Here is a 144,179-nt window from a genome sequence, read left to right on the forward strand (position 1 = left end):
ACTGGTAATGAATTAAGTAAAGGAAATACCTATAAGAGGCTCATAGGTCACATGGTCACCTGAGCATTTTATGCCCGATTTGACAAATACATGTGCTGTGTAAATTATAGAATTATTTTGGCTTTTTCCTTGGTAGGCCCAGTATGAAGGAGTGTGCATTTAGAGGCAAACACCTTAGTGCGGGTATTACTGTCTCATGACAGCATCTAGTTTTAAGTTGAAGATGCTCAAAGTCACTCATTTTCTTCAAAATTCAAGAGTTGCCCGCGTGGCGCAGTGGTTAGAGCGTTCGCTCTAGAGTCGCGGAGTAAGGAGTTGATCCTTACGTCGCGGGTTCGAATCCCACTGTGGTACGTGGAGACCGGTCCTTCGGATGGGACCGTATAAAACGAGGTCCCGTGTCGCAGTAGGTGCTGGCACGAAAAAGACCCCTCAATGCTCAATGTCCCTAAGTGCCGAGTATAGGTTAAAATTTGCAGCCCTCCACCGGCAAGTGGTGGCGTCTCCATATAAGTGAAAAATTCTCGAGAGGAACGTTAAACAATAAACAAAACAAAAAAAACAAACAAAATTCAAGAAGATTGCAGTTTCATAAAGTCTGTTTTTAATACTCTCTCAGGGGAAATTTTTTATAGGAAATGAAAGCACTAAGTCTCTACTTTATATTGATGTTCGAAATGGGACATTCGGACTTGATCAGTTAATTGGTATATGGACAGGGCCATTTTACAGAGTTAGTGAACCTACCTCCTTATTCCAGCAAACATACCACTGCGCCACGAGATCATTGATGTCGAAAGGGTAAATTTAAGACAGATTGCTAAATCTTAAAACGTATGAGAAGGAAAAATTGAATTGATATTTTCATTTTTAATATGAAGACCACCTTTAACCAAAATTATCTTAATGTAATGAAATGCAGACATACCCAAATAAAATTATTCAGATGTTATTTTACCTGGTTAAGGATGGTGTTTGTCAGCAGTTTTTCATCGTTTGAATAGATACAACAATATTTAGTATATACTCCATATAAATTCGATGAGTTTTATATTTATCATACAAGGGAACTATTGACATTTACATATCGTTGTATAATTTGAGTTTACACATGCATAAACTAAGAATGTATGACACACATTTGGTTATAATATGTGCTACTAGAGAAGACGAAAAAGTCTATCAAAGGTGCTATGGCTCTTTGTACTTCGTAACATAGAACTCGCAATTCTTTACCAGCAATATAACTGTTCTTCTTGATGCACTTTAATTTAGCAAATAAAATATACAATATGAATAATTGGTGTGCTGGGGTGCGTTCAAAATGCACTGAAGCTTCCCTAGCAGCTAGGATAGAGAAAGCACTACATGAATTAGGTCTTGATATCCCAACGTAGAAGCTATCTATAGGCTGACATGCCGTTCAAGAATGTAGCTCTATGTAGGGATACATAACCATTAAGATTTGAACGCACCCCAAATTTGCATTAAATCAAAGACGTTTCACCAATCTGCACCGTAAATATACTTTGACTATGAATTAGAGATTGTCCTCTTATTTGTTATTTGCGACCGGTTATACTGATTTAATGGTCGCAATTCGAGTTTTAAGCGTAAAAAAGACAAAAGTATTTTATTACAAATGCAATTCGTAGAAAAATGGGGAAAATAAATAAAATACGTCATGAAGCAAAAAAAAAACAAAACAAAATAACCAAACAGATAATCCTCATCACTGGCAAAAATTTGAGAAAAGAAGTAGTCATCTTAGTACGAAAGTGCGAAATGATTTTACATGTAAAATAAGGCTGGTCTCTCAACTCATAGATAAGACTTTTCCCCCAGGTAAATGATGACGTATTGCTAAATCTGTCTCAAGACTTAAAAAACAAAATGCCTCCCTTCCTCCTATGTAATCTAGTGATGGTAGAATACTTATTCATCCTATTGATAAAGCTGAAGAATTTAATACTTATTTTGTAAACATCTCACACATAAACACCGAGCCAGATCTTCCTGAACATGGACCCGGTCCACCAATTAAATGCTTTGATGATTTTGAAATTACCGAACAAGATGTTCTTGATCAACTTAAAATCTTAGATACCTCTAAACCACCAGGGCCAGACGGATTATCCCTAAGAATTCTAAAAGAAACACGATCCTCTATTTATAAACCACTAGCAAAACTCTTCAACATGTCACTCAGTAAGAAATGTCTACCTTATATATGGAAACAAACACATGTTTCTCCAATCTTTAAAAACAAAGGAAGCCCCGAAAATACTAACAATTATAGGCCTTTTTCTCATACTAGCTCTGTCTGCAAAATCATGGAAAAAATACTTTTCAAGGTTCAATGATATAAAAGACTATATGAATTATTGTCAAAACACCAATCTGAGTATCAACCTGGTGACTCTACTGTAAATCAACTAGTTAAAAAATATGATAAATTTGTGTCAAATGTTGATAAAGACCGGAACCTAAGATTTATTTTCAGTGACATTTCAAAGGCCTTTGACAAGGTTTGACACTTGAAAGAATAGGCTTCCAAAATAATAGTTTGGGCTGAATTAAAGATTATCCTACTGACAGGCAACAAAGAGTAAACGTTGACGGTTTTTCATCAACCTTTAAAACTATTGATACGGGAGTACCCCAGGAGCCTGTGCTAGGCCCATTTTTATTCTTATTATATTTTATTGATATAACCGAAGGCATACATATTGGTATCCTTTTATTTGCGGAATATACATCATCATTGTTTGCTATTGTAGACGCTAATGTTATTACTCTCACATTATCTCTTACAAGCGATCTTGAAAAATAAAGAAATGGTAAAACTCTTGGGCTGTAGATTTTAATGATAATAAAACAATTAATTTTAATTTTACAAGAAAGCAGCGGCTTTTTCCGGTAAAATGGAGGCATTATTGAACAATCCAGTAGTCATATACATCTAGCGCTTCACCTTCAGTCTGCTGGTAGTCATATCTCTGTTAATTACGAAAAGGCTTGTAACAGATAAAATATTTTGAGATTATTAAAGCAAATGCTTGATAGAAACTCTTTAATAAAGATATATCTTGCTTTTATTAGAGCAAACCTACATGTAGAATACGCAGATGTGGTATGGGATAACTGCTCTCAAGAAAATATAGAATAGTTAGAAAAGGTAAAAGTAGAAGTTGCAAGAATTATTACTTGACTAAGGGTTAATTCTTCAAGATATATTCTATACGACGAACTAGATTGGGAGCCATTATATCAGAGAAGAATAAATCACAAACTTATATTATTTTATATAATTATTTAGGTATTGCCCCATATTATCTCTGCGTATTATGACAGCTTACCAGTGCAGCACTCTTATAGTTTGAAATCAGACAGAAGTAACCTGTCTCTTATTGCAGCCCGGAGGACCGGGCTGCTCTATACATATAAGTTTAAGTGTTGGTATATGGGGATTAAGGTGGGAGAAGTTATTCAGAATTAAAGGTTTTCTAAACATTATAAAGATTGTTAATCAGAATGTTCTTTCCCTTTATAAATTACGAGATACACAATATATTTACTTCCATAAAGTGAATCTGTGAAAATATAAATGTTTTTCATATTTAATATATAAAGTTGCTTATCATTTACTATCGAAAAAACGACAGGTCCCTTTTTTTAGAACATCGAATTTTACTTATCGCATAAAAACGTAAAAACGTACTTTACACAGTTCGTGTTTTATATTCTTAAGGTGAAAGACATTTTTGAAAATAGGTGATGCATGTGTCTGGTTTCAAATTATATTTTATGCAGCCAACATTTACTTGAGGAATTGATAAAGTTTAAAAGGTATCGTTTTTGTTCGATTTTCATCCGACTATAAGTTTTCAAAATATTCTTGACTATCGTCTCCATCATTTAGACGCATGCCTTTTTCATACATATCGAAGCGGTTTTATGATCAAGACTCATTTCCATTGTTTACTTTATTTATTTCCCGGGCGACAATTGATGGTTACATCAATGCTTTCTTGTATCATTATGTAGAACTGTATCTTACAATAATAGTTTTATTCTTTCAACTATAAAACTGTGAAATAATCTTAGATCTGATGTAAAAATGTCACCTTCTTTATCAATTTTAAGTCAAAACTAAAAAGTTAAACGACCTTCTAGCAGTTGCAAATATTTCAAATGTGGTAATAGAAAAGAAAATATACTTCACTGTCAATTACGTAATAAAGCTAGTAACCTAAACGCACATTAAAAAAACAATATCTAATGGCTGATGCATCTTGTCCTAGGTGAGATAACCATAATGAAGATAATGAATACTCCTTTATGAATTGTCCTACATATGGCACGCAAAGAAATAAACTAAGAAAAAACTTACATGATATTGGTGTACAGTATGAGCTAAAGGTTCTTTTACATGGGACTTCAGAGTTTTCGTATCGAACGAACTTTAACATTACAAATTATGTACAAGAATATATCAGGTCAACAAAACGTTTTTCAGTATTTTTCCTTTTGATAGATATTCTTTTTAAAATATGTTATTTATACAATTATTTTTATGCTCATTTTGATCTTGTGTGTGTGCGTGTGTGTGTGTGTGTGTGTGTGTGTGTGTTTACCCGTATTGTACTATATATTTACTCAGTTCATTGTATTTGTAACTTTTTAACTTTGAATTCTTGTATGGAGGGGGTATTTATAGTGCAGGCTTGTTGCCTAATCCATTCAGTTTTTTCTGAATAAATATTATTCAAATTAAACGCTCGAGGTACATGTATACTTATATGTCGATGTCGTTTTTCCAGAGATGCTCCAATGAATTACATTTAATTCATTCCATACATGTACTATATCATTGCGTTGTTGACAACAAGAAACAGAAAATGAATAATGATTGATCCCTTTCTGAAGTGGTGGCATTTTTGGTAATGTTAAATACCAGTAAACTTTGAATTTGCATCCGTGTCAAAATACTAGTTAAATTTGAACTTCCGTATAAAAGCAGAAAGTTTAGGGAAAATTATCTATTGATCAAACCTCATTTAAAAGTACATGTTTTAAAGGTGCATAGACACAGATTTGAAGTTTATATTTTCTCAAATTTTCTATATAATATCACAACTTATATGTTGCTATAGCATTTCACACGAAAATAAAATTAAAAACTTATTTAATCTGGAAAATATTGAAACCACGAATTTCGGGAGGCGTTTGATTAACGCATCCTTGTACTTTCACAATTTTTTACTTTATCCTTAATACTTAAGAAAAGTAGCAATTTTGTTGTGTATTAATGAATAATATTACATCTATAATCCAGAAAATTCAGGGTAAAAATGTGCGAAAGCAAAACCCACTCACTTAAGTATTGTCAGCCGTGCTCAGTGTTGTGTAGTTGTGTACAGAGTTTAACAAATTGAATACACCCGTGAAAAGTAAACTGTTTTTGTAAACAGGGCACGAGCTTTGTTGTTGTTAATGTTTACTCTCACTGGGTGTGTTCAATTGTTAAACTCTGCACACACCACTGAGCACGGACTGACAATACTGGTGAGAGGATTTTGCTTTCTGCATTTCTACTCTGAAATTTCTGCATTATAGTTTTAATATTTTTCATTAATAAACAACAAAATTGCCACTTTTCTAAAGTAATGAGGATAAAGTTAAAATTTGTGAAAGTGCAAGGATGTGTCTATCAAACGCGTCCAGAAATTCGAAGTTTCAATAACTTCCAGATAAAATAACATTTTTATCAAATTTTCGCATGAAGTGCTATAGCAACATATAAGCCATGAAATTATACAGGAAATTTGAGTAAATATTAACTTCAAATCTGTGTCTAAGCACCTTTAACGAATTTTGATGTTTAATGCAAAAAGTGAGGACATTGGTATTATGTGACAGACTCTAGCTCTCTTTTTCTTGTCCTTGAGATTTTTTCATATGTAAGCTCGTGTCACATTCCCAACTGGAGCCTTATTCTAATTATTCAGATAAGTATCTAAACTACTTAGTATGTACGTTTATTTGACTAATAATGGACCTCCTGTTCTTGCATATATCCCACCTCCAATGTATGAGGACGATTGTTTGAACAGACCCCTTCCAGAAATGTAACTTGACATCTCCCTGCTACGTCTATGAAGATTCTTTTTGCTAAATATTTCTGTTTCCACTTCATAATATAATTACACATAAATCTGTTCTGGTTAGAGGCCATGATTTGAATAAATTGGAACATAATACAAAGAACCTACATCAACAACGGATGCTTTGTTGCAAGTTTAGTCGATGTCAGACCACAGAAAAAAAAGACAAAATCTCTTCGATCAGAAAGTTAGTATAAGCAATTGAGAGACTGAGAGCTGTTTTACTGTCAGCTTTTTTTCTTCATAAATTTACTGATATGTTACATGTAATTTGGAGGTTGTTTTTTATTATTTTGAATAAAAAAAAACGTATGAAAACTATCTGAAATATCTTAATATCAATATAGAGTAGATCCATATTCAAGGCATTGTTATGTCATACCCATTATCACATCTCAGGGAACGTTCACGGTAGCTCAGTCGGTAGAGCACTCGCTCTGTGATCGGGAGGTCGTGAGTTCGAATCTCGACCGCGACTAACCTAAGTCGATAAAAAAATAGGTAGCAACTGTTCCTTCGCCATGCGCTCGGCACTTTGAAGTGAAAGTTGCAGGTCCTTCAGATAAGACCTTAAAAATCGAGTCCCCGTGTCACGACAGGCGTTGGCATGATAAAGATCCCTCACTGCTAAATGGCCCTGGGTGCCGAATAAAGGTCAAAATTTGAAGCCCTTCACCGGTATATGGTGACGTCTCTATATGAGTGAAAAATTCTCGAATGGGACGTAAAACAACATACAATCAATCAATCACATCTCAGGGACAAATATATGTGTTTAGAAATATTAAGTCCGTATTTATTTATTTATTTATTTTTTTTTTTTTTTTTGAGTCTTAAATTAGGAAAACAAGTCGATATGTTGTTTTATATTTAATCATGTGACCTAGTTTTAGCCAATCAGAGAGCTGGAAATGATAAGGAAAAGTAATATTTTACTAATTATAGACAAGGATGAGGTAGCTATGTACATAAAATTTTCATTCAACATATTTATATTTTAATTAAAACAAACATATCATTATATACATGCTTGAAGTGTAGCTTTGCAGTGATATCATAGGAGAATACATTTTCATAAATACCTCTTTCTAGGGTATATACCTGCAAATAAATTGCTGTATACAAATACTTTCTTCGATGAATTAATACAACACACACACACCCACCCTCACACACACCCCCTCACACACCCTCACACACACACCCTCACACACACACACACACACACACACACACACAATTTGAATAATAAACTAATAACAATACAACTAAAAGCAAAAGTTAATAATTTTGTTCTAGATTAATACATTGTGAACTAGAATGGTTGTGTACAAAACATGGATGTAGATTAATATTGTTTTCTAAATACAATAAATAAATCAAAATACATACACTGTATAAGAAAGAAATAACTGATTTTTTTCTCTTAATTCATTGCAAATTGGTATTACTGAATTTTGAATGCTTTTTGGAAAATACCCTGAAAAATCCTGAGAAATTGGCTAAAAATACGACCACTTGTAAGGCCAGATTCTACCATGAATCATTTAATTAACAATCTTAATGTTAACAAAATATGATTCTACTTTTCTTGCTAACTTTGGCTCTTGAGAAAATTTAATATCTCCTATATATATGTACTACTGTGGAAATTTCGACCCCTTTTTGTGGTCCTTCACAAGCTCCTGGGCCTTATATTCAAACGCTATGCAAGAAAGTGTACACATATCGTACAGGGTAAAAAAAATTATCTTTTTAAGTTAATGTAGTTTATTTTTCACATAATTTGTATTAATTTATAGAGCACTCCAAATTTATTTTTACTATTTATTATTATCACCTGTAGACGAGGGCGTGGAGACCAGCAAAATAACTCTTGGTCTTTTGATGTTGACCGCATATATACCAATAAAGAAGCCGTGTCGATGCAAAAAAAATTTAGCTTGGTTATAAATATGTAATGGATATATGCCGAATACTGTTCTATATGTAAAATTATCAGACTGTTTGAGGCCCGTTAGGGCCGAAAACAGTCTGATAATTTTACATAAAGAATTGTATGAGGCATATATCTTACTTAAAACATTGCTATTTAAATGTCCAAAAGTTACCTGGAGGAGACCGATATTAACACAAAAGGAGTTCAGGCATCAATAGTTTTCTACCTGAAACCATCTAATAAGTAGACAAAAGAAAAGAGAAAGTTTTTTTTCTTTAGACAGGAAAACCAGTGAGTGAACTCTTGTTTCATTCATTCATTCAATGGCAGTCGTTTGGCTTAGCAGGAACTATGGACAATGGTCAGGTGATGAAGAATTTTTTTTTATGATTCGGAATATTTTTTTTATTAAGTGCGTTTGAGATTGATACAGTGTTGGATGATATCTTCAAAATTCATTTAAAGTAAAAATGCGGATTTTTATCTAAAAATTTGATTGAATGATATAATGAAAATCTTGGGTTTTAAAACTGCGGTCATTGGCGAACAAACCTCGTTAAAAGAAGAGATTCGCAGACTGGTTCTTTATCAGAAATGGATTTAAATTGGCTTATTCACAGTGCTGTATCGAAAACGCTTTGCAAAAAACCGAATGGAAAGTGTTACTTTTGAGGAAGGTTAAAACTCCAGTTTCTTTTTCTTGGATTCGCTATTTTTAACAACTTAATTTCCTCGCGTTCGCTTTCCCTGAATTTGTTCTCCCTAACTTTTTTTTGATTTCTGGGCATATTAAACCTTGATTTCACTTTAGTTGTTGTTTTTAACTACTGTCCGATTTTGTTATCACTGCCGTCCGATAATATATTATTGGACTTGTAATTATTATTATCGGACGGCTACAGGTAAATTTTTAGACTGCAAGAACAAAGGCATGACGTCACAGCAATGTTTTAACTGTAGTTAACACACAAGAAAAATAATTTTATCTAATAATGATTCAGTAAAATAAATCATTCTTGTGTATAATGATTTTTGTCTTGCTTTTAAGGACAGATGATACAAACAATTTATTTTTCAAATATCTTGAAAATTACAACTTTAATCATGTTTATATAAGTAAAATCAATAAGTTTAACCACTTAGTTTTTAATTTTTCATTCAAAGATTCACAATAATGGGATTTAAAGGGACAAAAAATTGTATAGATTATTAAGGATGGTTGCAGAAAGGTGGAATTTTGAACATCGTAGAAAGTTTACAATTTCTTAATATTTTAGAAATTTATTATTTACAATCAAAATAGGTCCAAAAATATATACTTATCCGGACATCCATTTATTTTGTGTCATCTGTCCTTAAGTAAATTTCGATTCAAAGTATTATACGAGTACATAGGTCACTGAAATCTTGTTTTCCCTCTTAGAATTTTTTTGAGACATGGCAAAATATTACGATAAAACTAGAGAAAAAAAACCTGTAACACGCCTCTATATGCGTACAATGGATGAGGGTGAAACCAAAATGTCTGATTCAGTGCCAACTTCGCCTGGACAAGGTATTGAGGGTTTTTTTTCTTTTCTTCGTTTTTTGTGTCGCCTGCAGAGCAGAGCGGCACTAAGGGATCACTTTACCCGACGTCTGTCTGTCTGTCTCTCTATCGGTCTGTCTGTCCGTCCGTCTGTCTTTTTGTCACCTTATATCTCAAAAACTGTAAGAGGTATGGATTTGATATTTTGCACATATATTGCTAGGCACCATGGCTTTTTTAAATTACTATGGTTACGGACTTCGTAACCTATGACCTTAACCTTTGACCTACTTTTCAAAATAGTTGATAATGCCGATATACAGCATATTTTTGACATTTAATAGATTAGTCTATGCTATTTAGCATATGCACTGTTTGTCATGAGAAAATATGAAAATATCAATGTTACAATCCACTTGACCTTGACCTTTGACCTACTTTGCAAAAAAATATCTCGGTCAGTTTAATTAAACTGATGACTTTTGAATTTTGAGAAGCAGGGTTTAGATAATTAGCATTTATACATGTTTATGAGCTCATGATAGTGTACTTTGAAACCGTATGTTATTCAGTTACAATACAAAATTATTTTTAAATACTATGAAAATACATCGGGATCGGTATTCCACAATGGATCTTGCAGTAAGGAAAGATTGAAATCTCTTTTGAATGATTATTGGAAACACGTTTAGCTCATGAAAAAGTACATTGAAACTGTATGATACCACACAAACTTATATTTGAATACCATAAAAAATATTGGGATCGGCACTCAACAATGGAACGTGTAGATTGATAATTGCAGTAAAGACAGATTGAAATTTCCTCTGGAGGATTCTTGAAAACACGTATAAATAAAATCTCTTCTGGAAAATTGTTGGAAACACGTATTCATAAAATGACAAATAATTATTTCAAATAATTTCAATTTAATTATTCATTTGAGGATTATGGAAACAAATTATTTTTAATTGTCAGATCCTATCGCAGTCTTGTACTATCCACGGATGCCATTTTTACTTTGCAGGCAAATGCATGAACTTTCAGTCTATTATGCGTAAGTTAATAAAAAGCTGACTAGCCTTAGATTTATGTACACCTTTAATGAAGATACAAAGCAAGCGACACATGCGTTCCTTGGAACATTCTTGTTTTTCTACCCAGGAATTCTAGCCACGAGGGTTGTTACCTCTGTACCGAGTGTTAAAAATATTTTTTATTTCAACATCTAAATTAGATTTCGTTATAAATTATGTTCAATATAATTCAAATTTACTTGTATTAATATTTTAACTCTCTGAAAGCAACGTTTTCGCGACTTTTTCAGCATATGGCTCATTTGCTAATATAGGACCACGCGACTTTTCATACAAACGGGAAGTAACTCTCAATATGGCCGTTCACGATTAAAGTTCAAAGGACAGGTGAGGATGAGTATATTACTTTTAAAAATTTATCTGAATTCCTTAATTTCAACGATGAACCTAACTGAATGATATAAAGAACATACATTTTTTACAAAAATCAATGGGAATTCCGTGTGTTTAATATTATTATATGAAATTATGGAATTTTACAAATATTACTGATTACTATGATATTTTCTACCGATGTAGAGATTTACGAATTTTTCTCCTTATGAAATATAGGCCAAACAAGCTGTACAGGTAATACTCATGGACTTCCAGTGTATACTGTTTGTGTATAAGGATTAGCGCTGTGCACGACCTGCACGACCGTCAATGCCTAGGGGTACCACGCATGTAAAATTAAGTCCCTCCCCTTACCTGAGAAAACCGTATGGTTAAAACGCAGTACAGTTAAGGTGCCAAATGGAAATATCGGCGATTTTTTTAGATAGAAAATACAATCTTTACAAGGATGGGCGATTCTTCGTAGGACTTTACTATTATCGGACAAATGCAATGTGGATGAAAACTACATGTTGAGGACGATTAGATTTCTTATTTAGACTTGTCACGTGATGTGGCAGTCACGTGATTTTAGCAAATATACCTGAATTATTGAGGTCATCTAGAAATTCCAATATTGCAAGGGCATAACCAAGTTAAAAATCAAAGTTTAATTTATAATTATTTTCAACACTCTTTGTAGTTTGTGAAAAGTGCTGCGAACCTATATAGATTCTACTATCTAATTGTTAAAATTACATTTGTTAGACCATATGTTGAATATTTCGCTGGTCAAGTACATTAAATATAGATATAATTAATTCATTTGCAAGATTTCATCAGGTTTGCAGCACTTTTCAAATATCTTCATACTTCTTGACTTTATGTGTAAAAGCTTGACATAATTCATTGAGGGTATGCCCTTGCAATATATCGATTTATTACGACCCTTCTTTTACCTTTCAATGAATCTGTATACAAATATACGACAGTATTGCTTGTCTATTGAATGTACGGGAAGTATATCAATAAAATCATAAAATAGACATCGCATCCAAGTTAATGGCCTCTTATATATCTGCAAATAATATTTTATTTAATTACAAAAGACATTTTTCATTGTATAAAATATAACTAGATCCGCCTCTCACTGCATACAAACTGCGTCAAATTTTACGATATGACGTCACATAGACAAGTGCATTGCGATCAGTTAATTGTTTATATATTGCTGTGCGGGATTTAACCAACAACAAAAATGCATGCAATAGTAAGTATTGATGTATTGATGTAGTTTAAAGCTATCCCAGAGTTTAAAATAGCAAATCATTTCATTTTGTGGTATTTTGAAGAACTTATATTTTTGAGTGATGTCATAGTAAGCATTTCCTGTATAAATTAGGCCCCGCCTCCTTACTGCAGCCTTAACTGTGCTGCGAAATCTCGGCCTTTAAGAATTATTTATTCACAATTTTTATGCATGCTATCAATAAGGAATTATTCTATCGATACAACAAAAAACAACACTCATCTTTTCCCCACGTCAACTTTCAAACACAACCACAAATAGATCGGCCGCTGCTGTGGTCGATAATGAATTTTCTTGTCAAGTGTTTCTTGGGAAGATTTATAAAATTACCCCCACTCGTTCCCACTGACATTAAGCATGACAATTCTTTCAAAAAGAATGGGCTTTCAATTATTCAAGGATGATTTGTGCCAATATTAATTAAAATTCATTCATAGTTTCTTGAGAAATAGATATCTGAAAAGAAAACAGACGGCAATTCTTAAATGGAAGTAAAAACATTCACCAGAAAAGCTCACTTAATACTTTTGCTCAGGTGACTTAAAATTATTTCAGAAAGGACAAAGAAGCTTAGTCAGACCAAAAGAAAATGAATCAAAATCTTTTATGTTTATTGCAAATGATTACGAACTCATAGTTTAAATTATGGATTAAAAGCAAGTGTACTAAATGTAAGAAAAGAAAAATGTAGTAAATCAGCACACAAGCAATAATGGAAATTGAATTACAATTTAAAATGCAGTCTGTAATTACATTAATAATAATAATAATACATGTACAATCTTTTCAATCATACCTGTTGATATCGGTAACTTGATTTATTAGTTTTTTTACAACAGGAACATATTGCTCGAAAAAAAGAAAATAAAGAGGTGATTTTCTCATTTTCTTCGAATGAATCCCATTCTCCAGGCTGCCAAATTAATGTTTCTAAAGCAGACAATTTACCTTGCTCTAATGCTTCATGAGAAGTCAGACTTTGAATATCACTCTTGTTGATGTTTGCACCATGATCAATAAGTTTTTCTACAACAGGAAGATGGCCATTAAACGATGCTTGATTTAACGGTGACAAACCACTACCATAACAACTATTGTTAATGTCGGCACCATGTTCAATAAGTTTTCTTACAACAGGAAGATGACCTTCTCGTGACGCTAAATACAGAGATGTCCGACCTTTATTATCACATTTGTTGATGTCAGCACCATGTTCAATAAGTTTTTCAACGACAGGAAGATGACCTTTAAATGATGCTCGATGTAACAGTGACCAACCATAACTGTCACATTTGATGATGTCGGCACCATGTTCAATAAGTTTTTCAACAACAGGAAGATGACCATTCAATAAAGCTAAATAAAGAGATGACCAACCGTTAATATCACAATTGTTGATATCGGCACCATGTTCAGTAAGTATTTCTACAACACTAAGATGACCATTAAAGGATGCTCGATGTAACAGTGACCAACCATAACTGTCGCAATTATTGATGTCGGCTCCATGTTCAATAAGTTTTTCTACAATAGAAAGATGGCCTTCTTCTGAAGCTCTTTTTAAAGGTGTTATTTGATTTTTGTCTCTTATATCACATTCAGCACCGTTCCGTATTAATGTTTCTACAACTTGCAAATGGCCATTTTGGCATGCTAAATGTAGAGATGACTGACCGTGTATATCACATTTGTTTATGTCGGCACCATGTTCAATAAGTTTTTCAATAACAGGAAGATGGCCTTCTCGTGATGCTAAATACAGAGATGACCGACCGTCATTGTCACATTTGTTGATGTCGGCACCGTGTTCAATAAGTGTTTCTACAACAGAAAGATGGCCTTTTACTGAAGCTCTATGTAAAGGTGTTATTTGATTTTTGTCTCTTCTATCACATTCAGCACCGTTCCGTATTAATGATTCTACAACTGGCAAATGGCCATTGTGTGATGCTGAATGTAGAGATGTCTGACCGTATACATCACAATTGTTGATGTCGGCACCATGTTCAATAAGTTTATCTACAACAGGAAGATGTCCATTATTAGATGCTCGATTTAACGGTGACAGACCACTACTATCACAACTGTTGTTGACGTCGGCACCATGTTCAATAAGTTTTTCAACAACAGGAAGATGACCTTCTTGTGATGCTAAATAAAGAGATGACCAACCATAACTGTCACCATTTTTTATTTCGGCACCATGATCAATAAGTCTTTCTACAACATGAAGATGTCCTTTCATTGATGCTAAACACAGAGATGACCGACCTTTATTATCACAATTGTCGATGTCGGCACCATGTTCAATAAGTTTTTCTATAACAGGAAGATGACCTTCTTCTGAAGCTCTATGTAAAGGTGTTATTTGATTTTTGTCGCTTCTATCACATTCAGCACCGATCCGTATCAATGTTTCTACCACTGGCAAATGGCCGTTTTGTGATGCTAAATGTAGAGATGACTGACCGTGTACATCACATTTGTTGCTGTCGGCACCATGTTCAATAAGTTTTTCTACAACAGGAAGATGACCTTTAAGTGATGCTATGTACAAAGATGACCAACAGTCATTATCACAAATGTTGATGTCAGCACCATTTTCAATAAGTTTTTCTACAACATGATGATGACCTTCTCTTGATGCTAAATACAGAGATGACCGACCTTTATTATCACAATTGTTGATGTCGGCACCATTTTCAATAAGTTTTTCAACAACAGGAAGTTTACCTTCTCGGGATGCTAAATAAAGAGATGACCTACTTTTATTATCACATTTGTTGATATCGGCACCATGTTCAATAAGTTTTTCTACAACAGGAAGATAACCTTCTCGTGAGGCTAAATAGAGAGATGACCGACCTTTATTATCACAATTGTTGATGTCGGCACCATGTTCAATAAGTTTTTCTACAACAAGAAGATGACCTTTAAATGATGCTAAACACAGAGATGAATGAGCTTTATTATCATAATTGTTGATATCGGCACCATGTTCAATAAGTATTTCTACAACACTAAGATGACCATTAAAGGATGCTCGATGTAACAGTGACCAACCATAACTGTCGCAATTGATGATGTCGGCTCCATGTTCAATAAGTTTTTCTACAATAGAAAGATGGCCTTCTTCTGAAGCTCTTTTTAAAGGTGTTATTTGATTTTTGTCTTTTATATCACATTCAGCACCGTTCCGTATTAATGTTTCTACAACTTGCAAATGGCCATTTTGGCATGCTAAATGTAGAGATGACTGACCGTGTATATCACATTTGTTTATGTCGGCACCATGTTCAATAAGTTTTCCAATAACAGAAAGATGACCTTCTCGTGATGCTAAATACAGAGATGACCGACCTTTATTATCACAATTGTTGATTTCGGCACCATGTTCAATAAGTTTTTCTACAACAGGAAGATGGCCGTTTAATGATGTTCGATTTAGCGGTGACAAACCACTGCTCTCACAATTTTTGTTGATGTTGGCACCATGTTCAAGAAGTATTTCTACAACAGAAAGATGACCTTCTCTTGATGCTAAATAAAGAGATGACTGACCATGATTGTCACATTTATTGATGTCGGCACCATTTTCAATAAGTTTTTCTACAACAGGAAGATGACCTTTAAGTGATGCTAAATAAAGAGATGACTGACCATGAATGTCACATTTGTTGATGTTGGCACCATGCTCAATAAGTTTTTCTACAACAGGAAGATGACCTTCTTCTGAAGCTCTATGTAAAGGTGTTATTTGATTTTTGTCGCTTCTATCACATTCAGCACCGTTCCGTATTGATGTTTCTACGACTACAAAATGGCCATTTTGTGATGCTAAATGTAGAGATGTCTGGCCGTGTATATCGCACTTGTTGATGTCGGCAGTATTTTTAATGAGTTTTTCAACAACAAGGAGATGGCCTTTTGACGACGCTATTAATAAAGGTGAACAACCATAAATATTACATTTGTTGATGTCGGCACCATACTCAATAAGTTTTTCAACGACACCCACATAACCAAATTCTGATCCAACATACAGAGGAGAATGTCCTCTTCCATCAGATTTGTTACAATCAGCGCCATATTCAAGTAAGTTTATAATTGTTTTTAGATCACCAATTCTAGTTGGAGTCCACAAAGCAGGGTAAAAACTTTTCGTAATATTTATATCTGCTCCATTATTAACTAGATATTTAACAACATCATGTTTCATTCTCAAGCAAGCAGCAATCACCGGGGTTAAGAATCTGTGTTGATTGTTCGATCTATCGACTTCTACAACAGGCATGCTGTTAATAATTGTCTTCCCAAAAATTTCTACCAAAAATTTTACCATGTCTAAATTTCCATTAAAACATGCTAAAACAAGTAATCTTACTTGTTCTTCCTTTGTAGCTCCAAAAACAATGTCTGTGTGCTGATGATGCCTACCCACCAAGTTTATTAAAAATTTCAGCAAATCGAGGTGACCATAATAAATAATAAAGCTAATAGCGCGTATTTCATAGATATTCTTTCCGCCAATACATTTGAGGTCAAGGAGAAGATCTTGTCTTTCATACTCTCTCTGTCCAACTGTTTCCTCGGCATCACTTTCAATTTGCTTCTGTGAGTCATGAATAATACTGTCGAAACATTCTTCCCTTGGTAATAAGAAATATTTCTTGACATCATTGTACGGTGCCAAAATGCTTATGAACTGCTGCTGAAAGTCCTTATCATTCAGTGCTTTATTTAAAAACACATCGTGAAGTTTCCCTTTCTTTACATCCTCGTATAACCTTTTTGCAAGATGTTCATACAGAGACTTATTAAGTTTAATGGAAAGGTCGTTTTCGATGTCTGTATTCTCTAAAACAACTCTGTTTGCAATAAAATTACTGTTCATATAGTTCACAATTTGGTCGGGAAACTGCTGGCCATATTGAAAGGCGACAACTTCAAATATTGAATCATGGATAAAAGTATATTTTTGATCGTTTTCTGTGATAAAGGTACCTTTTAAGTGAGACAATTGCTGAATTATTTCCCAGTTTTGAGGATATTTTTTTACTTTGCAAGAACGGCATACAAGATTAATCATTCTACTGTCGATCAGCATTTCTTCAGAAAGGCAATTGTTGTTCAACATACAGAGAACAATGGAGAAATACTGTAGGTTATTTCTTGTTTTAATTTTACCTATTTCTGATAGCAAGCATTTATTTGGATATTTAAAAAAATCTTTTCTGTACTCTCTGATGCCTTTATCGCTGCTAAACATTTGACAAAGAAGTGGAAACATGGAGACTTCTTTTTCATGCAAATAATTTAAATCAAAGACACATGAAATCCCTTCATGCATCATGTGAGATTCAAATATACCTTTTTGATCTTCCTGAGTAAGAGTGTTCTCCTCATTATTCAAGCTGAGGATGGTATCCTCTTTAAAAAACACCACATCTAATTCCTTCGCCTCGTTGTACACTGCCAATCTACACGACATAAATAATTTTGATCTCTTTGATTTCTTATCTAAAATATTTTCAATTTGTTCACTATGTCTTTCGAGATCTGATACCAAATTTCTCTCTAAAGTAAACACACCTAAAACGTCATCTATGACAAATATTTGTGGTCTGTTTAAGTCACCAAAGTTGATGATATCCCCGAGTGTGGAGATTGGAACAATCTGATACTCGGACTCTAGCTGTAAAGCGACGTGGCGGATCAAAGCAGTTTTTCCAGATCCGGGAGATCCAATCACAGCAACAATTTGATGAGAAATGAAAAAGTCTTTCATGCTTTTAAAAGAAGAGATTTCAAAAAAGACGCCTTTCCTCCATTTGTGCAATATTCTTTTATGTTGATCTAGAAAATGAGAAATTTGGTTGCATGAAATGTCAAATATATAAATATCGTTTTTAATATTAAAGACTCACTTCTTAATCTTGTTACGGAAAACATTCGCAGTTTCATATTCGATAAAATTAAACACAAAAAATATTGTTTTTTATTCTGTGCTTATTCCAGTCTCAAGAATTTACAAGGAGTGACAAAATAAAATTGAGTGATTAATGTTGGGATTTTTTAAGTGGAATAGTCTTCGGAAAAATAAAGTAATTGATCGAAAGCTACATAGAATATCAATTTGCCTTAATCACTGTAGACTATACAAAGAATATGATAAATGTTTTCAAAATGTCAGTCTTCTATGTAGCTTTCCTGTTTGAGAAAAAACCTAAGAATAAATGTTTGAATCACTAATGTATTTTTATTTTTTTAAAAATGTGTTTCATTTGAGAACAAAGCATTTGAGATGCACAAGCATTAAATTTACAGGTAAATTATTTGACAGATTTGAATTTCAATATCTACGATCTAAATGTTTATATACATATTTATGAACACTATCTTTTAGCATATTTGTGTAACTTAACGTGTAATATGCCTTAACTTAGAAAGTTTTAAAAAATTTACATAAGCTTCAGAGGTTTTTTTTTAATCAATGAAATATATGGAGATAACGAACAGTATTCAAGCTCAAAAGTCCATTAAACAATACAAAATAGGAGCAGAGTAAACACGGACCTCCAAACATCAGAGGTGGGATCAGGTGCCATGGAGGAGCATCCCCTGCCGACCAGTCACACCCGCCTTGTGCTCCTTGTCATGATCGGGAAATAACGGAAAAATCCGTCGACAATTCAGTGTGTAAATAATGGCCTAACAATTAGTATGAAAAACGTCAGTCAGCATTTGACTCAATGATAAATTGTATTTGCTGACAAGGTCATTGTATCGACCATAGAACGTACGAAATGATGACTTTAAACGAGACAGCTGATATTCTTGTTTCATCAACTTGTTTGTCAATAATTTATCTCGTTTTAGAAATTGTACATACGTAGAGCATGCTCTTGCGAGTCGAATCAACTGAGAGATATATACCACGTATGCAGGAGATGAAGGTATATTGCTGCATAAGTAAGGGAAGTTGACGATTGAAAAGTTAAAGTCATCACGTTTATCATAAAACTTGGTTGTTAGATTACCATTAACGTCTTTTTCAAGTAAAATATTCAAATATGAAACAAATGTGTCAGACTCTGTGGTATCTTTTATCTCAAGTTCACTAGGATATATCGTATCGACATATGAGTGGAAATAGCCATTGTTAATTGACAATACGTCGTCGATATATCTAAATGTCGAGTTGAAGGCCACAGCAACTGTTTTCTTCTTTTCACGTACAAGATTTTGGACAAATTCTGCTTCAAATAAATACAAAAGAAGTCTGCTAATAACGGGGTGCAATTGGTACCCATGGGAATTCCAATAGATTGTTGGAAGACCTGGTCTCCAAAAACCACATAGATATTGTCAATCAGAAACTCAAGCATCTTTTTAATGTCAACTTCAGAGTACTTGTGTGTACAATTAAAATGTTTTAACAAAATAATTTTGCAAATGACCAATGACAAGGTAAGTATATTTACGAGTTCCACTTTTATTGAAAAAGCAGCTGTCAATTATATCAAAAAGCCTGGACTTTAATTTATCGTGGGGAATGGTTGTGTATAAAGTAGAAAAGTCATAAGTTTTTAAGCTGTTGATTTTGGTAAAATCTTGTGATTTCAAATTTTCCAAAAGTTCCTTGGAAGTTTTAAGTATCCACATTTGATTTACACCACTTCTCGAATATATTGTTGCACAGTACTCTTGAAGTTTCTCCTTCACCACTATTAATATCTTAGTGAGGAGTAAAGAAAGAGGCTTGGTTGAACATTTACTGGAACCCGATATGTATCTTTGTTTGTAAGGATTTTTATGAAGTTTCAGAATCCAATATAAATATGGTAATTCAAATTCATTTTGGTTGTTTGGAATATTAAAAATATTCAAAACTGACATATGATTTTGAAGAATTTCTTCCTTAGAAAGAACTAAGAACTAAGAGTATAAGTTGGATTACCACTTGTAGAACTAAATCCAAGTTCCTCTAAAATACATTTAATATAATGAGCCTTACAAACAAAGACAATGTTGTTGCCTGCTTTTGTCAGCAGGGACCAGTACGTACTGATCATGTAATCAATCTAATTCTTTTTTTACTTCTGGATTATTGAATACAGAAGGATAGATGGTTTTCATATTGCCTCTCAATCTTTTAATGCGCGATTTTAACATACATCTGATACATTTAATCCATTCTGACAAAGTGTCAAGGTCATCTTTTTCATGTCTGGCCCATCGCCTGGCATAGTCCTCTACAGAATCCATAACATTTATGAAATTCCGACGCCAGTTGAAGGATCTTGGTTCCCTAAATTTAGGACCTTTTAAAATTAGTGATCTAAGGTCCTCATTATTAACTATATTTACGTCACCAGTAATAACGTGTCCAGCAGGACTATAGTTATAGGGCGAAGAAGAACATGAACACGATAGAGGATTATGTTTCAGATATTCGATATCCAGGCCCTGTAAAGTTTTCTTGTAATTAAAAAGTTTGGAAGCAATAGTCGATGTATATTTGTAGGAAATACAAGGTGTAGTATTTAACTTGAAATATATTGGAATACAAGACTGAACCCTTTTGTGATTAAGAATATTACTTATATTAACCGCGTCAATGTGGGTGCAATTTGACATATTTGAATTAAATATTAACGTAGAACAATTGTGTTAAGACTGATGTTTTTGTACGGTAAATAAAGAACGGATACACTTCAAAATACCTGGAAAAGAACTGCATTTTTTTTTTTAAAGAATACAAAACAAAGATAATACAGCTCGTCGCACGGTCTCAAACCTATTCGAATGCTATCATTTCGAAGGGCAAACTCTCATATCAAACAAATGTACTGAATTTTAAAACCTTAAATGTAAAAATTAATGCAAGTTTGGTCTGACTAGGATTTTTTAAGAACTTGGGAATGGATTTATTCCAAACAAGATGTGTTTGTGAAAGACTCATGCCCCCCCCCCTCCCCCCACCCATTACAGCTTTTGGCGAAGGTTGAAGTTTATCAAATGTAAGTCAAACTCCCATTAAAACGGTATTGTGAAGGTTAAAGTTTATTAAATGTGGGCCAAACTCCAAGGTCAAAGGTTTAATTAAAGGTACCCAGGGGGAGGATTTGTCATAAGAAATAAACATGTGAAGTATTAAAGCCCTAGCACAAACCATTCAAAAGTTATGACCAAGGTTGAAGTTTTTCAAAAGTAGGTCAAACGTCAAGTTCAAAATCCAAAGGAAGGCCTTGTCACATGGAATCCACCTGTGAAAAGTGAAGGCCCTATTTCTAACTGTTACAAAGTTATGTCCAAGGTTAAAGTTTTTAAGTGGGTCAAACTCAAAGATCAAGGTCAGAAGGTCAAAAATATTTATATCCTTGGAAAGGCCTTATCAAAAAGAATACCCATGTGAAGTATAAAAGCCCTAGCACGAACTGTACAAAAGTTATGGCCAAGGTTAAAGTTGGGTAAATTTTTACAAAACTGGGTCAAACACCAAGGTCAAGAGTTCAGATATGTACCGAAAGAAAGGCCTTGTTTGAAGAAATACAACTATTAAATATGAGAGCCATAGCTACAGCCAATCAAAAGTTATGGGCAATGGTAAAGTTTTTGCGGACAAACAGACGGACGGACGGATAGGGCAAAAACTATTTACTCCCAAATCTTCGATTACGGGGGCATATTTTTTTTCTGTTCAATTACGTGAAAAAAGTAAAATCTTGCATTGGAAGAATGTCTGGTAGTACGCATCCCTTGATCCTTTATTTATGGTAGTTTGGTCTGCATGATCTTTAAGTCAGATCCAGCATCCGAATCAAGTTTGGAAGCTTTCATTCCTACATGAATCATCCATGCAAGTTAAGTTACCATATCTGCCTGCTCAGAAAACATTAACATTGTTAATCTTATAGAGATTTGTCTAACAGTGTAGCATCTGAATCCCATATGATACAACGAAACTTACAAGATCATCGTCCTTGCGACTCTGATCAACATAGGGCATAGAAATACCTAGAAAGAAATCTGCTCCAAAACTTTAACCTGGGACGCCGAGAGTATTTCATAAGTTTCCTATACTTTGAGTTGAGCTAACAGTATTTTGCTGAAATATCATGCGACCTGAATCTTGGTAAATTCTTACTAATTGTACAAGTTGTAACATCGCTGGTTGTTAGATACATTGCACCATTGTGTCGTCTATCAAAATATGCCACAAGTATTTCCACAAAGATCATGCCACAGGTATTTCCACAAAGATCATTTAACTTCAGATCTTGCAGTATTACCATGAATATTTTTCATGACAAACCTCTTGATAACAGCTGCAAGCACTCATCATGTCAAATATGACTAATTGGTGCGTTGTTTTTCTTGGGCAAAGAAATCTTCATGTGTCCCTCACTCTCTTGCAATAAATGCACTAAAGAATTTTCTTCTATTTTCCTGTAACAATGTGATACAACAAACAACAGGAACATTGGATTAGAAATGCTCCTCTGACTCTTTGCTCTAGATGTAATAATGAAACCTTAACAGCCCCAAATTTTGATATTATCTGAAAATACCGTGCGTTTTGATTGATTGATTGATTACATGTTGTTGAAGGTCCCGTTGGAGAATTTTTCCCTCATATAGAGTGGTTAGAGTATCTGCTCTAGAGTCGTGGAGGAGTTGATTCTTACGTCGCGGGTTCGAATCCAACTGCGGGACGTGGAGACCGGTCCTTCCAGATGAGACCATACAAACGGAGGTCCCGTATCGCAGTAGGTGCTGGCAGGAAAAAGATCCCTCATTTCTCAATGGCCCTGAGTGCCGAGTATAGGTCTAAATTTGTAGCTTTCCACTGGCAAGTGGTGGCGCCTCCAATTGAGTGAAAAATTCTCGCGAGATACATTAAACAACGAACAATCAATCTATCACTCATATAGAGACGTCACCACATACTTGTGAAGGGCTTCAAATTTAGACCTTTACTCGGCACTAAGGGTCATTGAGCAGTGAGGGTTCTTCGTCGTTCCAACGCCTACCGTGACACGGGGCCTCGGTTTTTAAGGTTTCAACCGAAGGATCCCCAACTTTCACTTCAAAGTGCCGAGAGCTTAGCGAAGGAACAGTTGCTATCTATTTTTTATCGACTTAGGTCAGTCGCGGCCATGATTCGAACACACGACCTTCCGATCACGGAGCGAACGCTCTACTGACTGAGCTACCATGACGGCCATGTGTTTTGATAGTAAATATCTATACCAGAAAGTAGAGGCGAAATATCTTCGGTAGTTTTGAAGATGGTCGCTGTGCGGTTATGTTAAGCTTCACGCAGGTATTCTATTTTGCCTATACAATACGACGTCATAGTAAGCTATATGATGTGAACTTCAGAGATAACGATTTCTTAATAGCTATATCTGGAGATTTATTTCACGTCCTAGAAATGAATTGGAACTTGCAAAACATAATATAATCTCTTATCATTTTTGAACTTCATATATAGCGAAGTATTTGTCACGGAGGTTAAATGTCTAACCCATGACGTCATATCTTTTGAGCAAATATTTGCAGAGTTAAAATAAAACGTATAACGAGAATTCAAATAAACAAAGATATGAAATTGAAGTTAAAAAGCGTATGTCGTAAATGTCATGTGAGGTACATTTAAGAAATGAATTTAATTTTTGAAGATTCATGAGGACATGAACTACGACGCTTCACGCCGGCATATTTCATGAAGCGCGTTAGCGCTTCATGATAAATATGCCGGCGTGAAGCGTTGTAGTTCATGTACCTCATGAATCTTCAAAAATTAAATTCATTTCATATATTTACATTACTTTCTGATGAGTTACCATGAATATTACGCTATTCAACTGTCATTTTTAAAACAAAACAGTTTGAACTATAGTTTTGACGGCAACAACGGTATTATGACGTAACAATGTAGATATTCATGCTCATCCATGGTAGTTCATGAGAAAATGAACAGTCTTCTAATTTGCAAAGAATCTTAAGGAAAAATTTTTGGAAATGTAAATATTTAAGAAATGAATTTAATTTTTGAAGATTCATGAGGACATGAACTACGACGCTTCACGCCGGCATATTTCATGAAGCGCGTTAGCGCTTCATGATAAATATGCCGGCGTGAAGCGTTGTAGTTCATGTACCTCAAGAATTTTCAAAAATTAAATTCATTTCTTATATTTACATTATTTTTCTGATTAGGTGTCACAATTCAACTGTCATTTTTAAAGCAAAACAGTTTGCACTATAGTTTTGACGTCAAGTACGGTATTATGACGTAACAATGGAGATATTCATGCTCATCCATTGTAGTTCATTTAAGAAATGAATTTCATTTTTGAAGATTCATGAGGACATGAACTACGACGCTTCACGCCGGTGTAAAGACGAATAATGACCCCCGTAGAATTATGACCGGGGGTCATTTTCCGACGTTGAAAAATGACTCCCGGTCATTATTCGACGTAGAAAAATGACCCCCGGTCATTATTCGACGTAGAAAAATGACCCTTTCGCCCGTAGAAAAAGTGGCATCACCCTTAAAATCTGCATACCCTACGTGAAGAAAAATGACCCCCGTAGAATAATGACCCCTGGTAGATTTGATCAGAAAAATATTTTTTTGGATTTAAAAAACTAAGAACTAATGAATCAAGAAGGCCATGGATCAAAATGCTCACCTGAGGTAAATTGAAGATATAACGACGATCTGTTGTTCTCATTTAATCTTTCAAATGTTTTTTATGGTGAATTGACGATGTACCTTATGTGGAAATGCTTTCATTCTGATTGACTTATGTATCATTGTTTAAAAAAACAAACTTTTTTTAATTTTCGCTTATACTATCCAGAGTCGATCGATCGATCGATCGATCGATCGATCGAGAGAGAGAGAGAGAGAGAGAGAGAGAGAGAGATGTTTACAATGTCTATCTACCGGTTTATTAAGTTGCGTCCGAGTACCTTTTTAAGCCAATGATTTAAATAGTGTACATACATGTAATTTTCGGACATATAGCAAAAGTGCCTTACAATTTTTAAAATAAGAAGAATAACCTTTTTAGAGACTTCTAAAGTAACCGCTGTCACGGTAGCTCAGTCGGTAAAGCGCTCGTCGTGAGTTCGAATCTCGGCCGCGACTGACCTGAGTCGATAAAAAATGGGTAGCAACTGTTCCTTCGTCAGGCGCTCGGCATTTTGAAGTGAAAGTTGCAGGTCCTTCGGATGAACCTTAAAAACCGAGGCCCTATGTCACGGCAGGCGTAAGCACGATAAAGATCCCTCACTGCTCAATGGCCCTGTGTGCCGAGTAAAAGGTCTAAATTTGAGGCCCTTCACCGGTATATGATAACGTCTCTATATGAGCGAAAAATTCTCGAATTGAACGTAAAACAACATACAATCAATCAATCTAAAGTCAACCCGTTTGTTAATTGGCCATAAACGTCTATAATCAGTAAAATATCGAAATATGAAACAAATGATAAAAAGGATCAAGACTAGAATGTATGCTATTGCAAGCAATAGTATGAGGGATCGTTGTGGTATTTACCGCCATTAAGTGATATCACCGGACCTATTCGAACATGTGATATCACCTTTTAGCTTTTGAATTTGTGATATCCCCTTCTTGAATAGGTGATACCACCTATTCAAATTAAGTATGAAATAACAACAGCTCCCAAGACTAAAGTGCATTCATTTACTCTACACAGGAAGTAAAAAGTTCAGTCTCTTTTCACTTAGATAATTATTACAGAGAGAAAGTATCGATAAATATAGCAAAACTGACTCAAGTGAAATTTCTATAACTTCACAGGAATTAAAAATAAATGGCGTTTTAAATGCCTTGGACTATAACGAAGGGGAAAAGGGCAGCCCGAATTTACTTATGGTCAATAGAAATCTAGTTTTTCATATGCAAACAGGTTATTTTATGGTCTTTTTTTAATATACATTGTAACTTAAAAACAGAGTCCCCTCTTCTCTTTGTGTCAAATAAATGATCTTACAGAGAATCTACAGTTTATTTGATCAATGCAATGCCGACATACTAGAGGGTATGTCTCAAATTAAGTGCAGTAAGTCCATAGAAACTTATCTTTTTGTAAAAGGTTGTGCAAGAGCAATGAAATCAATTTCATCAATTTTGAATCACTGCTAAGGAAATAAAACTGCTCTTTGAAGGCGTTTTGGATGTTCATTCTTTACTTTGCATTAAAGCTAGATTGTCTTGTTTTTCGCATTCATTTTTAATGTTATAAAAAACGCAAATAGGTCATATAACTAATTCAAATTTGTGATATAACCAATTCAAAACAAAAAGGTGATATCACCAATTCGAATGGGTGAGATCACCTATTCAACTCAAAAAGATGATATCACTTATTCCAATAGGTGATATCACCTATGCATTTCCAATAGGTGATAACACCAATTCAAAAAGTGATATCACTTATTCGAATAAGTGATATAACCTATTCGAATAGATGATATCACCTATTCCATTTGAATGAGTGATATCACCTTTTCAAACAGGTGATATCACCTATTCGAATAGGTGATATTATACACTTATCCACTGGCTGTGAGTGGGCAAGCCCTCGGGGAATAGTCCCAGTCGGGTTTGATAAAAGAGCTATCCCACTCAAAGCCAGCGGATAAGCGTTTTATTATACTGATGTAGAATAAAATTTCTGAGAGTTGGATTACCTGATACTAAAGTGTCATAGGCAAAACATGAAAAGTTCAAAAGAATAATTATAAAAGTTTTGAGGAAGTATTTGGAGTAAGATAACACTGCAAGAATAAACTGAAATCCTGATGACGTCACAATGCTTTTGAAGTCATAATAACATCATCAGTCTTTAGATTTATCGCAGGAAATCAAAACTGGCGGCAAAAATTGAATGAAAGTTTTCCGAGGGGTGGATAGCACAAACTATACCCCGGGGTATAGCTCTTTTAGACTTGAAATTTTCAGACTATAGAAAAATAGTTATTTTACCTTCATAACTTTATATAGGACACATTCTAACAGAAGTATAATAATACTTAATGGCAATAAACACCAATGCTGCGCCTTATACAATAGAAATACACAATGATCCTGTAACATTACGAAAGTTTTGTACCTCTGCGCGTTAATTCACTCGTTCGTTGTGAGAAAAAATTTGTCAAATCGTTTCCACGACAATGGAAACATTTTTAAAACTCTTACATGTAAATGTAAACGCATTTGTGAAGTTTCACAAAGATTTAACAAGCCAACCGTGAAAATATTAGTTGACAATTTTTTCCCCATGACAACGGTGGTCAGTTTTATGAACATCTAGAGTAACTGTTGATGATCGTCAATTCTGAAACGTTTCATTACGTTTATCAAAGTCATGTCCGAAAAAATGTTCAGACAAAATAATAGGTCTGGCGATAACTATATATCGTCCTGACTTTACTTTTACCAATAGACAATGTGACGTATCTATTGTGCAATCTTAATTTTGGGCTAAAACAATAGGTCTAATAGAAAGAAACATATGCAATGATTTTAAACAAAATTTAATTGCGTGTTCGTCTAGTATTACATGTAATCAGATAAAACGCAAGAGAATCCAAACCTTGGCATGAATCATCTCTTTTGAACTTTGTATTAATCTGTTCCGATGGGGGTCATTTTTCAACGGGGGTCAATTTCTTATAGGTTGCACATATAAAAAACTGACCCCCGGGGCTCTTTTTCTACAAAAAATTATATTTTTCTACGGCTAGGGAGTCATTTTTCGATGACCCCCCGGTCATTATTCTACGGGGGTCATTATTCGTCTTTACACCGGAATATTTCATGAAGCGCGTTAGCGCTTCATGATAAATATGCCGGCGTGAAGCGTTGTAGTTCATGTACCTCATGAATTTTCAAAAATAAAATTCATTTCTTATATTTACATTATTGTTTTGATGAGTTTCCACAAGTTACACCATTCAACTGTCATTTTTGAAGCAAAACCGTTCGCACTATAGTTTTGACGTCAAGTACGGTATTATGACGTAACAATAGAGATATTCATGCTCATCTCATGGTAGTTCATGAGAAAATGAACAATCTTTTAATTTGCAAAGAATATTAAGGAAAAATACTTGGAAATGTAAATATTAGAAAATGAACAATACTCTAATTTGCAAAGAATCTTAAGGAAATATATTTGGAAATGTAAATATATGTAATTAAAGATAAAAATCCGGTGCAGTGGTTTATTCTTGTAATTTCTTCTAAAAATGAAGACAGAGTTTTATAATCCCGATGAGCCTTTCCTCTGCAGTGCTTAACAGTAAAAATGCAAAAGTTTATACCGTGAAACATATTTTTTTTTTTTATATCAAAAGTTTGTATTCCATAGTAATTAGAAAGTGCCTCTAAAATCGTGCTGAGTTGAAAGTTCGTCGATAGTATGTACAAAATGTAAAACTTTTGGTAAGGTTTCATTCAAAAGTGTGGAATAATTATTTCTTTGACAGAAGAGTAGGATTCTCCCACTTTTCATAGCCCCAAGATGTGTTTACATAATTATTTTTACAAACGAAATGGATAGTCCTCGGGGTATAGCTGAACTTTTCACTTTTTTATTTAGGCATATTTTAGTCACGCGATGGCGTCGAAGTGAAGTGCTTCTTTTAGCCTAAGACTAATTGACGTCTATACAGTTGATAATAATATAGTAAATGTTTCATCTATGGCTTTTCCGACTTATCAATGTTACATTTTATAAAAAGGTATATTTTTTCCAATAATTCTCTTAGTGCTGCTTTAACATACTTGCGTATAGAGTGAGAACTGGTCAACTGGAAATATGGACTGATGTAATAAATCCAGCAAACAACTTACTTCGTATGGAGGGGGTGGGGCAGATAACGAGTTTAATAAATGCTTTCATTTCATCGATACATTTAAACTATCTGTTGTTTTTTTTAATACTTGTTGTTCAATGGAAAATTAGGTAGAGCATAGAATTGCCTACAATTTTTTTGTAGGGCACAGTGTGTTCTGTCGGCTTAAATCTTTTAACTAGTTTACCTGAGCCTAAATTTTGCACCGTATTCTAACCGTTCTATTAACATTTCTAGACCTCCTCTAGAAGAAGAGACGTGGCCTGGATTATTAAAATTGACCAGCGGGCATGAATTCTACAAATTAGGTAAATAGTAAGTGATCATTGTAAACATGTCAACAGTTTTTCTGCTAGTGTCCATGAGTAAACACAAAGATCCTTAACATAAATCTGCACTATCTGCGGATTCTTGTATATTAGTATGACTAATAATGATCATATTGTTCTTGTGATGCCAATTTTTAAAGATTTTTTTCATTTATTCCTGCGTAAAACTCAATTCTAGCCCCATCCTACCCTCCATGGCCATGATTTGAACAAATTGAAAGTTTGATTCCAAATTGTTGGCCAATCCTAAAGCTACCTCCAAGGCACAAACTTGAATCTGCACTACCTGACGATGCTTGTGTATTAATATGATTACATGTAATCATGTCCTTGTTCTTCCTTATAAGAAGATGTTTAGAGATTTTCCTATCTATCTAAATTTGATCCCTCATTTTTCCCTACCTTATAACCAGGGGCCATGATTTGAACAAACCTGAATCTGTAGTACCTCAGGATGCTTACACATGCATATTTTGATATTATTAATCATGACCCTGCTGTTCTTGAGAAGAAGATTTTTTTTTTTTAAAAAATTGTGGCGGTCAGACGGGTTCGGTCAACGGTGGCCAGATAGCTCAGTTAGAGCACCTGAGATTCAGAGGGCCCGGGCTCGAACCCCTGTCTGGTCCGTCGCATTTTTCTCCTATCCTGCTCAAAATGTAATGGTTTCGGCTGTGGACATCAGCTTGGGTAGCTCAGTCGGTAGTGCACCTGACTAGTGATGCAGGGGTCCCGAGTTTGATTTCCGGTCCAGTCATACATTTTCTCCTTTCCTGTTACAGATTTCGTGCAGTTGACCACCCCTGGCCTTGCAAGTGAAAGTTCCGCAAGGGGCAAATGAGAACTTGGGTTGTATCCTCGAGGTGATGACAATTTAAGGATGGAGGAATGTAATGGTTTGGATATTGGACTGGGTAGTTCAGTCCGTAGAGCACCTGATTAGTGATGCAGGAGTCCCGGGTTTGATTCCCGGTCCAGCTATATATTTTCTCCTTTCCTGTCACACTTTATTATACCTTGTAAAATTTGATTCTTTTTTGAGACCCCACCCGACCCCTGGGGCCATGATTTTAACGAATTTTAATATATGCAACGACAAAAGCTTTCATTTGAGTTTGAACTATTCTGGCCCAGTGGTGCTTGAGAAAAAGATTTTTAAATGATCCGACCTAATTTTTTTTACTCTTTTTGATTATCTTCCCTTGGAAGTGGAAAAATGTTTTCATCATTTGAACAAACTTTAATTCCCTTCAATTCAATACTTTGTATCAAGTTTGATTAAAATTGGTCGTATGGTTCTCGAGATGAAGTTTAAAATGTGAAAAATTTATGCAAGACGCACACTCACACGACGACGGACAAAATCAGATAGTAAAATGTCATCTGAGTGACTCAGGTGACATAAAAACCTTTTAAAATCTTCTTTTCAAGAGCAGCAAAGTCATTATGAAACTTGTTCAAATCTTGATATTATGACCCCCGGGGTAAGGTAGAGCCACGATAGAAGAAAAAGTTTTGCATGGAAATATAGAGGAAAGTCTTCCTTTACTAAAAACAAAAAAGCAAGTATTCGCCATTTTCACAGTATTTGTGCTAATTGTGTTGCACTTGGACCAAAAAAATAAAAAGTCAAACAGCACATTATTGACATGTTTTCTAGAAAGTACAATACCTATGCAAATGAGTCCCAATTTTTTTTTATATAAGCATTCTTACGAAAAAAGTTATGCAAAGTCAAATTTTGGGCGAGACCTTGTGTTGCGGACACTACATTACACCTGTTATGTCTAAAATAAAATATTAAAGATATTTATTTATTCCAAACTTCTTGCGGGTTTTGATTATGTACCTAATTGCAGTGAAATAAAAGAAAAATCTTATGGTTCTCTTTGAAAACAAAAATTTTATTCACATTAATGACTTGCTAATTTTTTTGCCTAATTTATCTCCCTTCCTTAAGTTTATATACCTTTACAATCACACATAAGACCTATATAATTATCATGTGAAAATTAAATTGAATACTTCTAAATTTCAAATACATTTGTCATAACCCCCTGGATATCTTCGTTTGTATCTTGTCTAGCTTTGAAAATGCATAGCATTTTTGTTGCGGACACTACAAGTAACCATAAGAATAATCTTTTGTCATTTTTATAAAAATAATTGTTGATAAATGTTCATTTCTAGGCTGAATTATATACCACCGGATCAACTCTTGAAAATGTATTATATAAAAAGATGCAGAATGTGGTTTATTGAGATGAAAATAACCACATAACAAGGACCATTAATTATTTCTTGATGTATAATTGTTTTGCAGTTTTAAAAAATGTCTATGATTTTACTTATTTTAAAACAATTAAAGAAGTTATAACAAATAGTTTAATAGATAAATTCAATGAATTAAAAAATTTACTAAGGCATCCATAATTTTTTTTTTCAGTATTGAAATTGTTGCGGACACTACAATATATTGAAATATTGCTATTTGACACCATATTTGGTTTTAATGGAGTAAACTGAAAATCTTAATCTCTAACTAGTTCTACATGTACAGTAAATGGTGTTATATTATAGGGAAATAAAAAAGGCTAGTCAAAAATGGCTATCCAGCCTGGAAAATAAAACATATATATATATCAGTAAGTTTGAAGTGTTATCTTGTACAAAAATCTCCATTTGTTATCTTAATCCAGTTAACTAATTGTATTATCAAAGGAGCAAAATATCAGAGAAGTGTTTCACATTTCAAAAATATTTAATGAAATAAAAAGTGAAAATAATGAATAAATGTGGTATATAGTTATTACTGTAGTGTCCGCAACACAACTGTATTAATGAGAACTAGACTTATTAATTAACAATTAACATCTTGATGTATTCTTTAGTTTCCACTTATTCAGTTTTAAATACCACATGAAAATTAACTTTCATTATATAACATAAGACTGACAATTGAAAGATTTTGAATATTATGTATAAACAAGTCGTTATGGGTGTTATTCAAAGTATGAAGTTATAGTTCCATTAAGTTTTGTAACCTTACATATTTGTATTGAATATTTGGACAATTATAGTGATGATCAATTGAAATCATGTTACATTTCTTTGAAGAAACTGTGAATTTAAAAAGCTGTTGCGGACTCTACAGCGTTGCGGACTCTACAAAACACAATATATTTGCCAGAATTCCAAGCAACACTGAGCTAAAGCCTGATATTTTTTGGTAGATAAATTAGTAGCTGTACTGGCCTCTTACATGTAAAATAAAAGAAATATAATTCATAATGCATTCCAGAATAAGCACATGTTGCGGACACTACAGAATTTTGGGACATTTTTATGCCAATAAGAAGAAAATGTGTCATTTTCTAAAGTTTCGAAGAATCCACTCAAACTTTTCTTTATTGTTTCATTTATCATTTAACTCTAATTTTAAAATGAACCTAAAGTAAGAGTAATGCATTAACATATATTTTTTTAAACTGCAAGTTCAAACAGTAGAATTTTATTAAATTTCATAACGTATCTGCATTTTCACATATTTAAACATTATTTCGCTAAGATTTTGTTGATTTACATACAGTAAATTGCATATAAAAGAGGGATACTTTCACAATGATTTGACATCTATAAGTAAGAGTTTCTATAGTAAATCTCCTGAAACAAAAACTGGAAAACAAAGCCTTTTTTCAGCTGCAACAGCATAATGCAAAATATACCCCATATTTTAGGTAGTAAATCTTTAATATTTTTATTGTCTAGAACATGGGAGTGTTATATATCATTTAACTTGTTAGGGGTACCATTTTGTCAAAATTTGGTCATAATTGTTAAGGGTTTAATCATATATTTTGATGCAGAGTGCATTATAACATAAGTGAGTATGAAAAAACACAAATACTGTGAAAATGGCGATTACTCATATTGATTTACAAGCGTCCTCAAATAATTTAGATTCAAGTTTGTTCAGATCAGGGACCCTGGGAATTTGTTGAGACTACAATAGGGGATCAGAGTTCTACTAGGGTGTATGTAGAGAAAAACATTTCAGGAATGGCAAGGCCACACTAAATCATATTAATAAGCAGAACATTTTCAAGTTGTATGCTTTCATTTTTCAATTATGAGCCCTGGAGTTAAAACTGGACTAAAATAAAAGGTCCAAATTCTACATAATGCCTATGAATAGGAAAACTCTTTTCAACCATGGTGGGGTCATGTTTACAGATACATTCCAACTTTATGTGGATTCAACTCTGAAGAAATCATGGCGCTATAGGTATTGGTTCACAATATGAAGTCAAGATCTTAATGAAATCAAAGAGGAAAATATTTTTAAATCTAATGAAGAAGAATAGCAGGGCCATAGTTATTGAGCGTTGTGGGCCATGGGACCCTTGTGCAAACTGACCCTTATTAGAAATAATTACCTCTGACGTTTTCCGGTATGCAAGTTGATTTGTGTTTCTGTAAATCTTCTTTTAGATCATACTGGAATTGCTTCTGTATTAGGGAAGAAATGTGTAATTCGTCCTCTAATACTTTTTGAGTTTCTGTGGAATAGAAACAGTATAATATTATTTTGGTTTTTAGTAATCAAAACGAATTACATTATTACAAATTCTGATTTTCAATTGTAAGCCTTGCTTAAGCCTCAGCAATCTCGAAATTAATTGCATCTTGTTTTTCGGATTTGCTTAGTTAAAGAAAAGATTGTGGTTTTAATTCATTGAAATCTGTTGTGGCCTTCACTTGTATATTTAAATAACTTTTTTAATTAATAATATTCATTTTCATTCAAACGTTGATTTGGTATATTTCATTGAACTCGAGATAAAAGACACCACAAAGTCTGACACATCTATTCATTCTTGCACGTGAATACTACAGAAAGACATTGATGGCAATCTAACAACTAAATTTCCTGATAAACGTTATAACTTCAACTTTTGTCTTACCAAATTTCCTTATTTACGTAGTAATACATGATTATCACCTGCATATGGTGTTCATATTTCTCAGTTGAATCAATACGCAAGGGCATGTTCTACGTGCGAACAATTTCTAAAACGAGACGGGTTACTGACAAGTTAGTTGATTACACAAGCGTATCAACAATCTCGTTTAAAGTCAACTTTTCAAAAACTCTATGGTCGATACAAAGACCTTGTTAGCAAATACAATCTATGTTACGTTAAATGTTGACTGGTGTCTTTCATACAAATTGTTTGGCCATTATTCTCTACTGAGTTATGTACGGATTTTTCTGCATACCCAATCATGACAATGGGGCACACAGCGGGTGTGACCGGTCAACAGTGTATGATGCACCTCTGACGCTTTCAGGAGTCTGTGTTTCCTCTACTTACAATCTAAATTGTTTTCATTGGACTTTTGAACACGATTACTGATCGTTATTTTCACAATTCAGTTAGACAAATGGTATGTGCTATGATATCAAAGGGAAACCCTCTACATTTTAAGGAAACCATTCGCTCTTCAAAAAATAAAACCGAATCATTTGACTAGAATCGAAATAGTTTTACAGGTCTGTATTTTAAGAAATGTTCCTTCTATAAGGACATAATGCAGTATACGACAAACAAAAAGAGGATGCTTCCATAAAAACTATACATGTTTTCACTTTATATGACATTATTGAGAAACTTTAAGTGACAAAAGAAACTTCATGCAGTTACACTCGTTCATTTTGCATGTACATGTATTAAATATTGTAACAATCACTATTATACTTGTACATATTATTTGTATTTCCCGCGTTTTGTCCCTATGCCCCATCTACCCATAAGCCCTTGCAAAATAGCTTGGCCGACCAGAACAATTGAGGCCTGGTCATTCCCGGCAGAGAAGCGTAGCTGCAGACACGTTTCTAAGTGTACATGCAAATAGCTGCCATACAATCAGTATCTTGACTTTGGCACGGAGACAGGTCCGTGGTAAGTATTTACTTATAATATTATTAATATTCGTTATGTATATAGTTTTTTTTAAGTAAATTTATTACTGAATACGTATTCGTTCTTATTTCTGAACTTGGCCAGCTCTCACAATTTTACCTGTTGTTCAGTCAGGTGTGACGGTTAGCGAGAGTGTTCGAATGGCTTTTGTATTATATCGATAGAGTTTAAAGGTGCCATTGTACGCAATTTTCTTGTATTCAGATTTGTTACATTATGTGAAATATTTTGTCCATTTAAATTTTGGTTTAAATGTCTGGGCGGAAGTGAATGACCGGAAGTCGAAAGTAAGGTGCGCCATGTTGGCAATAATTTGTTTTGACTTATGTTAACTGGTAACCATTATAATTTATACCTATTGATTGATTTATGTATTTATGAGAATGAATTGCCAAACATAGTAGTGTTGCCAAACATTATTTAGTGAAACATGTGACTTAAAAATATTCGTCATTGTAGCGTCAAGGACACTGGTATGACATGTGCTGGATACATGCACTAAGCTGAGGGGATCGTCGAGACACAGCGAAAGGTTCCAGGACTAAGGCCCGGAAGGATGCTGTGTGTGGAACAAGATTCACTGGGGGTGGACAGATACAGATAAGTCAATCCACGTAACATTGTATTAGCTCGTTATACGAACACTGACGAAATGGCAAACCTAATGATTTCATTCCTGCATCGAGGATGAGGATGATGATGTTGACGAAGATGATGTTGATGATTATGACAAGGATAATCATGGATCGGTGAACATGTTTGGCAATGATACTTTGAGTGAAATCTATACCCGGGGTTAATTGGTTAATTGTCTGATTATTGGTTACCAATTGCTATTATTTTTTTTTTTTTGGTTTAATAGTGTGGATCAGAGTGTGGTTGTCTGTTTGAAATCTTCTTTATTATTATTATTATTCTTTTTTTTTTTTGTAAATAAATTTATTAAAACTTAGTTGAATTTGTGTGATTTTTGGAGATAGCCAGCTTGACCACGTGACATTTGGTGGCAGCGGTGGGATTGCTGACCCTCTCCAAATTACACATTTTCACTATCTAGGTGAAGGTTTGCCAAGTAGATGTAAATAGGTTAGGTTGCTCTAGTAGTAGTTAGTCTTGAGATTCCTGTACATAGTAAGATAGAGGTAAGTGAAAGAATGGTTCTCTCTTAAGTAGGTCAAAGGTAAGGTGGTGTAAGACATATTTATTAATTGGAAAGTATATTATCCTTGGATTATTAAAGTTTTGGTAAGGTGGCACAGTAATTATAGGCACGATGTCTACCATCAAGGAGATGAAGGAGCTCTTGGAAATTGGGACGCAGATGGGACTCAAGGATGCAGAACTTCAACAGTTTGTGAATAATGAACAAGCAAGACTCCGAGATGAACGTGAAAAAGATCGTGCAGAACGCATGGCTAAACAAGAACGTGACTTTCAACTAGAATTGGAGATCAAGAGAGAGCAAAACGCTGAGGCTGAACATAAAAGAAAAATAGAAGAGATGGAAATAGATCACAAATTTCAAGTGTTGGCAGCAGAAAGATCACAGAAAGTTCTTGAGTCTACAGCCCTGCATCACCCTGAAACCCAACAACCTGTTAGAGGACCAAAACTACCAGCATTTGATGAGGCAAAAGACAACATCGACGCATATATACAACGCTTTGAAAGATACGCTATCTCACAGAAATGGCAAAGAACAAACTGGGGAGCTCACTTGAGTGCACTTCTAAAAGGAAAAGCGTTGGACGTGTTCGCTAGATTACCACCAGATAGTGCATTGGACTTTGATGAACTTAAAAAAGCACTGATGAAACGTTTCGACATGACTGAGGATGGATTCAGAAAGAAATTCAGATCTTCAAAACCCGATGGGAGTGAAACCTTTCTTCAGTTTTCAACAAGAATCGAAAGTTATCTGGAGAGGTGGATGGAATTAGCGAAAACAAATAAGACGTATGAAGGATTCAAAGACTTGATGTTGCGGGAACAATTTATTTTGTGTTGTAACAAAGAACTTTCCTTATTCTTGAAAGAACGAATTCCTCCTTCTATTCAGGATATGGCCAGATATGCTGATCAGTTTGTTGAGGCAAGAGCAACTAGTTCATCAGCTGTTACCCAGAGACCTATCTTCGAAAAGAAAGTTTCCATAGGAAAGCAATTCTCCTTTCCAAGCACTAGTGACAGTAGCAAACCCAGTGGTGGAGTCAAGTGTTTTAATTGTGACAAATACGGACACAAGCAGTTTGATTGCCCCTTAAGGAAATCTTCCGCAACCAAGACAGCAAACACTCTGGAAAAATCTGACAGACCACAAAAACCATCCCGCTATAGTGAGCAACAACAGAGCTTCAACAGATCTGGACGTCGCTTTTCACAGGGGAAAGAACATGATTCTTCTTTTGTTGGTGCCCATAAACCATGGCTACAAAGTGACATTAGTGACATTGATTCCGTTTCTAATGGTGTGATGCCAGTGGTGAAAGGATGTGTTGGAGACAGACTTGTGACAGTGTTAAGAGATACCGGATGTCGTGGTGCGGTGATTCGGAAAAGCTTGGTTACTTCAAACCAAATGACTGGAAAAACTCACAAATGCATGCTGGCTGACGGAAGTATAATAGATGCAGATGTTGCGATAGTTGAAGTTGACACACCATATTTTACTGGAACAATTGAAGTATCGTGCTTTGAAACACCAATGTTTGATCTGATTCTTGGAAATTTTGATGGCGTTCGGAAACCAGACAACCCGGATATTCACTGGATGAAATCAACTAAACCTTCATTTGCTGTTGAGACACTCAGCCAACTAAAGAAAAAGCAGTTACCTTATAAACCATTGAGGGTTCCTGAAACTCTACAAGATGTATCACGGGATGAGATGTTAAGTGAACAGATGAGGGATGATTCATTAAGCAAGAGTTGGGACTTTGCTAAACAAGAGACAGTAAAGGAGCTTGGTGATGGAGGTTCAACTCGGATGTATATACGGAAGCAATTACTCTACAGAGAATTCAGTAGTCCAAAAGTGTCAAATGGAAAGACTTATCGACAGCTTATGGTTCCGAAAAAGTACAGATCACTGGTTATGAAGATGGCTCATGAATGTCTTATGGCAGGCCACTTGGGTGTTAAGAAGACCACAGACAGAATACTAGCAGAATTCTTTTGGCCAGGAGTACAAGCAGACGTCAGGCGATTTTGTCGTTCATGTGACGTGTGCCAACGAACAATACCTAAGGGAAAAGTACCTGCAGTTCCTCTTGGACAAATGCCCATGATATCAGAACCATTTCAACGCATTGCTGTGGATATTGTTGGTCCACTCCAGCCAATCACAGACAGAGGAAATAGATATATCCTCACTATTATAGACTATGCGACCAGGTATCCAGAAGCTGTGGCACTGCAAGGAATTGAAACTGAACGAGTTGCAGAAGCGCTTGTAGACGTTTTCAGTAGAGTTGGTATTCCATCTGAAATGCTTACAGACCAGGGTTCACAGTTTACATCTGAAGTTATGAAAGAAGTTAGCCGATTGCTGTCACTCAAACGCCTAACTACAACGCCGTATCATCCGATGTGCAACGGCCTTGTTGAAAAATTCAACGGCACGTTGAAGCAGATGCTCAAGCGCATGTGTGCTGAACGCCCTAAAGACTGGGACAAGTACCTCAACGCACTACTCTTTGCTTATCGTGAGATACCTCAAGAGAGCCTTGGATTTTCACCCTTTGAGCTTCTATATGGTCGATCAGTGCGTGGCCCAATGATGATACTGAAGGAACTATGGACCAAGGACATACCAGACAAAGAGGTGAAGACTACATACCAATATATTCTAGATTTAAAGGAAAAACTTGAAGAGACTTGCAAGATTGCTCATCAACAATTGGAAAAAGCAAGGAAGCACCAGAGAAAACATTATAACAAGAGAACAATTGATCGAAGGATGAAAGTTGGTGACTTAGTACTTGTTCTTCTTCCTACAAAGTCAAATAAACTTCTGATGCAATGGCGAGGACCTTACAAAGTTGTACAGAAAGTTGGCGATATGGATTACAAAGTTGAGATGCATGGTAAACTAAAGACACTTCACGCCAATTTGTTGAAAAAGTACATTCCTCGTGAGGAAATACGCTGTGGGGTTCTAACAACTTGCGCCATATCACTAATTGACTTCAGCGAAGAGGGAACACCGGATGAGCAGAATTTAATGATGCTACCAACAGATACTCAGACAGAAACAGTGTCAGATGTACGTTTCAATGAAGGACTGGATGCGAATAAGCTAGAATCGGTGAAATGTTTGTGTGAGTCGTATGCTGATGTTCTCACTGACGTTCCAGGAATGACTACACTAGTGAAACATAAGATTGAACTGACATCATCAGATCCTATACGGGTGAAGCAGTATCCTATTCCTTTCAATACCGAGAGTGTCATAAAGGAAGAAGTGGAGAAGATGTTACAGTTGAATGTAATAGAACCATCTGTTTCACCATATTCATCACCGGTAGTCATAGCCAGGAAAAAGGACGGAACAAACAGATTCTGCATAGACTTTCGAAGACTAAACTCTGTTACTGTTTTCGACGCTGAGCCTATGCCGAACACAGAAAGTATATTTTCAAAGATGGCAGGGAAGAAGTACGTCTCAAAATTGGATTTGAGTAAAGGATACTGGCAAGTTCCTATGGAAGATGAAAGTAAAGCTCTCACAGCCTTCTCAACACCGTCTGGTTTGTATCAATTTCGTACTATGCCATTCGGGTTAGTTAATGCCCCGGCGACGTTTAGCCGACTCATGAGGAAACTTTTACAGGGCATGGTCGGTGTTGATAACTTCATAGACGATATAATCGTATACACAGATACGTGGGAAGAACATCTAATGACATTGAGAGAGTTATTTACCAGACTTAGGAAAGCAGGACTTACAGCACGACCGTCTAAGTGTTTCATAGGATATGATCAGATCGACTGCTTAGGACACGTAGTAGGTGACCAGAGACTGAAACCAGAGTCAAACAAGATAGAGGCTATTCGAAGTGCACCAGTACCCATGACAAAGAAGCAGGTTAGATCGTTCTTGGGATTGGCAGGATTCTACAGAAAATTCATACCGAACTTTTCAGCCATTGCCGCTCCATTATCAGATTTAACAAAGAAAGGTCAGCCTAACAAAGTAGTTTGGACAGATAATCAACAACGTGCATTCGATACGCTGAAACAGATGTTGTGCTCAGAGCCAATTCTGAAGCTTCCAGACTTCAGTGAAGTATTCATTTTACGAACAGATGCTGCTGATGACGGGTTAGGAGCAGTTCTTTTGCAGGAGGAACATGGAGAAAAGCTTCCAGTGGCTTACGCAAGCAGAAAATTGCAGCCCAGAGAGAAGTCATACGCTGTTGTAGAGAAGGAATGCTTAGCAGTAGTATGGGGAATTCAGAAGTTCCATCAATATCTATATGGACGTGAGTTTGTATTGGAAACCGACCATCAGCCATTAACATACCTTAACAAGTCCAAAACAGAGAATTCGAGGTTAATGCGCTGGGCTCTACAATTACAACCTTATCGGTTCCGGATAGAAGCTATAAAGGGAAGCCAAAACGTAGGTGCCGATTACCTTAGTCGCCAATAATCAGCTAAGGACAAATTAGTCAGGTTTGTATTAAGAATTTTGTAAATACGTTTAGTTATTTTAAAATTGTTAGGACAAGTTGGTAGTGATTGTTGTTTAAAAAAAAATGTTACCATTTTTTTAACTAAGGGGGGAGGTGTGTAACAATCACTATTATACTTGTACATATTATTTGTATTTCCCGCGTTTTGTCCCTATGCCCCATCTACCCATAAGCCCTTGCAAAATAGCTTGGCCGACCAGAACAATTGAGGCCTGGTCATTCCCGGCAGAGAAGCGTAGCTGCAGACACGTTTCTAAGTGTACATGCAAATAGCTGCCATACAATCAGTATCTTGACTTTGGCACGGAGACAGGTCCGTGGTAAGTATTTACTTATAATATTATTAATATTCGTTATGTATATAGTTTTTTTTAAGTAAATTTATTACTGAATACGTATTCGTTCTTATTTCTGAACTTGGCCAGCTCTCACAATTTTACCTGTTGTTCAGTCAGGTGTGACGGTTAGCGAGAGTGTTCGAATGGCTTTTGTATTATATCGATAGAGTTTAAAGGTGCTATTGTACGCAATTTTCTTGTATTCAGATTTGTTACATTATGTGAAATATTTTGTCCATTTAAATTTTGGTTTAAATGTCTGGGCGGAAGTGAATGACCGGAAGTCGAAAGTAAGGTGCGCCATGTTGGCAATAATTTGTTTTGACTTATGTTAACTGGTAACCATTATAATTTATACCTATTGATTGATTTATGTATTTATGAGAATGAATTGCCAAACATAGTAGTGTTGCCAAACATTATTTAGTGAAACATGTGACTTAAAAATATTCGTCATTGTAGCGTCAAGGACACTGGTATGACATGTGCTGGATACATGCACTAAGCTGAGGGGATCGTCGAGACACAGCGAAAGGTTCCAGGACTAAGGCCCGGAAGGATGCTGTGTGTGGAACAAGATTCACTGGGGGTGGACAGATACAGATAAGTCAATCCACGTAACATTGTATTAGCTCGTTATACGAACACTGACGAAATGGCAAACCTAATGATTTCATTCCTGCATCGAGGATGAGGATGATGATGTTGACGAAGATGATGTTGATGATTATGACAAGGATAATCATGGATCGGTGAACATGTTTGGCAATGATACTTTGAGTGAAATCTATACCCGGGGTTAATTGGTTAATTGTCTGATTATTGGTTACCAATTGCTATTATTTTTTTTTTTTTGGTTTAATAGTGTGGATCAGAGTGTGGTTGTCTGTTTGAAATCTTCTTTATTATTATTATTATTCTTTTTTTTTTTTGTAAATAAATTTATTAAAACTTAGTTGAATTTGTGTGATTTTTGGAGATAGCCAGCTTGACCACGTGACAAATATACATTTATTTGTTATGTTCGTAACTTTCTTTTTTATATAAGTTAGTATTTAGCAACTGTCCTTGCTCCGTTTTGAAGTAGCCAATAAAAAGCCCCAAGCCCTGTGTGTTCTTTTATATTCGACGGTATGTCATCAACCCTGAAGTTTGATTTCATTTTTTTATTACCTTGTCCGTATTTCTTTGACGATTTGCACTAACTATAACAATTTAAAAAAATATACAAATGTACCTTTTAATGACATTCAAAAACTACAACTAACCCTCGATGTGACTTATCCTGCCGGCTGTTTCTTTCTGGTAACTTCCAATGTTTTCTAAAATGAAAATAGTAGTCTGGCAGTGGTAAGGCGTAATTTGTAGATATAAACAAGAGGAAATTTTAAGTGTATACTGACTATATTTTCTATATTTTCCACAAAAAGTGCAACACATTCGTTGTTTCTTAAAGAGAAATAAAATTTAGAAAAACAAAGTGCAATGATCCGGAAATTTGATTTGGGGTATATTCTTTTAAATCAACAATACATGTATATCAATAGTAAGTATATACATGTAATACATATAAATAGACTATGATTTCCGTTCTTTCTTCGGCTTTTTATATTTGCTGGGATTTTTTGTAACATTTGTTGCAAGTTCATCTTTGTATATTACATTAACATTTTTGTATTTTAAAAAAGATTTATGTATACCCTCAATAGTACGAATGTATTCTTTAGTATCTTGATCATCAGCATATTGTTTGGTCAGTTGGTCTCTGTAGTGCTTGTCTTGGACGGGATCCATTGTTGTGTGTCTCAAAATGTCAACTTCCCTCTCATAGTAATTTCCATTTGAAAGAAAAGTATCCATTTCTACTACTGCAACTCGAACTGATGTCCAAATATCATTAAATTCACTGTTTGCGAGGGTAGGTCTTGCAGAATGAACAGTATTGTTTCGGACAACTCGTATTTTTTCGATATTTGCAGAAAGACACGAATCATTTACATCCGGGACATTTCCCCAACCATTTTTATGAGGTGTAATGTTACATATGTTCCGTAAAAGAATGTACAACAGTGAAATATCAAAGTCATCATAATTTCCAGAGTAGGACCCACCGTGTGGTAAAATCAGGTCCCTTTGTTCGGGATTTAATCTAGGAAGATTATACTTTTGTTTGCTAATTTCAACGACAAATGAAGAAGGTGGAACCTCTTTGCGAAGAACATCTCTCAGTTGATCGGTACAGGGACCAAGTAAAAGTCGACACGCCCTGTTAGCATTTGTTGTCCCTTCTGTTGAAATGTACGGACTGTTTGCAGTAGCCATGATGGAAACATATTAATGTCACCTTAAATTTTTACCAATTCTACAAGAAAAAGTACTTTTTATATAGGTACATGTACGCTATTGCACAATTGTTTAAAGTGTCTGGGACTTACTGGATATCTTAGATACTTTCGAATATTTGTAAGTGCATTACTACATGAAATATATGGAGATAACGAACAGTATTCAGGCTCAAAAGTCCATTAAACAATACAAAATAGGAGCAGAGCAAACACGGACCTCTAAACATCAGAGGTGGGATCAGGTGCCATGGAGGAGTGAGCATCCCCTGCCGACCGTTCACACCCGCCGTGTGCTCCTTGTCATGATCGGGAAATAACGGAAAAATCCGTCGACAATTCAGTGTGTAAATAATGGCCTAACAATTAGTATGAAAAACGTCATTCAGCATTTGACTCAATGATAAATTGTATTTGCTGACAAGGTCATTGTATCGACATTAGAACTTACGAAATGATGACTTTAAACGAGATAGTTGATATTCCTGTTTCATCAACTTGTTTGTCAATAATTTACCTCGGTTTAGAAATTGTACATACGTAGAGCATGCTCTTGCGTATCGAATCAACTGAGAGATATATACCACGTATGCAGGTGATGAAGGTATATTGCTGCATAAGTAAGGGAAGTTGACGATTGAAAAGTTAAAGTCATCACGTTTATCATAAAGCTTGGTTGTTAGATTACCATTAACGTCTTTTTCAAGTAAAATATCCAAATATGAAACAGATGTGTCAGACTCTGTGGTATCTTTTATCTCAAGCTCACTAGGACATATCATATCGACATAAAAATGGAAATAGCCATTAATTGACAATACATCGTCGATATATCTAAATGTCGAGTTGAAGGCCACAGCAATTAAGTGTTTTCTTCTTTTTACGTACAAGATTTTGGACAAATTCTGCTTCATATGAATACAAAAACAGGTCTGCTAATAACGGGTTGCAATTGGTACCCATGGGAATTCCAATAGATTGTTGGAAGACCTGGTCTCCAAAAACCACATAGATACTGTCAATCAGAAACTCAAGCATCTTTTTAATGTCAACTTCAGAGTACTTGTGTGTACAATCAGAATGTTTTTTAACAAAATAATTTTGTAAATGACCAATGACAAGGTAAGTATATTTACGAGTTCCATTTTTATTGAAAAGCAGCTGTCAATTATATCAAAAAGCCTGGACTTTAATTTATCGTGGGGAATGATTGTGTATAAAGTAGAAAAGTCATAAGTTTTTAAGCTGTTGATTTTGGTAAAATCTTGTGATTTCAAATTTTCCAAAAGTTCCTTGGAATTTTTAAGTATCCACATCTGAGTTACACCATTTCTCGAATATATTGTTGCACAGTACTCTTGAAGATTCTCCTTCACCACTGTTAATATCTTAGTGGGGGAGTAAAGAAAGAGGCTTGGTTGAACATTTACTGGAACCCGCTATGTATCTTTGTTTGTAAAGATTTTTATGAAGTTTCGGAATCCAATATATATATGGTAATTCAAATTCATTTTGGTTGTTTGGAATATTAAAAATATTCAAAACTGACATATGATTTTGAAGAATTTCTTCCTTAGAAAGGGAACTACGATTTTCTTTGTAAAAAGGACAAAGGGTTAAGTACGTAAAGCACTTAAACCGATCCTTTTACTAAAAGATTAATTAATATATTATCTTTTTGTAGGAAGGGAAAGACACGATTATGTGAATAACTTTTTAATATTATTTAATCCGTAATAAATTATTGATTGGTATTCAGAAAAAAATCAGTTAAAATTCTAGCACTAATGTAAAAGTTTTTATTTCTTTTTTATACATTTAAGTTATTACTTACCGAGGAAATAAGAAATTTCTAAAATTTATGACGCAAAACATTTCATTTGGATCACATCATTCTATTCCTCCAATTCTTGACAACAATATTCAGTGTTTTGTCATGGGTAATACCAACATAAAGGTTGTCTACATTTCTCAGACAATAGACGCAATGATGTGCTATTATAAAGATTCTTTGAGAGGAGTCATGTTTCAGTTATGTCGATTGATATGATCCTAACTTGGTCTGAATGCATCATTACTTGGCACACATGCATACATGCATTTTTGTGTAATATAAGCCAAAGATATTTTGATTCTGATAATAACAGAATATAAAAAAAAATTCCGGTCACACATGGAACAAAACAATGTAAATATTTTTGAAAAAAAGACAATTAGTTTGGATACCTTGACAATTAAATTTATGATAGCAGAACATCGTTTACAACAATAGGTTGGTATGAATGGTGTTTAGGACATCTTATGCCATAGATCGTTTCAAGTTCCTATACCATTCGTCTAAAGGAGATTTAATACCTTTTGGTAATAAATATTCACGAAATCTTTGTTTACTAAAACGCCTCTGTAACATTAAATTCTTTGTCGATCCCAATCTGCTATGCAGAGTTGTCGTTCGTTCCTCTCTCAGACACCTCTGCGATGGGCTCACGTCAAGATTTTTGACATAACGTAAAAATCATAACATTCCAAGGATTATTTCAAATTAAACAAATAGTACTAGATATACTTAGTAAATATCTACCTTAAAAGAGAAACATTAGTGCAGACATTTAATTATAATGAATTTAAACAAACGCACTATTTCTCGTGCTTATCACTGTGATATACGCGAGCCAACGACAGAGGTGAATGTATGAGCCGATGGTAGAGAGTGTGTCAATCCATGCACTTTTGTCATATTTTCAAATCACATCGTCTCAAAAAGTCAGCAATGAAGACCATGTCACATTCAAAAAATAAATATTTTGATTGATTAGGATATTGGAAATCAAAGGGGGAGCGGTTTCAAGAAAAAAAATTGTGCTTATTTGTTTAAGATCTTTTGTCAGCGTTTCAGTATATGGAAAACAGGTAGATTTGATATATAGTGTCTAATTTGAGAAACGATCTACATTATCGTATTCTCAAGTCATATGTGACGTCAAAGATTTTTAAATTTTAAAACCCGTGGCTGTATATTTGGCCATCGTAAGCTGTTCGAGATTTGTTTTGTGTACTGGATTTGTGAGATTGGTCACGGTTCATTACCTTCAACCTTTAAATTTAAGTTTTACATGTCCTTACAAACAAAAATTTGTTATATCGAATTAAATTCGTTACAACGAATTCAAAAAATTGTTATAACGAATTAAATTCGTTTAAACGGATTCTAAAATTTGTTAGGTCGAATTAAATTCGTTAAAACAGTTTTTTTTTTAATTCGTTATAACGAATTAAATTTGTTATAACAAATTTGTTGAATTCGATGTAACGAATTCTCAAATACTTTTCAATCGGCCCTAACTGTCGAATTCGATTAAACGACCCTAATTCGTTATAACAAATTTTAGAATTTGTTTAAATGAATTTAATTTGTTCAATTTGTTTTTTACAGCGAATTCAAAAAAAATTGTGACAAATTTAAATCGGTAAAACGAATTCAATAAATTTTTATAACGATTTAAATTCATTCAAACAAATTCGACAATTCGTTATATCGAATTAAAAAAAAAATTGATAGGTCCTAAATGGGCTTCCATAGGATTCCTAAACTTCATCAACTTCATCAAAATCCTTACAATCAAAGATACATTGCCGGTTCCAGCAAATGCTCTACCAAACCGCTGGACCTATTCAGCCAAAGTTGGCACAAAACACTTCTTTGGTGAAGGGGATATTAAATTGTTCAAAGAAAGGCCCTTGTCTCCTTCATGAGGAGATAATCAAGAAAATGCAAAAATTGGGGGATCATTAAAAAATTTTCTTCCCAAGAACACTGGGCCAAAAACGGTGGAATTTATGTTAAAGTTTCCTGCATGAGGCAGTGTAGATATTCTAAACTGTTCAAATCATGACCCCTGGCGTAAGAGTGAGGCAACAATGAGGGATAAAAGTTTTGCATTGAAATATCAATGGAAAATGTTTAGAAATACACTGGGCTAGAATATGTGTTCATTTCAACTCGCATATATGTATGTGGGAGCTAGCTTCCTGACGAAGTGTAAATTTTAAATTGTTCAAATCGTGACCCCCTGGGGAAAGGTGGGGTCACAATACGGGATGAAAGTTGAACATTGAAGTACATTAAAAAAAATCTGTTAAAATCTTCCCAAGAACTACTGATTGTAAATTGCATGTTCAATCATGACCACCAGGGCCTTTTCGGGAGTGATCACAATAGAGAATGAAAGTTTTACATTAAGATATATTTGAAAAATCTTTTTTCTCAAAACCACTGGACTAGAAAAATTATGTGAAGGCTTCATGGGGCAGTGTAGATTTTATTGTTCAACTCATGGCTCCGGGGGCTAGCTTGGGGCCATCATAGCTAGGGGACCAAAGCTTTGCATGGAACTATAAAAGATTTTTTAGTCTTCTAAATTTATAAACACAATAAAACCATTAATTTGTAAACATTCCCGTGTTGTGTGAATTTAATTTTCTAACTTTGGGCCCCGGGTAAGATTTGCCTAAAATCAGTATCAAATTTGACATGATGTTTTGTATACAGGAAAAGACACTGCATGATTTCTTCTCCATTATTGCAAGGCCATGTTAGCATATTGATATTGAAGCATCCATTTGGTGTGTTGATGCAGAGATCCATAAGAGTTAGTGTTGGGCCATAATATGGGGTCGCAATTTTTCAAGGGAATATCAACATCTTTCAAAAATTTTCTGAAGAACAGCAGATCGAGCCATCGTAACTCAGGTGAGCATTGTGGCCCATGGGCTTTTATTTTCTACGATGGCCCAAGGAAATCGGAGAGCATGCGGCATGTCTTAAGACTTGTCTATCACTTGATACGTGTATAATAGTTTTGTGAATCTTATGATTATCATAGACATAGTTTTGTGAAAACCAGCCCTGGAATTTAAAACATTTAAAATATCTTCGTATGAATTTATTTCATTTACATGTTTAATGAATTATGTGCTATATCGCATGAACAGAACCTTGTATATATATTTTTCGCTGGAAAATAAACATGTTTTGCACACATGAAGGTATATTTTTGAAACCCATTGTATGATTTGGCCCAAGGCCAAAGCATTTAGTTTGTCCTGTCAAAAAAGGGCACGCAGAAGTCTTATTTATTTATAATATAAAATAAAGAAGTTGATGTGTTCTGTAAGTTGTTTTTTTTTTTCAATAAACACTGAGATTATTGTCAATATTGTTAGGATGTAATGCCAAACTGAAAGTTTTGTTAGACTTAAAGGGGGTGTAAAAGAAAGCGAGCCAAATGTGTATGAGTTAATAAGTAAACAAAATAGCGTGCAAGTAGGTCAAGGTCGTTGCTGACGTTAGGGAAGTGAAAAACTGATCTAGATTAGACTAGAATTCTTGTTTCGTGAAGAAAGGGGTGGAAAACTTTAATAGTAAACCCGACATTGTGAAAAAAAAGTTCCAAGGAATTATAATATTCTCTGTAAATCAACGAGAAATCCATTGACTGCTGTTGGTGAAAAAGATTTTTCATGATGGAAATTTCCGATAGCGGGGGAGAAGTTAGAATGTATGACGACCCAAAGAAAATTGTTCCTCCTCAGAATCTTGATGAATTAATTAAAGAACTGCACAAAGTGTTTGCAAGTGATCATGTTAACGTGGAATACGTGACCCAATTAATGGCATCGTACAAGAGTAATCCTAAAGACTGGAAAAAATTCGCAATTTTTGATTTGCATAGGTATATATTAATTAATACAGTATCATGTAAACAAAGTTTATGATTGTGTTTTGTATTGTAATGGTTTGTACCATGAATATGGGTAACTCAGTGGTTGGAGCACTGACTAGTAATGCAGTAGTTAGAATCCCTCACCACAGTTGGAATGCCTCCACTATACCGCAATGTAGCAGAAAATTGCAGAATAGCTCTGAAACAATTTTGGAGAAAATAAATGAAGTTGCATTGAAAATAACTATCAATTTAATCATAAACCTCTTTGTGATTGTGGATACCTTTCACCCAAAAATTTGAAAATTTGTAATGGAAGAATTGAACACTTTTTTCAATGTTTTTTACTTGCTTCAAATTTACCTGCCCTGTTGACGTACGGAAGTCTCTGGATTTTTCATAGTAGATGCACTGAGTTAGAGTTACAGCCCATGTTTGCTTTGCTACATTGCCAGTGCACAGAACACATTCTGTCGTTAAACGGGGTCCATAGGATATTTATTATTTTAACAATGGAACATTAGTAATGCAGGGGTCCCGGGTTGGATTCCTAGTCCAGCCATACATTTTCTCCTTCATGTTGCAAAATTTGGTGCTGTTGACACCCCTGGATTTGCAAGTAAAAATGGGGCAAAAAAGAACCTTGGTTGTGTCTTCAAGGGCAAAGACAATTTAAGGAGGGAGGAATGTAATGTTTGGCTGTGGATATCGGCCTGGGTAGCTCAGTGGTTAGAGCACCTGACTAATGATGCAGGGTTCCCAGGTTTGATTTCTGATCCAGCCATACATTTTAACCTTTCCTGTTACTGTACAAATTCATGGTCAGAGACATTTATAGATCTGTTATTTTGTATAGATCCAAAGGCATTGGAATTAATCTGTGTCATGGGATGGGCCCTCACCACAGTCAGAAGTTCAGAACATTAATCTCGGGGGAGTGTTCATAATCAAATGGTTGATTTAAAAAAAAAAACCTGTCCCTGGTTATTTTGATGCATTAAAAAATTCAAAGGGTTAAAGGATGGAAGTGAAAAATTTATATTAAATCTAGATGTATGACAAGTCGAATTATGAAACCAAAAGAAAATAGAAAGTGAGAATGAAATGATATTTGTTTGTTTCTTTGCTCAGGTACACAAGGAATTTAGTGGATACGGGAAATGGAAAATTCAACCTGATGGTTCTCTGTTGGAACACATCCCAGGGTTCTTCGATCCACGATCACGCGAACGCTCACTGTTTTATGAAGGTCCTGGATGGGCATGCTCAGGAGGAGTTATTTGAATGGCCGTCGGAAAGCGAGGATATGGTCAGCATGACACCCAAAGGAAAAAATTTGTACAAACGAAATGAGGTGGCTTACATAAGTGGTGAGGTTTTTATTTGATTTTTTTTTCCTGGAAATCTAACTTCATGATTTTTTTTCACAAGAACAGTAGCATGATTTGGAAACCATAAACTTGTGACAAGAATTGGATGCCCATCCTCTCCCTCCATCCCACTCCTCCCTGATTGACGTTCAACAGGAAGTTTCCTCCTCCAGCTGCCTCCCACCCCGCACCCCGCACCCCATTCCCCCACCCACCAACCTTCAATAACAAAAGCATGGCTTTTAGCTTTGTAAGAAATATTTTCCAGGAAAATATACACATGATTAAACAAAGTTATTCAAAATAGGCTAAAACTTGAAACCAGATTTAATGGTGATCCTGCTCAAATTATACTTCTCCTCTTGGGATAATATCCAATAAAATAAACAGGCAGACAATGAAACATGATGAATAAAAATATCTACTTTGGAGAACAATGGCAGACATAATTAACAGAAAAAAATTCATGAATTTAAATTAATTTCTTGGAAATGTCACCTAAAATGAATATTTTCCCAGAAAAGTCTCCTAGTACAATGTAATTTAATTTTTTTTTTTTTGATTGTGCAGATGAAATAGGGCTACATCGCGTAGAAAACCCAAGTCACTCTGACACGGCAGTCACGCTTCACCTGTATTCTCCACCCTTCAGCGAATGCCAGAGTTTTGACGAGAGAACAGGAAATGCCAACAAAGTTCAGGTCACCTTCTGGAGTCAGTACGGAAAAAGGACACCTTGTGTATGTATTGCATATACTTAATAAACATATCACATACATTACCCATTGTTCTGATAGAATGACTGCAGCATTGGATAATAGTTACATGTTTAGTGTAGATGTGATATTTTCGTCCCTTTTGCCTCTTTCAAAATGGGTGCCAGAAACAGAGTTATCTCTCTTTTAACACAACTTTACTGTGATATGGTGTAAAAATATTGTAAACAGTAGTTTTCTTGATATGAATGACTTTTTATTTGTTACAGAATATTTATTGACAACTTAAAAGAAATAAAGTTCAGAGAAATTTTTTTAACAAGATTATTCAGGGATTAAAATTAACCCCCAAAATTGATTAGCCAAATGCTACCAACTTTCAAACTTTGCTAGCCCAGCATGATCTCTACTAACCCATATTAAAAAAAAGAACACTGCGCCACATGAGGTTCAAGCACCTTTAACAGGAAACAAATTACACCTCATAAACATAGATACCTAAACGTACCATTTAAAATTCAATAATAAATTTATAACAACATCTTGTTTTAAAAAAATTGTGTAGACAGCTGTCGATGGTATTTTGTATTACCGGTATTTTGTCTAAATAAGTAACAAAAAACTATCATTTCAATGAGAACCTATGTTTATTAATGATATTATTACAACTGCGGACATAGAGGAAATTCTGGTTGCCAACCGGGCCAGTGCCCTATAAAGTTTTTGTCACCTGTATCAGTATTTAGTTGCTTCAGGTGAGCAGGCGACCATTAATTTTAATCCCTGTTATTCATTTCACAATAAATAATATCTTTCAATTGCAATGTACAAGATATTTCAGTTTATAGCTGATTTTTAACTTACTTGCCAAATATTTAGCAGAAATATAAAATTGTCCACAATAAAACCCCAATTTCTTCAAAGATAAATAATATATATTTAGTATTCTGTCTGTATTCAATTAATTGAACTTTACGTTTGTCAGATGTGCAGGGTTATTCAAGCAGGAATGGCATTTAACACGACTAGTAATATTACAGAGATAGACTTTCATCAATATGCCACATTTGCCAGCTGTTCAGATTGATTAGATCAATAAAATCTAAAATGTTAAAACTTTGTAATGTCTGTTTTCATATTTATTTACAGGCTAAATTACCAAGTTCCTGTGTACCTGAGAACAATTAAACCTCCTCACATTGAAGAACTCCAAGGGGGAACAATCCATGTTTGGTTTCAAATTAATCTATTATGGTTTAGAGCCTTTGTTTTCCTTTGTAAAAGGAATTGCTGTTTAATTTGCTCAGAAATTACAAATGTATTGCATTTATTCAAGATTTGATAAAATATTGCATAATGTTTTTTGTGAAAAAAAAACTTCTGTATTAGTGTTACATGTAAATATTGTACAATACGAATTCATGATTTTTTTATATGCCAATTTTTTTTTTTATTAAAGAATGTTTGCAGTAAATTTTATATTTAAACAGCACCATATCTGTATTTTTCTATTAATTTCTTTCACAAGATCATTCAATGATTTTTTACCATTCAAGGGGCTTGATCAGTGTGTAATATTTTATAATTTTTAGCATATGAAATATTTTTTTTAAAGAGTCATGATCTTATCTTCGTTTTTTTTCTTAAAAGTACATCTTAATTGATGTCTGAGTTTATTTAATTGAATATTTTTGCATTTTCAAGTTGACGGAGAAGAAAAAAAGACTTAGACAACTCAATGATGGCGCATTCGGGGTATATAATGTGTTAACAGTGATATATGCCTTTTTATCCCATGTTTACCCCTTTATCCCATGGATATGACTCACTGGATAATTATTTCATATTCCACAGTTAAAAAAAACACGCAACTCGTTGGATAAAAATCATATCCAACTACAAATCATGGGAGATCCTATATGAATTACATATTTAATGAAGAAATTCAGGGTTACTTGTAATTCTAGAAAAAATAGAATGTTTATTAAGTCAGTGCACATCATTTAATAATATAACAATAAAATTAATTTATAATCTTTGTTACAGGGCACAGATACCTTCTTATTTTTTTTTTGGGGGGGGGGGGGGGGGAAGGGAGTGGGGAGGTACCATACCATACAAACATCAGGTGCCTTTGGTACAGAGGGCATTAAAACATTTTTTTATGTTGTTGTTTGATACCATTTGAAGGGCCATATCCTCTGAATTCATTACCCGGTTATTGTTAATGAAAACTTCATATTGTATACATGTGTTTCTTGATACAACTTTGTTACTGATGCATATTTCATATACTTTGATGTTATCTTTTTTTTCCAATTTTGTAATTTTTTTTAAACATATGTCTTCTTTTTTTCTGAGTATTTAATGTATCTGTTATTTTGACTTTATCAACAACAAAGATATAAAAGCAAAAGGAAAAAAATAATCAAGACAGCCCAAAGGAAGTTTGTTAGTGCTCCGGTACCTGAAGCTTGACTGGTCCTCTTCTTGTGATGAACTGGTGCCCACACAGGAAGTGCTAGTATTGTTATAAAGTGTGTTGAAGTCAAATATAGGGTGATGTCAATCGTAGAAATTCAAATACTTTAAAGATGATCATTTTAAAAACAACAACACCAACAGTCTTGTACAAATAAAACTTTACAATCAATAATTGAATGGAACCACATACTATATTTCTTACATATTCTTAGCAGCTGGTAGCAGATTGTTATATTGACCATTGAATATATTTTTTTTAATATTTTTTCTTTTAAGTTTGTTGCATTGTTATACACTGTTTGTTATTTGGTACTTTTGAGATGTCTAAATTGCGTACCAAACATGACAGCTAAAAAACAATTCCAAATATTTGTACAATCATCAAATCGACAAATCTATTTTAAATTATAATTAGTGCGAATCCTTGCATGGCAGCTTTGATTTATCATCCAATTTTGGAGAGAAATATTGATACAAAGAATATCTATCAAAAAGTAAAATATATACAGGATTTATTTCAAGCATATCCAATATTTCCTTTAGAACAGAATAATCTGTCTAAATTAATGTCCATATGGCGTGTAATGTTACTAATGTATAAACACAGAAACCTTGAACCATAGCAATTATATAAGTGATGAAGAGGAAGAAAGTCTTGGCAAATTTGTTAGTTTTTCTTTCTTCTTTTTCAGTGTATGCTAATAACTTATTAGTTCAAATACATGTGCATATAAGACAGTTTTTTAGGAATTTTTAAAGGCTAATTTGCATGAAAATTTTTCATTTATTTTGTTTTCCATTTTTTCCCCAACACGAGAGTCAGGATTAGGATATTCAATATGTGTCCATGTGTGCTATATTCAAGTATCATTGTAACATTTCACCTGAAATCAATAAATATGTGTATGCATCAAATCAATGTTTTGTTCTTCTTATCTTAAATATATCTTAACAGTTAAAGCAATATGAGATGCATTTTTGAGAATTTTATTTTAATGTTAAAATGTGCTGTAATGTTAAAACCTTCATGATCAATTAGATGAAAATATAGTTTCAGAAGAAAGATTTCTACACTATGGAATATATACAAGTAGTATTATATAAAAAATCAATATTGTACAGGACGACATTAATGTTATTTTGCTTCAGTCAAAGCTTAGTTCTTCCATCGCAGGAATGAACAACAGAAGTTTATATTAAAACATTCTTTTTTTCTGTCATTGAAAAAGTTAAGTACAATATTGCAACAAAAAATTTCCGACATCAAAATTGCAGTTCATATTGCTTTAAAGAAATTTTCTAGACTCTTGGACTTTTTTTTCCTTTTGAGAGCAATGTTTAGAAGTAATCAAAGGTGAGTTCAGGTGCAAGAGTTGTGTTTCTTTGCCCATGCAGCTTCTATTTACTTAATCCTTTGTACTTCAAACATCCAGAAACAGCAACAGTGTTAAAGAGCAAGAGCCACATAGGGCCTTTTTTGGCCCTGAGAATTTCTGAAAAATCTAAACTGCTCAGTTTTGGTTGAAAATGCAGTATTTATAACTTTGATCCTTGGTGGCCGTGTATCTATCGAACATGACGTAATTTTCTCTCTAGTTAATGCATTATGACGTCATAAATTGCGTCATTTTCCCCATTTCCTCTAAATTCCCTTAGAAATGGCCAAAAGTTGGGGTATTTTTTCAATATTTCATATAGAGCACAACCTCTGATCCAAAATATGCAATTAAATAATGAAAGATCTGTTTCTGAAGATCACAAAACATGTTTTAATTTTTGGATCGTGGGCTGTGCTCATATTCTAATTCTAATTCTAAGGAAGTCAAATACGCATGTTTTCTGCAAAATTCAAGAACATTGCTTTTTCTCAAAGCCTGTTTTCCAATACCTGGATTCTCAAAAAAAAATGTTATAAGATATGAAAGCACTAAGTCTCTACTTTATTTTGATATATGAAATGGGACGGAGGGTGATAGTCAATTAATTGATATAAGGACAGGGCCATTTTATGCATAAAGTGAACCTAGCTCTTTGGACATGTTTCAAAATCAATATTCCAAACACAACACATAAACTTGAGGTACTGTAAGCAATGAGGAGGGGGGGGGGGGGGGACTTTACTGATCATATTATGAAAATGCATTATTTCTTTGAAAATCCTCTTCTCTGTTCCTGGGTATAAAGGAAACAAACCAAGTGCATGCTTATGATGAGCTAGGGAGCCTCTTCCAAAATTATGAGTTTCCTGGTCCCTGGGTCAGGGACTCTGATGTTAGGGTGGGGCTGTATTGAATATAGTGAAAATGCATTCTTTGAAATCTTCTCTGTTTTGGGGTATTTAGCAGATAAACTGAGTGCAAAATTATGAAGAGCAAGGGTGATTCCAAAATTATGAATTCATGGTGCCTGGGTCAGGGGCTCTGGTGTTAGGGAAAGGCTGTGCAAATCAGATGGTGAAAATGCATACCCAGTAAATTCTTTAAATATCTTCTTCTCTGCCCCTTGGTATTTAGCAGACAAACTAATTGCATGGTTATGATGAGGAGGATGACTCTTCCAAAATTATGAAATTCATAACCTCTGGATCAAGGGTTTTGGTATTAGGGAGGGGCCTTGTTGAATACATAGTGAAACTACATTATTTCTTTGAAAATCTTCTCTGCCCCTGCTGGGTATTAAGCAAACATACTAAATGCATGGTTATGATGCACAAGGTGCTTTTTCCAAAATTATGAGTTTCTTTGCCCCTGGGTCAGGGGCTCTGGTGTTAGGGTGTGACTCTATTGATTCATTAGTGAGTGGAAATGCATTCTTTGAAAATCTTATCTGCTCCTGGGTATTTAGCAGATAAGTGCATAGTTATGAGCAAGTGTGCTAATTCCAAAATTGTGAATTCCATGGCCCCTGGGTCAGGGGATCTGGTGTTAGGGTGGGGCTATGTTGAATCTATAGTGAATATGCTTATTTATTCTTTGAAAATCTGCGCTGCTGCGTGGCATATAAGAGGCAAACAGAGTACAAAGTTGTAATAAGCAAGGGTATTTTTTACCACATTTGTCAAATTCTGGACCACATGGTCAAGTGTTCTGGTGCTGGGCAGGGCTCTATTAATTTGTTTTCTTCTGGGAGAAGTTATTCTCCTTTGCGATTCACCTACGTTCGAGTCAGAACATCTAATTTTAGTTAGACTGTAGTTAATTGAGCCTTTTCTTCTTCAGAGAACCTAGGTTACTATCAACAATTCTGTTAAAAAACAAAAAAAAAATGCTTCTAGATTCCAGGTTAATTTGTTTATTGTTCCCCTACGTAAAACTGAAAAAGTCTTTTCATGACTCTTAATATCTTTTACTTTCATACTCCTGTTTTTAAGTACTGTAACCCAACTTTTAGTCGTGTGCAAGAAATATCCACCAGTTTTGCAACCTACTGTTACTCACGAATATTAATCGCTGCGAAGTGTTTATTTTGCTTTGTAATTGAAGAGAATATTTTTTCAGTTGCGAAAATTAATCGACACGGATTGATTTCAATCTGACGATCGCGAATTAAAGTTGATGCGAATAATAGTTGGTTTACAGTATGCTGTATTCAATATTGCATGAACACAATATCATATTAAATAAAAATGCAAACTGAATTCCTGTATAGTAAAACTAGTTTTATCACTTTTTTTGTTAATTTAATTAGCACTTCAATTTGGTTTTCTTTGAATAACAAATTCTGATATAAACCATGAACACAAATGACAAAACATCATAACAAAGTCACAACATCCAGGATTATGAATTATGCTTATAAGTCTATCATGATTGACGGTCAGTTTTTTTTTTTTTTTAGAATGCTTCCTCGGTCAGTTTTTTTAGAATGCTTCGAAGGTCATTTTTTTTAAGTCTTCATGGTCAGTGTTTTAGAGGGTCTTCATGGTCAGTTTTTCAGAATATTAGGGAGATCTGGTAATTTAATGTCCTTTATTTTCTGTGGAAGATTCATATCTTTCATTGCTGACACGGCTCGTGCAGGAGCAGCTGTTATCCCGGCCTAAAAATAGAAATGATGAAATTATTGAACAGCAGCTTAATATGAACAAAAAGACAAAATTTATCACAATTTTTTTTATTTTGAACAAAATTATATCACTGGCCATTGTTATATGACCTGTCGACTCCTTGAATCTCTAATGCAGCAATGGTTAACAATTTCTGAGGAATATATTTCAATGGACTGGCTAAAACAATTCTAACATCTTGCCCATTGACTTTGACCTTGAAGATATGACCTTGACTCAGGGTCATAACAAACTTTCGGTTCACAAGCAACAACATATGGTACTCAGGCCTGAATTCATTCAAATCAAAGGTTTCAAAGTTATAATAGGCCATAAAAGATTTCAAAATATCACAGCTTGACCTTGAAGTAATCGTAACACATGTACAGTATTAACATACAAACAAACCAATGCCTGGACACAATTTTGTTGCAAACAGATAATTTGACACAATTAACATGAATTAGACCTATCAATATTTTATAGGAAAAAACATATGCGAGTCCTTCGAGATGTTTAAGTACATATACAGAACTTCTTTTAGAAATGGGATAAAGCAATAATGATCCCTCTTTCAAGACAACTTAACTGAGACCTGCCTAGCCTTTTTATTGTAAAGGTGTTTTTGGTTGAATTTCTAAGGCAGCTATGTAATTCTTCACTTTCTCCTATATTGATGTTTTACCATGCTTTTATATAATATAAATAAGCCTATATGTTGTATATCATATAATTAAAAAAGAATTATAAACTTTTAAGAAATGATGAAATTATTTATTGACATAAAGTCTATGAGTTGTATCTGAAAATTATTTGAACTGTAAACTCTTGATGAAGCATTACTTGCATATCACAATTAGTTGACTTTTGCAGCATTCATTGCATATAATAGTTAAAGTCGCCTAGTCCAATGAGACACATATATTTCTTACACAATAAATGTACCTGAATACATAGAATATGTATAAAATAAATCAAACGACTGTTTCTTTTTTGGTTAACAATAATATTTATAAGAGAAATTCCACTAAAAAACCATGATGACAAAACAAATACGCTACGGATAATTAAATGGGTGAGACCACATGACAGCAAACATCAAAGCAAAACAAACTCTGTCATGAGAAAGACGTGAAATTACTGTTTGACATAATTTGTATCATGTTCAGAATTGCAATTGAGCCCTGATGATTCCTGCTGGTACTCACCTGTGTACCTTCCTATATAAATACAATGCTTTCAGTTTCTGTCTTTTTTCCATTCTGGATTTTTTTTTTTGCCCAGGGTCAAATAGAGATTGTTTGTTTGACTTCCTTCGTGCAATTTCTTTACAAAGCCACTGCACATGCGTAAGCTTCACTTTCTCTCTATTTTTTTTACAAATCAAAAATTATTTTTTACTACAACGATCGGACCAACTACTTTAAAGTACGAAAACTTTTTCATCTGCTTCTTCTGAAACTTCATGCATTTAGAAGCTAATTTAGTTATGATAACTATTATTACTTACAATATACTACATTATCTATATCGTTCTCATTTAATTAATTATCTTCTCTTTTTCTTATAAGCAGATCGTTCATAAAATCTAATTAAACGTAAGTTTTTGATAAAAAAAAAATTCTAAATGATACTACTTTTAAGCATAAAAAATTTATAAGAGTAAAGTTGATTTTTATTGCGTAACTATTAACTTAAAGTGGTAAAAAGCAGTAAAATTATGTCAAAAGCAGAAAGTTAGGCAGGTCTGTTAATTAATACCTAATTCTTAATGGCCAAAAATATTAGAGAAACCTATCAATAACAAATACTCCAAACAGTCACACAGTTTCTTAATGTATTATACAGTAAAACTTCGGTATCTCGAACACCGATATCTTATATACCATGGATATGTCGAAGTGAGTACCAGGTCCCAGCTTGTCTTTTTCTATGTAATTAAACCTCGATATCTCAAAACGTCAGATATCTCAAAGTTTTTTCTTGGTCACATTTAGTTCGAGATAACGAGGTTTGACTGTAGTTGATTGAAGCATATTATGTATTTCATATTATAGATCTGCATGTACATGTACTAAGTTCAAGTTCATAGTTAGACCAAAAAAGATTGAAGCATTAAAAGTCATTATCACAAAAACAATTTGAAAGAAAAATTTTAAAACAAAAACTCAAACCTGATAAAAGACATCATTACTAAGTGGAAAAAGAAAAATGCTGTATTTTGAGCTATTATGACAATTCTATGCCAAAAAAAAAAAAAACACAACATACAAGGAAAAAGAAAGCATCTTTAACTCAATGGGACTAAGCAAAGACTTTTGTTTAGAGATGAAATTTGATTTCATAAGATCTAACCAGTTCTAACCACACAAACTCACTTCAATATATCCCTGGTATTGTTTAAGGAATCACTGTCTAGTTAGTAGAGAATGCTAGGGCATGCTAGGGTTATGCATAAATTATCCCACGTTTCCAACTATCGTACAAGTCCCTGGCATACTCTACTAGCTAGACAGTGATTCCTTATATTTCCATTTCATTGTGAAATAAAATTGTAAATTTAGATTTTAAAAATGTAGACTAATAGATTTAAATTACAGGAGGCCTCACATGTCAATTTCAATAGTCCCCGCCCACTGATGTCAAACACAAAACAGAATTACATGCATATTAGGCCTTCTTAGCTCCTGACCTTTTGCTTGGCGAAATTTGCATTCCATTAGAATGATAAAAAAATCAACTCAACTAACTTTCAAAGAGTTATCACAGAGAAAACATATAGAAATGGAAATATATCAATATCAATGTCTGTAATACTGATGTTTAAGCTTTCAGTGATATTAATTAGTGATAATACATAGCAAGAGCACATGGGCCACAGTGCTCACCCAAGACATATCTCTATTCTTGATAAATGAATAAACTATGAGCAATGCTAAAGCATGGCATTTCATATATGGTGCCAATCTCAACTAAAATTTGTGCAATAGTTTTTGAGAAGTAAAAAAATGTAAAAAGTTTACAGACCATACCCATGACAGACAGACTCTTGATGCTTTGTAACAGAATACTGACCTTGGGCCTTATGACTTAAGTAAACTAAAGAGAACAATAATGGTCCCTTAGAGGGACAGTGATTAAATACAATAATTGTTACCTCTGATTTCTCTAGTTTATTCTGTTCCTCTATTCTGGTGAGGATTTCTGACATGTTGGTTTCTAAGACCATACCTCCCATCACAAGCTCTGACAGAATGTTGTGTACCTGTGATCATAAGCAAAATTATATTCAGTTCATGTGAATAAATGGAAAATAGAATTGAACTGCTACATGTACCTAAAGCCTCTTTCAAACCATCACTAGAATAGCTAAAAGTTTATGACAGTAAAGGTCGAATGCAACGTACCTTACAATGTATCTTACCCATTGAAATGAATTTTTCAAGATATTCTAAATTAATATAAAATCATAGTACCGTTAGAATCTGAGATGTTCTTGAACAAAAAAATATGCATACAATACCAGAGGTAAAAAATAATATCATTCTTGTGCTATTCAAAGAAAAATATAAAAAAAAATATCAAACATAATAGTTTTACCAGTGCTTCATCATTATGCATTATGAAAGTCACAATTGGAACTCTTCAATCTTATACAGGAAATAAGTAAAAAAGTTCAAAACGACCTTGCGTATGTCCTTAGTATTCCAACTTTAAAGGAGGTTTAAAATGTAATAATTCTAGTAAAATAAAAAATGGTTTTAATATTTTATTTTCATATTCAGTCCAATTAAGCAGTCAAGATGGGCATGTGAGGTAACTGCATGTGTAAATATCAATTGTGTTTATGGAAAATTACATAAGTTAACTCATATTTCACTTATTTACATTTACCAGATTTATCAATTTTCCATTAAAAATTGTCCCAAACTTCACTTCAAAACTAATTATTCATGTACAAAATGTTGCATGCAAACATTTCCAAGACAGACCTTTTATCATGTTTATTGTATGAAAGGGAAATGCCCAATAAGTTGCATGTGTCTTGTTGGTCTATCAGCTGTATTGCTGTATACTAGGAATTGGATGGACATTAATCAGTTTGAACTGAATTTATTTTGATATTTTTAAACTGAATATTTTAACAATATCTTGTCACACTGGACATTAGACAGTTTGAACTGAATTTATTCTTGATACTTCTATATTGAATTTATTAACAATACCTTGTCCACATGAAAAATGAGATCCAGCTCACAAACATTTTCAAAACACTTGTCTAGTGTTTCCACAAACACCTGGAAAGAAAAACATACATAGGCAAATGTACAATACTAGCTATAATTATAAACCATGTATAATTATTATTTTTTTTTTTAATAAAATGAATACTCAAACAGCATCGAGCATCGACCTGCTCTCTATATAAGATAATAACCCTATGTCAAAAAAAAAATGGAAAAGGTCGATAAAATCAGACAATTTTTTTCATCATATAAATGCTAGCTTTTTTAATAAGTGCACTAAGAAATATTCTTACCTTTAACTCAGCTTTTGTTCACTTTGCTTATAAGTTTTTTTTTTTTTTTTTTAATAAAAGTTTTGGCTTTTTTTAGCACAATAAAACTTGATTTGTACAAACATGGATAAAGGCAAATTTACAGACAAAGCAAAGTTTTTGGCATCTCCAGCCACTTTTTAACAATTCCTTTTAAAATTTTTCGGTTGTAATGAACTCTGATATATCAAGCAAATTGATTCTGTCTCCCATAGAGGTTAAAAATAAGAAAAATCAAATCTTTTATAATATAAATTTTTTAAAGTTCCAAAATTTAAAATATTTGATTAAAATTATTTTTTCATACATATTTAGAACTGAAATTTTATTAAATAGAAAACTTTAGTTCTCTTATGTAGGTTTTGTACATAAATATTCAATAGTCACAAGAAGGAAAACATGTACATGTATGTTTGGATTTTTCTATTATAATATTAAAATAATACTTTTACGAGGTTATTATATGAATATAACAAATTACAGATAATAGCAAAATAAATTCAAAGGTCCCCATGACTTCCCCATAATCAGGTTTTACTGTATTCAAAACTTAGCACAAGTCGACTAGTTTAGGAATCTTTGATACCACAGAAATTGGTTAGAGCTTGTAAAATTTCTGTGATACACATACTATATATTTAAAAATAATAATTTGGGCCACATCACATAGTTGTGAACAAAAATTACTTTAAGATAACCACACATAAAATATTTACACATGAAAGATTCAGTCAATCATTGATCAAAGGATAGATTTCACTGACCTGTATCAAGTCCAGAATTCCTAACTCACTCTCTGAAGAATCCACACAGAAAACAAAGAACAGAGTGGCGTAATGTCTGTATATGATTTTATAGTCAGAGCCCCCTATCAACCTTAAATAAAATAAGAAAATCCTACATAATATTCATATTTCTACAAAGCGGAAAAATGTATCATTAAAAAAATAGATTAAAAATCATTAGACATGTTAGAATTATTAACTGTTGATAATTTAAATGTTAGAATATACTTTAAAATTATTTACAGTGGTTTTCCTAATTTTTCATTGAACATAAATTTTTGTTGTTCTCAAGGTTGAGATTAGGTGATCAACCAACAATAAACTTTATTACAGATAGAATAGAATGAGGAAGCTGTCCATGAATTTACATACCAAAATACCCCTCCAATTTTTTTTTTTGTTTTTTTTTTGTTTTTTTTTTTTTGTTTTGCATAATCTACAATATTTGATTTTTTGCAAAATCTACAATATTTGATCCTGTGCAAAAATTAATGAAAGTAAAGTACACTTTAAGCACAGTATGAGGATTTTTCACCTGAAAGAAATCAAAACTTAAGAGATTCCTTTGAACTACGTACGTTCCTCCTTCCAGGAAATTGCACACATTATCGTCTCGTTTAGACACAAGATGAAATGTTTCGCGGATGATTTGCTGCTGAACATCTTCTGGCTGTGAACAAGAAATTAAGGAATTCTGTCAGTAACGTACAACATTACTATCCAATGTTCCGTCAAAATAAACGATACTAATTTAACTATCCCTATGACAAGCTAACTACTCTAGACCTGTTTCACCATCAGATACCCAATGCTGAATTCATCTTTCACTCATGTCTGTCATAATGAGGAAAAAGACAAGATGAACCCTAGTTATCCAATGTTAAATGGTCAACTTGTTTATTATCGGCAGCAGGAGTGACAGATCTATTTAGGGTTGTGTTAGAAAGTGCCCATCGGGAAATGGAGACATTTTTTTTTTTACTTTGATAAAACAATTCCTCATAAATAACATGTAGAAAACTTGTGAATTAAAGATTTTTTTTTTAAATTGCTTTTAAATTATATGACATAATGCTTGTTTTCAATTATACAGTTACTTAATTTTTTTTCAGGTATAAATGGATGATTTCATAGATTAAAAAGTTCTTACAAGAAGTACTTCCCAGAATGGGGGTACAGAAGATATATAAAAAAAAAAATCGTTAAAAATTTCCGGATTTTAATAGTGAGAGCAGCGTGCGGCACCGCTTGCACTTGAAAGCTCTAATGACCATGCCTGGCAGTAGCGTATATTCCATATCGGCAAAAAGGCTGTAGCCTACACATCATTTTCTTAGGGATAAAAAAATTGGTTGGAAAAAAGGAAGAAAAGATGATAATAATACTTATCTATTAATTTTATTTTGCTGCAAATGCCAAAATAGCATACTTAGCAATCCGTACTTTTATACCTATCCAACGTTGACAGTCCTACTATATATTTAATGACAAAACTTCCTATAGTTGGAATTTTTTAAATCTGAAACTCAAGTGTTTTATTAAGTCTGTATCAGAGAATTTCAAAATCACCGATAGCAACAGGAGGCCATGATAAGTGCAGGAAATAAAATTAATATTACTGGAAATAAATTTTTTGGTTAGTAGGAAATTAAATGTATTTATTGTATTTAGATTATTCAGTAAGGAAGTTTCCATATTTTCTAAGCAGAGTAAAAATAAGTTGAAAGTTCTCAATTTTGTTAAGTAGTCTTCATATCATGATATAAACTGAAACTGAAATGTTTACAATATTATTTTCACTTGTCAAATTGTAGATGAAAATCGTAGATGTCTTCGCAAAAAAGATCCCACCTACCCCCCCTTCCCCAAATCCCTATATATCGAGAGGGGGGCGACCTTCTCCTTGCCTACACACACTTTGCACCTCAGATTAAATCTGTGACTTCTCACTAGCCTACACATTAGCAGATAGGAATATATGCACTGCCTGGGCAATATAAAAATGCGGACTTTCACATTGATCAAAATGAATTCTTTTTCCACAGTTACCTCAAGATCCACAATCCTTTGCAAATTGCTTTGTGCCGCAAACTACATTATCACGGTAACAACACAAGTTCACCAAAATATAAGCTCACCTTAATTTCATAGATATTGCAGATAAATAGTAGATTAAATGTTCTTTGAAAAAATTTGCACTTTTCAGATATTGTTTTGGAAATGCAAGTACATACGATGCCATGTGACATCAGAGCCTAAATGTTGCAAATGCCATGTGTGGTTTGAAGAGGCAGATTTAGATTAAATTGGTCCATAGGTATCTTTACTCGCCCTAACAGTCATACTGTCAACATATTAAAAGTACTAAAAACTTTAGTTAAAAAAGGGTGGTAGAGCTAAAAAAAATTATTTTGAATATGCCACAACATTATTTTTGACACATCACATTTATTGTGATACCATCTCTGCACCATGCAGCATCATAGGGTATCAAGCACGTGGAGAGTTTTCGCAGCTGATTTGATGCTTTGCATCAATGTTACCTTTTGTTTTGTAGTGTTTTTAATGAGGATTTAGTTTCAAAAACTGCAACTATCAAATATAAATAAATCTACAACAATTGAGAGACTAAGCTGCACAGAGGATGGTAATTCAGCAACAATAACAAAACAGCTGCTGTGTTTTAGGCTATGAAAAGTTACTGAAAAACATCTACAGTCATCCATAGATAACAATAAATTTTGAACCTTTAAAGCTTATTTGCAACAGATTATGTAGCTAATAAAATTTCAACACATTTGACTTGATTTTCGAGACTCTGCTCATATTTTTCTTTACTAAAAAATGTCAAGTCACTAAATCAAGATGTTGAAACTTACGAAATATTGGTAAAATTTAGAAAGCCTGGGCTTTCCGTGATTATTGAAAACTAGAATAGCCTTGATCATCGTTGTGTGTATTCTTTCAGCTCATTTTACAGTCTCTTGTTAAATATATTATTGAAAATTTAGTGAAGAAGGGGAGTTGACGTTGTGACCGGAAGTAAAACAGAAGCTCTGAATAATCTCGGTCAAGGGAACGTTTAAAAAAATTATAATGCACAAAATGGGAACGATACGAGAATTCTTTTCCCGTAAAAATGGTCCAATATCCATTCATTCTTGTTAACAGTATTTAGTCTAAACTTTAATGAACAATGAAAAGAATATAATTTTTAGTTTAAATGTATTCTGAGACTTGATGCATATCTATACATAAGAACATGGTGCTTGAGAGCAGGCCTTCTCTCCCCACCCCCCACCCCCACCCGGCCCCCGATATAGACCATTGACATACTTGTATAATCTTATCCATCAATTTATTTGAAAAAAAAGCATATTATAAAAATCTCTTTTCACTCTATAGTGAAAAATTAAGCCTACAATTTTCCCGATAATTTATATTGAAAAAAAAGTTGAAAAAAAAACCGAGGGTTTATATAAAAGGGGGGTCCTGTCTTTAAGCACCTGTGCATCAGAAATATGATCAAGTGCCATGGATGAGTAAGCATCCCCTGTCAACAGGTCGCCACAAGCCCTTTGTCTTGATCTGGTAAACGGAGTATTCAGTACAGAAAATCAAATATATGACAGGTTGTATTTGCAAACAGGCGCGTAGCTGCCTATACGCAAATACGCAAGTGCGTACACATCTTTTTAAGGAAAAAAAAGAAAAAAAGATAAGAAAAAAGAGAGAATTATTCGGAGAAAAAAATCTCAGTACCATCCAAGAAATCAATCAGAATCAGAAATTTTTTATTTAAAGTCGGATTTTTAGAACAAATAACATAAGCTCTGTAGAGCTTTTGACCGACAAGATTAGTAAGACATATACATAAAATACATAAATGACAATATACACGTATAAACATAGTTAAAGTTTCAATGGCATGCAGCACAACAGACATAATTTACACACACAAAGACACAACAACAAACAACACATATAGCATGCATTTATATGGAACGCCATAGCTGCCTGAAGGTCATTTTCATTTTATATGAGGTGGTACAACCTTTATGTGAAGTGGTTAAGTCATTATATATAGTGGTAAAATCATCATATTCTATGAAAACTTTATTATATGCAGTGGTTTTATCTTCATATACAGTGATAAAATCATTATATACAGTGATAAAATCATTATATTCATTGATAACTTTATCATATGCAGTGGTTTTATCATTATATTCAGTGGCAATGTCATTATATGTAGTGGTTAAATAATGTAATGAAGTGATAATATCGATATATTATGTTGTAAAATCATTATATGCAGTGGTTTTTCCATTATATACATTACTGAAATCTTTCTGTGATGTGATAAATTCAATATATACAGTACAAACATAATTTGTGTGATAAAGCAATCATTACATTGTATGAAACCCGCTGCATGTGGAGTGCCAAGTTAATTTCATTCAGTGCGACACCTTTACATGAAGTGAAAAATCTATTATGTGCAGTACTAACTTCATTATATTATATAGTAAAATTATTATATATATTCCTAAAATCATACTTTGCAGTGGTAACATCTTTATATGAGGTGGTTAATTAATTATATGATGTTGTTAATTTGTTATATGATGTGGTCAAATCTTTATATGCATTAGTCGTTTCATGTTATGCAGTGGTAACTTCTTTATCATCATCTAAACTGGTCCTTTTATTTAAAAAAATGCGCGGAGTTCCAGTTTAAAGAGTGTTTGAAAATAGGAAACCCGGGCCGTGGCAAATTAAAAGCCGGGACTATTCGAGATTTTTCAAATTTCTGATTTAAAATTTTCAGACTCTTTTTTTAGGCTAATGTGTTTTCGCTGTAAAAATTGTATTTAAATACTTGGTATTTTAGATTTTCTTGACGATTTTTGGTTTCAAGTAAAATTGGTAGGCAGTTTCAATTTTCTGATTTAATATTTTATCTATTGTGCTATAAGTACTTAGTATTTTAGATTTTTTTTTTTTTTTTTTTTTTTTTTTTTTGGCGATTGTTGATTTCCATGTTGGTAAAATGGGTAGACTGGGTTGGCGATATTTTATGTGTGTGTGTTTTTTTGACATATATTTGATAAAAATCTAATAAACTTAAAAATTATTCCGATGTTAAACACTGTATTTTAACTAAAAAAAACTGTTTCTTTTTTATAGTTATTTCTTTATTTGAAAATGCTATTTTTATGCAAAATACACATTTTCATTAAAAAAGGATTATTAAACCAGATCCGATCATCCGGGAAGAACCTGGTGCAAAACACCATAAATCATTTCTAATTTCATAATATGCAAATGTGCCCTGGTACATGTATCTATATGCTAGCAGATGGAAGGAAACTGGATTACGTTAAATATGTAATTTGTTTAATAGTTTTTTCGGGGGGGGGGGGGGGATGTTAACTTACTAATATCAACTATTTATAAGACTGTTTCTAAGACTTCAGAAAACCTTAAATCACATTGAAATGCTTAAAATAAAAATTGCTGCATGAAAACATTTCATTTTCAAGTTTCATCTTTGCCGTCGCCAACGTGGCACGGTGATCAGAGTGTCTGCTCTAAGAGACGCGGAATAAGGAGTCAATCCTTACGTCACGGGTTCGAATCCGACAGTGGGACGTTGAGACCGGTCCTTCGTAAGAGACCGCATAAAGCCATAAACCGAGGTCCCGTGCCACAGTAGGTGTTGGAACGAAAAAAATCCCTCACTGCTCAATGGCCGTAAGTGCCGAGTATAGGACAAAATTTGCAGCTCTCCACTGGCAAATTGTGGCGTCTCCATATGAGTGAAAAGTTCTCGAGAGGGACGTTAAACAGCAAACAAACAACCAAATTAAAATCATTTTAGCCTTTTTGAATAAAATGATAAAATTAAGAGTTATCCTTCAAGGCTGAGGATCGGATATCCTTAAACCAAGCAACTTACGCGTAATTAAAGTTTGACACAAGGCTTTGCATTAATAGTCCTATAATTACATGTATATGTGATAATACTTTAATTAATTTATATTTTATCAAATGACATGAAGATAATGAACAAGTATTTCGGATTTTTTATGTTTGACTTCCGGGAGATCAAATCCGATTTTAATGAACCATTGGCCTCGGAAGGAAATTGATAGTGGGGTGGCTAATTGAAATAGAAAAAAAAAATCAAACCTGTAAAAAACTTGACAAGCAAAAAAAAAAAAAGAAAGAAAGAAAATTGTTCTTTCTCCAAACCCGAAAATCCTATTTCGGGTGTGTGTGTGTGTGTGGGGGGGGGGGGGTTCGAACATCTTTCAGTACCAAATTCTTTTAAACACTATCCTTCCACTACAATGAATCGTGCCTGTAGAAATTGGGGAGGGGGGGTGGCTAGACCTACGCCCGAATTTTCAATGCCTATATTATGTCTACCTTTGTAAAAAAAAAAAGGGGGGGCAATAGCCCCCCCCCCCCCCCGCCGGTTCCGACGCCTATGTGAACCGGTTTTCTTAAACGTGTCATTTCACTAAAAAAATGCCTTTCAAAAAATGAGTAATTTTTAACATCAGAATAATTTAAAAGTTTATTAGCTTTCTGTCAAATATGGCAAAAAAAAAAAAAAAACAAAACAAAAACAAAAAAAACAAACAAACAAACAAAAAACAACAAACAAACAAAACACGTAAAATGTCTACTTGATTGCCTACCCGATTTACCAACCTCACGGGCGGATTCAGAGAGGGCCCATGGGACCCGCTCCCCCCCCCCCCCCTTGTGTCCAAAATATACATAAGATTTAATAAATCAATTGTTTTTTGGTTTGGCTGCGGGCTACCTACCCCGACCAAAAACTTGTCGGGCCCCCCTTTTCAAGATTCCTGGATCCACCACTGAACTTGGAAATCAACAATCGCCAAGAAAATCTAAATTACTAAGTATTTTAAAATTAAATGCAATTTTTACAGCGAATACACATTAATCTATAAAAACGAGTCTTAAAATTTCAGCACAGTTGATAAAATCAGGAAGCTGTATAATAAAATCTGAAATTAGAAAAATCTCGAATAGCCCCGGCTTTTAATTTGCCACGGCCCGGATTTCCTATTTTCAAACACTCTTTAAACTGGAACTCCGCGCATTTTTTTAAATAAAAGGACCAGTTTAGATGATGATAAAGAAGTTACCACTGCATAACATGAAACGACTAATGCATATAAAGATTTGACCACATCATATAACAAATTAACAACATCATATAATTAATTAACCACCTCATATAAAGATGTTACCACTGCAAAGCATGATTTAAGGAATATATATAATAATTTTACTATATAATATAATGATGTTAGTACTGCACATAATAGATTTTTCACTTCATGTAAAGGTGTCGCACTGAATGAAATTAACTTGGCACTCCACATGCAGCGGGTTTCATATAATGTAATGATTGCTTTATCACACGAATTATATTTGTACTGTATATATTGAATTCATCACATCACGGAAAGATTTCAGTAATGTATATTATGGAAAAACCACTGCATATAATGATTTTACAACATAATATATCGATATTATCACTTCATTACATTATTTAACCACTACATATAATGACATTGCCACTGAATATAATGATAAAACCACTGCATACAATAAAGTTATCAATGAAAATAATGATTTTATCACTGTATATAATGATAAAACCACTGCATATAATAAAGTTTTCAATGAATATAATGATTTTATCACTGTATATAATGATAAAACCACTGCATATAATAAAGTTTTCATTGAATACAATGATTTTACCACTATATATAATGACTTCACCACTTCACATAAAGGTTATACCACCTGAAAATGACCTTCAGGCAGCTATGGCGTTCCATACATTTACATATAGGACAATACATAGAAAGATACATAAATAGAAATAAATATGATTGAAAGGTCAAAGTAGCACTTATACTCTAAAAAGGGTAGTCTATAATTTAATATTTTTATAAAATATGAGATAGCACTTTCGCTGGATTAAAAGTTAAACTTTATAATATCATAGTTTTATAGTAAATTAACTCATTAAAAGGAATAAACATACTAAACATAAGAAACAGAAAACTGAAAACTTAAAATCTAAAAAAGAACTGAAATTAAAACTAAAAATTTAAGATCTGCAGGAGCCACATTTACAGGAATCTCCATTCCAGTTATTAATAAGACTTTTAAACTGATTTATTGTAGCTGCATTTCTAATGTCTTCTGGGAGTTCATTCCAGAGTTTGGCTCCTGCATATCTAAAAGAGTGTAGGCCATGTTTAGTAGTTCTTACCCTAGGTACCTGCACTGTATTACTTTTCCTAAAATGATATGATGTTTCTTTAAAAGTGAATAGATCAGACAGATAAGCTGGGCTTTCATTTTTTAAAATTTTAAAAACCTCTGTAGCCATTGTTCTTATTCTTCTAATTTTTAAAGTTGGTAAACCTGACTTAAGTAATAATTCTTCGTAAGTACTGTTTCCATCATCGTAAATAAATCTGAGAGCCCTTTCTTGATTTTTTTCGATTTTTCTTGTGTTATTTTCTCCACAGAAATGCCATACAACAGGACAATAATTAAAATTACTCATAATAAAAGAATAATAGATAGTTAATTTGCCCAGTTTGGTTAGGTGTTTACCTATCCGTTTTAATACATTAAGTTGTCTTGCTGCTTTTTTGCAAATGTTTGAAATATGGCTATAAAATTTTAATTGGCTATCAATTGTCACATCCAGGAGCTTAACCTCTTCCTCACACTTTATATTAGTACCATCCAAATTTATAGTGATGTTTTCTTTACAGGTTTTATTTCCTATTGAAAGTGCCTGAAATTTTTCTGGATTTGCTTTCATGTGATTGTTTGAGAACCAATTTATTAGATTTAGTCTTTCTTCTTCTAAAACTTTAATAACTTTGCTTAAATCAGAGTCTGAATGAGACAATGAATTGTCATCAGCATAGTTATATAACATGCCTTCATCAACAAAGCTAAAAATATCATTTAAAAATATGTTAAAAAGGACAGGGCCTATAATATAGAACCTTGGGGTACACCCTTATATATATCTTTAAAAGTGCTAAAAATATTCCCTACTCTTACACATTGTCTCCTATCTGACAAATAACTTTGTATAAGTGATAATGCAGAGTCTGAGAGGCCATACATTTTCATTTTCATCAGCAACAGGTTGTGTGGTAAACAATCAAAGGCCTTTGAGAGATCCATAAACACTGCAGCAGTGTACTTGTTATCATCAATGGCTTTTTTCCAGTCTTCAATGATTTTCATTAAAACAGTATTACATCCATAACCTGGCCTAAAAGCTGATAAATAGGGATGGAATATATTTTCAAAAAAATTCACCAACTGTGTGTATATTGCCCTCTCAAAAGTCTTTGAAATTGCTGGTAGAATGCTTACCGGTCTATAGTTACCAACTTCTAATTGACTATTTTTCTTATAAAGTGGTACAACCTGTGCCTCTGAGTTTTTTTTGGAAATTCACATTGTTCAAATGATTTATTAATTAGCATGGTGATTGGTTTTGCTATGGTTGGATTTGAGAGTTTGTGTCTTTACAGAGATACCGTCCTTTCCTGTTGCTTTTTTAATCCCAATTTTATTTATTTGCTGTTCAACAAAAGCAGTCTGTATAGGTTTAAATTCCATTAGATTTTCTGTATGTACTTTTTCAGAAATTGCTTTAATGCTAGGATGATTTTGATCAACTGTACAACTCCCTACCCCTATGTCTTTAGCAACATTCACAAAGAAATCATTAAAAGTTTCTGCCACCTCTGTTTGATTATTTATAATTTCTCCTTCCTTACTAAGTATAACATTTTTTTCAAAATGACTACCTTTATTTGTCAGGAATGGCTTAATAGTTGGCCAAAAGTCTTTATCTTTGGGTCCCCCTACACATCTCTCTAAAAAAAATAGTTTCTAACTGAATTCCTTTTAATCTTATTCACTAGATTTCTTTGCCTTCTAAACGTTTCCCAATTTTCATTTGACCCATTTTTACTATATTTATTAAGAAATATTTTTTTCAAATGCATGGCTTTCCTGAGTTCCTTATTCATAAATGGTGCTGGTTTGTGCATTTTTCTTCTTTGTTTAACTGGTATATGTTTATCAATAACCTCCATATAAACTGTTTCAAATATTCGCGTTTCAAATTATTCTGTGTCATACTGTGTCGATTTAAATTCTAAATTATCATGGCTGTATGATAAAATTTGAAATCTTTTGTTTAATAACTGCCAAATCCAAATAAATCATTCATTATTTTGTCATTGTTCTATCATTCATTGATATATATATATATATATATATATATATATATATATATATATATATATATATATATATATATATATATATATATATATATATATATATATATATATATATATATATATATATTTAAAGATCTTTAGAAAATAAATTTCAGCCACATCGTTGAATGCTATGATTTACTAGTATGATTTACAATACGATGTTTTTTTGTTCATAATTAAAATTTTGTATACGTGTTTTTAAACGTTAAGAATGATTATATGATACCAATTAATATATCGGTTAGATTTTAGCCTCAATTATATGTACAATAAGTTTCCATGGAATATTAATTTTCGTTAAAACAATAAATATTACTATGTCTTTTATTTCCTAAACAAAAACAAAATGGAATAATTTTTATATTTCAAGAAAATGAATGAAATATTTGGTAAAACTCCAGAGCTTCTGGGCCCTCACCAGCAGGCACGTAGTATCTGGGGAGCCTCCCCACTATTTATTCCCAAAACCTAACCTTTTACTATTGAAAAAATGTACATTGAAAGGGTGGACCCCCACTGTTTGTTGCACCATTGTTAAATCATGCATGGTAATTTGGTAATGTATTAATAAAAAAATTGGTTTGTGAAAGATGGCCTCCGCACCCCCCACCCCCTTCAACAAACACACACACACACAAGAAATAGGGCTTCGAATTTTGACAATCTTCCTCTTTTCGTCCTTGCTTGACAAAATTTTTAAAGTTGTAATTTTTTCCTGGCTGACAAAAGCTATATTACGTGCCTGACCAGAGCCTTAAAACACTGGGGGGGGGGGGGGGGAGGGGCTCAAGACACCCCCCCCAACCCCCTGTCGTTCTCTGCGTACACATCATTTCTATTCTGGGTACGCGCCTGGCAAACTCAGCCTGTCATATTCTGATTACTCAGCCTATACGGGCCTCGGGAAAACAGTTTGGATCTTGGGTCCGATAAAACGCATGTTGCCCTCAAACCAGATGATAAATGCACATGTATGTTATCACCTCTTTGTGGCACTTATCCCGAAGTTGATTCAATATGCTAGGGGTATATTTTACATACGAAACCGAGGCAACATAGTGACAAATATGTTGATGTTACAATGGTATCAACAATTTCCTTTAAAGTCAACGTTAATTTCGCAAATTTTATTGTCAAACAGTTTGGTTCGAGGGATCGGCAAAATGCCGAGAACACAGTCAATATATAAATGTTTTATTTTAACTTTTACTTTTTATTGGGATGTATCTAGAGCTGCATGCGTCCATGGTGTGAATTTCCGCGGATTTAACTTGGTCAATTCCGTAACTGTCGAACACGAGATACATGTATGATTGCGATCCTACGAAAGCCCATTGAGCTCATTTTGGTAGGTAAAAAAAAAAAATTTTTACTTTTTATTGGGATGTATCTAGAGCTGCATGCGTCCATGGTGTGAATTTCCGCGGATTTAACTTGGTCAATTCCGTAACTGTCGAACACGAGATACATGTATGATTGCGATCCTACGAAAGCCCATTGAGCTCATTTTGGTAGGTAAAAAAAAAAATTTTTTCGCGTTATAACGCGAAACTTTCGCAAATAAAACGCGTAACTTTCGCGAATAAACGCGTAACTTTCGCGTTATAACGCGTAACTTTCGCGAATAAACGCGAAACTTTCGCGTTATAACGCGAAATTATACATATATAGTCAAGTTACTCAGGAACCTGTGATCTTGATTGACAGATAAAAAACATGAACGCAGAGGGGGACTTCTATGAATTTATAAATGACATTTCTTCAGAAGATGTAAAAGAGAATTGATGCGAGAAATGGATAGATTAGTGTTGATTTTGCATTTAATCTCAAAACCCTACTAATTAATTAAATGAATATTCCTTTAAAGATTTCCTTGTTTTTCACTTGTTTAATCAAAGAAATTCTGTAGACTAATTTTTTTTTTCTCAGGAAGATCTCCACTCGTTGCCTTCTTTGAATTAATTGTCAATGTGTTCGTAAGTAATGGTATGACCAAGTGGTGCAACCTTAAAATACAATGTTGTATTTCTACAGTGAGTCTATCGGAGATGAAATATTTGATACGAATATTTGTCATCCAATTTTCACATTAGGTTACTCATATGATGTGACACAATTGTTCCGTGAAATATACAAATTTACCTCATTGTTGTCAATTTTCTGAGATCTTTTATTTCAAATTCTATACAGAGTGTTCAATCTATAATTAAAATTAGACTTGTATTTTCTCTACCATACGCTTCAACACTTGTATTGAACAGCATTGAGAAAGACAAAATGTGACGGCAAAAAAGATTTAGAAAGAGGAAAGACACATTCAATGGCGAGAAAACATAAAATTTCAGCTCGTGATAATCCAAGTTCAAAATAGTCTTTCGTTTTTCACTGTGATGAATAAACTAGATCATTAATAAGTAAAACAAACCGTAGACTTATGCAAATGTCTCTGTTTTACAGGGAAAGTTTCGCGTTATAACGCCAAAGTTTCGCGCTTATTCGCGAAAGTTTCGCGTGATAACACGAAAGTTACGAGTTTATTCGCGAAAGTTTCGCGTTTATTCGCGAAAGTTTCGCGTTTATTCGCGAAAGTTTCGCGTTTATTCGCGAAAGATTCGCGTTATAACGCGAGATTTTCGCGTTATAACGTAAAACGCGAAAACGTTTTAACGTAATAACGCGAAAAATATATTTTTTTTATCTACGAAAATGAGCTCAATGGGCTCTCGTACGATCCCTCCTATATACAGGATGAAAAAGAAAAAAAAAACTTTATACCGGTCTAATATCTCACTTAGCATTCCAACTTACGTTGACGTTTCTGGACCCCTCAGTAAAACATTTGAAATGTTAGACTTTTTAAAGTATAGATTTATTTGGGAAATAATTTTTAAAGTATATACATGTATATCAAATAGACAATGATATACATGTACGTGTACCTGTATTGCTACATAGATAAGGGAAGTCGACGATGGAAAAGTTGAAGTCATTACATTTATCAAAGCTTGATGTTAGTTTAACATCAAAGTCTTACTATATAGTAAAACATCCAAATATGAAACAGACGTGTCAAACTCCGTAGTGTCTTTTATTCCAATTTTAGTGGGATATATTGAATAGATGATTGAATGAATGTGAAACATTTTGTCAATCAGTTATAGTTAAAACGTCGTCCAACGATATATCAAGATGTCGAATTGAAGGCCACGGCATATTTCTTTTGATATCAGGCATGTAGTATCAGGGGGGGGGGGCGGGGGGTTGCCCCCCCCCCCACTTTTTTCCAGACAAAAGTTTTTCTATAGGAAATGTTCATTGAAAGTCCGGTTGCCCCCCCCCCACTTTTGCTTGCAGTATTCTGAAATAAGGGTAATATAAGGGGAATGCAGTGTTTGAGTAAAAAAAAAATGGTACTAGAAGAAGTTGGAACCTACCCCCATCCCCACCCCCGAATTAGGATTTTCGAGTTTACAAAATTTTCCTTTTTTTTGTCAAGTTCTTTCAGATATAAAGTTGAAAATTGTTTCCTCGGGTTGCCCCCCCCCCCCCTTCAAAAACGGTGCTACATCACTGGATATATATATAGAAGTTTTTGAATAAATTCTGAATACGGGTCAGTAGATGGGCACGATTAGTAACCTTGAGAATTCCAACATGTTGCTGCATGGAAGACCGTATACCTTAAGACCATAAGTCAATTTTTTTTTCTTTCGAGAATTTTGTTTTTTTTTACTTCACATACATTTCTCAAAAATTACTTAATTCCCCCCCCCCCCTTTTTAATCCTGTTATTTAATATAACTTTCAAGTGTCAGTTTATAATGAATATACAATTTATGAATGACTGAAATTTTAATTAAGTCTAACAAAAATTTCTTGACCCCAGGGCCTGGTCTCCAAAGACTAGAAATTATTGCCAGGACTGAGGAACTCAAGCATCCTTTTAATATCAGCCTCATATTACTTGCATGTAGAATCAGAATTATGTGTAATAAAATAAATTTGTAAATGGTCAGTCAAAGAAATGAAAATTTCCGAGTTCTATTTTCATTGAAGAAGCAGTTGTCTATATACTAACTAGGGCAACCTCTAGGAACGATGAGAATGTACTTGTACTGACGACATTTGAATTTCGTAGAAGAATTCACGATACTGTCATGATGTAAATTTTCAATTTACCGGATTGCATTAAATTCGAAAGAATGGAGGCGTACAAGACTAGAACAAACCTCGCTCTAAGGCAAGATATTTTTCATTTCTAAGTCACGGAAAAGATAAATTTTTATTTTCAAAAATGTTGTTGTCTTTATACTTTTTTCACATTTGGTTCCTTTATTTTATTAAATTAGTTATTGAAAAGTAATTTTTTTTAGTTGTTTCTAAGTACGTAAAAAAGGGAAAAAAGTCACACATATATACATGTTTTTAAGCATGTAAAAAGAAGAAAAGGGGCCTCACATATGATTCTAACTCTCTCCAAAGCTCGCGGTATATGACGCAATGTTAAACACGTTAAGCACTACCCTACAAAGTCTTCTTATTGTAGAAGTTTGTCAGTATAGCTTAAATACATAAATTTGTCGAAGCATATATAATTTTTCAGAAATGTTCGATTTTCATATAAATGGGTTAAGACTCTATGTTTTGCAACATAAAATAGATTTTATTTTCATACGTTTTCCCGTCTTTTAAACATTAATGTAGAATGGATTCTTTACCCATATATATTCAAAAACAAATTTATGGCTCCAATAGACCCATTTTCCATCAAATATGTTTAATTTTCAACTTGAAAGAACAAATTATCAATCAAAAAGTTATTCAATTAAATGACTGAATCAACTGTGTTTAAGATGACAGTACTGACAGCATATAATTTTTGAAAAATATAACTTTTCCAATGAACTTTAAAAATTGAGAAATATTGTCTCAGTGCATGCGGGCGATTGTCCTCACCTTGTTCGCCTTTATTCTTTACAACATATCGATACGTTTTTTGGAGGAACAATTCACTTTAGCGGACTATGTAATTTGTCTCTGCAATGATAACAACCTTTTATCCCTGTATTATATGAAACAAACAATCATTAATTTTATTGCATGCATATTGAGTGCGTTTTTGCATTGAACACCTAGAACCAGGCCAAAAAATGCAGAGGTCAGAAAATTGATTCTAAAAATATAGTCATTTTCTATCTTGTCAATCGCCCAGTTTCGAAGCCTTCAGAACGGGATGCTTTAAAAATAAACGCTCGAAAATACCATTTTAGAAACAAAATGAATTGTTTACGTATATCTGTTGAAAGTAATGCTCTGAAAATGTGAAAAGTTAACAGATAGCACACGAATGACAGACAGACAGATGGACCGACGGACCCCGGACATTCTTCGATCAGAAAAGCTTACCAGGGCGTTTGGCTCAAGTGATCTAGAAGATATGTGGACGAGAGTCCCCCCCCCCCCCCCTCCCCTGGTTGAATTTGCAGAGTTATTAAATATATATATACTGAAGCAAATGTGGTCCCGCCACCACACCACCACGAAATAGTTTTTTCACGTTTAGAAATGGACTTTACGTTGTTTTTTTTTTTTTCGCTTGTCAAGATGTTTCTGGGTTGGAAATTTTTTGACTCGGGCGGACCTCCCCTGGAAAAAATTCCTTGATCCTCACCTTTAGGTATTTTCCGGGGATATTTGAAATCAACATGCTTCACAACGTTTAAAGGATATTATAATTATATGTCTAAATCAAGAGTTTTTTTAAAAGTAAAATTGTTTTAATTCTTCTACAGACCCATCAAGTGATTTTTTTGAATCAATACGAAGAAAAACTTAACTTGTTTTACATTTTTAAAAATGTTCCAAGTAGGTATACTTAGGAAAGAAATGGACGATCTCATTAAAACATTCAGCATGACTGTCTACGGCTAGCTGAGGATTCATTAAATTTTGGTTGATAAGGAATTTCGATCCCCCTCCCTAAAATGGCTTCCTACAGGCCTGTCACTAATAAACTAGAGAGAGACGAGGAGGGGAGAAATTATATAAAATTTTTATATGTTGTCATTTTTGTTATTTAATAATACATTGAATGAAACTGAGAACAATTTTCGAAGACAATACATATACACGTTTTCTGATATATGCAGCCAGGAATATAGAATATTCTGATGAATATACTGATGAAGAGAGCTTGAAATACAAGTACACTGAACTAAATACTGAACCAAATCCATTAGACTTTTTGTTTACTCAAGATGAAATAGAACAAAGCATTTTAAAGCTGAAAAATGGTAAAAGTGCTGGGCCTGACTTAATTTTAAATGAGTTTATTAAAACAAACAATACTACCCTTTTACCTGTCCTTACAAAACTGTTTAATATTCTACTTAAAAATGGAAAAATGCCCAAAGAATGGAACCTTTCACTTATAACATCATTATACAAAAATGGTGACCCTAATAATACAAACAATTATAGGGGTGTCAGTGTTACAAGTTGTTTAGGAAAACTTTTTACAGGCCTTCTACAGAAACGCTTAGATAATTATCTTGAGTCAAATATCCTACTAAGTCAATATCAATCTGGATTTAGAAAAGGTCATAGGACCACTGACAATATATTTGTACTAAAAACACTTGTAAACAAATATCTTTATACAAAGAAACAGAATTTATATGTGTGCTTTGTAGATTTTTCAAAAGCATTTGATACTGTGTGGAGATCTGCACTTTTATACAAATTGAATAAAAAGGGTATTGGTGGTAACTTTCTCAAACTTTTGACAGACATGTATACAAATACATACTATTCTTGTAAAAAGGACAATCAAATGAGTGAAAAATTTAAAGCCAATAGAGGAGTCAAACAAGGTGATAATTTAAGTCCAACACTTTTCAATATCTTTGTTGATGATTTTGCGAATTATCTTAAAAATGTAAGCACATATCCTGCATATCTAGATACTATGCCAATAAATCATATGTTTTTTGCTGATGATCTTGTCCTTGTATCAGAATCAGAAGTTGGTCTACAAAACTGTATAGATGTTTTAGGAAAATATTGTTCAGACTGGAAATTGTGTGTTAATATGGATAAAACAGATGTTATGATTTTTTCAAGAAAAACAGATGATGAAACATCATTTAGATTTTATTACAATCACCAAATGATTAACATAACGAATGAATATAAATATTTGGGTGTTGTGTTCAGATCTGATGGAAAAATGAAATTTGCAGCTGAACAACTATCAGAACGTGCTAGGAAAGCATATTATGCTATTAAATCAAATTTTCCTGCAAACATTAATTTTTCAGCTGAAATTATGTTAAAATTATACCAGTCAATGATAATACCAATTATTACATATGGATCTGAAGTATGGATAACTGACTTCAAATGTGATTTAATGTCTTCAGACCAATTTCCTTTTGAAAAAACACAACACTTAATATTTAAAAACATACTAGGGGTACATAGAAAGGCATCAAATCTTGCTGTTTTATGTGAATTGGGTCGTTTTCCTTTGTACTATTTATGTTATGAATATATGTTTAAATATTTTAAGAGACTTAAGGAAATGGAAAACAAACATGATTATAATAATTATTTAGTGATATCTGCATTTAAAGAAGACAAAAAACTTGTATCTAGAATATCTTGGCAAAGAAAACTGTCTTCATTACTACAAAAATTAAATATCACTTCTTTGGATATTTCTCACACAACCTTGAAAAACAAATTACAAGAGCATTACCAAAACAAGATACATGAACAACTGAAAAATATAAGCAAATCAAACTCTGGAAAGTTAGCTTTTTATAGTAAAATTGTAATTCAAAATGAATACAAATTGCAAAGTTATTTAAAGCTGCCTTTAAAGAAAAGTTTTAGATGTGTATTAACAAAATTAAGGATCAGTGCCCATCCATTGTATATTGAAACGGGCAGATACTGTAAACCCCCTATTCCTAGAGAAAAACGTTTATGCTATTCACGTAAATTATTTATTGAAGATGAAAAACATTTTGTTCTATACTGTTCAAAGTATGACCAATTTAGATGCAATTATACTGATATATTTAATGTAAACACATATACTAGTGATAATCCCATTAGAAAAATTGTCAATCCTACAAATATTACAACTGCTAGAAGGATATGTTGTTTTTTGAAAAAGTGCTTTGACACCAGAAAAGAAAGTCAGCAATGAATACTTAGAAATATGTGAATATACTCTACATTATTTTGTTCAACTCACATTTGTCACTTTGTATATGTATGTATTATTCTTCTTAATTTGTTTTATGTCATGACTGTATGCCGACATGGTAATTGTCAATAAAGTGAATTGAATATTCTTGATAAGATGACGGATAGAAAAGATCGATAGGAAAGGGGGGGGGGGGGGGTAGAGGGCATAAAATTAAATGCTGAATTGTGATGTACGTATATAAGTATTGACTATACAACATCGACGTACATAGTTGACATACATGTGTATATATTGTACTTTGGTCTTTCTGTGTCAATTTTTTTTACACGCAAAAAAAAAAAAAAAAAAAAAAAAAAAAAAAAAAAAAAAAGTTAAACTTTAATATCGAATACAATGTCTCTAAAGAACTATCAGATTTTTATTCCACCCTCACACTGGAAATTATATCTAAGTACATATGTATTAGTATATATATCTGTGTATTATAATTAATTTTATGCATGTACATTATGACCGCAATATGTATGAAAAAATACAATCAATACGGTTCTTTTAATAATTAGATAATATTAAAGATAAAAATTATATATAAACTTGCATAATCAAGTGAGCTATTTACGTTACTGCGTGTGTAACTGTATATAGCGGTCAAGTGGACTGGTACGATTTAGTTATATATACATGTATTATAGCTGTAGATATGAACGGTTACCGTATGATATTACACATAACACATACAGCTTTACTGTGATTATTGTCTTATTTCAAAATCAATGTCAGATTTTCCAGTTTTTGAAATCAGGGAATCCTTATATACTAAATTACTCAGAAAAATATGTCTTTTTATCTTAACTATCTCAGATATATCTAAACCCCCCTCCCCTCCGCCCCGAAATCGCTGGATGAGAGACAAGGGAAAAGGAGGAGGGGTAAATTCCTTCTTCAGTATACCTTACATGTTAGAATATTACATTTTCTCAAGTTCCAAATTATTTAACATTTTCTCGAGAAAGGTGGCTAACAAGTGTTTTATTTCTGCATATGTTATAATGGCTAGTATGGTACCCGTACCCCCCCCCCCCCCCTCCCGAACAGGCACGTAGCATGTATAGTTTTTTTTTTTCAAAGGGGGGGGGTAAGCTGAATGGCACATAAAAGTGTATCAGTGGAACCCCCCCCCCCCCCCGCTTCGTTCTCCCGCCAATATATATTCATGCAATGTTTGAATTAATCTATATAGAGAATGAATCTTCATGTTAAAAAAATCATTAATTTCATTGAATTTTTAAAAACCTAAATTTATATATTAAAGTATATATATTATTTTTGGCTCCCTTATATTACTATTTGAGTTTAAAATTAACGAATGCAGAATTTTCCTCCTGTTAAAAAATTTAAAAAAAATCGTAGAGTGCTGTACACAATCATTTTTTTCAATAAAATAAAAATTTTCATATCCAATTGTTACCCTGGCCTGGCAGAATCTAAAAAGAACAGGAGAGGTGAAGTACGTTACGTTTATTTGGCGGGTTTCAGCAACAATAAAAAGTCTAACACAAGATACGCATTATTATACATACATACACTCATTTAGTCTAGGGGATTTACAACTACTAATTTACTATGACATCAAAATATCACTGACTAGAATAAAACATGTGGCTAGTAGATTCCGTTTGATAAGTTATCAATAAAATATTTTATAATACCATATCTTTATGTCCGAAACAGCCAAAACACATTTACATCTGTATTTGTTGACGTTTTGTCTCAAACCGGAAACAGATTACACTACTCTAAAACATGACTCTAATCCGTGCAACTCAACTAATTCCGGAAACAAATGAAATTGTATATATTCTTTAGAAAATCAAATCTATATGTTTAGCAAAAACTTTCTGTGATTATAACATAACAATTCTGTACATATAACCTGTTCACTATTGTTTAAACTCAAAATAAAGACTTTTCACTGAACTCTACCCACGTGACTAGACCATGCTGCATCAAAATACTAGCGAATACATTGAAATTCACCTAATCGCAATATTTTGAGAAACAAAATGTCTTATATCAAACATATTATATATCAAGAAAACAGTTACAAACATGTTAACATGTACAAATTTATGTTCTTACCTAAAAAGAACAGGAGAGGTGAAGTACGTTACGTTTATTTGGCGGGTTTCAGCAACAATAAAAGTTTAACCCAAGATACCCCACATTCCGGATTTACACACATCCAAGAGTTATCTCTCTTTGATCATAAATTCTATAACAGACTAATACATTATACAAAAAAATGGGGGTGGCTGAAACCCAATATAAACTACGTCACACACTCCCCTACAAAATTGAATGTCGTCCCGACATTAACAATTACAATGAAACACTCTTTGTAATTAAAATAAAGCAACATTATCAGGCTTCTGTTTTCCACAGAACAGTATACTGTATTATCATTACATAGTCCCTTTAACAACATACATATGCAACTTGCTCTATTATACCCAAATGTCTACAACTGGCCAAATTGCAGACAACACTCTAAAATGTCCTAAGTATACATAAAGCTAGACACTAAGGTTACATTTACTCTGTCGCATACATGTACATGGCCCATATAACAACCATTAACTAATGAAATTTGACAATACTTGATAAATGCTATAATTAGCATGTGATTCATATCACTCATGATATTATTAAATAAACATACATGTATTGATTTCACGAGGGCATTTGCCCTTAAAGCTGTAAAACATGACAGTCTACTAATATGTGAAAATCTACACAAAAATTTCAAAATCTGGTTTAATGGTCTGCACATATGATGGTTTCCCTAACTGATCATATGTAAACTTCCTGGGAGGTTTGGTTGCTCTCCTAGGTCTTTCTGAATGATAGTCTTCAGTCTCGCTTGTTTGTTCAACATCTGGCTCCGCACATCTATCCTCAGAATTTGGGTCCTCCTGATCATCAGATTGTCTATCTGAGCTATGGGCTGACTTGAAACTATCACCAGAACTGTCAGAAATCACAACCGGTTCCTCAGAATGAGAGTCACAAGGATTCTCTACTTCAATTACCGAGTCCGAGCTATCATTTTCTGTAATATGCTGCTGAGGCACAAACGGTTCTGCATGTGGATTTAAAGAGATCCCTCCAAAATCAATTGATCCATCAGAATCAGAGGAGCTGCCGTCAGCATCATAAACTGTCACTGGGACTGCAGGTTTAAAGGGTTGTTTAATCCGGCAGGTTTTTTTCTTCTCCTTATGTCCAGACTCTACGGGTAGAGAATTGCACTGCCTCAACAGGTTCCTGTGAAGTCTCCTGATACCACCCTGTCCTGACTTCTTCCTCACCTCGTACACTGGTGTATCCTCATTTACTTGCTTTAGTACCACATACACATCCTGCTCCCAGTATGACCTTAATTTCCCTGGCCCTCCTTTTTCCAACAGGTTCTTCACCAATACATGGTCTCCAGGATACAATCGTGCGCTCAATAGTGCCTTGTCATACTGACGCTTTCCCTTATCAGACATCTTCATTGCTTGCTGTGATGCAACTTTGTAAACCTCTTCCATGCGAGCTTTCCACTGAGTGACATACTGTGAGTAAGTCCGCTTTGATTCTGAATGCTGTAGCTCAGGAAAAACTAGGTCAATGGGCAGTGTTGGATGACGTCCAAATAACAAGAAGAATGGTGCATATCCAGTTGATTCATTCTTCGTACAATTGTATGCATGAACGACTTTGTTTAAATGAGATTTCCAGTCAGATTTGAAAGATGGTTCTAGAGTTCTTAACATTTGTAACAAAGTTCTATTGAAACGCTCCACCTGGCCATTTCCTTGCGGGTGGTAGGGTGTTGTACGAGAGTGATGAATTCCACACAGCTTCTGGAACTCAAAGAAAAATCTGTTCTCAAATTCACGTCCCTGATCATGGTGAAGTCTGCTAGGCATTCCAAACCTTAGCACAAAATCATTGAACACTTTTTCTGCTGCGGTCTTAGCCGATTTGTTCCTGGTGGCATACACCTGGGCGAAGCGAGTATAGTGGTCCATCACCACAAGAATATATTCATATCCCCCTTTGCAGCGCTCCAAATGGAGGAAATCAATTGAGACCAGTTCCAATGGACAAGTCGTAGTTATCGGTTGTAGTGCTGCTTTGCGCGGAAGATGTGGTCTTTTGTCCTTGATACAACAACACTCCTGAGTGACATATCGCTCAATCTCTGAACCCATGTGCGGCCAGTAGAATCGATCCCTTGCGCTACTCAATACTCTCTCTGCTCCTAAGTGTCCTAGATCGTCATGTAAATGTTTAAGGGCTAATTTCCTATAACATTTTGGAAGTACCAGCTGTTGTATTTGTCCTTCTCGAGGTAGTGAAATCTCCCTCCTAAGTAATCCATTGACCATCTTCAACTTTGGCCATTCTCGTAGTAAACACTTGGAAGCAGAGCTCCATCCTTTGGTTACTTCCTTTGACGGTCTTGTCCCCTTTTGTACAAAAGGAATTATAAGCCCAATGTCTGGGTCCTTACTCTGTTCCTTTGTTAAGGTAGCACTGCTAACAGAAGTAAAGGTTCCACCCTGAAGTTTCTCTTCCTCAGCTTCAGCCTCTTTAACTGGTGCACAAATACTGCCACAAACAGTCTCGTCTAACCTTACTGCTGACACAATGGCATCAATGGTGTCAGGGGAACAACTTTCTGTAAACTTGGACACATCAAGGGGCATGCGACTGAGTCCATCTGCGTCACTGTTTTTCACACCGGGCTTGTAGTGGATATGGAATCGGAAATCTGCCAACATGGAAACCCACCTTAATCTCGTAGCATCTAGCTTTGGGGCGGTGAATACATATCGCAATGGGTTATAGTCACTGTACACTTCAAAATGAGTGGCATAGTAAAGGTAATCTCTAAATCGCTCTGTCACTGCCCATTTGAGTGCTAGGAATTCTAATTTTCCGGAGTGAAGGTGGTAGTTTTGTTCAGCTGGTGTCAGTGTCCTAGACGCATAAGCAACTACAGCCAGCTTGTCATTATCCTGTTTCTGATAAAGGATAGCTCCCAAGCCCATTTGTGATGCATCAATGTGGAGAGTATAAGGTTTGTTGAAATCAGGATAAGCCATCACTGGTGGGTGAAGTAGGACATCAATGAGATCCTCTAAGATACTTTGGTGTTCAGCTGTCCATGTAATCCGCACTGATGAACTCTTCTGTCCTGATTTCTGAGACTTGGTTTTCTTCTGCTTCTTCCCCAATAAGGGTGCATCATTGTCACCTTTCAGTAAATCGTAGATGGGTTTTGCTCTACGGGAGAAATTTGGGATATAACTCCTGTAATATCCGATAAAGCCCATCACTTTCCGTACATCTCCAACTGTTTGAAACCTCTGATCCTTTAATTTCAACACTGCCTCCTGGTCATTTGGGTCTACAGTATGACCCTGTGTAGTGACTAGGTGACCCAAGTAACGGATCTGTTTCTGAAAGATATGGCATTTACTAGGTTTCAATTTCAGTCCCTTCTCCTTCATACGACGCAACACACACTGAAGGTCATTCAAATGAGCCTCAAAAGAATTACTGTACACCAAAATGTCATCTAAGTATGGGAGGCAACACTTATCTCTGAGTCCTTCTAGAGCTTCATTCATGTATGCTTGGAATATTCCAGGAGCACCTGTTAGTCCAAATGGAATACGATTCCACTCGTACTGTCCCCATGGTGTCACAAATGAAGTGTACTTTCTGCATTCCTCTTTCACAAAACCCTGATGGTATGCTTTACTTTGATCAAGAAGTGAGAACCAGCGACTTCCTCCCAAGGAATCGAGTGCATCCTGTACTCGTGGAATTGGATGTTGGTTGTGGACAGTTTTTGCGTTTAACTTCCTATAGTCAACACATAAACGGAGTGATCCGTCCTTCTTCCTTACACACACAATAGGACTAGAGTATGGGGATGTTGATCTTCGAATCCAACGTTTCTGTAACAAGTTGGCAATATAATCTTTAACTTCTTGGTAAAGAGGCCTCGGTACAGCCATGTAAGAACTATGCACTGGTTCTTTGTCCATCAGTTCTAACTCCAACTGCAGATCCACGGCACAACCGATATCATCATCATCACATGTAAACGCCTCACATTCCTCCCTCAATAGCTCCTGGACTTTCTTTTTCTGGTCTGGGGTAAGGGAACAGTTTGAAAGATCAACAGGCGGATCCCACTTTTCACAATTTTTAGTACTCACTTTATTTACTACTGTCTGAACACTATTAGATCCTGTAGTCTCAAAGTGAATTGATGAACAAATCCTTTCAACATGTCCTAAAGGTGTTCCTTTTGGGAGGACAGAGTCCATTTTGGATGGATTAGACAACAACAATTTGACGTGTCTAGTACGCTTTGGCTTCACATCAATGAGCATTTCCTGTGATGTAACTCCATAGGCATCCAATTCTTGAGACGGAATGAAGACAGCCTTAGTGCCATGCTGAAGTTGTCTGGTCTTGAATGGTACTTTGACGATTATCGACGACTGCCTTGGTACGGTTATATTCCTGCGTCCTACCTTGACCATTCCCAGTGTTCCGTCTCCCGTGTCTTTCAACTCCCGGTAGAGGGCGTTGACCTGAGCCTCATCAGCCGCTGGAAGAGTACACTTTAACAAGTCAACAGCATCACTACTATGTACAGTTTGTAACAGGTGTTGTATAATATTATACCCAAGAATAGGTTCATTCATACCAGATACATTGGTGATCAGAAAAGGCACCTGAATTTCACTACCTTGTTTTAACAATTTCAAACTGACAGTAAGAACACCTTCAATAGGTATATCTGAGCCCGAGGCAGATACTAATGAAAATTTCTCCGACTGTAAAAATTCTTCAACACTCTTAACACTTTCAACTACATCTGGACAATAATTCATGACCCATGACTTACTTAACAGTGAAACTTGGGCCCCTGTATCCCACAATGCTTTCACAGGTTTCTCATTCAATAATACACAAACATGACATGGCTTACTGACAAGTTTTACAATGTTCGGCCCAATATCATAAACATCACCTTTGATTTCATTTACAGAAATTGCAGAAAAATTGTTAGGTTGACATTCAGCAAAAAATTTTGTGTTCATATATTTGACAGCATTACAAATTTTCTTATGTTCAACCCAATGTGCTTTTTGACAATTTACACTACAATATGTGGCTAAATGACAACTTGTGCAAACTTTGATAGTTTCACTTGACAATTGACGATGACATGATAAACAACTCTTGGGACATTCCATTTGCTGGGCCGCCAACTGTCCCTCTAAGACGACCCGCTGCGGTTTCCCGATGGGTGAGACTTCCTGTTTGGGCACTGTTGTCGACGATGACCGGATCCACCACATGTCCAGCAGTGGTCGCAACGCTTGCCGGTGGCTTGGCAGTCGGCACATCCTGGTCTGCTCCTTGCGTTTACTGGTTGCGTCCTCACATCACTTTGGGAATGTCCTACTATTTCTTTCAGTTTATTCATCTCGAGCCGTAAAGATTTAATTTCACTCGCAAGGTCATTTTTCACGGCCTCTTTCACAGAGTTGATCTCCAAGGTAGAGTTAATTTGAGACACCGAGTGTTTAGATTGGAGTTTGTTAAGTCTTTCACTCTCTTGTATAAGAATCTGATTCAGCTCATGCATGAGCTCTGCATCTGATATAGTCACTTTGTCCAAATGTTTCCTCATCTCATGTCGTAATGTTGTGTCCCGTAACCCTGTGTAAACTGTTCTTCTGAATAGACCAGCAACCAGTTCTGGACTGTATTTGAGTTCACTGTTATCTTCCTGCGAAGCAAACAGAATCCGGTTCCTGAGGTCCATCACACGCAAAAGGAAATCATTAGGGTTTTCCTTCGGATTTTGGGTCGCGCTGGCAAGTTCACTGTACAACTCAGTAGCATTTTTTTCTGCATAGTGTCCTCTTAGAATACTCCTCAGAGTAGCCAGATTTATGTCAGGTCGTCCATCAAGGTAACTACGAAGACTCGAGGATGGAACAACTGCCTTGATCACCCCATCAATAATGTCAACCTCCGAATATCCCTTCTGTTTACCAGTTTCAATTTGTCGAATTAGGCTTGTGTAAGATATCCCTGCCTTACAATCAACCTGGCCACTGATTTTAAAGTCCTTATGTAGCTTTACCGCTGTGGGATTTTCTTTCTTGACTTCCGGTTTCTTTTCTATTTCTTCTTCAGAAATCCCTGGAGACTTAGTGTCCTTCACACTTGCAGTTTCCGCTTTCATACCCACAGTTTTTTCAAGTTCTTTCTGAGCTGCCTCTGCTAAAGTATATTTTACTGAGAGCAATGTGGTTCCAGACTGTGCGCCTTCCATCTCCTTCATGAAGAATTTATCTGCCTGCATAGCCACCACTAGTCGACCCTTGGAAGCATCAACAGTCTCCCCGAATTCCTCCAGAATTCCCTTCAGTACGTCCAGTGGTGCCATCATCAGCTTTGACCTCACCCCCAACATTTCCTCTGTCAACTCTGCCATGATAAGAATCCCGGACGAGCCCCCAAAATGTTACCCTGGCCTGGCAGAATCTAAAAAGAACAGGAGAGGTGAAGTACGTTACGTTTATTTGGCGGGTTTCAGCAACAATAAAAAGTCTAACACAAGATACGCATTATTATACATACATACACTCATTTAGTCTAGGGGATTTACAACTACTAATTTACTATGACATCAAAATATCACTGACTAGAATAAAACATGTGGCTAGTAGATTCCGTTTGATAAGTTATCAATAAAATATTTTATAATACCATATCTTTATGTCCGAAACAGCCAAAACACATTTACATCTGTATTTGTTGACGTTTTGTCTCAAACCGGAAACAGATTACACTACTCTAAAACATGACTCTAATCCGTGCAACTCAACTAATTCCGGAAACAAATGAAATTGTATATATTCTTTAGAAAATCAAATCTATATGTTTAGCAAAAACTTTCTGTGATTATAACATAACAATTCTGTACATATAACCTGTTCACTATTGTTTAAACTCAAAATAAAGACTTTTCACTGAACTCTACCCACGTGACTAGACCATGCTGCATCAAAATACTAGCGAATACATTGAAATTCACCTAATCGCAATATTTTGAGAAACAAAATGTCTTATATCAAACATATTATATATCAAGAAAACAGTTACAAACATGTTAACATGTACAAATTTATGTTCTTACCTAAAAAGAACAGGAGAGGTGAAGTACGTTACGTTTATTTGGCGGGTTTCAGCAACAATAAAAGTTTAACCCAAGATACCCCACATTCCGGATTTACACACATCCAAGAGTTATCTCTCTTTGATCATAAATTCTATAACAGACTAATACATTATACAAAAAAATGGGGGTGGCTGAAACCCAATATAAACTACGTCACACAATATTATGATAATTTAACAAAGATGTAATTTTTTAAACACATCAAGCAAAATACACAAATGCAAAAAAAAAATCAGTTTAAGGTACTTTAATTTGGATAAAAGATTAAATTAGCTTTTTTATTTCTACATATTTTTTAAATTTTTTTTTTCGAGCCGTTGTATATCAACGAAGAAGAAAAGTGACATGTGCTGATAATGGTTGCATTTCTGAATGAAAACGGCTAATTTCGTATGCAATGGTATGGCTGTTCCCATTGGCTGTTCCATCTATTGAGCACAGACACCGATCGTCGCCGATGTTTACAATATTTACCGACAATTAAATTCCCCGGCCTGAGGTATCGCTTACTAGTGTCCTGAATTCCCCGATTAATAAGTGCAATTAAAAGGACTCTTATTTTTTGTTAATTAGATGCGAGCGGACCATCAGGTGTGCGGAATCGCGATTGGCCAGCGTCGAGCTCTGCGAACATCGGCACCACACCCTATAGCTCATCGCACGACGAGGCCGAATTGTTATTACTGACAATCGCTCTGGACGCCATTAAATTGTGTGGTTGAATTTGGGACTTAGAAGCCCCCATGTGCGGGTGAAATTTACACGGTGTACATCACCCCCAGCTTTTACTGAACGCTGAAAAATCGGCGTATTTAGTCGACGAGGCAGCGGCCAATATTCTAATCGGGGGACTCGGTCGAACGTCAATGTGAGAAAATGGCATGTTGTTTAAGCGACGAAGCGAAGGAACAGCGCCGAATTAATGAGCAAATAGAGAGGGAGATTCGGCGAGACAAAAGGAACCAGCGGAGAGAACTAAAGCTTCTTTTGCTAGGTAAGAATGCGAGATTTTTCCCGGCAAATACGGGACTGAAAATGATGACTTTAGATGCTGATCCCGAAATCGCCGCCATTTTGAATAATTATGGTCTTGATTCACATGAAAATAAACCGGGTTTTTGTCATTTATTAAGCGTCTTGTCGAAGTTAGACCTTGAATTTTCAGTTATGAGAGTAATTACAAATTATATATTGGGTTCACTTGTTTAGGGGATTAAGAATTCAACACTAGATAATGATAAAACCCGAGATGCATGTTGATGCAGTTTTTAGCGAAATGCATCTTGTGTCATGGCGAAATATGCAGCTTTTTCCAACGACACAGTTGAACATAGCATGCTGGAATGTTTTCAGAACTTAAGACAATCTTACAAACACACAATTTTACATGCAAGCAGTCTTGCAGTATTATTTTTACCCCATTGAAACATGGCTTTGCATCACAGTATTTGACGCCATTTTGAATAATTAAGTTGTGTTCACAGTGTATTGAATAGACTTGAAAGAAGAAAGTATTAAGCCTAGTTATCACATAGTCCTCTTCTATGTTTCATCACGGGTGTCGCAATACATAGCAATGTAACCAAGTGTCAAATTGGGTCAGTTGACCTAATTTAGAATTGCAGTGTACACGCCATTTTGATAATAATATTGGATTGGCCAGTCTATAGGTAGTGTATATTTTTAGAGAAACGTCATCAATTTGAAAGTGAAACTTTAAATTGTTTGATGATATTGATGAACTGTAGTTTCGTCCACATCTTGTTTCATGGTATAGTCTTGGAGAAGTTGTTTTTCTTGTGTATGATTTTATATTTTTTGGTTAATCGTAGATCCAAGCAGCTGTTTCAAATGTTGCAGGTTCAACTCGGAGCAGGGACACATACTGTCCCATTCCCTCTGTTACGCTAGTACATGTGTAAAGAGACAATTATGGATACCTGTCAAATAAGAATATTTTGATAAGAAATTCAAATTCAGTGATGTCTGATTATTACTGCAAGGATTGGGTGCATCTTGTGTGGTGCAACTGATGAAGCTCTTTACGTATTACAGGGTGTATCCCAAGTTGATTAGTTGACAACATATATACAACATTTTTTTCTCGATAGAGAGGACTTCACAAATGTCTGTAAATTGTATGTAGTATTGCACGTCATTGCAGAGATTCAAACTCCTGACTGTGAATAACACACTTGGCATACCACTGACTCAAGTGATCTCATTAATTGTCAAGCACTTACTGCCTTAATTTTATCACCTTTACTGAAAAAGAGATCAGAATTGACGGTTACTTTTTGTATATGATTATATTTAATGCCAATAAAAGGAAACTTTTCTCAATGATGTCATTGGAAATTAAAGGACAGTTTGGGCCTTGCTTAAAGTACTTGGATCAGGGTTGAATTTCAGGTACACTGAAGCCACTAGATACAAATGAAACAGCTGTTGATATTTTCGTTACTGAGTCATGTAGCATTAATCTTCCTGAAAAAAAAAAAAGCTTGCGGACTAGCGGGCCATTTTGATGATAGTTTGTTTTTAAAATAATATTTTAGATTGCTTTTTCCCTTGCTGTGTCATCACTGGTTTTCTCATGTAGAATCTTTTTGATATTGATATATTATTATAATCATGATAATCAATGGTAATGTTACAACATTGCTATCAGTGTCCTAATTTCTATATATATGCACAGGAAGAATGAAATCACTTTGAGTTCCAATATCTTTCAGTATTATTAAATGTAGCATAATTCATTTTGTGCAGTGTATTTTTATTTTTTTTTTCAAAATTCATGGTCATTTATATAAGTTTGTTTATGATAAAATTTGATATTCAGTGCAAACTGATACACAATGTTACATAATGTTTCTTTAAAAAAAAAAAGTCTGTGACAGGAAAATCTATGTTGGAAACAGCTTTCGAAGGCTTTGAAATAGCATTTCTAATTTTATCTGAACAAATATGAAAAATTAAAGAACACAGGATCAAGGTCATCTGATGAAGGGATGTGTTGGTCGTGATTTCACCCTTCTCCATTAAATATCTTAAACAAAATAAATTCAGTATTCATCAAGTTCATGATAATCTTCTTCAAGTAATGCTGCCTGATTTTGTTTGATTAATTTTCGAAAAAATAACTAGTAGTATGTACTAGGGGTGGAGAAAAATTTGATAAACCAGACAGGGATTCGAACCCGAGCCCTTTGAATCTCCAGTCAGGTGCTCTACAAACTGAGCTCTAGAGCTGTGATGTGGCCACTGGTGATCAGACCCTTCTGACCGCTGCATTCCTCCCTCTGTAAAGGTCTTTTCCCCCGCAAACACCAACCCAGGCTCTTCCGTGGCAGGTTCTTCACCTGTCACTTCCAGGTCATGGCACCAAATTTAACAGGAGAGGAGAAAAATGGGATGGACCAGACAGGGATTCGAGTCCTGACTCCCTGAATCTCCAGTCTGTTGCTCTATAAATAGAGCCACCAGCGATTGAACCTGTCTGATCACTAGAAGTCTACCACTGAATCTCCCAGAACCCATATGGTGCCTATTTTAAAAAAAAATCTAGACTTAAAGAGGGAGTGTCCCTGCCTGACCCTCACTGGCACCCCAAGGAAACATGGTCGGCCAGGGCTCAACATTAATTAAAATACCCACTTACCTTTTTGCTAACAAATGTTACTTGTCCAAATTTATTGTTGACTTGCAATAAGAATTTTGAAAAAATTGTAGAACTTTATTTGAAGAAAGAAGTAGTATATGTTTTGACTTTCAAGGATTTGTTTAATTATAAAAATAAAAACATTGCTAGTCTTAAATACACTAGCAGTGTCTGTAACCTAGCCTTGATCGCGCTCATCCCTTAACAACACCCGGACATAAATGATTGACTGAGCCCTTATAAGGTTGTAACCTTTGTGATTTAAAAAAAAAATCACAGTATGAAGTGAATTCTGGGGGGGATTTTTTCAATCATATTTACAATATTCCTTAATTGTACAATAAGTAACTGATTCTAGAGATTGACTTGTCTGATCACAAAATGAACTGACCTTACCATAATGTTGAACTCTGACAACCTTAAATATTTATACTCATTTGATCACAGTCCACATGTATTTCACATTCCATAGAGAGAAAACATGATCAATTTACATTTAACATGATTTAAATTGTTTATAAATAATTCTGATTCTGAGAAGTCTCTTTGTTAAGACTAAAATTATCAAACAACGTGTCAATCTGATATTTTATGTTGTTAGTAAACTCCTGATGTTTCCTGTTTAATCTTATATTAACAATCGGATTGAAATGTCATTAGAAATTCTTTAGTACGTCTTTGTAGTACAGTGAAACCTTTCTTATCCGACATGCAATTGGACACAAATTTTGTGTCGAAATAGACAGGGTGTCAGATTGGAAAATTGTGAAGTGGGAATGAAGATTTAGTAAGATTAGAATTCACAGTGAATCAGATTGTTTAGGTGTGGATTAAACAGTTTTTACTGTAATAATAAGGCTGAGCATTCTGTAGAATTCTAATGTCTGCCATAACATGGGGACTTGGTTTTTAAGGTATCATTCAAAAGGCCCTAAAAGACACTTCAAAGTGCAGAGAGCTTGGCAAAGCAAAAGTTGGTACCTATTTTGTTATCAACTTAGATTGGCAGGGGCACGAACCCACAACCTTAAAACTATGGAGTGAGCAGTCTTTCCACTGAAATATTTTGATGGTGCAGGTGATAGGTGAAGATTCTCTCCACAAGTAATAAATAAATTCAGAGCTATAGTCATTGTTTTACTTTATATAACTGGTACCAATAAATGGTACCATTCCCAATACCAAAAAAAGTTAATTTTTCCCAATTTTCATTTTTGAGACTAAAAATTCCCAATTCAACTGCCAAGCAACAGACTACAATGACATTGTATTTCTTTTTATATGAAACATTGAAAAAGATGACTAATTGTTACATTTCCACTTAAATCGAAAGTAGAGATTACTCGTAATATGGCGGGACCTGTGGTGTAGACAGCGTAGTGTCATACATTTTGACAAATTGAAAGCATGAAAATGTGAAAACAAGGGACATTGATATGAAAAACAATGAATACTTGTTTATTCTTTAAAACATGGAGTAATAGGTAATGAGGTTGGAATAAATGCAGAATATGTTTCATTTGTTTAAATGACAGAAAATTCTCCTTTGTTCTACTTCGATGCAATTTTTACCAATTGAACCGGTACCGGACCCTTTCCCAATGGGAAGAAGAAAATCGCTGTTAAGAGATTGATTCTGCTAGATAGGTGAACTCCCCCCTCCTCCAATGTGTTCCCTCATCAGTCCCTCCCTACATGATTTGTGTATCATCATTATCACTGTACTGCAGTGTGTGCAAAGAACAAACTCAGAAATTAAAACAATAATTTTTTTGGCTCGAAATGTAAAACCATGGACAGCATGGCATTCTCCAAAACTTACATAACACTTTTCTTTGGAAGGGAGTCATTCACCAGCAGAGTGGCTCAGAGGACATGCAAGTTTGGGATACAGAGATTACATGTAGATATTGACATCTACCTATGTATATTGCATGCTGTATAAATACATCTAGGCCCCCACCTCTCTCTGTGTACCTCCCTAATCTATATTGATGCCTTTTCCACACCCTTATTTATTATACTGAAAATTGTGAAACACCTTTGTTCCATTATATGACATGGCTACTTCATATACATGTAATACTTATTATGATTTTGGAGAAAAGGGTTTGAATGATTGTAAACTTGTCAGGTGCCGTGTAAGTGAAAATGTGAATCAGATTAAAAAAAAAAAAAGACAAGACAAATTTTTGTCCTTTGCTGAAAAATGTTTGGATAAAATGATAAAAATATTTTTGAAGTAGGAAAATAATAGAAATTAGAAATAAGAGCAACAAGAGTTTCACTAAAGGACATTTAAACATATAATTGCATATCCCCCCCCCCCCCCCCCCCCGACCCCATCCCACCCCCCTCTTTCTCCTGGAATAAGTAATCAGCATTTTCATTTTGTTACCTTTTCCCCAAATTTTTAAATATATATGGTGCCTGTTTAAATTTAGCACTGTTCTCATTATAGGTTGGTTTTAATCATCCTCAGGGACATGATGTTACTGTCATCATTGTAATGTTGGTTACTGATTGTCAAAAGTTTCCATGTTTTCAGTGCAAATGGCAACAATGCAGTGTTTGGATAATTAAATGGAAAGGGGGGGGGGCATATAACATGAACCTTTATAACACTTATAATGGGTCATTTTTCTAAAATGGGGCAATTTTTTCAACAAAGGAATTTCACACTTGAAAATCTGTTAAATTCTGGTCAATTTTCCCCATATTTTGAAGATTTTACCTCATTCTGCTGTAGGGTTGTCCCAAAGACCCGGGGGGGGGGGGGGGGGGGTATTTCCCCGCCTATAGTAACATTATCCCATAGTTATTCAGGTATTCCCCCTCAACCCCCTATTAGGGAAGGATCCCCAGACACACACACACCCTCTAACTACTTTCTTGATGTGCTCTGCTATTTCAGTTCTTAGGGACAACCCTGTGGTAATAATATTTTTTTTCAAATAACTGCATAGCTAAAAAACCTAGTTTTGAGAAGATGTGTAAAATTCCCTGTCAGAACCTGAAGAAGTGCACCTTAGGAATATTTAATCATTTGGTTTTTGCCCTTCGGAGGTCGTATTACATTAACATTTGGAGTTTAATTAAGATTAGACGGCTCTGAGAATGATCACATGTTCCCTATCTGTATAAGTGATACAGGAGATTTCCTGCCTCTAATGAAGTGTCATACAGCATGTAGTACAAGAGACAGAATTCTAAAATGGAAAACAGTTGCAATGTGACACAGAAAGTTGAGGGTTTCAGTCAGTTTTAATTACTGGACATTAAAGACAGAAATCTGAAGGTCTCTGAATCACGATATTATTTAATGTGTGATTTACACTCTTATATAAATTTATCAATTTCAATTAATTTATTTGAGCAAAACCACTCCATTTATAATAAAAAACAAAATTTGCTGATTCATTGAAATGCTCCATTGGTTGTAAAGTTGATTGTTCTCCATTGGTTGTAAAGTTGATTGTGCTTCTTTGGTTGTCAAATTGATTGTGCTCCCTTGGTTGTAAAGTTGATTGTTTTCCATCGGTTGTCAAGATGATTGTGCTCCTTTGGTTGTAAAGTTGACTGTGCTCCATTGGTTGTAAAGTTGATTGTGCTTCATTGTGCTCCATTGGTTTTAAAGTTGATTGTTCTCCATTGATTGTAAAGTTGATTGTGCTCCATTAGTTGTAAAGTTGATTGTTCTCCATGGGTTGTAAAGTTGATTGTGCTCCTTTGGTTGTAAAGTTGATTGTGCTCCTTTGGTTGAAAAATTGATTGTGTTCCACTGGTTGTAAAGATGCACATAAGGGCATCAGGGGGGTCCAGAACCAACCCCCTCTCGGGGATTTTCAGTTTTCAAATTTGTATAGTGAAAATGAAAAAGGCGAAAATAACAAACAGTGGTCAATCTAAAAAAATCTTTAAACAGTACAAATCTGTGAAGAGGGCATAAAACTAGGACCCCTGGAAATTCCAGATGTGGGATAAGGAGTCTAGGAGGAGTAAGCATTGCCTCTTGACCAGTCACACCTGCCGTGAGCCCTATTTATTGATCAGGTAGACAAAGCATTCAGATCCATAGTCAAATTCAGTATAAAAACAAAGGCCTAACAATTGGTATGAAACATGTCAGCCAAAATACTACCCAGTGATAGTTATATTTGCTAACAAGGTTATTATAAGTTCCATATAATTAAGTAAATGCTGACTTTAAATGAGGTTGAAATCCCTGTAACATCAACTTATCTGTAGGTAGCCTGCCTCGGTTTAAAAATAGATCATACTCGGAGCATACTCTTGAGTATCGAATAAGTTGGAAGATGTAAACACCATATGCAGGTGATAGTTGGATATTACTACATAAAATAAGGAAAATTGATGATGATAAAGCTGATATCAGAAGTCATCTTGTTTGTCATACAATTTAGTTGTTAGTAGGCCTGATGATCTTTATAGATCTTTACTTGGACAATTGGACATAGTTAAATTAGCGGAATTTCCTCTGATATACAGGTATTTATATGACCTTGTTTTATACATGTGAGTTGGACATCCTTGTTTGGATTACTGGACACAGTTGTCATATGACTGTGACATGATATGCAGGTAGATAAAGGTGAATTCTGTAATCATCTCCCTGAAATACTCTAAATAATTTTTACTTGACAAGTGTGATATTCAGGTATATTTAGGTGAACTGCATTGACCTTTGCCGAAACTTAACAGTTTTCAAGTGACACATCCGATACAGGTGAGTTATACGGTCCTCAACCTAAAGTACTGGACACAGTATTTACTTGATACATTATCTGATATATAGGTAGATATAGGTAAATTATATTGTCCTCAACCTAAAGTACAGGTAACATTTAACAGGTGAGCTATACAGTCCTTGACCGACAGTACTGGACACAGTTTTTACCTGACATCTGATACACAGGTAGATACAGGAAATCTCCTGTAATAGGATTAAGACCTCATCATTATCTGTGATCTTGTAGCCATAGCTACCTGGCTGTCATGTTTCTGAATTCCTGGCACGGGAGGGATAGATTTCAGAATCGGTTTTGCTGTGGAGTAGGGGGTCTCGTGATAGAGACATGTGTATGACCTATTGATATCGGTGACAGATCGATGACAGTGTAGCTCTGTTTCTGTTATACGTGATTGTACTTTAGTCAGCTTAGTTTTGGGAAAATGTTGTACCCCCCAGAAATCAGTGTTGGTTATGTAACCGTCATCTCTTCAGAGCAAAGTAACATGAGTGGGTGGTGATCACCCAAACAAGTCTAGAATTTACCAAATGCACTATCATTTAAGGACATACGCAATGTACCTTACCTGCTGATAATTTTTCAAGATATTCTTCATTTAAGATTATAATGCCATCAGATGTTCGTAGAAAAAAATTCAGCATGCATTACCAGGGGTTTTGAAAAGATATCAATTGATGAAAATTCTTGTATAATTTAAAGAAAAATACCGGTATACAAAAATTACTAAACATATTTTCTAAATGTTTATCCAAACTTGTTTTAGAAGAAGTGTAGAACAGCATATATAGACATAAAAATGAAGCGCACAGTTCCTTTAAGTATTGGAACTCTTCAACTCCAGGGAAAAAGACAGTAAAGTTCAAACTATGTTGCATATGTCCTGAAGAGATAAATCTAAATGGAGTTACTTTTTTTACTTAGAATCAACCAGTATGTATAGAATGACCAAACATGGTTATTTTTTTCTTCCAATCTTGCAAGTTCATGACCATGGAAAATTTTTCCCTTGATGCACATGAAGCATGATGAATATTTTAGGTAAAAAAAATGCTATAATAATACTTTATTAATAAGTGGTTGGGACAACCAAATCACTTTGACATATCCATGGCATTCAAGATATCTGTTCGAGATACCAAAGTTTAACCGTAAATGTATTTTATGAACATTTTGACAATACCGTTATAATTGATTGGTAAGTCTATATTAAGTCATCGTTCTCTGTTGACAGGTACGGGAGAGAGTGGAAAAAGCACCTTTATCAAACAGATGCGAATCATTCATGGCTCGGGCTATTCAGACTCGGACAAAAGTGGATTCATCAAAATTGTATATCAGAATATCTTCATGGCTATGCACTCCATGATTAGAGCCATGGATACGTTGAACATCTCATACAGTGATCCAGCCAATGAGGTAAGTTCTTATTGTAAATGAGACCTATATTCTTATTGTAAATGAGACCTATATTCTTTCTCTCAACCAATCAGATGATTTTATAACATATGGTGATTTAGCCAATGAGAATAGTTCTTTGACTGTAATTGAGGCCTGTTCTTCATCTTAGCCAATTAGATTACAGTATTCTAGGAACAAATTGCCGTATTCTGTATGAATTTGTCTTTCCAGATGGTGTATAATTGCATATTCTAAATTGTAGGAAAACGGTCTGTTGGTCCGACAAGCCGATTTTGAGACGATTCACACTTTTGAGGAACCTTATGTTAGTGCAATTAAGGCATTGTGGGCAGATGATGGAATCCAGGAGTGTTTTGATCGCAGGAGAGAGTACCAGCTAACGGACTCTGCTAAATAGTGAGTACCTTTAAGTTCAAGGTAAAAACTGATAAAAAGTGAGTACTTTGAAGTTGAGAGTTAGTCCAAATGTTCAAATGATCAAGGATCAACAGAGACAGTTTAAGAGCAGTTTAAACTTCTGAAAAGAGTGCCTCAGCATTTGGGGTAAAAAAAAATCCACATATTGATATTCTATGTATAAAACAATTTTTTGAGAATTTATTCCCCAGTCAGGGGTGAGACTGAAATCCGTCATTTTTAAAATGACGATTTTAAGCCATAAATTAAAATTTTTATTTTGACTTAAACTCGTCATTTTTAAGAAAATGAGAAAAACAGTCATAAAAATTTAGAGTGTTTCTAGAATACCGAGTTACCTCTCTTTGAAAAATGTTAGATCCACCAACCGAAAAAAGGACAAAAAACATCGTAAACAAACTTCATTTCTCTAATACAGTTGACTACAATACTGGTTATGTTGACAGTATAAATTTCCCAAGCAAAAATAAGAGTGGAAGAGTTATTTGTCAATTTATTTGCATTAAATAGGAAAGAAGACAAAAATGACGATATTCCGTCTTTTTTCAAAATGGAGGGTCTGGGCGCACTGAAATATCTCGCTTGTTTTACGGGGCGCACTACTTTTTTACGGCTTTAACTTTTTGTCGACACTTTTCTCTACAAGTACGTATTCTTCCAGACGGTGTACTATATGTTTTTCTAGGGCTAAAAGCCATGTAAAAATGGCGAATTAGTTCTACCAAAATTCGACATTTTACCGCTAAATAATAACTTTCACCTTCCATGTTGATGTTCTAACGCACGTGGTCGGCAGTAATTAGTGACCCGGATGAAATGAAACTTGCGCAAACACTCTTCTTTCAGCGGTGAATTCAAATTTCGCTTTTATGTAACCAGGATAGAAGAATTAAGTTGAAAAAGAAAATATGACGATAGTAAGTCATATTGACAAAAATGACGAAAATACGTACTTAGTAAATATGACGATTATCCATCATTTTTCAAAAATGACGGAGTTCAGTCTCACCCCTGACTGTTCCCCAAAACTGATTTTAATGATGAATATTTTCCTTATTACAGCTATCTAGATGATGTTGATCGTATCGCAAATCCGAATTACTTGCCAACGTTACAGGACATATTGAGAGTGAGAGTTCCGACGACGGGCATTATAGAGTATCCATTTGATTTGGATAGTATCATATTCAGGTGAGGGACATTATAGAGTATCCATTTGATTTGGATAGTATCATATTCAGATGAGGGACATTATAGAGTATCCGTTTGATTTGTATAGTATCATATTTAGGTGGGGACATAATAGAGTATCCATTTGATATGGAAAGTATCATATTTAGGATGGGACATTATAGAGTATCCATTTGATGTGGATATTCAGGTGATGGGCATTATAGAGTATCCATTTGATTTGGATAGTATCATATTCAATTGGGGACATTATAGAGTATCCATTTGATTTGGATATTCAGGTGATGGACATTATAGAGTATTCATTTGATTTAGATAGTATCAGTTGGGGACATAATAGAGTATCCATTTGATTTGGATATTCAGGTGATGGGGATTATAGAGTTTCCATTTGATTTGGATAGTATCATATTCAACTGGGGACATTATAGAGTATCCATTTGATTTGCATATTCAGGTGATGGGCATTATAGAGTATCCATTTGATTTGGATAGTATCATATTCAGGTGAGGGACATTATATAGTATCCATTTGATTTGGATAGTTTCATGAATTTCTTCTTATATTGAGGACTTGTAAAACATCCACATGATTGGGAATTCTCATATTGAAAATATCTGTTTGATGTAGAAAGAACACACATTTTTTAGCTCACCTGAGCTGAAAGCTCAAGTGAGCTTTTCTGATCACCCGTTGTTCTTATATTGAGGGTTTGCAAAATATTTGTTTACTTTGAAATTACAGTATTCTGATGAGATCTCTTTAATTTGATTTAGAAAGAAAAATTGTAAGAAAAACAAATTTTCTGAATATCTATTTTACCTGAGTAATACCTTATTTAACACACTGTTATGTGTTGTAGTGTACAGCTTTTTAACACACTGTTATATGTTGTAGAATGGTGGATGTTGGAGGCCAGAGGTCAGAACGAAGGAAGTGGATTCACTGTTTTGAGAATGTAACGTCCATCATGTTTCTGGTGGCCTTGAGTGAGTACGACCAGGTCTTGGTCGAGTCCGACAATGAGGTGAGAACAGAGACCATACAAGGGTTTATTTGTCTATTGTGATTTTATAGGGGCCATGATTACCATGATTCCCAGATTTAGTTTTGGAAATACATTTCCTGGGTTAAGGCACCAAGTCCTTTGGTTGTGACGGGATACCTGTTTCATGGGTTATGTTAAGGTCCTTAAAGCAGGGGTTTTTGGGAGCTCTTGTTTCTCTGGTTATGTTAAGGCCCTTTAGTTAAGAGGAGTTTTTTTTTTAAGTACTTGACTCCTAGGTTATGTTAATGCACTTAAACCTTGGGTTTTGGTGAGGCACCTGTTTCTAAGGTTGCTTAAGGAACCTAAACCTTGGGTTTTGGTGATGCACCTGTTTCCTGGGTAACAATAAGGCAACTAAACTTTGGGTTGTGCTGGGGGACATGTTTCGTGAATTGTGTTAAGGCACCTACATTTTGCCTTGTGTTGGGACACCTGTTTCATGGGTTATGTAAAGCCTCAGATATAGTGGGGCACCTGGTTCCTGGGTTGTGGAAAGGCACCTTAATTTTAAATTGTGTTGGTGCACATTCTTCCTGGGTTGGATAAAGCCAACTTCATTGTAAGTTGTGATGGGTTCCTTGGATTGTGATATGGGAATTAAAGCCTGGATTGTATTGGGGCACCTGTTTCCTGGGCAGGCACCTAAACCCTGGTTTATTGTGGGGCATAATTCCTGGGTTGTGGTTGGACATCTATTTCCTGGATATGGAACACCTGTTTCCTAAGTTGTGATAAGGCACTTATTGCCTAGATCTGGATAGGGCACACATTAACTAGGTAATGGTAGAATATATTCATATTTCTTCAAGATATGTGAAAAATAATTTGGTTTACAAAGTAGGTGGTATTGATGAAACTCTATGATATTGTAAATGTTAATTTATTGCTGGTGCATTCATAGAACCATACACATTTTGACTATTTATAGAATCGTAAATGTTAATCTATTTATAGAACCGTAAATTTTTACTTTCTATTTATAGAACCGTATGGAGGAGTCTAAAGCCCTCTTTAGGATGATCATTACGTATCCATGGTTCCAGAATTCCTCAGTTATCCTATTTCTTAACAAAAAAGATTTACTAGAGGAAAAAATTATGTTGTCCCACCTGGTGGACTATTTTCCTGAATTTGATGGTGAGTGACAGATAGTGTTAACAACTTTAACGTTCATTATTTTCTATGTAGCTTGTAACCCAAGATTTGATTGGTTAGAAAGCCAGGCGTATCAGGGTTTGACATTAACTTTTTTGAGTACTAGACCAGTCGGGCTACTTCCCATAATTTTTACTAGCCCTGACCATAAAATCACTAGCCCTGACCATACTTGAAAATTTTCTTTTTTATAACCTGCTACTATAATGAAAAAAAAGTTTCGAAACCATATTATCTCACGCACGTGTTTTATAAAGGTATACATGTTGACAGACTGTTCCATAGATCGCAGCCCACTGAGTCAGGTTAAGCCGAACCTGCGAATATTATAAGCTTTAAAGAACATTCAAGGAACTTAAATAAAATTATTACCGTAAATATACATGTAAGACTATATTATTCGATGACTATTCATACCAATGATACTGAACAAAGCTAGTTTCGAGATCGAGACTTGTCTATTACAGCCGGGCTAAAAATAGCGATTGTGTCATGCGGGGAAGTTTTCTTTTTCAGAGTAATGGTTGTGTTTGTAATCGAAAAATTAAGAAAGTTTCTTTAAAAAGTATTTAGAATATCTATTTGAAAGACTGAAATGAGGGTTAACATTTATTTCATCCTCACGACCAGTCGGTCTGGTTCACAAACATTTTACACGACCGGACCATTCATTTACTAGACTGGGTCGGTCGGACGTGCCTTAGTGTCAAACCCTGCGTATATTTCCGTACATCTGCCTTGAGCTGGGGGTTAATAATGTGACGTCACATTGCATTGTTTCTCTATCACAAAAAGCAAATAACATGACATCACGATGCATTGTAACACATTGTAAATCTTATTGATAGCTTGATGCACCATCGTTTGGACTTTGGTTTAAAAGAATTTTCTTGGTTACATAGGAATTAAATTCATTATCCAGGTCCAATCAAGGGTGTACGGGGATTTATCATGGGTTGGATTTCTTACACCCTTCAGCCTTCGGCCTCTGGGTGTATGGATTAAACCTGGGGTAAATCCCCGTACACCCTTGATTGGACCTGGATAACTAATATTGTCCCTCTGTTAAGAGAAACAATGAAATATGAAGATAACAGTAATCAAGCTCAAAATTCTATTAAAAGAATACAAACTGGGAACAGAGCAAACATGCACCTCTTAAAAACATCATAGGTGGGATCAGGTGCCGTGGAGGAGTAAGCAAACATGTTCAATGTTGAACAATCACATCCACTGTGTGCTCCTTGTCGTGATCGGGCAAACAGAAAAATCCATAGACAATTCAGTGAGAAATTAATGGCCTAACAATTTGTATGTACAATGTCAGTCAAAGTTTCGACTTGACAATATGTTGTACATGTACTTGCTGACAAGGTCATTGTATCGAAGAAAGAATTTGCGAAATGTTGGCTTTAAATGAGACTGTTCATATCGTTGTTTCACCAACTTATTTGTCAATAGCTTGCCTCGTTTTAGAAATTGTTCATACATGGAGCATGCTCTTGAGTGTCAAATCAGCTGGGAGAGTTAAACTCATATGCAGGTGATAAAGGTATATTGCTACATAAATAAGTGAAGTTGACAATAGAAAAGTTGAAGTCATCACATTTATCATAAAGTTTTGATGTTATGCTACCATTAACAACTTATTCTAGTATCATATCCAAGTATAATAGAGATGTATCAGACTCTGTGATGTCTTTTATTTTGAGTTCAAACGGATATATCAAATCAATGTAGGAATGAAAATGAATATTGTTAATTGATAACACATCATCAAAAAATGTGAAGGTTGAATTGAAGGCCACAGCAAGAGACTTCTTCTTTTCATGAAGAAGTTTTTAAATAACTTCTGCTTAATATGAATACAAAAACAGGTCTGCTAATAACTGGACACAATTAGTACCTATAGGAAGAGACAACTCTCTTTGGAATGAATGAATATTATTCCTTTATAACATGAAAAAAAAGAAGCAATTGGTATAAAAAAGAACATGATCTTATACAGTCCCTGAAACGTTCTACTTTCCCACTTGAACGGTGAGCGAACGCTGAACGAACGCAGAGCGAACGGTGAGCGAACGCAGAGCGAACGGTGAGTGAACGATGTGTGAACGCTGAACGCAACTTGGTGAACGGTAGGTGAACGCTGAACGGTGAGCGAACGCAGAACGCGAACGGAGCGCGAACGCGAGCGCAAAGTGAACGGTGAACGAACGGTGAACGCAAGATGAACGATTTATTCGGAATGCCTCTGATCTTTTCCATGCATTGTATCTATTCTATTGTATTCTAATGTCAGGCGGAAAATAAATAAATATTCAAAAATTGTCCTGAGAAAGATGAAACATGCACATTTAGTAAAACTATCAATTAAGTTTCTTACAATATTTTCTGTACATATGTATGATGTTTAAATTCCACTGTTTAATCACACGATTTTTATCGCTGTAAAACATGTCATTGTTACCGAACGCTGTAGTTTAAAAAATAAAATCATTCTAGTTGTAAAATAAATATGTTTATTCTCATTTGATATATAAAACCATTACAAATAATGATTTTCGAAGAGTACATTACTGACTTACAGAACGAATAACAACGGTTGTAACAACCATACATGTATTTCCGTGTCAAGGCATTTCCGTGTGAAATAATGAGAAAAAAAATAAAAAAAAATATTTTGCTAGTCTGTGGACGTATTGCATGTATACCCTCATATTTAGAAAAAATTAATGCAATAATATATTTATGTGTCTTTTCATTTTTTTAATGATGATTTATTCAGCAGACTTCTACATGTATATCTATAAACAATTCCACGTGATTATACTCGGACAAGGTGATACAAAGAAGCATTCATATTATTTGTTATAGATGAAAATTTCAGAACTTGGTATTTAAGTAATACGTGTTATAGTTTTGATTAAACGGACAAATGAGAGAGAGAGAGAGAGAGAGAGAGATTATGTATTAGCCCCTCTTTTCACAAATGCATGTACATGTACATGTACCTGTATAAACGAAAACTCTTAATTTTTATCTAAATATCTCAGGCAGTGAAAGTAACCTTTTTTTATTTATCAACAAATTCACTTTGTTTGACAGTCATAATCGGTTTTTATTTTCCTGCTTCAAGTTCACACGAAGTCCACGTGCTTGTCCTGTCAATCAAAATCATTCGACACTGTTCAGCCAGGTGTGAAAGTTTCGTCACACCAAAGGCGAGGTGCTACACTGTAGTATTTCCAAGAAGTTTTACATGTTTTATCATTTCTAGATCTGATTCCAATTTTTCCAGTAAATAAATAATTAAAATACATTTGGCATAAACACTTCGAACGAATATGAAACATACTCCCTGGCGAATTTAAAATACCACCGTCAGCGCGTGTATATTTTGAACTACTATTGTTTAATGACTTTTTTAGATGCATGTTTGTTCTGAGACTGAAATTTTTGTGCTACAAAACGCGTTAACTTCTTTTTAAATATTAATTTAAAATATACTGGAAATACTGACTAAGTGACCGATCTACGTGGAAAAGGGGGGGGGGCTTAATCATATTGAATGGCAAACATATAAAGTTATTGTGAAGAAAAGAATTTTTTCTCTCTAACAGTAGAATTTATATATGAATTGTAGTATATTACATTAAATAAATATTTTTTAACCACACTATTTATTTAATTCGTACCAAAGATATTTAATTAACTGGATATCCGCAGTACTATTTATAATTCTCAGAACTAGTTCTAATAAATAAATGTATTTCTATAATAATTGAAAAAAAAAAACGTGTTAGTAATAAATACTTTCTAATTTTCCTGCAGTTGCTAAATTAAATGACATGGATTATTATCTCTCCATTAACGACTTGTCGTCTTTAACATTACAGTAAAATGTTGCAGTGCTTGAAGTACCCCTATATTGCCCGTATTTAAATTTAATTTTTCAGCATCGTTCTACATAGGTACATACTTATAACAACATTTATTTTCCAGAGTAATTTAAATAATAACCAAACAGCTAAGTTAGAATAATAATAATAATAAAGCATATTGTAGATAATTTATTCCAATAAAATAATGATCCTTTAAAAACGATATGTGAATTATTAAATTTGAAATCCCGTAAATCCTTACTTCCAAAAAAGATAAGTCCTTTCACTTCGGAGTTCCGAATGACACTGAAGACTGAACGATAAGTGAACGCTGAACGCAAAGGTGAACGCAAAGTGAACGAACGGAGAGCGAACGGTGAACGCTTTGTGAACGGTGAACGCGAGCGCACGGTGAACGCAGAACGCAAGACTGTGAACGGAGAGCGAACGGTGAACGCACGGTGAGCGAACGGTGAACGCACGCTGAACGAACGGTGAACGAACGGTGAGCGAACGGAAAAATGGGAAAGTAGAACGTTTCAGGGACTGTAGATACTTAATCCACTGGTTCATCCTAATAATGTTTAAAAGAAAACAAAGTTTATTTGGCTTAATCAGTAAGCTGTATTGGAAACTTAAGTCTGGTACTCTAAGAAATATTTGTACATGTACCTTTAAGGTGGCAATCTTGTAATGTTTTGACAAAATCTACCTTGACGTCCTATTTCTTTTTTGAACATTTCATAGACACTTTAGTACAGAGTATGACCAGAAAAATTTGAAAAAAGTGGAGAAAAGATATATCATAATGACATCCAGTCAAGCTCTTAATTGACATAATGTTTACTAAATGCTACGTCATGGTGTTGACATAATGATTACTAAATACTACCTCATGCTGTTTTAGGTCCAAAGAAAGATGCCCAGGCGGCCCGCGAGTTCATACTGCGGATGTTTGTAGATCTTAATCCCGACCCAGACAAAATCATTTATTCTCATTTCACATGTGCAACAGGTAAGTTCAATATTGATGGTCAAAATTCCCTTCATGTAAAATTTTTTTTTTATTTTCTTTTGACTTTTAAATTAGATTAAAAGCTGATTATTTGCATTTATTTTTTGTTTTGTAAGGGACTGAGTGTAGACTGAACAAATATTTTCCACTTTTATGTACCTGTACTTTTTTGCCAAGTGAAATGTCTTTTAATGGATTTTTTATTCATGAGAATTTGATTTTATGTGATATTTGTCCACATTCAGTTGATATCAAAAGGAAAACAAGATAAGAAGCAATATTTTTATTAACCCCCCCTCCCCCCCCAAAAAAAAAATTCTGATATGGAAAAGGAAAGATAACTCTTGTTCAATAACAGTATCAAATAAAACAGGAGTTACCTTTCTTGACAAATAATTACCAATATGCTTTATTTAACAAAAGTTCATGTTATATATACTGACTGTTTGTTTTTATTCAGATAATTGTGTCTCTATTTCATAATGTTTATTCTTTTCTTTTTATTTAGATACGGAGAACATCCGTTTTGTGTTTGCCGCGGTAAAGGATACAATTCTACAGTTAAATCTTAAGGAATATAACCTAGTGTGAGCAGATTCTGGATGCACGTCATTTAAAAAAAAACCTGGAGGTCGAAAGGTTAAATATGACACTTCGATCTCAAGTGGTCAAGGTCATTTTTCACTTTGACCCTGGTCAATTTTTGCTGACCACACACAAAAATAACCTTGAAAAGTGTCCTTGGATAAGAGTTAAAAAAACATTGAAAAAAAAAATTACAAAAAAAAGAGAACAAATGTACTTAAACTGTGTTCTAATTACGTGTTTATTTAATGCGTATACGCAGACCGTGAGTGGCGTCTAGGAGACTGAGAATTTTTTTTATATATATTATATATACATCTATATATATGATTATATCTTCATCATCTCAAGATAGGCAGTGACAGGGGGCTACAGGGGGCTGGCTCCACCCTCAATTTTTCCCCCTCAAAGCAGTTATTTCCCTCTTTTTTATCCCCATTGGTTTTTCCACCCAAAGCAGGTCTACAATTCTCCAATTTTTTTTTTCTCCAAAAACGTACGTTTTCTCTCCCCTCAAGTCAACAAGTGACGGATACATACATTGGATTATCAGAGGAAGACGAAGGAGATGGCATTTTGATCTGTGGAGCATATTCAAGGGAGGAGGCTTTAGGAGCTTATTAGATTTTTTCTTTTCATTTTATGCAAATGTGTTGTGTATAAATCTGAAGTTTATAGAAATATGTAGATAAAGAAAGGCTGTGTTGTTGGGATTTTTTTAATTTTCTTTCAAAGAGAGAAAAAAAAATACACTAAACAGGACACTCCATCAGAAACACCAGTTATGTCCCCTTCCCTTTTTTTGATTTTCTGCAACAATTGTTTAAAAAAAATTTACCCCCTCCCCCCAGTGTTTCCCCCTTTTTCATCTACCCCCTTGTACACCTTTTTTTATGGTGACAGACAAAACCAGTACAAATTGTGTGTTGTGTATGTGATTAAATATTGTGGTGTTATAGTCTCTGTCAAATTGCCAAGGGGAAGCAACTCCGTTGAAAAGTGGTCATAAATTTGTATTGGTGGACCTAAGATTACTATTGGTGGATCTAAGGATATATGTGATTACTACTAAACCCTGGCCTGGATATTCATGTCTATTTTATAAATTGTGGCCCAGGACTCGGAGAGAATGATTTCTATTTAAAATTAAGAAGGACAGATGTGTTTTTTTCCCAATTGTTGTTTAGTGTGCATAATGAGAATTTTTTTTATATATATGAAGATATCAATATACAGCAAGGATTCATTTCCTGATCTTGATCTGAAGAGAGCTCCTATATGCTTGTAAAGTTGCAACCTTGTTGTATTTTGACCATTTCCCAAATCAAGCAAGTTTTAAACTAAGACTGTGTAAAGCTTTAAATTGGAGAAAACATTAGTAAAGTTGACACGGGGCAACATACAATTCTAATGTGTTGCATAAAAATAATGTGTAGCATAAATTTCCTTAATTCAGTAGTCGGTTCTAACTGAAATGAATTTTTTGATGGGAGGTGTATTTTGATGGGTATTATAAGAACTAATGCACTTTTGTACATTTATGCATATGGGAAGCCTTTGAATGCAACAAAATCACCTCTTTATAAAGAAAATTGTAATCTCTTAAGCATTTGAAGACCTGGATGAAAATTGACCACAATTGTTTCTAAACTCTAAGTTACAGCATATGGTACTCTTAGATATAACTTTTCAGATGTTCTTGAAATATTTAATTCTTGACGGTATTTGATCAAAAGACAAGTTTTTGATACCACAAAGTAATAAATAGCATTTAGACTTTTGACATGTCCCCCTAAACTTTGATTGAAGTGCAGATTATTTATGCTGGTATGGATGGTTTGTTGAAATCTAACTAAATTTTCAATGAGTTAATATTATTAATGTTGTGGAACTCTTCAATATTGGAGGTACAAACAATTCCTGAAATGTATCTTTCCTTACAGTAAATGGACATGTACCAGGTGTATCTGTAATGGTTAAATGTGTGAAAACATACATGGCACAATTTTTTGCATTTGAATAAAACGGTCAGAATTTAAAAGAAAAATGTTTTTTTATTATAAGAATGTTTAAAATCATTTCTTTTTCTCAACTTGGGAATATTCATTTGAAATTTGTATGTATAGTTGTATACATTGTAATCTACGGTTAGATAAAATACTAGGCTGATGTACGTTAAATTCAATCCTTCCTAGGCAGGTGTACAAATGATGCATTGATATGTAACTTGTGTATTCTGGTAAATATAGGAGTGATTTTTTTTTGGTTAAAGAAAATTGGCTTTTCATTGGGATGTGGAGGAAAATGCAGCTCTTCTGTAAAGATGATTCTAAATTGGATTGAGTCATTGTCTCCTAAGATTTTACCAGGTCATGTGTTCTCCATGTTGAAATAGTTTATCATTTTCTGACCAGTCTTGCATTACGAGTCTAAAATCTTTGATGTGCAATATATTACTGTACAAGTTATGTGTGGTGTTACGAGGTCTGTAGGTCAATTATTGGACACTGTAAAATGTTTAACCATACTATGTGTGTGTACAAATTCGGTAGGTAGAATTAGGTCAGAGGTCAAAGGTGATTGTTGGTTTAATTGTAATGAATACTGATGTAAAATAAAATGCTTGTCATGAAAGACCATTCAGCTACCTGTGGCATAAGATATACCATTAATTAGGATTAGTATCCTTAGACAACAAATTAACTCGGGACTTGTGTATATTGTTTTGTATTATGTATCATTGGTTGACACAAGTCACATGTCCGACATGTGCTATTTTTAGAACATCGGTCACATGACGTCACATCATGTGACAAAGATATTTTTGTTTCTTTTTTTTTTTTTTTTTTACCAAATGTAGAATTTTCTACGATAGGTGTTTTCATTTGATGTGTGTGTAATATTTCATTGTCAGTGGAATTAATGATATATAAAATACAAACAAGAACCCCTTAAAAAGATGTTGTAAATGTGCAGGGGTGACCTTGTTTATTTCATGTACGCGAAGCCAAGAGCGTTAGACTTTGTAATATGTGTGTGTTTGTGTGACGTTCACTTTTATGTGTATTCGAGAAAGTATGCAAGTTTAACGAGAGGAAATGAGAGAGAGAGTTGATAAGTGTGATATTATATTTTTTCTGAATATTGTTATGAGTAATAGGTGTACAAATATTTGCTGGGGAGTATCATGCAGTGTCAAACTCTACCTTCTATTACTGACCGTAAATAGTGTTTACTTATATATTCTATATTTCTGGTCAGGTTTACCAATTGTTACTTTGATTTGGAATCTAAATTTAGAAAGAAGGAAACTGGAAATTTATTTTTTTGCTCTTTAAATCAAACCATGGTGAAAAAAAAAGGGTTTTTTTACCTTCAGTCTTTCAAATTTTATTCTTGAGGAATTCAGACTTCAGAAATTACAATTATCTTTAAATTCAAAAATAAGAAAATGTATTTGGATTTTTTTTTCTATTTAATCACAAGTTAAATTTTCATGGTTGAAAATTAATTTAATTGTTGAAAATTCTAGTGTATGATTTTTTTTTTCATGTCTATTAAAAAAAACCTCAAGAGAATCAATGAAATAGTAGTGCTCTTTGCATGTCGATAGATTTTTACGCTTAATTTTATGATGGAAAAGGGCCGCGTTTTTTATATATATTTTTAACTGCAGTCATGTGAACAAGGTGTATGACTATATCACTGCAGAGAAATGTTTCTTCATGACAGGTTAACCTGAGTATCTATAAGTGTTTGAGAGACCCGGCGATTTCGAGGCCTGATTGTGGTTCTCTCGGTTGATTCGTCAGTCCATATTATTTATTGTCACCAGTCAATAAAAGCTTAAACTGTACACGCTTGTTACTTATCTTTGAAAATTTTGAGTAACCTTTGTTCTCCCATTATCAACTGTGTTTCATCACTCCCGTGCAGTTGTTCTTTTTTTGTGTTCATAACATTATGAAACACCCAAGACAGTTTTGATTGGCTGCTTATACCAAACTACGATTCTGTTTGGCTGCTTTTCCAGGCTCTAAATTCTCAAAGTTCATGCCTATGACAGCATTAAATACAGGTACTCATGTCTCTTAAAAATAAAAAAAATATTAAGAATCCAGAGTTTGAGAAAAAACATTCACTATCTGGAACTGGTTGTGGAACCTATATTTAACTGTGAAATCAGAAAGTGTTGTGAGGGTTAATTTTCCTTGTTTTCATGGTATGGAGATTGTCATAGGATTTAATTTTCTTCATTTTCATGATTCGAGGAGCCCCACAAATCCATTACCTCCATGAAAAGTTAAAAATTTCTAACTACACATACAGTTTCATGGTTCTTTTTCAACCATAAAATCAAATCCCCACAAACATTATTTCCTCAAAAGAAAAAAATGCACACAAAAACATTGATGCCATGAATAAGTGATTTTATGGTATTGGTGAGATTATTCAGTGGAGTCATCATGTGTAAGGGGGGGGGGGGGCTACTATTAGGGGATTCTGAGGGTTATCATTACCCATGAATTTAAATCTCCCTCAACTATTAACTTTGCCATGGTGTAACGGTTCATTGAAACTTAGGTAATCAGAAATTACAGAACTCACCTCAATGAATGTTATCTTTAAGTAAGGCAAGTCCCACGGTAAACTAATAATCTAGGAGTGTGCATCCCTAGATGCAAAGTATGCAATTTTAGTCTGATAGGGCTTGCAGTTACTTGGGAATGGACTTCTCTAAGAACTTTAAACTAGTCACTCATCCAGAAAATGTAAGTCATATGCAGCATCTGAAGCAAGTTTGAGTGTTGGTCTATTGAAGCATTATTCGTGCAAGTTTGGTCTAGGTAGGGCTTGGAGTTGCACTGGAATGGTCCAAAACATTTAACCTGATCACTCATCTAGAAAATGTAGGCCAAATCCAGCATCTGAGGCAACTCTGGTGGTGTGCAACCCTTGATCAATCAATGCAAGTTTGGTTCAGGTAGGCAGAGTTGTCCCTAAGACCCGGTGCTGAGGAATTTCCCCTCCTATATTGATGCAATTCCCTGGTTATTCTGGTATTCTCCCTCAACCCCCTGTTAGGGGAGAAACCTTAAACCCCCTTCTACTTTTTTAATGTCCCCTGCTATTTCAATTCTTAGGGATAACCTTGGGTAGGCCATATAATTTCTTTGAAATACACCTATTCCAAAAACTTTAAAATTGGTCACTCATCTAGACTCTGGAAAAGGAGATGAAATCCCAAATCCAAAGCAACTCAGGTAGTGTCTCAATAAATGTATCTTTCATGCAAAGTTGGTCAGCATAGGGCTTATGGTCTCTTTAGAATGAATCGGTAGCATAATAAAATTACAGCACTTGAGCCGATATGTTCATTTGTATTATTTATATACAGTTGAACTTTGGTATCTTGATCACCGATATCTCTTGATTCCATGGATATGCTGAAGTTATTTAGACATCCCAATCTCTTATTCTCTAAGTATTTAACCTGGATATATATCAAATCCGTGGATATCTCAGAAGTTCTTTCCCCGTTCCATTGAGTTCGAGATAGCAACAGTATTAACAAGTGCTGGAATTGGCAGAAAATCAGGACAAAATGAGCTAGAAAATGATTACACCAATAGAAAAAAAAAGTTTAAGAGAATATAATTTCCTGAAGGACAAAATATCAGATTGTTGGCAAAGGGTAAAATTGTTCATCTAGACCATTCTGTTAGCAGGATATGAAGAATTGGTTCCTTAAATTAAAGAAATATGATAATTATGCATTTATTTTTTCAAAATAATTACAGCTATTCCTATATATCTGTATCATAATCAGATACATAGAAATTCTTAAATAGTTCTAACATTAGTTTAAAACTAAACATATATGTACAACTATGAGTACACATTATTGTATATAAAATCAAAATTCTTAAAATTATCATAAAAATACTTCTTTGACCTATAAACCCTTATTAAAATAGGAAGAAATTAGGTTTCTCGAGAATATCTAATAATTATGTGTATGAAGTGAAATCCTAAAATTATAACAGAAGGAGCTCAAAAGATTTTCATGTTCATGTTTTTTGCAAACATTTTCCAATCTGCTGGATATCCTAGTGCATTCCAATTTTGAAAAAACCAAGAATTGATTTATCAAATATTCAAGTTTTTTTTTTTTAAACAAATTCTGTCCACGAAAATGGTCAAATCTGTGGACTTCCTTCTAAATGTGAAATCCCTCTTCTATGCATTTTGAGCTAAATTAATGGCGTCAATTTCAATTCTACATGTTTAATTGTCACTATATAAAAATCTTTCAGTCAAATGATGTTTTGAAACCTCCAACGTTTTTGCTGCCTTTTACTATTGCATTAAATTTAGGTCTCTTTTTCAATTCATCCCCTTTGCTTAGCACAAAGTTGTTGGAAATTCCTGGAGTTCTGAAACAGAAATAAATATTTTGTACAAAAACTCTGTGTGCATAAACAAAGTGAAAATGGTAATTTAAAAAATTGATCTTTTTCAGGCACACAGTATCAGGGGGAGGGGGACTACCTTCAACTGTTCATAATGTTCATTCAAAGCCCTTCCCCTACTTTTTGTTGCAGCAAAGTGAAGTAGTCCCATAGTAATGTACTAATAAAATTTGTTTTTCAAATAGGTTGGAATCCACATCCCCCCTCTACCCAAATTAATCTTTAATTAGAGTGTTAAATCTTTATTAAAGTACCAATATCATGGATATGCATATTGTACTTCAAGAGTGTAAATTCAGTACATGTATATACCTGGTACACTTTCACGACTGCTATTCAAAGTAGAAGTACTGCAAGTCTACTTACGCCATTAATATATCAATAGTTCTTTCTGTATCTTTGGACTTTTTGTGGCCCTTGCCCAACACAAGACATTCTATATCATGACACTGAAATAAAATCATAGCTATACTAAACAAAACATTATTTTTAATTCTCACATCATACATGATAAGCTATCCCTATATTTGATAAACTGAACAAAATACCATGAGGTACCGGTACTTAAATACATTAACCATTTGCCATACCTCACGTTTTTACAGTAGTTTTGCCAATTTTTGCTGGCAGTTGTTCAATTTTTTTTTGTGTTTCAAATTTGTTTATCTTCCCAAAGTTTTTGACAGTGGTTTAACCACTTTTCTGTCAGTTGTGACCTTACCTTAATTTTTTTTGACAATAACCAACAATTTTTGCAGTGCTTTACCTTTTTATATGTTTTCAGTGCCTTTTGTATGTTTCCCTGAGCTAGATATATGGAGGCCATCATTTTATATGTATCTGATACATTCTCTGAGTAGTCTCCAAAAACATCACATTTATCCTTCACACTGGACGATAGAAGACTCAAGGCTTCCTGAAAAGTAGATATATTTTTTCAGTTTGATATTCTTACATTCTCTCTGCAAAGTTTTCATTCATTTGCCATTACAGTGTATATCTATACCAAATTCGCAGCGTTATTTCAAACAACTGGTTAAATTTGACCACACATACGTTTGAGTTACAAGTAATTTTTTTCCAAAAATCATTGATAAACCATGTTTTTAGGGAAAAAAATTATAAAACTATCAACATTTCCTAACAGCTAACCACTAGAGTGAAATTTTAATCACTTAAAAAAAAAATAAAGACTCTCTTTTGACCCTAAAGAGCAAAGCCAATCAATTTTTCTGATACATTTAGCAATACAAGGAACTATCCAATCAGATACAAGGTTACAAAATGACTTACAGCATTTCTGTCAGTCCTGATGTAGAGTCTTGCTAACTCGTCTTGCACAGTCAGGGTCTGTTTATGATGAGGACCATGAATGGTTTGGCAAGTTGCCAGACACTCATTTAAATACTTCTCAGCTGCAGCTGTAATTAGATTAAAAAATTCATATAAATTGTTTGGAGAGGAGAAAAATGTGACAAACCAGACCAGGGTTCGACCACTAGTAACCAGATAGCTCAGTTGGTAGAGCACCTGACTGGAGATTCCGGGGGTGGGGTGGGAGGGTTTGAATCCTGGTCTGTCACATTTTTCTCCTCTCCTGTTACGTGTTCTTGAATGGCAAGATGTTCATTTTCTTTGCCGTTACTACTTATACTCAAATTATAAATAAAACACTATACTTTGATTCTCAATAACTGAATGAGTCTTATGAAAAAAAAAAAGATTCTTTGATTGATAAAAAAATTAAGCTTGAGAACTTCTATAAATCTTGGCTCTCTCTGGCACTGATGATAACACAAAGAGGTTAGTTGAGTGGGAATAAGAGAAAAAATTCATGTGCCAGAGCAGGGGACCACATACATGTACTTTACTAATTAAAATCCTGCTCAGCTAGGTCACATTGGTAAGAAGCAAGTATGTAACATCCAGTCAAAAAATTAAGATCCAGATGGATACACACCTTCCCCATCATCTATACTCTACCATAAAGTGAGATCTAGCTGGATGCATATCTTCACAATTCTCATCTCATCTGTATATAGAGATCCAGAAATATACAAACCTTAAGATCTGGATGGATATAAACCTTGAGATCCAGACAGACACAAACCTTGAGATCTGGATGGATATAAACATTGAGATCCAGACAGACAAAAACCTTAAGATCTGGATGGATATAAACCTTGAGATCCAGACAGACACACACCTTGAGATTTAGATGGATATAAACCTTGAGATCTGGATGGATATAAACCTTGAGATCTAGATGGGTATATAAACCTTGAGATCCCAATGAATACATACCTTCCCCATCCTCATCTCCTGTGCTGCTGTAAGCCTGAGCCAAAGCCAGGGAGGTCTCTATTAACTGAGAATGTCCATCTTTATAGCTACAAAACACAGAAAATCACCAGTATTACAGCTATATATAGATGGTATTACTGCTTCCATTTTTTAATATAATTTATAGATCTAACACAAATCTTTGGTATTTTTTTTAATCAGTTACATTGTTGAGTATCTAACTACATTTTACCACAGATGTTAACTTTTAAAGATATATAATTAATCCCTGATTCATAAGTAAATGTGGACCAGTTAAGTGACTTACTGGGAACCAGCAATAGAGTGGGCCTGGAGAAACATATCTATAGCTCTTTCATGGTTGGAATATCGGCCTTTACTCTGCTCCAAGTTCAGGGGTTAAGGTAAGTAATTCATGTGTATTAATTGATTTAATTCATTTACATGTATACGATACAGAGTTTGTTGTTTTTTAAAGATACATTAGTAAAATATAAAAAAAACCCTACTATTTCTTCTTTACATTCAATATTAGCTTACTTTATACCTTTGTTGACCATAGTACATTTAAAATATCCATAAATCATTCCTTTAATTCAAAATTTCCTTTGTTAAAACAAACAACTAAAATAATTTTCCCCTGCTCTGATAACAAAGGATATTTTCCCACATTCCTGATAGACTGGGATGAGGTGCACTGAATCCTCGCCGTATCGATCCTCCATTAGTTTCAGCAGTTTATCGTACTGTGATGTCGCCACAGCATACTTCTTCTGTTTCCAGTATAATCTATGGGGATAAACAGGAAGTTAATATAGAGCTTCAATGTATCTTATAAAGCAATACTTCACAGAGCATATACATTTGTAACTAAGGGAGAAAACTTTCTTTGACCTTGACATGTTGCTTTGACTAAATATTAAGTCACTATTTCATTATCATTTCTTAACATAGACAGGGTGAAAGAATTTATGGGCTGCATTGTTACACAGGTAGACACAAATAAAATCCGTACTGAATTGTATCCCTTAACTGTAGAAGAACACTTAACAAAACATCTAAATACTGTCGATCATCGAACTTTTGTGATACATTCTTTTAGCAAGATGTCATTTGTTATTTATAAGTGAGACATAATTTTCAAGAAATTTGGTTATCATTCGATGTAATCTTTATTACCACAAATATACATGAGAATTAAATTTTCGCAAGCAGGCCGTCTTGCATAATTACGGGAAAATATAGATTGTTCGAATAAAAAGTGATTTACATTATCCATTACTGTACCTTGCTGTAGCTTGTGAAAGCTTGATTTCGTAATCATCAAGCTGATTATCATCCACACAGGAGAGCTTGTTAAGCTCACCAATCACTTTCTCCGTTTTAGCCAACATCTGATCAGCTTCGTTGTATTTTTTCAGTGTGGCCAAAGCTCGGCCTTGGATGTAGTAAATCTTGAAAAGTACGTCGTAAATATCGGCTTTTTCCTGGTCAGTCGTGTAGCTTGTTACGGAGTTTAACATGATGGACTTAGCATTCTCTGTGTGATATTCAGCTTGTACTGCATATGCTGAGGAATGATATTAAAAATGTTATTAGCAGCATAAACAAACAGAAGGAACTGGGTGTACTGTATATGTGGATTACACTTTGATGATGTGGAAATGTTGACATAATTTCCACTTGTCAGATTTCTCATCCTTCTTAAGGAGCAATATATGTGTAAAATACTAGGCCTATTAGACTATCACTTTGTATTCATAAAATTTCTAAAACTAGGAAATCGTCAAGCATTCAAACCTTCCATATAGTGACTTTTGCAGTATATAATTTTATATATACTTATCTGGACTGAAATGAGTTTTAAATCTTAAGAGTTGGCATTCACTTGAGAGAGACTGATTACATGTACAACTTTATATTTGCACAATGGTTAGGCCGTGATTTTAAATAAAGATACCTCACAGATATACTGTAAACCAACTATTTTTTGCGTCATCTTTTATTTGCTATTCATCAGTTTGAAATCAATTTGTGACGATTAATTTTCGCGACTGAGGAAACATTCTCTACAAATACAAAACAAAATAAATGGTTCATGGCGATTAATATTCCCGAGTTAAAGTAGGTCGCGAAACTCGCAAATATTTCTCGCACGCGAATAAAAGTTGGTTTACAGTGCATACATGTACAGTACTAGTATTGTTATCTTCTAAGACAATAGAATATTTACCTTTAAGATCCAGATAGGCTTCAGCAAGGTTGGCATGACTACGAGCCAGTTTCCAATGCCCGGCTCCATACAGGATCCGGTTCAAAGCCAGACATTTTGTTAGCTCAGTGATAACTTTATCAACCTATATTAAATTAAGAGAATATGAATGTAATTCAATACGAAATTAAAAGTCCATGTTAGAAAATAATGTTTAATATGCAATTACAGTCTTATATTCAAATGAATGCTACTCATGAAATTAAAATTTTTGATTGACAGAATATAATCATTATTATATGTATGATAATGTGTCCGTCACTGAATAATGAGCATAATTATTTACTTAAAGTTTTTCAAATAAAAATATTAATAGAAATACTTTAAATGTCAGATATAAAATTTCTTTTTTAATACTGAAGAAATAAGAAACAGAGGTCTAAGATTTTGATGTCAAAATATAAATTATCTTTACCAAACTTCTTGAAATTCTTTGAAACACCAACCTTTCCACTTTCTGTAAACCTTACAGCTTTCTTTTCTGCTATTTTTAACTTTTTGTCAGGAGGTGTCATGTCGATTTTAGAGCGTCCATTTTTACGTGGGGTACGCTGTGACCTCCTCTGACTTCTCTGTGTATGGGGCACTGTCTCTTCATCTGTGTATACATCCTCCTCAGCAGACCTGGTATCAGAATAATTAATCATAATAATTACTGTAAACCAAATATTATTCGCAACAACTTTTATTCTATTTTTATAAATCAGCTTTGAAATCTGTCCAGGATGACTTTTTTTTGCAATTGGGGAAATATTTTGCATAAATACACAATAAAATAAATAGTTCGTGGCAAGAAATGTCTGTGAGTAAGGGAAAGTCATGAAGTCACAGATATTTCTTTCATGCAAATAAAAGTAATTTTACAGTAATACACAGTTTACAGTAGTTTACAGTAGTTTACAGTAATATACAGTTTACAGTAGTTTATAGTAATTTACAGTTTACAGTAGTTTACAGCAATTTACAGTTTACAGTAGTTTACCAGAAATTTTTATACAATAATAAATGAAAAATTCATACTGAAGCTGATGATGACATTTTACCTTGACAACAGCAAGTAAGATCACAATCATTTTATGATAATACTTGCAAAAATATCTACTGTTAGAAGTTCATTTTCAGCTCCTCCTTAAGTTTTCAGGAAATAAAATCATGGTGGAGTACTTGCCAAATATTACCCAGTACTTCAAAATTAAAAAAAAAATTGATGAAAAAATATGTAATAATAATATTTTGGTTCATTTTACCATGTATCATCCTCTGAATATTCATCAGAATCGTAATTAGTTGGAGAACGTCGTCTTGGAGATGACCTTGTAGCACTAGATGAGCGACCTTTAACCTCTACAACCATGGGTCCTCCTGCACCAATACCAAAATCTTCTTCATCAGACATGTTTAATGTCCTAATTAAAAACAAAATCATTAGTTACTGTATCATAATTTTTTTACATCAATAAATAATATTCTAGTCATAAAAAAATCATTTTTAAGATAGAAAAAGAATTAGATATGTCATTACAATTAAACACACTAAAACAGCTAAATGCCAAAAGTGTGAATTCCATACTAAACCTATTTGATTACGAATTTGTAGAATAATGTTAAAGCCTCTGTGTAGCAGTGTGTGTGAGCAGATTAAACAATCTAATTTACTTTAGATTGAAAAAATAAGTGCTGGGGCATCTTTTTTTGAACTAGGGGTTGCCTTCCCTGTCCTTCCTTATTGAAACTGATAACAAATATCACTCTTTGCTTGAACCACGTTAATATTGTTTTATTTAGGATTCCATTTCTTGGTTGTTATATATGTTAAAATAGTGGATCTTTTCTTTTTTTAATCAAAAAATATTTGTACATGTAGGTGCTCGTCAGTTGCATTACCTGTCTTCTAACAGTTGAGCTTAATTATGATGACGTACATACTACAAGAAATACAAAGTCTGTAGATTATCTACAGTAATTCTGCTAGATATGGCAAGTAGTCTGTAGATTATCTACAGTAATTCTGCTAGATATGGCAAGTAGTCTGTAGATTATCTACAGTAATTCTGCTAGATATGGCAAGTAGTACTTTCCAAGTAAAAACACATACAGAATCCAGATATCAGCTGCAAGCCTGCATGTCTATTTGACTAAAATAGGGATCCTTCTGCAATCTACGATATCAATTCAAACCCAGTGTTTTGAAATAAAATAGTATACCTTAATTAACTAGTCCCTGGATAATAAATATCGCTTCTATTTCAATATTTTTCTAAGGTGCTGCTTAGCAATAGTATTATAGTTTTTGTTTATCACTTTTTCGCCATTTTGAATTTTAATTACTTCGCACCAGGAATCGAAAACAACACTTGAAGATTAATATAACATATATCAACAATACTTTGATTTCTATCAGGCAATTTCAATTATTGATCTAGTAACGAATTTTAATTAAATATTTATTTTTCATGGGGGGATTCTTTTAACGAGTGATTTTATGTACGATATGCCTAACTAATGGATAGCAACAAACATGGCGAACACCGGGCTCTCACAACTGGTAAGTATCATTTATTCATCTTGTCAAGTCCCGTTCTTGAATGTAGCACGTGATTGACTCCCCTTATTCAAAACTGTAATTTAATCTGCTTAATTATATTGTATTTTCAAGCGTATCCAGGCATGAAATGTAGTTACATTAATGAAAAGGTGCCCCAAGTGATGCTTAACTAAAGCATGCAGTAGTTTGTAGAAAAAGAACCAACCATTCTACTATTTTGTATAGTTACTTGAATGATTATTGTAACTCAACTCTGTACAATGAAGAAAATATGAGTGAAAATGGATTCTGACCAGACCATTCAAGTCCATTGTTATAGTTTCATTGCATATTATAATGATTTACTGTGCATATATTTAATAAATGGCCCTGGTTTTACCTGACAATTTTCAAAATTTTACCATAGCTAGATTTCCAGTAATTTAGCATCCCCCCAACTCTGAAATTTATTTACTGGTAGGCAATTAGTGCAGTTTGAAGAATATGTTGACGGTGCGATCTTTAGGGCGAGCGCAGATACCTATATTCAGTTTTATTTAGATCACGTTCTTTAAACCCCACATGACATTTTGTATGTCTAGATTCTGACGTCACATGACGTCGTTTGTAAGTTGCATAACTTAAACAAAGTCTGAACAGTGCTAATTTTAATAAAGAAGGTTTAATCTACTATTAATCTGCTATATATCCATCAAATCAAGGTGTCAAGTTTATTTTTTTCTTGGAACTTCTTGTTACTGCGAGAATGTTGTTTGTAATGAGATGCAATTCGTAAAGCATTATGGGATCACAGGTTACTGCCGAAAAAATTCATTTGGATCAATGTGCACAGTCTGAATTTTCTTTTCACCCAGGCATTGCTTTAAGAGCTCGCAGTGATGCGCAGCGAGCTAATATTTATTTCTTGTTGACCAAAGGAGCCTTGTGGCTCATAGGTACACAAAATATATACAATATAGGCAAATGGCAGAGGATTCAAAAAGAACTACAATATAATAACGTATAGATATAAGGAATTTGTAACAAAGGTAGAATTCAACTAACTAACTAACAATAAATATTGACAAAGATTCTGAGTACATGTAGTTTTAAAATTATATGCACTAAAAAGTTGAATACAAGTGCAGGATTTATTGGGTTCCAGGTATTCATTCTAGTTTGGTGTATTAACATGATTAAAATTCACCTATTATTTCATTTGATCAAGAAATACACCCATTTAAATTGTGGAGAGAAAAATTAAGTCAAATTTCAAATTAGTATAACTTTTGAAATAAATTTAAAAATAAAACAAATTTTTCATGTTGTGTTTGTATTAAAGTATTTTAAAAACTTGTAAATATTCAAGCATGTTAGTTAAATAAAAATTAAAAATATTAAAAATCTAAAGAACTGCGAACGATAGTATAGTTCTGCCACCTACCTCCAAGTCAAATTTCAAAAGTTAACATATTTGTATGATTTTCCATATCTATATTATAACAGATATTTAATATATGAATTTTCATAAAACATAACTTATTTGGGAAAACAAAGAGAGATAACTCCTTAATTTTGGTAAAAACAGCGTTTTTCACTGTAGAAATCAACGGAAAACGGAAAATATTTTTAAAACATCCCCCCCCCCCCCCCCCCCGTGAAACAAAAATTCCTTTATATGGGTTTTATGAATTATCATTTCACAAATTTCTACCATAGCGGGGGGGGGGGGGGGGGGGGATATGTTTATTGACAAATAACTGCAAAATTTGTCATTTTATTACCAATTTTAAATGAAATTACAAATAAGATAAGTTTAAGAAGTATTTTATTCATGATATACATAAATGTATATACAATGAATATGGATTGAACAGCAGATAAGGTACAAATAAGATAAGGTCTTTTATCAATCCTTTATATTGAATTTTACATAAGTTAAACATACGGAAAGATTTAAGGGTCATTTAGCCATTTCCATGCGTTTTGGAAAATCTAGCGATTTTTAAAGCCTGATTTAAATGGATAAAATTTTCAACCCCCCCCTTTTGAAAAGAGTCGTAAATAAGAGAAATTATGTTTTTGTCACTGGTTTTAAAATTATCAATCATTTAATAATGGACTCTTCTTTGCATTCAATCAAGTTTTAATGACCAAAATGCCGTTTATGTTGAATTAAATGGGTGCAAAATGTAGGCGGGAATCTCGAGTTAGCATACGTGATTCTTTTGACTTAAGTCTATTCTTAGTTTATAGTCTTGGGCCTAGGTGTAACTAGAGTTAATATTCTTTTCTCTTTAAATTTAGGAACAGATTTAAGATATTACGGAATTGACAGTCAGACATGTTTGAATTTTCAAGGAAGGTAGCTCAGTTCGAACCATTCAGTGTCCCCTCCATTACAATACTGTTCTGATCCTTCATATTTTTTCTATTACATTTAAATTTTGGAAAAACTCATGTATTTTTGAGTTGGATGGATTTAACATTTATTTAGTTTTTCTTTTGATGATTTGCATTTCTTCATTATTTTATTTATTTTTTTTTAAAGAGAAAACTTACTTTAACATGTTTTTAATTTTCTTTTAATTAAATTTAACTTTTAGTTTAAAAAGAAATATATATATATCCTTTGAAATTTCATGTTCTGTTCACTTGTATTCAGTCCAGAGGCTAGTTTTGGTTAAATGAAGTTTTTATAAATATGGATTTGAGAACAGTGACTTCAATCATATTGTAAGTCATAACCATTTAGAATATTATGTATAATACAAGTACCTGTATTCATAAAAGTCTGAATATGTAATGTTTTAAATATGTACAAGTAATCATGTTAATTGAATTTATTTTAACTCCTTTTGTATTTTTCTTTATTTGCAGTATTCTATTATCTTCAAGCAGGAGAATGGTAAGCAAATGTAATTTTTTAAAAGCTTGAATTTCCCTGCACTATGTAAAATGAAAAGCTTGCTTTTTAAACAAACATATTTGATAAAACATAACAACATAATTTCTCCCTGTGAAAATGTTAATTAAATTTTTTTTTTGTGTACCAGTATGTACCAAAGGAAAGAATGAATCTATAATCAATTAAATTAATTTATCACCAGCACATGAGGACAGTATATGGAGCTGTGCTTGGCAACAGAGTGATAGAGATAGGTCAGAGAACATCATTACAGGAGGGATAGATGACCTTGTCAAAGTGTGGAAATGGTAAGTTTATAAATAGCATCATAACAATGGAGGGGGGGGGGGGGATTGATGACCATGTCAAGGTGTGGAAATGGTAAGTCTATAAATAGCATCATAAGGCCATCTCTAAAAGATTGTTTGGTTGCCCTCTCCAGACCGACTGGCTTAAAATGGCCCAATTCAAATTTTTTTAACCTCCAGGAAACTATTTTTTTTACGCATTCTGGAAAATAGATTTTGAAAAACTTCAGCATTGATGTTGAAATTTTCTTAGAAAAAAAATTTCCCCACCTACCTACTCACCCAATTTTTTCATCCTGAGTCGGGAGAGGACAAACAAACATTATTTTAAACTAGTAGACTAATTGTTCACAGAACAATTAGAGGTCTTTCCACCTTTTTAAGTGTTTCCATGTAATTTGGGCTGTAAAAAAAGAAGAAAACTGAAGGAAAAAAAAAAAAAAAAAAATTGTTCTTCCAGCAGGGATCGAACTCGGAACCCTTAGCTTGAAAGGCAGGCACGCTAACCACTACGCCACCAATTCCGATGAAGATTTATGCAGTAAACTACCTATTCAAGAATAAAAAATTGTTGTACAACGTAGTTATCGGAATTGAATAGTTTTGAGAAACATGTTTCCATATCATTTGGCTTACAAAAGAACAGAAGAAAGAAAGAAAGAAGAAGAAGAAGAACAAAGCAACAAAATAAATAAAAAATCAAAAATTCGTATTTTGCTATAGATTTATTGTCGGGCTCGTTTCTCTATAGAGTTCAAAAGGTCTTTGCGCATCTCCAAAAAAAGATGTTTTTTTTTTTTTTTTTTTTTTTTTTTTTTTTGCGATTTAGGGGCCAATTTTTCTCTCTTTCCCCTTCTCTCTTCCTTTCTCTTCTTCTCTCTTTCTCTCTCTCTCTCTCTCTCTCTCTCCTTTTTTCTTTTTGCTTCCGTGTTGATGGCATTTGTTTACATATAGTTACCATGGAAGTACAATGCATGCATGACATGTGTTTTACTGTGCATATCGTAATTCTATTTTTGTGCACTGTGCATTCGAAGGTTTAATTTGAGGTGTTAAATGTTCTGATTTAGTTAGACTACTTAGAAAAGTGCCGATGAAATAAATCGGACTCGAGGCTAATGGTATGTAGGTCGTCATATAGGAAAACATGGATTGGACTCAAAGCGACCTGACTGCGGATCCTAAGATTGTTGCAGGCTCAGTAAGAAGATTCCTGAATGAAACAAGCTTCCATGTGGGTTATATTAAATGCAGCTATGATAAATAAAATGTTCTACATGCATTTTAAGAAGAAAACAAGATAATTAAAGCGTGGAATAGTTTATTTCATACATTTATATTGGTTTAACCCCCCCTTTTCATATATTCCGTATTTCTCGTATTTTGGATGACCTTGACCTTTGACCTTGACCTAAATTTCAAGGTCAAAGTTTCTAAAGTAGTCGAAGACACTGTTGAAGGTTTCGCATCTCTACGCTCAATGGTTGTGGAGGAGTAGCGATAACAAGGCTTTTGGCACAAGGGGCAAGAAATTTTTAATGCGTCAGGCTAAGGGGTTGAAAAGTGAAATCTGAAAATAGTTTTAAAAGGACATATGATGTATTTAATGTTATGTAATATATGTTGTCAGACAAAAGAGATTTTAAAAGAGCTAAATTTCTCATATTTAGAGTGACCTTGACCTTTGACCTTGAACAAATTTTGAAGTCAAACGACGAAAAATCCAATGCAGTTAGTTTCGTGTCTCTACGATGAATCGTTTTAATTTTTTTCATCATACGTAAGAAGAAAAACTTTCAGGGGGCAATAACTCATCAAAGTGCTGGATCTATCATTTCGCAATGCAAGATCGAAAAGTCTTCTCAAGTAGTCAAAGACATCGGTGAAGGTTTCGTAACTCTAGGGTTTATGGTTTCGGAGGAGTAGCGATAACAAGGTTTTATTGCGAAAGGGGTTATAACTCCTCGAGGGTTCAAAGTTCATATACGCAGGGTCAACTGCAAAAATCTTTTACGAAGTACATTCTTATGGACCATGAATCTTTTCGATAAATCTTGAAACTCAAAAACACGTGGCGGAAAAATAATAATAATAATAAACAGAACAATTTCAATAGGACTTTCCACAGAAAGGTGGAAAGCCCTAATTAGCCTAATAGGAGGAATTGATGACCTTATATTACATGTTCAAAATTCTTTGTCCAAGATAAAACTACAAAAACTCAAACAACTTGATTTCTTCATAAAGCTATTGTTTCATCGATAGGCATGGTTAAAAAAATCATGGGGCAGGAGAGAGAGAGAAGTGGGTGGGGCTTGGATCAAGCTTGTGAATTTACAGAATCATGTAAATATAAGGAATAACTGTCAGATATTTTTGTTTCATGATGATGATCAAGCAATTGGCTTGCATAATAATTTAATGCATAAACGCCGAAGGTGTTTATGCAAATTATCATGCAAGCCAATTGCTTGATCACCTCATAGAACCAAAAAACTAGACAGTTATTCCTTAAATATATGTGTAGATTGAAATGGTGTATCTATAAAGGATTATAACAAAGGGGGATAGCTGCAGAACTGTAGCATTATGGTTTTATAATTTAGTCTTTGACCATAAGGCTACAGATCCTGTAATGCAAATAAAGAGCAAATTACAGCGCAAGATTTTCTGCGCACTTTGAGGATGTATTTCGCCACTTTCCAGCATTTGTCAATTAACGACCTTTCATTCCCTAATTCTAGACATATTCTATAACCAACCTGTATATTTTATCCACCTCCTAACCCTTTATAGTTGTCTCTACAGACCAATAAACTCGCTTGTTGTGAATTTATTGTCATCTGATGAAGATTACTAAGTTATGTTGATGATATTTGAGTTATGATGATGATGTTGATGATGATTATTGAGTTATGATGATGATGATTATTGAGTTATGTTGATGATGATTATTGAGTTATGTTGATGATGATTATTGAGTTATGATGATGATTATTGAGTTATGTTGATGATGATTATTGAGTTATGATGATGATGATTATTGAGTTATGATGATGATGATTATTGAGTTATGATGATGATGATTATTGAGTTATGTTGATGATGATTATTGAGTTATGATGATGATTATTGAGTTATGATGATGATGATTATTGAGTTATGATGATGATGATTATTGAGTTATGATGATGATGATTATTGAGTTATGATGATGATGATTTTTGAGTTATGATGATGATGATTATTGAGTTATGATGATTGAGTTATGATGATGATGATGATTATTGAGTTATGATGATGATGATGATGATGATGATGATGATGATTATTGAGTTATGATGATGATGATTATTGAGTTATGATGATGATGATTATTGAGTTATGATGATGATGATTATTGAGTTATGATGATGATTATTGAGTTATGATGATGATGATTATTGAGTTATGATGATGATGATTATTGAGTTATGATGATGATGATTACTGAGTTATGATGATGATGATGATTACTGAGTTATGATGATGATGATGATGATTACAGGACGGGGGAGAAGTTAGAACTGAGACACGTCTTGGAGGGTCATCAGCTGGGGGTCGTCTCTGTTGATATGAATCTTAGTGGAACATGTAAGGGGCTATTAGACTTTTTATTCTGACTCGGAGATAAATGGATTCTTAAAGTGAAATTACTTGATGAACTTTTTGAATTATTTAACTTAATCATTAATATTCATTACTTACATGTAAATAATTTATTAATAAAGTTATAATTGAATTATGTTTTTTTTTGCAATATTTTTGCAAATGAATTAACATTCCTGTATATTAATTAATATAAAGCTTATGAAATAAGTTTTCTCAATTTTTCTAAATTTATGTAAAGTAAAAGTTACATTCAAAATTTTGTTTTCAATGTATTAGAGTGTACAACAGACCAAAAATAGGTTCTAAATTGATTGAATAACTTGTCTGATTTTTATGAACCAAGATGCTTATAGTAACATATCTATATTTCAGTGGCTGCGTCCAGCAGTTTAGACAGTCATGTAAGAGTCTGGGATGTAGACACAGGAAAATGTATCAAAAGCATGGAGGCGGGACCAGGTAAACACATAAAGTAAAATAAGCTTATAACAAAGTGCCAGGGGCGAATGTTTTTGCTTTGTTATAAACGTAATTCATTGTATCCACTAAGTTCACAATATATTTTTAAGCCACGGGGAATGAAAATCACTTTGATTTAAGTGTCAATTTGTTATAAGCAAGTTTGTTATAAGAGCATTTTTCTGTATACTGGTATCATTTATCAGTGCTATCTCAGTATAAAAATTTTGTATGGCAACAAGGTCAAATGAGTACTGTGCATTGCTCTCAAAGTCACAAATGAAAATATTTAATCACAGTAATTAACAGAACATAAATTATTCCTCGATCCTCAAATTACATGGCTAAATTATGATAATGTTATCAAGAGTTGCATTTTCTTATTCCTAGGATTTGACATAGTTAATCTTATAAAATTTATATGTGTGATTTGCATTGTGCAGTCATATAGTTGTAGTCACATAAAACTAAATCAAAGACTGTAAAATTTATGCCTGTATAACTCTCTACATATAATAAAATGTTTATGAATAGAGCTGAAATCATTACATATATATATGTAAAGAAAGATTATGGTATTCTTAACTGTGTACTGTTTTATATATATGTAAAGAGAGATTATGGTATTCTTAACTGTGTACTGTTTTATATATATGTAAAGAGAGATTATGGTATTCTTAACTGTGTACTGTTTTACAGTTGATGCTTGGACTCTTGCTTTTTCTCCGGACTCCAGAATTTTAGCAACTGGAAGTCACAGTGGAAAAATTAACCTATTTGGAGTCGAGTCCGGACGTAAGGAAGAATCACTAGACACCAGGGGGCGCTTTACCTTAAGTATTGCATATGTAAGCCAAAAATGTTCACAAGCCCATTTCCTTAAAATTTGTTTTTGATTAAGGAGATAATTCGTCCTGACAGTTGAAAAAAATTTCTTTCATTTTTTTATGTTTATTAGAGTCCAGATGGAAAATTGATTGCCTCGGGTGCTATTGATGGAATCATCAATATATTTGACACACAGACTGGGAGACTTATCCACACATTAGAAGGTAAATCTTCAGAGGAAGGTCTTCATGCAGTTCTATGGTACCTCAATAAATATCAAACACCAGTAAACTGGTCACTTGTACAGTTTTGGGGAACCAGTTATTGACATATTACAGAAAGGTTTTAATAAAAAATTCTGTCAATTGAATGGATTACTTTTTTTTAAGTTTTATTGTTCAACAGTTGATAAGATACCTCTGTACATCACAGCTTGTTTGTACAGACTTGGCCACAAGAAACTGTTCATGTATAGTAAAATTAAAAGGGACTTGGTTAGAAGGAAATCTCACTTAAGGTTTAATTCTTTCTACTCCCTATTTGTAATATCATAACACTTTCTCAGTTACAAGGAACTTAAGTTTTATGTCCAACAGACTTCCTTATAAGCAAGTTTTACTGTATTTAACACCTGTTTTCTGAATGGTTGTGTATCATGTAAACGTATCAGAGGAAATAAGAAAACTAGTTGGGTAAAAAAATGACAGAACAACAATGTTGGAATTATTTGAGAATGTTCCCTTACTAACTATATACATGTATTAATTTCAGGTCATGCCAAACCGATTCGGTCGCTGTGTTTTTCACCGGATTCTCAGCTTTTGGTGACAGGTTCAGATGACAACCAGATCAAAATTTATGATGTGTAAGTTTTTTTTCCTGCAATCAAAAATATATACATGTACATAGTATCTTTTTAAGTGCCATTTCTGAAGTTTTTAATACATATTACAGTGTATATCCTTATTTCTCATAGACTTTTTTGGTATAACTTGAAATTTCATTTCGTTAACATAAACTTTAATTTTGTATATTGCATGGTTAGTTTGTACTCAGGTACTTATTTCAGCTTACTTTATAAAGGAAATAAAGTGCTGTCAATTAAAGAGTTATCTCTCTTAGCAGAGTGGTCATTTCTCTTTAATTACGTAATATTCTTTCATACAGACAACATGCCAACTCAGTAGGTACCCTGTCGGGACATGGGTCCTGGATTCTTAGCGTAGACTTCTGTCCTGATAACACACATTTTGTTTCCAGGTAAGTGACAAAATTAATGATCTTTACTGGTAAATCCCCAAGTTAGATGGCTGTATTGAATGATCTTAAAGTTTTTGTGAAACTACCAGATAGTTGCTGAAAATTATATTTTATAGACATGGAAGCATGTTGATATCAAAATAATGATTCAAAATCTAATATTCAGCTGTTTGAAATGATTTAACAATAAGATAGCATTCAACAAGACGTGCTCTCGAAGTATTTACAGTTTACAGAGGAACTTTACATTATTTTCTTAGAAATAGAGTTTTATATGAATAATTGAATTTATTGGATGGATTTAAATTGCAGTAGTAATATTGTTTAATTTTAAATTATCACATTCTGTTTTTATCACAGTTCATCAGATAAGACAGTGAAAATCTGGAATGCCGGTAGTAGACAATGTGTACACACATTCTATGACCATTCAGATCAAGTAAGTCCATCACCAGGGTAACGACCCACTTCTATCCTCCCCCCACCCCCTTATTGCTAAATGTCCTCTCTTTTTATTCTGTATTAATTCAGATTTTTAAATGCAACTGTGTTGACTGGAAATCTCTACAGGTTTGAAATTCTCATTTTGAAATAGTAATATCTTACGGAGGATTGTAATTAAATTCCACATTAGAAATATTCACTAAAGAAAAAGAAAAGTGTTGTTGTGTTATTGTATATACAATGATATTTTGTTTTAAAATTTGAATTCTCTTAAATCCTCCTATCCATGTACATAATATAGATATATTCATGATAAACTCTGCAGTCACAAAGATTTAGTAAATGATTAATTAAAGGAGGAATGACACATAAGCACAATTTGTTTGAAAAGGAAGTACATTTATGTAACAACTTTATGGTTAAAGGTCAGTTTAATAGTCATGCTTAATTTCTTCCTCAGGAATTATACAAAAAGCAATGCTTTTACATTGAATTTAGTAAATTTTATATATTTTAGAGTTCTTGATACTGAAAGATGATCAAAGATAATTAAAAAATGTATTTAGTTCTTTTCACCTATCATAGTTTTCCCTAGTGAGTTTTTCATCATTAATTTAAAACTTTTTTCCTTCACAGGTATGGAGTGCCAAATATAACAGTGCAGGGTCTAAGATTGTGTCCGTATCTGATGACCGGGCAGTCCATATCTACGATTGTCCACCGGTCTGAAACTGACCATACCACTGACTCATCATCACAAATCATGGCATCTTTTATCATCTTTGTCATCTTCATTAGGCAATGTTTATATGAAAATGAGATTGTGGGAATTTTCATAGACCGTGAAATGAATTGTTATTCTTGGTACATGTATAAAGATCAATAAAATTTGTATGTTATGTTGGTTTTCTGCGAAAATATATACATACTTTCAAAGGGAATATTAACTTTGCCACTAGGGGTTGAAATAATAACATGTTAGCTGTGGAAGATGATGTCTTTAGACTTTTACAATGCTTGATGAAATTTACTCAGAATTTGGGGATTTAAATTATATATTTATGTATTATTATTTTGTACATAAAAACATTTTTCACAGATTGAAGGAATCAAATTTAAACAAATGAATGAGGTTAATTCCATGATCAATAAACATAAAAAGGATAGGTCTTCGTTTTTTTTTCTTGTGTGTGTCTATTTCCTCTTTGAATCATCCCCCCCCCATAATTCCAACACATTGTTTCTTGTTTATTTTGAAGGAGGATTATATTCAGGCCTACAAAAATGTATAAAGTTTCTTTGGGCCACACCAATTTGAAATCTTATTTGTCGGACATTTGATGAAAAAAAAGTAGGAGCTGGCAAGCGTTTAAATAATATTATTACTTTTTTGTTGGTAAAATTTTTAGGCGGAGCGCGAAAAAATTTGAGTGGACAATTATATTTTTTCGGATTTGCAGAGTAAGCAGATTTAAAATGTGAAAAATAGAGCGGAAATGGAATAGAAAATAGCACAGAATTTCCATGGTTCGAGAAATAAAAATTAATATTATTTGTGTAGTTTTGCTTAAATACGAGCGCGCGGGTACGAAGAAAAAAATTTATTGATGTGGCCTTGAGTTAATCCGCAGTAACTGTCCATACAAGAGCAAAAAGATACATTATGAATCGACTGCTCTTACTTTTTTTTTTTTTAGAGGAAAAGGTGGGGTGTAAAAAAAAGAAAAGAAAGAGAAAGACGCACAAATTTTGAATTGGTGCGCAATGCATTCATAAAAATATTTTGCAATTTGCATGACTGCACACCTTGCAATTCACGGACAGAAAACGGTATTTACAAATATAGGCATTGTATGCAAGATGTATGATATAAGAGATTTACGTGTATCTGTCAGTGCATAGTAAACAACATAGTCCGTTGCGTCATGTGCGCGCAAATGGTTACACTTGTTAGATACTTCATTGAATTTGTCAGAGATGATAAAGAAAAATAGAAAATGCGATACAAATAGAAAATAATAAGTTTGAATGAATAAATTTATTGCGTTAATTCTTATTTAGCATCATTTTCTAACAAATATACGCAGCTCTGCATTAATGGAAAATTAATAATAAAACATATTTGTTATTTGTCTACTGGGCCTAGTATTTTCTCGTGCTTATATATGCTTTAACAAAACCAAAAAGTTCATCACATTTTTATTTTCCTTTATCATTTTTAATAGCGTTTTGATGTAAAATAAACATTTTTTTTCAGGTCCAACCCACTCAAGAACCTGTCTTTACGGAAAATGTCACTCAGCAGAATGATAAAATTAATAAAAAATTAATTAATTGAACTATTTTAAGGTTAGTTAAAATACCGACGATAATAAAAATGTTTGGTACATTTAATTTCTTCATCATGCATACTTTGTAACGTGATAAAAAAAATTATGAATGATGTGTAGGGTCAGAGAATGATTAGCTATTATTAATCCGTTTAATTAAAAATACTCATATTCTTAATTGCAATCGTCACCGTACAAAAACGGGAATTCACTTTGAATGTCAGATGGAAGGAGAGAAAAATGTTTTTAAAACCACATCACAAGGTATTTATTTTGCATGTTATGCACGAATTGTCACGGTAACTCTGAAATATAATTATTGCAGTAATTGGAGTAACGAGAATTTGTAAGAGAGCCCTCGGGAGATTCAAATATTAACGAAGTTGAGACGAACTTTTTTTTCTTTCAAGAAAAAAAATTTCTCAATATTTCTATTTCTTATTCATATGAAATTTTCTAAAATCTTTACTTAAAAAAAAATAAAAATAGAATCAGATAATATATTTTTCTGTGGTTTATATTTGGCGTCTTTTGAAAACGAAATCAAAAATCCCTTTAAAAATATCTTGGCATTCTTATTTTTCAATTACTCAGTTTGTATTAACATCACGACATGAGGGATCTAGAAGGGGGAGGGTCCGGGTTCTCCGGAGATTTTCAGAGTTATTAAATTTATATACATATATTAAAGTAACCCATTAATGACCCCCCTCCCGAAAAACACGATCCTCTTAAGTTGATAAGGAGAGTCATGTATATTTATATGAAAGAAAGTGCAAATCAAAACTCAACCCCCCTCTTTTACCCCCAGGAAATAGGTTTCTCGAGATTTGATATTTTTTTTTATTCGCTCGCCTTCTTTCCCCTCTTCTTTTTTTATTTTATTTGATGCACTGTACATTGTAGAGGACGTACGCATTGTTTAGGATACCCCCCCTCCCCACCAGGCACAAGAAAAAAAATTAAGTTGGATCAACACCGGTTTAGCGATATAATATATTAAACTTACAAAATAAGGCAACTGGGTCCCGTTTTACAAAAGAACTTACGACTAGACCAAAAACTTCAGGTGAATGTAAAATCTTGAACAATTACAATGATTCTATCACATGTACAAATTGCAATCATAAATATATATCTTTCCAAATTAGTTCTTTTTTCAAAAAATCGACTAAAACCATTATCATATTAACCTAAAAAAGAAAGTTATTTGCAAAATTACATTTTGGTCTTTGTCGTAAGTTCTTTTTGCCAAACGGGGCCCAGAATAATTCCCTTATCTTAAACACCTATAAAGTGTGAGAAAAGTAGTAAAATGGTTATAATTTTGTACCCAATGCGTAAAAACCAATGTTGTGTCAACATTTAAATGACGACACAACACCGTCAAAGACATCTAGACAACAATGGTGTCATCTCGTGACGTCACTGAGCACCCCGGGGGGCAGTGTTAACAAGACACATTCCCCGCCCCCTAACGAACATATTCACCCTCAATATACCATAGTGTTTCGCGAATCTCCAAAACACGTGTTTTTAAATACACAAAATGTTGCTGTTCAGTTTGCAGCTGACAGTTAGAAGACAAATGTCTGCTCGCAGTGACGTTCACAGAAATTGGGATTTCGTATTTACCCATTATTTCTAATATGAAGCTTTCTTAGAAAAAAAAAATTGTGTATTGTTTAATTTTGTACATTTGTAATTAATATAATGGCCATAGCAGGTATTAGTGCTACCTTTATTGTGATATTTCTGCGATTGGGAGGAGCGTTTGCTCAGGTAAGCACATACATGTATATTTACACATGCAATATATATAATATTTTTTTAATATAATAATTTTTTTTCTTTACAGCAAATTTATATGTGTATTTCATTATTATCATTTCTCTGGTGTACTTCTGTCATAGGATAAAACGTGAGTCCAAAACGTGAACAAAATTAATAGTCTATAGGATGTGCTGACCACATTTTGACCACATGTCAACATTGCATATGGAATCAGTAGCAAAATATCGTTCATGCATACTTATACAGTAATATTAAAACTTCATTTTTTTTTCATGGAATAAAAAATGGTTTTGTCTTCCTCTCCTTTTCTCCACCCTTTAAAAACGTACTTTTTAAAGCAACATGAGCTGCATTTTTGAGAATTTCATTTTGCTGTTAAAATGTGCTGTTATGATAAATCTGTATGTAATTAAAACCTTTATGATCAATTAGACTAAAATAAAGCATTCATTTTTTTTTCAAAAGAAAGATTTCTGAACAGTAGAATGTACAGTATTATATAATGAATCAATATTGTACAGGACGACAATAATGTAATTTTGCTTGAGTCAAAGCTTCCATCGCAAATATGAACAACAGAAGTTTATAATTGATATTTTTCTGTCATTGAAATTGTTAATTACGATTTGCCACAAAAATTTCCGACATCAAAGTTGCAGCTCATATTGCTTTTAGCAAAAATCGAAGAAAATCTTTAAAAAAAGTAAATAAAAAAATTAATAAATAAATTAATTATATTCATAGTATTTCCTCCGTTTATTATGAAAAATAATACATTTGTTCTCAAAATGTATCCATGGTTGACCTAGAATGGTCATAAATGTATTTCTATAAACGCCTGCATATATATATATATGTACCTAGCACACGTCATTACGGCCGGTTTTCCATTAATCTTTACCGTAATAAAGTTATAGTGGCGGATCCAGATTTTTTTTTCAACAGTTAAGTCCAAAAATATAATTATATAAATATAAGTACATAAATTAGTCTGTTCTAGCTATTAATCATCAGAGGAGAAAAAAATGTTTAAAATTGAGCAAAGAAAAAAAGGGGGCGGATGGGGATGCGGACAGATAGAATGACACTTTCTCTCAGTCATGCACTCAGGTTGTAAGCCCGACTTCTTAAGGAAGCTCTAAACACTAACAGAAAGTGCTTTTTGGACTTGGAGAAAAATATATCATATAAAGGTGTGCATATTGAGTCTATTTAGTTCATGTTCAACATAGGGTACCTGCCTTATTTCCGCAGGAAAAATGTTCAAAGACAATGGACTATGCGTGAGCGGAAATCACTGTTGTTTACTTACATTGGGAAAATTAATGGAAAAAATGAATTCAATTACTTATTCTCGGTCTAATATAATGCTAGGAATATTCTGATCTATTACAAATTGTGTAATTAACTGTAAATAACCATTTTTTCTATCTTACTTACAAGGGCAGATCACTCTAACTGCATAAAACTAACCCATAAGTAGAACTCTTTAGTGTGCAGTGTTTATAGAGCTTCCTTAGCACTGGTTTACTCCCAATGTGGAGAGAGAAAGCGAAGAGAAATGCAGTTTACCAAATTGAATTTCTTTCCAGGAGTTTATTAAATGCATATATTTTATTGACTTTGGTTTTTATTTTATTATAAATACATATTCCCAATTCTCTTCATAAAAAAGTTGATATTGATACATCTGTATATAGCTTACTCAGCCACCAGGTCGAAAATAGCAGACATGACAGACAATAGCTGTCAGAACGATAATTAGTAATTTCTGTATCACTACCACTTCTTAATTAAACAATTAATTAACTGCTCATTAATAACAAGATAAAAAGTATACTCATGAATGATAATGATTTAAGACTTTCCTCTCATCAGTTTTTGTTGTAAAGATTTTTTTTACATTCCTTCTTATTCAGTCATGTGTAATATGCTGAAACAGCTAATTAAAATCACGATATTACATTTAATATTAATGATTAGCTTGTACTTGTACAATTTTACTAGAAACATTCATTCTAATCGAGCTCTACTATTTTTTTGGAACAGGGAAACCAAATAGCGTCAGCCAACAGGATTGTCGCTGGTAAGAGTTTTATTGATATGTAAATCCCAATTTTACACATCACGTTTAGGCCTAGAAAAAAATGTTTAAATTTTTGCTTCCCATCTGGAAAAATAGGGTAGGTAGGATTTTTCTTCTTCCTGAACTTCGAATCATCAAAGTGGCAAAAGAAATGGTGTTTTAAAACTTTCTTTTGACTTAAATGTAAAATGGGAATTTTCATACAGACAAGAACTGAAAATTCAGATTGTCTTCCAATGAAAAAAAGCATTAAAAATTTTGGGAATAGCGCTATAAATAAAGAAGAATGCCCCCCCCTTTATTTTTTCTGGGCCTTATATACATCCCTTATTCGGAATACCCTCCATGAATGGAAGCTCCTGGTCTTCTTTAATTTTCAAGATTAAAGATTTGTCATTTACTGGATTAATCAATGAAATGCACTCTTATTTTACAAGTGATGATAAAATATAAAGAAACCAATAATTTAAAAAACCCACAAATTGATATAAAAACATGAAACTACTCAATATATAAACATTTCCTATGATATATATCTATTTCCTGAGCATGTTGCATTAAAATATTAGTAAATATACATTTAATATGTATGCTTATTGAAGGAGTATTGCCTCTTAAATCCGCTTTGTCATAATCGCTATGAAGAAAACGTTTGTATCAAGCCCAGTAATTTATTTTTTTAAACAGAAAGAGGACACTACTTGCTAATTGCTCTCTCTCTCTCTTTCTCTCTTTGTAACACTTTAAAGGCGTGAACATTTATTTCTGCTTATGTTAATACACGTAACTTCTTTTGACTACAGGAAAAAACCCCTCACATTCGTTAAGAAAAACTGAAATGCTTCAATAAAGGAATACATGTTTTTTCAAGGAGGAAGACCATTTGAAGTTGTCCAGGCAAATGACGGAAGACGGATCCTAGTTTTTCTTGAAGAAGGAGGTGGCAGACGACAGGTTCAGACGTTGTCGCCACAAAGTCAAGGTATTGTCGAGGCCTTCCCTCGAGATCTTTCCTCGTTGTCAAGGAGACAGCGTCGTGGTCTCGAAAGCTTACGAAGAGACTTGATCAGACGTGTACGAAGACGTACAAATTGGAGTCGATACACAATACAGAGTGATCAGAATGGGACGCCTGAATTGGTTCGTAGAAGAAGTAGACGCCAGAGGGCGCTTTCAAGAAACGACGTCATACACATGATACGGGTAATTAACCAGTATCTATCCGGAGAGCTAGCAACATCTGGGACAACAAGCAGTTTATCAACTTTATTTTCTTCACAAATGACTTCACCTTTAACGTCAACATTTAGATCAAGTTCAACAACCTTTAACCCAACGACATCAACGACAACCTTACGAACAACAACCACCTTAAGACCAATTTCAGTTGTATCATCAACAACTCCGTCATCTCGTATTTCAGAGTCACAGCGTATGATGCAACAGCTTAAAGAAGAGGAACAAAGACTTGTGTCACTCATGCAAACCACGACTTCACCAACTACAAGACTTGCAACAGTTAACACGATTGTAAACAGGCTAAAAGACAACGAAAGACAAATCTTACAAGAACTTGCCAATTTAGAAAGAACTACAATACTACCACCGACTTCCCAGGTGACACCTAGCTTAGCTTCCAGAGAGTCCATCCTCAACAAAACACGGGCAGACATTGCAGTGGTGACTCGGGATCTTCAACGGGTCCAAAGCGCACTTCTTCAGAGACTTCATAGAGGAGACATTATGAACAATGAACGTAATACCCAAAGTAATGCAGAACTTATTCGTCTTCGAAATATGGAGCGAAATCTTCTTCAAAGACGACGGTTTCTACAAGAAAGTCAGGCTAATCAGATTTCACACGATCGAATTCAACCAATTGCAAAAGAGAGGAGAGATGAAATAATGACGTCGATTAATAACTTGCTGAACGGACAACAAATAGGGACAGCCCCACTTACCAGTGATCTCCAGAAAGTCAATACAATTCATTCTAAGTTTGAAAACGTCTTACTTTCGCTTGAAAAGGTCTTAAGTAAAGACGAACAATTGTTCCTCATTCATATTCTTGGTGAAATAGAGAAAGGAATAAAAGTGGACAGAAACAATGCTCAACTCAACCAATTATTGCAAAAACTTTACAATTTGTTACCTAGTACCGATTACGTATTTATAAGAGACTTGTTGTTGGGAGATAGCACTGAAAATTTAACCAAACCTATCACACTACAGCCACCGAACACTCTGTCTGGTTTTCCGAGTAATCAAGTACAGTCTTTCCATACAAGTGATATAGACAAAATAGCCCAAGTCGTACAATCTCATCTTCAACCCCAGGAACTAGAAGTTGTATTGAAACTTATCTCCATGAATCAGCAAAATGGGTCACACCTTCAAACTCCGTATGTTCGTCTCATTCTTCAAAAGCTACAGAAAATGCTTACTTTCTCGGAATACAAAACCCTCGAAAGACTGATAAACGGAGGAAATGGACAAAATCAGCACCCAGTTGCGCATGCCAACGCTGTAAACCCAAGATTCAACCCAGCAACGCAGGAAATAACACAGATACATCATCAGTTAAATCCTTTGCAACACCAACAAATAGATAATAACAACATGCCCCCATCCACATCGGAATTTGTTGGTCAGCAGACAGTGATGCAACAGCAAAACCAACCTTCAGCTTTGACTGGTCAGACTGGCATTCATCCGTTGGGTAATGTTCCTGCAACATCACAAGTTTTCCCTGGAGTGATGAATCAGATGATTCATCCGATGTTTCCCCGCCTCCCGTCTGCTTTCATGCAGGAGCTCATGTTTGGTGACACAACCGATCCTCCAGATATCCCTGACCCCAGCACCCCACCCCCAACAAAAGCACCAGAGGCAACCGTGTTGTCCTCAAATATAGGGATAGTAGATAAGGTGTCTTCATCTTCAACAGTGAAAGGAGGAGATATGGCGTTTTACAAATTACCAACCTCTACCCCTAATCCTAATTTTGACAAGGGAAACAATTCCAAGAAAATTACCTCGCATATTAATACAATTATGAACGTATTGAAAAATTCTGGGATTCCTAAAAACGTTAAACTAGAGTTCCATCTACCACAACAGATGCAGGTTAAGAAAGAAAGTTTGTCGACGGTGGAAAATAAAGCAGAACCTCAAACTCCTCATGTATTTACTCCACTTGCAAAACCAGCAGTTACATTTCCCTTTAAACTTGAACAAAATGCCAAAAATACTCAACCTGACAGGAAAAAAGATTACATAATACTAAATAATCAACAATCTCAAGTTTTCGCGCCTTTCGATCGGACAGGGGAAGCTACTCCAGTTCGTGTTCAAGTACATGATACTCAACCAAAAAATAAACCTACTTTTCGTGGACCTCTTTCTAACCCCGGCATCCAGGATAGATACCAGGTGATCAGCGAAAGTCATAAGGATGATTTAAAGAAAATTGGTGCTAATATCTCAAATATGAAGACATCAAATTATATCGGGGAGACACCGGTTGTGTATGAAGATCAACAATATCCAAGAAATGTTATTTCGCAAAATAAGAGGAACTCAAATATGAGCTTCACGAATCTCATCGGAGATAGACTGGGAGATAATGAAAGAGTATATCGTAGAAAACCCCCCGCACCAAAGTCTGTAGAAGAACTTGAACAGATGAACAAACGCTACTTTCAAATTCCATTAAAACAGTTGTTTCCGGGTCCATTCAAGCAGGAGACGCCCAAAAGCGACAATCCCCATACCACAGTAGATGTCAATCGTAGAGTGCTTCCAACCGCACCCCCTT

The 144,179-nt window shown here is 34.1% G+C and overlaps 9 protein-coding genes across 11 annotated transcripts in view; 5 read left to right on the forward strand and 4 right to left on the reverse strand.

Annotated features, from left to right (window-relative positions):
* Positions 1-13,145: 13,145 nt before the first annotated feature.
* On the reverse strand, positions 13,146-34,120 carry LOC133189265 (serine/threonine-protein phosphatase 6 regulatory ankyrin repeat subunit B-like). The gene is made up of 2 exons (XM_061324668.1): positions 34,029-34,120; positions 13,146-18,211 (listed from the first exon to the last, which is right to left on the reverse strand). The coding sequence occupies exon 2, from the start codon at positions 18,141-18,143 to the stop codon at positions 13,146-13,148; it is 4,998 nt and encodes a 1,665-aa protein (XP_061180652.1). The 5' UTR covers positions 18,144-18,211; positions 34,029-34,120.
* A 2,729-nt stretch (positions 34,121-36,849) lies between these two features.
* LOC133189266 (uncharacterized) lies at positions 36,850-41,229 on the forward strand. Its single transcript, XM_061324669.1, has one exon. It carries the CDS (start codon positions 36,850-36,852, stop codon positions 41,227-41,229), a length of 4,380 nt encoding a protein of 1,459 aa, XP_061180653.1.
* A 1,644-nt stretch (positions 41,230-42,873) lies between these two features.
* On the reverse strand, positions 42,874-43,955 carry LOC133189267 (uncharacterized). The gene is made up of 2 exons (XM_061324670.1): positions 43,311-43,955; positions 42,874-42,932 (listed from the first exon to the last, which is right to left on the reverse strand). Exons 1-2 carry the CDS (start codon positions 43,930-43,932, stop codon positions 42,874-42,876), a joined length of 681 nt encoding a protein of 226 aa, XP_061180654.1. The 5' UTR covers positions 43,933-43,955.
* Positions 43,956-49,292: 5,337 nt separating this feature from the next.
* LOC133189154 (cysteine dioxygenase type 1-like) lies at positions 49,293-53,307 on the forward strand. Its single transcript, XM_061324562.1, has 4 exons — positions 49,293-49,684; positions 50,807-51,045; positions 51,616-51,785; positions 52,911-53,307. Exons 1-4 carry the CDS (start codon positions 49,473-49,475, stop codon positions 52,947-52,949), a joined length of 660 nt encoding a protein of 219 aa, XP_061180546.1. The 5' UTR covers positions 49,293-49,472; the 3' UTR covers positions 52,950-53,307.
* A 4,206-nt stretch (positions 53,308-57,513) lies between these two features.
* On the reverse strand, positions 57,514-66,696 carry LOC133189344 (AP-3 complex subunit sigma-1-like). Its single transcript, XM_061324731.1, has 6 exons — positions 66,513-66,696; positions 64,212-64,303; positions 63,613-63,724; positions 62,517-62,588; positions 61,448-61,555; positions 57,514-58,283 (listed from the first exon to the last, which is right to left on the reverse strand). Exons 1-6 carry the CDS (start codon positions 66,579-66,581, stop codon positions 58,170-58,172), a joined length of 567 nt encoding a protein of 188 aa, XP_061180715.1. The 5' UTR covers positions 66,582-66,696; the 3' UTR covers positions 57,514-58,169.
* A 25,313-nt stretch (positions 66,697-92,009) lies between these two features.
* LOC133189155 (guanine nucleotide-binding protein G(q) subunit alpha) lies at positions 92,010-114,577 on the forward strand. Its single transcript, XM_061324563.1, has 8 exons — positions 92,010-92,567; positions 101,238-101,422; positions 101,667-101,821; positions 102,905-103,033; positions 103,932-104,061; positions 105,066-105,219; positions 110,029-110,136; positions 110,645-114,577. Exons 1-8 carry the CDS (start codon positions 92,450-92,452, stop codon positions 110,725-110,727), a joined length of 1,062 nt encoding a protein of 353 aa, XP_061180547.1. The 5' UTR covers positions 92,010-92,449; the 3' UTR covers positions 110,728-114,577.
* A 2,035-nt stretch (positions 114,578-116,612) lies between these two features.
* LOC133189345 (tetratricopeptide repeat protein 23-like) lies at positions 116,613-124,035 on the reverse strand. Of its 2 annotated transcripts, none has more exons than XM_061324732.1 (12): positions 123,976-124,035; positions 123,018-123,176; positions 122,217-122,394; positions 121,732-121,855; positions 120,786-121,068; positions 120,161-120,287; positions 119,806-119,888; positions 119,499-119,584; positions 118,488-118,615; positions 117,961-118,110; positions 117,561-117,643; positions 116,613-117,158 (listed from the first exon to the last, which is right to left on the reverse strand). In XM_061324732.1, the coding sequence occupies exons 2-12, from the start codon at positions 123,164-123,166 to the stop codon at positions 117,035-117,037; spliced, it is 1,515 nt and encodes a 504-aa protein (XP_061180716.1). In that variant the 5' UTR covers positions 123,167-123,176; positions 123,976-124,035; the 3' UTR covers positions 116,613-117,034. The 2 variants fall into 2 exon arrangements, with proteins under 2 accessions (XP_061180716.1, XP_061180717.1); XM_061324733.1 differs by lacking the exon at positions 123,976-124,035 and adding an exon at positions 123,845-123,869.
* Positions 124,036-124,286: 251 nt separating this feature from the next.
* Positions 124,287-135,316, forward strand: LOC133189346 (superkiller complex protein 8-like). 2 transcript variants are annotated; one of them, XM_061324734.1, is made up of 11 exons: positions 124,287-124,315; positions 127,175-127,202; positions 127,405-127,510; positions 131,058-131,143; positions 131,534-131,620; positions 132,320-132,468; positions 132,579-132,672; positions 133,220-133,313; positions 133,616-133,708; positions 134,069-134,147; positions 134,789-135,316. In XM_061324734.1, the coding sequence occupies exons 1-11, from the start codon at positions 124,289-124,291 to the stop codon at positions 134,879-134,881; spliced, it is 936 nt and encodes a 311-aa protein (XP_061180718.1). In that variant the 5' UTR covers positions 124,287-124,288; the 3' UTR covers positions 134,882-135,316. The 2 variants fall into 2 exon arrangements, with proteins under 2 accessions (XP_061180718.1, XP_061180719.1); XM_061324735.1 differs by lacking the exon at positions 124,287-124,315 and adding an exon at positions 126,601-126,659.
* A 5,904-nt stretch (positions 135,317-141,220) lies between these two features.
* Positions 141,221-144,179, forward strand: part of LOC133189268 (uncharacterized) — a 5,094-nt gene continuing 2,135 nt past the window's right edge. Inside the window, exon 1 of the mRNA XM_061324671.1 lies at positions 141,221-144,179. This exon is cut by the window's right edge and continues 2,135 nt beyond it. Coding sequence (XP_061180655.1) covers positions 141,221-144,179 — 2,959 coding nt within the window.

Source organism: Saccostrea echinata, unplaced genomic scaffold, assembly GCF_033153115.1.
Source record: "Saccostrea echinata isolate AGI-Se365-2 ecotype Australia unplaced genomic scaffold, CSIRO_AGI_Sech_v1 ptg000017l, whole genome shotgun sequence".
In the NCBI taxonomy this organism is placed as follows: domain Eukaryota; kingdom Metazoa; phylum Mollusca; class Bivalvia; order Ostreida; family Ostreidae; genus Saccostrea; species Saccostrea echinata.

Coding starts and splice junctions, on each gene's coding strand:
- LOC133189155 (XM_061324563.1), top strand. CDS start 92,450: ATGGCATGTTGTTTAAGCGACGAAGCGAAGGAACAGCGCCGAATTAAT. Junction 92,568..101,237: donor ACTAAAGCTTCTTTTGCTAG/GTAAGAATGCGA, acceptor CTCTGTTGACAG/GTACGGGAGAGAGTGGAAAA. Junction 103,034..103,931: donor TTGGATAGTATCATATTCAG/GTGAGGGACATT, acceptor TATATGTTGTAG/AATGGTGGATGTTGGAGGCC.
- LOC133189345 (XM_061324732.1), bottom strand. CDS start 123,166: ATGTCTGATGAAGAAGATTTTGGTATTGGTGCAGGAGGACCCATGGTT. Junction 122,395..123,017: donor TATTCAGAGGATGATACATG/GTAAAATGAACC, acceptor TTCTGATACCAG/GTCTGCTGAGGAGGATGTAT. Junction 118,616..119,498: donor AGGAGATGAGGATGGGGAAG/GTATGTATTCAT, acceptor ATCTAATTACAG/CTGCAGCTGAGAAGTATTTA.
- LOC133189346 (XM_061324734.1), top strand. CDS start 124,289: ATGGCGAACACCGGGCTCTCACAACTG. Junction 131,144..131,533: donor TATGAATCTTAGTGGAACAT/GTAAGGGGCTAT, acceptor TCTATATTTCAG/TGGCTGCGTCCAGCAGTTTA. Junction 133,314..133,615: donor CAGATCAAAATTTATGATGT/GTAAGTTTTTTT, acceptor TCTTTCATACAG/ACAACATGCCAACTCAGTAG.
- LOC133189267 (XM_061324670.1), bottom strand. CDS start 43,932: ATGGCTACTGCAAACAGTCCGTACATTTCAACAGAAGGGACAACAAAT. Junction 42,933..43,310: donor ATACATTCGTACTATTGAGG/GTATACATAAAT, acceptor TTTTCATTTTAG/AAAACATTGGAAGTTACCAG.
- LOC133189344 (XM_061324731.1), bottom strand. CDS start 66,581: ATGATCAAGGCTATTCTAGTTTTCAATAATCACGGAAAGCCCAGGCTT. Junction 63,725..64,211: donor AATTTCCTGGAAGGAGGAAC/GTACGTAGTTCA, acceptor ATTTTATTTAAG/GTTGATAGGGGGCTCTGACT. Junction 62,589..63,612: donor GAATTCTGGACTTGATACAG/GTCAGTGAAATC, acceptor TTTTCTTTCCAG/GTGTTTGTGGAAACACTAGA.
- LOC133189265 (XM_061324668.1), bottom strand. CDS start 18,143: ATGAAAGACTTTTTCATTTCTCATCAAATTGTTGCTGTGATTGGATCT.
- LOC133189266 (XM_061324669.1), top strand. CDS start 36,850: ATGTCTACCATCAAGGAGATGAAGGAGCTCTTGGAAATTGGGACGCAG.
- LOC133189154 (XM_061324562.1), top strand. CDS start 49,473: ATGATGGAAATTTCCGATAGCGGGGGAGAAGTTAGAATGTATGACGAC. Junction 49,685..50,806: donor GCAATTTTTGATTTGCATAG/GTATATATTAAT, acceptor TTCTTTGCTCAG/GTACACAAGGAATTTAGTGG. Junction 51,046..51,615: donor TGAGGTGGCTTACATAAGTG/GTGAGGTTTTTA, acceptor TTGATTGTGCAG/ATGAAATAGGGCTACATCGC.